At 42.5% G+C, this 144179-nt stretch overlaps 3 protein-coding genes, 2 non-coding genes and 2 pseudogenes across 10 annotated transcripts; 2 read left to right on the top strand and 5 right to left on the bottom strand.

Annotated features, from left to right (window-relative positions):
- LOC112266144 overlaps window positions 1–3456 on the top strand; it is a 12248-nt pseudogene extending 8792 nt beyond the window's left edge.
- Window positions 3457–17417: 13961 nt separating this feature from the next.
- Window positions 17418–18754, bottom strand: LOC112266143 (annotated as a pseudogene).
- A 9589-nt stretch (window positions 18755–28343) lies between these two features.
- Window positions 28344–32912, bottom strand: LOC112265566 (52 kDa repressor of the inhibitor of the protein kinase). Its single transcript, XM_024442983.2, has 5 exons — window positions 32311–32912; window positions 31067–31187; window positions 30793–30900; window positions 30605–30641; window positions 28344–30503 (listed from the first exon to the last, which is right to left on the bottom strand). The coding sequence occupies exons 1-5, from the start codon at window positions 32397–32399 to the stop codon at window positions 28600–28602; spliced, it is 2259 nt and encodes a 752-aa protein (XP_024298751.1). The 5' UTR covers window positions 32400–32912; the 3' UTR covers window positions 28344–28599.
- A 44-nt stretch (window positions 32913–32956) lies between these two features.
- Window positions 32957–33028, top strand: trnap-agg. The gene has a single exon. It is a non-coding gene; the product is annotated as a tRNA-Pro (tRNA).
- Window positions 33029–33249: 221 nt separating this feature from the next.
- On the bottom strand, window positions 33250–33321 carry trnap-cgg. The gene has a single exon. It is a non-coding gene; the product is annotated as a tRNA-Pro (tRNA).
- A 447-nt stretch (window positions 33322–33768) lies between these two features.
- LOC112265565 (dual specificity tyrosine-phosphorylation-regulated kinase 1A) lies at window positions 33769–45208 on the bottom strand. 4 transcript variants are annotated; one of them, XM_024442978.2, is made up of 12 exons: window positions 44416–45208; window positions 42545–42614; window positions 40344–40540; window positions 40059–40151; window positions 39694–39882; window positions 39404–39551; window positions 38997–39283; window positions 38670–38816; window positions 38403–38543; window positions 37981–38284; window positions 37658–37782; window positions 33769–37335 (listed from the first exon to the last, which is right to left on the bottom strand). In XM_024442978.2, the coding sequence occupies exons 2-12, from the start codon at window positions 42552–42554 to the stop codon at window positions 36775–36777; spliced, it is 2202 nt and encodes a 733-aa protein (XP_024298746.1). In that variant the 5' UTR covers window positions 42555–42614; window positions 44416–45208; the 3' UTR covers window positions 33769–36774. The 4 variants fall into 4 exon arrangements, with proteins under 4 accessions (XP_024298746.1, XP_024298747.1, XP_024298748.1 ...); XM_024442979.2 differs by lacking the exon at window positions 44416–45208 and adding an exon at window positions 43598–44126; XM_024442980.2 differs by lacking the exon at window positions 42545–42614.
- Window positions 45209–46212: 1004 nt separating this feature from the next.
- On the bottom strand, window positions 46213–110929 carry LOC112265564 (CD166 antigen homolog A). Of its 3 annotated transcripts, XM_024442976.2 has the most exons (16): window positions 110640–110929; window positions 59198–59304; window positions 56105–56306; window positions 55873–55937; window positions 55336–55423; window positions 54892–55050; window positions 53814–53938; window positions 53428–53560; window positions 52743–52855; window positions 52287–52413; window positions 51893–52014; window positions 50248–50380; window positions 49625–49654; window positions 47984–48095; window positions 47724–47874; window positions 46213–47616 (listed from the first exon to the last, which is right to left on the bottom strand). In XM_024442976.2, the coding sequence occupies exons 1-15, from the start codon at window positions 110698–110700 to the stop codon at window positions 47760–47762; spliced, it is 1692 nt and encodes a 563-aa protein (XP_024298744.1). In that variant the 5' UTR covers window positions 110701–110929; the 3' UTR covers window positions 46213–47616; window positions 47724–47759. The 3 variants fall into 3 exon arrangements, with proteins under 3 accessions (XP_024298744.1, XP_024298743.1, XP_024298745.1); XM_024442975.2 differs by having other exon boundaries at window positions 46213–47874; XM_024442977.2 differs by having other exon boundaries at window positions 46213–47874; window positions 110649–110928.
- Window positions 110930–144179: the final 33250 nt, after the last annotated feature.

Below are 144179 nucleotides of genomic sequence, written 5' to 3'. Positions count from 1 at the left end.
TATTGACCATGTTGTAAACCATGGTCTCTCTTTGAGAGGCTGGTTTAAGGGTGCAACCAAATCTGCAGCGTCTGCAGCAAAACAACAGGTGAGATGTGCATCCTTCAATGATAATTTAACTACATATTACAGTACAATACAGTATGTTCACATTTTTACATGTACTGACATTTTGAAATATATTGATTGTCTTGTCTTGCGTTTTTCAGTAGGTTGCCAAAGGTTGCCTCCCACAGGAGGGAAAGGCAGAATATTATAAGATGCAGGCAGAGGAAATACCATGTCAACAATCCAATACAACTGTGGGAAATTCGAAACAGAGTGCTGGCAGACAATATCAATTTTGGGAATGTGAATACAGTCAGCACAACGACAATGGCCAGAGTCCTAGAGAAACATGAAATAAGGAGGAAGCAGTTGTACCCTTTGAGGGAAACGGTGAACGTGTGAAAGAACTCCAGTATCAATATGTCCAGGTAAGATGTCTGTTCAATAACCAAACAGGGTACATACACAGCTATACATAATGTAAAGTACTGTAAAACTGTGGATTTACTGTATTTTAGAGAGTAATGGAGATGGAAGGCAGGCAAACTGCACATACATTCATCTTTGTGGATGATGCTGGATTCAACCTGGCAAAAACACACCGCAGGGGAAGAAATGTGATTGGACAGAAAGCAACCGTGGATGTCCCAGGCCAGAGAGGAGCTAACATCACAATGTGTGCAGTACTGTTCAATGATGGTTTGCTGTTACACAAACCACTCATTTCCCCCTACAATACAGAGGCTAATTTATTTTCTGGATGACCTGCATAATCAACTTGTGCCAGTGGAGAGAGGGGCAAGAAACTCCCCTACCTTCGTTGTTGTGTGGGATAATGTGGCATTCCACCACTCTGCTGCAGTCACAGACTGGTTTGCTGCACATCCCAGGATGTCAGTACTATTCCTGCCTCCATACTCCCCCTTCCTAAACCCCATAGAGGATTTTTTCTCTGCATGGAGGTGGAAGGTTTATGACAACCATCCACATGACCAGATGTCCTTACTGGATGCCATGAACACGGGGTGTGGAGACACTTCTCCTGAAGACTGCCAGGGTGTGGAGACACTTCTCCTGAAGACTGCCAGGGTGTGGAGACACTTCTCCTGAAGACTGCCAGCGTTGGATTAGACATTCCAGAAGATACTTTCCAAGATGCATCGCCAGAGAAGACATAAGATGTGATGTTGATGAGAACTTGTGGTCAAATGCAGGAGAGAGGGAGAACTAGAACCCTCACATTACTGTACATTTAGAGTGATTATACTATACATGTTGTTGTAATTATTATTGCAGCCCTGGAATTTCAGGAATTCGTTTTTTGTTTCAACATTTTATTGTTCACAAGTACATTACTATATGCAAAGTGTGGTATCCCAGGAGGTCTACTCCGGGGGATGGTAATAGATGGGAGGTACGTGATGCGACGTTGACTCCCTCTGCTGGGAGTACACGAGCTGGGCACCCTGACACGGATAGCTCCGAGTGGAGGTAATTAGGGGAAAGTGCCAACCAGCCGTGGAGACCAAATAAAAGGACCACTGTGGCACACCGCGGAGTAGGACAGGGAGAGACCGACACAGAGCAAAAGCTGAGAAGAAGGACTGAGCCAAACCTACGTGATTTTTCTTTGTTATGTTTATTTTATGTCCTAGTAAAGTTGTTTACGGACTAAAACCTCCCTGTCTCTGTGTTCATCTCTGCATGCTCAACCCAACACCCCATGGTTGACCACAAAAGATATAGATAGGCTATTGAAGCAAATTGCTGCATTTCTGATGAATTCTGACATATACTTTAGTACAGTCAATAAAGTGAGGTGTTCTTATTCTATAATGATTTGTGTGAAAAATCATTCAAACTTCAAAGAGAAGTTCATAATTTATGTAAGGCTCCATGTTTGGGATTTTTAGTTCAGTGTGTTATAAGTGTCAATGTATGCTTTCTGATTGGGAGTTGTTGCCAGTGTTATGGTCGAACGAGTTTATTTTGAGACATGTATGAAGTGGTTTGAGGTGAGATTAACTGTTGGGCCAAGATGCATGTTGGTAATGCAGACTGAAGAGTTTTGAAAAAGTGACTTCAGTTGTGACTGATGCTTGTTAGCAATTCTTTTTAAAGCTACGTGGTTCAAATGACTAAATGGTGAGCCTTTCATTATCCTATGTATTTGTGAATAAACAAAAATTGCTCATGGTATTTAACAGAACACTTTGATTTTGGATGAATGAGTCCGGGGTGGAATATGTGTGAAACTCCAATGAATGCACAATCAAAGGTTCTGAACATAAGATAGGGGCCATTTACAAGTGTTATCAGATTAAAGTTTTGTACTTAATTTTGGAAATATGACTTACATCTGAAAAATGAGCCAGAGTGATTGAAAAAAAAACTAACACTGAGGAGAGCGAGTGGAGAGCATACCAGAAACTTCAGGAAGCGGGAAACAACTGAAGTTCAAATGGAATATCAACCTCACCTATGGCTGACTGGCACCATGCAGATCAATGGTCATAGAGTAGAAAGTTGGCCAGTAATCAACAAGGGTCTGAAGGTGATTACATCAGCTGGCATTGCAGATCTTAGTGTGTGTGTGCGTACGTATGCCCACGTGTCTGTGTTGGTTGGTTTTGGATGAAAAGGTTGAAAAGCAAAAGCCAATTCGCCTGCCTGATCCGCACCTCTTTGCAACTTTCTAGAACATGTTCCAGCAAGTTGTCTCAGTATACCACTACCACACAGAAGACAGCAGTTGACATCATCCTTATTAAACACATACATACTGTACATACATACATAAAGCTAGGGTTAGGGTTGAACTGGGATGTGGGCATGAAGCTAGAATTAGGGAAAGGGTTATGGCACAACCCAAACCCTAACCTTAACTAAAAATGCTTATGGTGGACCAAATCAGACACTGTCCAACACCTTGGTAAGCATGTCACTGGTTGGTTCACTCAGTTGTGTCTTGCGCTTAGCGATAATAAACCACCTAATCCACCCATTACCAACCAGCTAGTGACAAACAAACACATAAAGCAGATTAAATAAGGCAGCTCAACAATACATAAAACAATACCAAAGCTGTAAGGAAATTGTGTTTGTTGATCTACAAAAGGCCAGTGCTTTGCTTCATTCTTGTTAATATTACTGATGCGCTGCATCCAAGTTTGTGTAGTTGAACACCCTCTGCACACCTACTGGCTCTAGCAACATTTGGGTGGCATTGTTGGATATGTCTGGAACCTGGAAAACAAGACGAAACGATAAACAAGAAGACTAGCAACAAGATGGTGGATGCTAACGTCATGGAGATGCTAGTCACCATCCACGCAGAAATGGCTACACTACGCTCTGATTTCATGAACAAACTTTGTTCCTCTGTGTCAAGTCTACGACCTGAAATAATGACAGAAGTCCAGTCAACTATGGCAACACTACAAAAAACTATCACGACACAAGCCAAAAAAATACATTTGGAAACATCGTTGATCAACATCGATAAGCGGCTTACCAAATTGGAGGCCAAAAACGAGGCCAAAAATGACAATTTTACCTCTGAGAATGTGAAGCTAATGGTTAACAGTAGTCTAGATTAACAGTAAAAACGTTCCCGGAGACAGAACATATGTGTGGTCAGAATCCCAGAAGGGACGGAAGGGCACAATCCTACCGAGTTCATGGTCTCTTTCCTGCAAGACGTCATCGGCAGAGAAACATTTGACAGGCCCTGTCATCAACAGGGCTCATCGCACTCCACCGCCCAGTCGCCCTTCCAGAGTAATTCTGCTCCACTTACATTACTTCCAGACCAAAGAGAAAATTATTTGGACCTCCCGCGAAAGAGGACAGTTGAACTACAATGACAAGCGGATCCAAATCTCCCCAGACTTCCCAGAGCTGCATATAAAGATGTAAAAGCCCACCTTCACAAGGCAGGAGTCAGATTTGGCCTGATACACCTGGCTAAATTCAGGATTACATTACTTCCCAGGGGGCTAGCCACACATTTTACGACACCTAGTCCGCTCACCTTCTACCGGGACAGTATCCACTCAACAGCGGCACAGAACCCAGATTCATGAAGGCTGCTAGTTATGTTATTAGGGTGCACACATGGCCAGTTGATGGACGTGAACGTGAGTAACTTCTATTTGAGCAGTCCATGCACCGCAATAAGAGGACCAGTCAAAGGTTTGGGCACACCTACTCATTCCAGGGTTTTTCTTAATTTGTACTATTTTCTACATTGTAGAATAATAGTGAAGACATCAAAACTATGAAATAACACCTATGGAATCATGTAGTACAACCAAAAAGGTGTTAAATAAATCAAAATATATTTTATATTTGAGATTCTTCAAAGCAGCCACTCTTTGCCTTGATGACAGCTTTGCACACTATTGACATTGGATAAATTGAATAAATCATTAACTGCTCCAGTCTCGAATCGTAGAGTCTCAAAAGCTCTCAGAAGCGTTTGTGATTCATCTGGTTTAGTAGATGTATGGAGAGAGCTAAATCCTAATGTCAGAGACTATACCTTCTACTCTATTTTAGATTGGACAATTTTTTTATGCCCACTTACATGCATGTTGTCCAGTCATGTGCTATTGGTTCTATAGTAATTTCTGACCATGCCCCAATGTATATAGATATTGAAATTGGCAAAACAATCCCCCAAATGAGATATTGGGGACTTAATATGTCTCTGCTTAACAATGAAGGATTCTGCTCTGTGATAAAATACAAATGATCACATTACTGTACACCCCTCACATTTTCGTAAATATTTGAGTATATCTTTTCATGTGACAACACTGAAGAAAATATAGAAAAACAGAAAACACTGGACAACTCTTCAGTAAATGACACTTTGCTACAATGTAAAGTAGTGAATGTACAGCTTGTATAACAGTGTAAATTTGCTGTCCCCTCAAAATAACTCACCACACAGCCATTAATGTCTAAACCGCTGGCAACAAAAGTGAGTACACCCCTAAGTGAAAATGTCCAAATTGGGCCCAATTAGCCATTTCCCCTCCCCGGTGTCATGTAACTCGTTCGTGTTACAAGGTCTCAGGTGTGAATGTGTGTTAAATTTGGTGTCCTCGCTCTCACACTCCCTCATACTGACTGGTCACTGGAAGTTCAACATGGCACCTCATGGCAAAGAACTCTCTGAGGATCTGAAAAAAAGAATTGTTGCTCTACATAAAGATGGCCTGGGCTATAAGAAGATTGCCAAGACCCTGAAACTGAGCTGCAGCAGGGTGGCCAAGACCATGCAGCGGTTTAACTGGACAGGTTCCACTCAGAACAGCCTCGCCATGGTTGACCAAAGAAGTTGAGTGCACGTGCTCAGCGTCATATCCAGAGGTTGTCTTTGGGAAATAGATGTATGAGTGCTGCCAGCATTGCTGCAGAGGTTGAAGGGGTGGGGGGGTCAGCCTATCAGTGCTCAGAACATACACCGTACACCGCATCAAATTGGTCTGCATGGCTGTCGTCCCAGAAGGAAGCCTCTTCTAAAGATGATGCACAAGAAAGCCTGCAAACAGTTTGCTGAAGACAAGCAGACTAAGGACATGGATTACTGGAACCAGGTCCTGTGGTCTGATGAGACCAAGAAAAACTTATTTGGTTCAGATGGTGTCAAGCGTATGTGGCGGCAACCAGGAGAGGAGTACAAAGACAAGTGTGTCTTGCCTACAGTCAAGCATGGTGGTGGGAGTGTCATGGTCTGGGGCTGCATGAGTGTTCCCGGCACTGGGGAGCTACAGTTCATTGAGGGAACCATGAATGCCAACATGTACTGTGACATACTGAAGCAGAGCATGATCCCCCTTCCTTCAGAGACTGGGCTGCAGGGCAGTATTCCAACATGATAACGACCCCAAACACATTGTAGCAAAGTGTAATTTCTTCAGTGTTGTCACATATTTACAAAAATGTGAGGGGTGTACTCACTTTTGTGATATACTGTAATTGGTACCATTGGAAAGAAAACACTTTGAAGTTCGTAGAAATGTTAATAAATAATGTAGGACAGTATAACACAATAGATATGGTAGCAGAAAATCCAAAGAAAAACTATCCCGGAAGTATTCTTTTTAGAGAGACCATGCTCTTCCAATGACCAGTTTTAGGGTATTCTCACAAACGACACTATATGTTATAGCTGGGACCCTTTGGATGACAAATCAGAGGAACATTTTCAAAAAGTAGGTGAATATTTAATCGCTATTTGTGAATTTATGAAATATGTGCCGGTGGAAAAATATTTAAATGTGGGGTGTCGTCCTCAAACAATCGCATGGCATGTTTTCGCTGTAATAGCTACTGTAAATCAGACAGTGCAGTTAGATTAACAAGAATTTAAGCTTTCACCCCATAAAACACTTGTATGTACCTAAATGTTTAATATTCATAATTTTTATGATTATTTATTTGAATTGCGCACCCCCCAGATTCACTGGAAGTTGTCCCGCTAGCGGTATGCTTAGGCTTATTAAAAGAACAGAATGAAAGATCGATTAAGTCTATAAGGATGGCAGATATCTCTACTTCTTTTCCATTGCTTATCAATAATAAGTTTTGCGACTTCAACAAATCTCTTTATACTTCACAATGTACAAGATAGATTTGGAACGGACAATGTGAGACGTGCTTTGAATATCATAAACCACCTTGGCAGAATTAAAGACCATGCACTCATTGTCTCTCTCGATGCCGAAAAGGCCTTCAATAGAGTTGAGTGGAAATTATTTTTTGCTCTATTAGAAAAAGTGAATCTGAGTGACCGTTTTATTAATTTAGTAAAATGACTCAATTCTGACCGATCAGCGGCAGTTAACACAAATGGTAAATTATCAGAAAGATTTCTATCGGTAGGGGATGTCGTCGAGGCTGTCCTTTATCTCCTGCTCTGTTCTCATTAGTCGTACATCGACTGGATGAGGCAATAAGGTCTAGTAATAACATCAGGGGCATTGTTACGGAGTCTAGTTGATAGGCAATCGACTAGCCGGACTGTTCCCCGGACTCCAGTTGTAGCCATTCGTACAATGCACAAACAAGGCTATTGAACCTGACATTGGTGTCTGTCGTTATTCCTTTATTTAACATATCATACCGAAACATGGTATCAGAAGTGGCTCGGAAAACACACGTTTGTTATTTTTGTAGCTAAGTACAGTATAGGCGCAGACATCTGTGACTGAACCAACTGACTGGATCAGCAATATGGTCATAGTGAAAAAACCAGAGAAGCTGAGGGTCTGCATCGACCCAAAGCATCTGAACCAAGCACTGAAACGATCCCACTACATCATGCCGACACTAGAGGATGTCCTCTATAAGCTTCCCAAGGCCAGGATTTTCACCTTGGTGGATGCCCGAGATGCATTCCTTCAATGCAAGCTGGATGAAGAAAGCAGCCTCATGACTACCTTCTGGACCCCCTGGGGTCGGAAACGCTGGCTCAAGCTCCCCTTTGGTGTCTCGGTGGCGCCTGAGATATACCAACGTAAGCAGCACGAGTTACTGGCTGGGCTCAAGGGCATTGAACCCATCGCAGATGATGTCCTGATCGTAGGCTGTGGTGACACAGACGAAGAAGCAGTACGCGACCACGATGTGAAGCTTCTGGCACTGATGGAGCGCTGCCGATCAGTTAAGCTTCGCCTTGGCCTGAAGAAGCTGCAGTTCAAGGTGAAAGACGTCCACTTCCATGGCCACATTCTCTCGGCAAAAGGCCTGAAGCCGGACCCAGACAAGGTCAGAGCGATCCTCGACATTCCAAACCCATCTGATGCAAAAGGAGTACAGCGTCTCATCGGCTTTGCAAACTATCTTGCAAAGTTCATGCCACACCTATCAGCAGTCTGTGAGCCTCTGCGCCGGTTGCTGGACAAAGACACACCATGGCACTGGCTACCCAAGCACGAGGCCGCAGTGCAGGAGATGAAATCTCTGGCTTCATCCATGCCAGTGTTGCGCTACTACGATGTCATGAAGCCTGTCACAATCCAGAGCGACTCCAGCCAAAGGGGACTTGGATGCTGCCTTATGCAGGAAGGCCAGCCCGTTGCGTTTGCCTCGAGAGCGCTCACCCCCACCGAACAAAACTATGCACAAATTGAGAAAGAGTGCCTCAGCATCGTCTTCTCTTGCCAGCGATTCCATCATTCCATCATTCCATCATTCCATCATTCCATTCCATACTTATATGGGCGAGACCTGGTCATCGCTGAAACTGACCACAAACCACTCATTGCCATATTCAGTAAACCTCTCCTCAACGCGCCCAAGAGGCTTCAAAGCATGCTCCTGACTCTGCAAAACTACAGCCTGAAGGTCATTTACAAGCCAGGACCAGAGATGTACATCAGCGACACACTGAGCAGGGCAACAACACAATGTACAGGCAGAGGCACTGTCTATCAGCGGCAGGCCATCTGTTCGCTACAGCAGGAACAACAAGATGTTCAACAGATCAATCAGGCAGACTACTTAAACGTCACAGATCACCGCCTAGCCCAGATAAGGCAACACACTGACAAGGACGAACGCCTACAGTCACTGAAGTCCATGGCTCTCGCAGGTTGGCCATACCTAAAAGAGGAGACACCTTTCACAGTGAGAGAATACTGGACCTTTCGAGATGAGATCAGTGTGCAAAATGGCGTCTTGTTCAGATGTCAGAAGGTCATTATTCCCAAATCACTACGTCCAGAGATGCTTACCCGCATACACTCCAGTCACGTTGGAGGTGATGCATGCTACCGCCAGGCTCGTGAAACATTATACTGGCCAAACATGCAAGCAGAAATGAAAGACTTTGTCAGCAACTGTACCACATGCAACGAGTACGCTCATGAACAGCAAAAGGAAACCATGATGTCACACGAACTGCCCACAAGGGCCTGGCAAATCGTCAGCATGGACTTATTCAGCCACAGACAAAAGGACTATCTTCTCATTGTTGATCACTACTCTGACTTTTGGGAATTGAACTGCTCACTGACTTGTCTGCAGAGACGGTCATAAAGCGCTGCAAGGCGCAGTTTGCAAGGCAAGGTCAGCCTGACAAGGTAATCACGGACAATGGCCCACAATTCACTGCACAGTTCAAGCGTTTCGCCTCAGAATGGGAGTTTGACCACGTGACCTCCTCTCCAAGACACCCAAAAGCAAATGGCAAGGCAGAATCAGCTGTCAAGATTGCAAAAAACCTGTTAAGCAGGGCCTTGCGTGACAGCAATGACCCATGGAAAGCGATCTTACAGTGGAGGAACACACCCACTGAAAACATGGACAGCAGCCCAGCACAACGCCTTCTGTCCAGACGTCTGAAGACTACCATCCCCGTAGCTAACAAGCTACTTGAGCCCTGCGTCATGGTTGGCGTCACGGACAAACTGCGTCACAGAAAGCAGCTCGCTAAGTGCTTCTACGACTGGACTGCTCGGGACCTACCAGAGCTGGAGGTGGGTGAAACGATAAGGATGAAACCGCTGCCGGGAGACCACACAGGACTTTGGAGGCTGGGCACATGCCTGCAGAGAGTTGCACCACGTTCTTACCTGGTGGATAGTGGTGGCTCCCTCTATCGTCGCAATTGGGTGGATCTGCGCGTAGCAGAGCAGACAAACCAGAACACGCCATACACTCACCTAGATGAGCTGGATCACAGTCCAGGCCTAAGGGTAAGGGGTGCAGAATTGAGACATGGGCCAACTGAAGGTGAGGCTTCTACCCCACCAAGCTCTCCAGCTCGTGCCCCTAATCCTACCCCTGTCAGAGCCAATACTTACTCACGGGTGGGTCGGCTGTGCAAGCCACCGGACAGGCTTACTCTGTAAGCAAGGGACTGTTAACTTGCCCTCGGTTAATTAAAATCTATATTTGTTCTTAAATAATTAAATTGAAATTAAAAAAGGAAGATGACAACTGAAGTAAAAAAGAAAATGTAATGCTTTTTCTATTGTTATGACCTGACTGTTAAGAATTTAATGTTATGCCTTTAGTGTTTGCACTTTCTATTGAAAAGGATGATGTTACGGAGTCTAGTTGATAGGCAATCGACTAGCCGGACTGTTCCCCGGACTCCAGTTGTAGCCATTCTTACAATGCACAAACAAGGCTATTGAACCTGACATTGGTGTCTGTCGTTATTCCTTTATCTAACATATCATACCGAAACAGGTATCTCCATGGGCGATGAAGAGCATAGAATTTCATTATTTGCTGATGATGTGCTTTATACATGTCTAAACCAGAGACCTCTTTTTTTGGCAGGATTAATGTTGTCAAGATCCTTCCTCGGCTAAATGATCTATTCCAATATATCCCCTGCCGTCTATCTCAGTCCTTTTTTTTCAGAAAATGAATGCCAATATATCTAAATATATCTGGAACAATAAGAAATCTAGAACCAAATTTACCAGTCTAATTAAGCCTAAGGATTTAGGAGGGGTCTCTGCCAAATCTGCAACTATATTACTGGTCTGCTCAGAATTTATATTTGCTCTACTTTTATTGTAACGTTGTGTTTGACCTTGACTCTGAATGTCTGTTCAATACCCTTGTTTACTTAGCCCAAAAAATACATATTGTTATTATTATGCTAGGCAGAGGGTGGTGCGGTCTGCACAACGTATCACCGGGGGCAAACTACCTGCCCTCCAGAACACCCGATGTCACGGGAAGGTCAAAAAAGGACAACAACCACCCGAGCCACTGACTGTTCACCCCGCTACCATCCAGAAGGCAGTCAGTACAGGTGCATCAAATCTGGGACCGAGAGACTGAAAAACAGTTTCTATCTCAAGGTCATCAGACTGTTAAACAGCCATCACTAACACAGAGAAGCTGCTACCTACATACAGACTTGAAATCATTGGCCACATAAATAAATGGATCACGAGTCACTTTAATAATGTTTACATATCTTGCATTACTCATCTCATATGTATATGCTGTATTTTATACCATCTATTGCATCTTGCCTATACCTCTCAGTCATTGCTCATCCATATATTTATATGTATATATTCTTATTCCATTCCTTTATTTAGATTTGTGTGTATTAGGTAGTTGTGGAATTGTTAGATTACATGTTAGATATTGCTGCGCTGTCAGGGCTAGAAGCACAAGCATTTCGCTACACTCGCAATAACATCTGCTAACCATGTGTATGTGACCAATGAAATTTGATTTGGTCCACACCTGAAGTACCATCTGCGAGAATGTGGCTCTCAAGCTTCTGCTATTCTATCCCTAGAGAAATTTACCTTCGATTTACACCAGAAGTCTGATACATTTAGGAAAATCTGGTCTCCATTGTAGTCCTATGTAGTCCTCCCATAAATGCCCCATGTTATAAATATGTTTATATATTTTTTCTCTCTCTATTTTATGACTGCCTGATTGTATAATGTTTTGCTGTATCCTTATTCCTTTTATTGTACTTAGTCTTTGTGGTACGCTTTGGTTGTCTATGAAACCCCTGTTAAAAGAAAATAACATTCTAATAAAAAGAGAATTACAGAAAAATAAAGTATAAGTTCCCCAAAGCAGCCAGCCACAATCATAGGAAAACAGGGTGGACTGTAAGAAGCACTCAAACTTTGATAACGTCAGCACCCATCATTGCTGAGGAGGACAAAAAAAGACTAAGCTAACTCATCCTGCTAGGGTGTTATGTCATCCTGCATTGGAGAGTCAGTTTGGAGGCAAGCAAGCAGCAGCAGCATGAGCTAGTAAGTCTAATCAAATCAAATGTTGTCACATGCTTTGTAAACAGGTGTAGACTAACAGTGAAATGCTTACTTACCAACAATGCAGAGAGAAAAATAAAAAATGAAAAAATAAAAAATAACAAGGAATAAATACACAATGAGTAACAATATTGTGGCTATATACACAGGCTACCAGTACCGAGTTGATGTGCAGGGGTACGAGGTAAGTGAGGCAGTTACACTACACCAAAAGTATGTGGACACCCCTTCAACTTTGTGGATTTGGCTAGTTCAGCCACACCCGTTGCTGACAGGTGTATAAAACGAAGAACACAGCCATGCAATCTCCAAAGATTGGCAGTAGAATGGCTCATACTGAAGAAGTCAGTGACTAGCAACGTGGCACCGTCATAGGATGCTACCTTTCCAACAAGTTAATTCGTCAAATTTCTGCCCTGCAAGAGCTGCCCCGCTTAACTGTAAGTGCTGATATTGTGAAATGGAAACGACTAGGAGCTACAATGGCTAATCTGTGAAGTGGTAGGCCACACAAGGTCAAAGAATGGGACCGCTGAGTGCTGAAGCGTGTAGCCTTATTCTAATATGTATTAAACAGTTTTTTCCCCTCATCAATCTACACACAATACCCCATAATGACAAAGCAAAAACTGTTTTTTTAGAAATGTTAGTGAATTTTTTTTTAAATTAAAAAACGGAAATATTAGATTTACATAAGTATTCAGACCCTTTACTCAGTACTTTGTTGAAGCACCTTTGGCAGCGATTACAGCATCGAGTCTTCTTGGATATGATGCTACAAGCTTGGCACACCTGTATTTGGGGATTTCCTCCCATTCTTCTCTGCAGATCCTCTCAAGCTCTGTTAGGTTGGATGGGGAGCGTTGCTGCACAGCTATTTTCAGGTCTCTCCAGAGATGTTTGATTTGGGTTCAAGTCCGGGCTCTGGCTGGGCCACTCAAGGACATTGAGACTTTTCCCGAAGCCACTCCTGCATTGTCTTAGCTGTGTGCCTATGGTCATTGTCCTGTTGGAAGGTGAACCGTCGCCCGAGTCTGATGTTCTCAGTGCTCTAGAGCAAGTTTTCATCAAGGATCTCTCTGTACTTTGCTCTGTTCATCTTTGCCTCAATCCTGACTAGTCTCCCAGTTCCTGCCGCTGAAAAACATCCCCCACAGCATGATGCTGCCACCACCATGCGTCACTGTAGGGATGGTGGCAGGTTTCCTCCAGACGTAACTCTTGGCATTCAGGCCAAAGAGTTCAATCTTGGTTTCATCAGACCAGATAATCTTGTTTCTCCTGGTCTGAGAGTCTTTAGGTGCTTTTTACTGACAGGTGTCCAATTTAATGTCCAATCAATTAAATTTACCACAGGTAGACTCCAATCAAGTTTTAGAAACATCTCAAGGATGATCAATGGAAACAGGATGCATCTGACCTCAATTTTGAGTCTCATAGCAAAGGATCTGAATACTTATGTAAATAAGGTATTTCAGTTTTAACACATTTTGTAAAAATGTCGAAAAAACAGTTTTTGCTTAGTAATTATGGGGTGTGTAGATTGCTGAGGATTTTTGTTATGTAATCCATTTTAGAACAAGGCCGTTACGTAACAAAATGTGGAAAAAGTCAATGGGTCTGAATACTTTCCGAAGGCACTGTATGTAGGGGTAAAGTGACTAGACAACAGGATAGATAAACAATAGCAGCAGCTTATGTGATGAGTCAAAACGACCAATGCAGCTAGTCCAGCTAGGTATTTGGTTAGCTAGGTATGCTACTAATTCTATTAGCAGTGAGGAAGACTAATAAGGAGGGCTAGATATGTAACTGGCAAGAATGTAATATTACAATAATATTTTACAGTAATAATTCAAGTAGTATTTCAAAAATACTTTCTACCTCTAATGATAAAATGCTAATTTGCATGATTCATTTGGAGAATGATTTACACTTTTTTCAAAATCTACTAACAGAATAAAACATTTAAAAATGTATCAATACAAAAAAGAAAACAGGGGGTGGGAAAATTTAGAAGTGAAGGACATAAGAAGAAAGGAGCTACCTGGAAATATAAGACTAACTCTGAGCCTCTGGAAAATTGCTGCATTTTTTTTGTACAACAGGAGATAATCAATGGGAAAGAGATGGCACTTGACTTTACTACGAAATTGTTTAGCCAACAGTGGTTTGAGTAGGTATATGTTGTGTAGCTCTGATCTGGTGTGGAATATGACCCGACAGATGCTCCACATAGAACCATCTTTTGTTCATGGAAGGGATCACTTGTGTAGTGGTGGTGTCCATGAAAATAACTTACGGCCTGTGTCAGAGAAGTCCTCTGGTTGCAAAGGAGTACAGAGGGGAGCTCCAAGACTGCAATAGAAGCCAGCAGCTATTAGAGTAAAAATGCCTTTATATGTCACTCTCCCAGGTTCAATCACCAGTTGGTATGGTTCTTGTGTCTCAGCGTACTGGCTTATGTTAGTGTTGTGTTCTTAGTTTTGTTGTTTTATTAAAACGTTTCACCTGCACCCGACTCATCATTACACCCATGTAGATATTTGGATTAGAAAATGAAACAGAAATGTTGCCAAATATACTTTTTTTATATACAACATACTGTGTGATATATTTAAATTCTACAGACAAACGACAAGTTTTTCAAATAGTATATTAAGTTTGTTTTTGTAGCCTAGTGGCAGCTAAGTCCTAGCAAATACTATGCTGTATACTTGCTACAGAAGTTCCCAGTCACAAACATCCACCAAATACTGCTCAGGTTACAAAAAGGAGTATAAAATGAGACCTTCTGTAATAAACACTTCATCGTCCTACAGATAAGAGAAGTGCAGATCCCTGAAACACTCTTCAATTCCTGTTTCAACTGTTCCACATAAAAAACATAGGTCAAATATTATACACCCTTTAGGGATTCCCATTACCACAAAGATAGTCAATACATCATAGATGCATGCTAATAAATTATATTGATGGTATAACAGCAGTATATGAATAATTCTTTATAAACACACATCCCTGGCAATATTCATAGAATACCCAGTGATAGAAATATTCTGAAATGTAATGAATTATGTTCATGAGAATTTATATTAGGCAAGAGCTGAAAGTAAAAACATTGTTGGTACAGTTCTTTGATTTCAATCCTGGAGAAGCCTGGGTTAAGTTGAAGAGTTGGTTAGTTCACATGCAAACGTGTCTCTCCACTGTCCTGTGACATGTTCTCCAGCTCACGTAGCAGCACCAAATCAAATCAAATCAAATTTTATTTGTCACATACACATGGTTAGCAGATGTTAATGCGAGTGTAGCGAAATGCTTGTGCTTCTAGTTCCGACAATGCAGTAATAACGAACAAGTAATCTAACTAACAATTCCAAAAAACTACTGTCTTATACACAGTGTAAGGGGATAAAGAATATGTACATAAGGATATATGAATGAGTGATGGTACAGAGCAGCATAGGCAAGATACAGTAGATGATATCGAGTACAGTATATACATATGAGATGAGTATGTAAACCAAGTGGCATAGTTAAAGTGGCTAGTGATACATGTATTACATAAGGATGCAGTCGATGATATAGAGTACAGTATCTACGTATGCATATGAGATGAATAATGTAGGGTAAGTAACATTATATAAGGTAGCATTGTTTAAAGTGGCTAGTGATATATTTACATCATTTCCCATCAATTCCCATTATTAAAGTGGCTGGAGTAGAGTCAGTGTCATTGACAGTCATTGACAGTGTGTTGGCAGTAGCCACTCAATGTTAGTGGTGGCTGTTTAACAGTCTGATGGCCTTGAGATAGAAGCTGTTTTTCAGTCTCTCGGTCCCAGCTTTGATGCACCTGTACTGACCTCACCTTCTGGATGACAGCGGGGTGAACAGGCAGTGGCTCGGGTGGTTGATGTCCTTGATGATCTTTATGGCCTTCCTGTAGCATCGGGTGGTGTAGGTGTCCTGGAGGGCAGGTAGTTTGCCCCCGGTGATGCGTTGTGCAGACCTCACTACCCTCTGGAGAGCCTTACGGTTGAGGGCGGTGCAGTTGCCATACCAGGCGGTGATACAGCCCGCCAGGATGCTCTCGATTGTGCATCTGTAGAAGTTTGTGAGTGCTTTTGGTGACAAGTCGAATTTCTTCAGCCTCCTGAGGTTGAAGAGGCGCTGCTGCGCCTTCCTCACGATGCTGTCTGTGTGAGTGGACCAATTCAGTTTGTCTGTGATGTGTATGCCGAGGAACTTAAAACTTGCTACCCTCTCCACTACTGTTCCATCGATGTGGATGGGGGTGTTCCCTCTGCTGTTTCCTGAAGTCCACAATCATCTCCTTAGTTTTGTTGACGTTGAGTGTGAGGTTATTTTCCTGACACCACACTCCGAGGGCCCTCACCTCCTCCCTGTAGGCCATCTCGTCGTTGTTGGTAATCAAGCCTACCACTGTTGTGTCGTCCGCAAACTTGATGATTGAGTTGGAGGCGTGCGTGGCCACGCAGTCGTGGGTGAACAGGGAGTACAGGAGAGGGCTCAGAACGCACCCTTGTGGGGCCCCAGTGTTGAGGATCAGCAGGGAGGAGATGTTGTTGCCTATCCTCACCACCTGGGGGCGGCCCGTCAGGAAGTCCAGTACCCAGTTGCACAGGGCGGGGTCGAGACCCAGGGTCTCGAGCTTGATGACGAGCTTGGAGGGTACTATGGTGTTGAATGCCGAGCTGTAGTCGATGAACAGCATTCTCACATAGGTATTCCTCTTGTCCAGATGGGTTAGGGCAGTGTGCAGTGTGGTTGAGATTGCATCGTCTGTGGACCTATTTGGGCGGTAAGCAAATTGGAGTGGGTCTAGGGTGTCAGGTAGGGTGGAGGTGATATGGTCCTTGACTAGTCTCTCAAAGCACTTCATGATGACGGATGTGAGTGCTACGGGCGGTAGTCGTTTAGCTCAGTTACCTTAGCTTTCTTGGGAACAGGAACAATGGTGGCCCTCTTGAAGCATGTGGGAACAGCAGACTGGTATAGGGATTGATTGAATATGTCCGTAAACACACCGGCCAGCTGGTCTGCGCATGCTCTGAGGGCGCGGCTGGGGATGCCGTCTGGGCCTGCAGCCTTGCGAGGGTTAACACGTTTAAATGTCTTACTCACTTCGGCTGCAGTGAAGGAGAGACCGCATGTTTTTGTTGCAGGCCGTGTCAGTGGCATTGTATTGTCCTCAAAGCGGGCAAAAAAGTTATTTAGTCTGCCTGGGAGCAAGACATCCTGGTCCGTGACTGGGCTGGGTTTCTTTCTGTAGTCCGTGATTGACTGTAGACCCTGCCACATGCCTCTTGTGTCTGAGCCGTTGAATTGAGATTCTACTTTGTCTCTGTACTGGCGCTTAGCTTGTTTGATAGCCTTGCGGAGGGAATAGCTGCACTGTTTGTATTCAGTCATGTTACCAGACACCTTGCCCTGATTAAAAGCAGTGGTTCGCGCCTTCAGTTTCACACGAATGCTGCCATCAATCCACGGTTTCTGGTTAGAGAATGTTTTAATCGTTGCTATGGGAACGACATCTTCAACGCACGTTCTAATGAACTCGCACACCGAATCAGCGTATTCGTCAATGTTGTTGTCTGACGCAATACGAAACATCTCCCAGTCCACCAGTGAAAGCTTCAGTGGCATTTCTCCACCAGCCACTCTGTAAGGACTGTGGCCTCGACCACAGCACATGAGATCACAGCCGTCACTGCCACTCAACGTCTCGTTGCATTGTCTATGGAGAGAAAAAAAAAAGAAACAAGCAGCTAAAATATTTACAACTGACGCCTGGCTTAATGCATTTAAGTTAAGGTTGTAGACAGCCATGTACAAATGCCCAATTTTTGTCATGTAACATATTACACACCAAGCTAATGTTTGGCCCTGAAGATTACTACTGACTGGACACTAACCCAGTGAGCTCATCTTGGCATCCTCTGTGCAGAAGTCCGGTGTGCTCTGTAGATACACCAGCTCGCTGTCTCTGATTGGCCGAATGCCAATATCTCGAGGCACTAGCTGTGTTCTAACCCCCACGGACCGCAGGATCACCTTAGTGGCAGACAGGTACTTAGTCTTTAGAGCTTTGGCAACCAGCTTCAGGTTCTGCAGACCTCTCCTGATTGAGCAGGAGCCAGACACGCCGTGACACTTCCATACCGCCTGCAGAGCCTCACTCAAAGCCTGAAACACACACAATCAGTCAAAGGTTATCAATGTCCCGTGTTCCTCAACTGTTCCATTTAAAAACTTGAACATGTAAATCTTAGGGTGACCATGCTGTAGCTGTTGTTCCCTTCCACAAGACACTTGACTTCAATTTCTTTTGTAAATACCAAGTAATAAACCATACTGAAACATTGTGTAAATTGCTAGAGGTAGGGTACCATAAATCACAACATGAAAATAAATATGCCAGTGTTACATTTCTGCCCAATTCACGGTTGTGGCGATGCATTAGTGTGCTGGCCTGGGGTCGTGACCTCTTGGCTTTCATGGGTGTCAGTGAACATTGCTCCCATGTGGAGGCCGTAGTGCAGGTTGTTAGGACAGCCACCCCAGCGGAGGCCAGGTTCAGAGCTACTGCTTGGGTTCACACCACACGAGCACGAGCGCAGCACCTCCAGTGGAGCAGACCTGGGATAGGGCATGGGAGAGAGCTGCTGCAGCCAGGGCATAGAGAAACCCAGCCTCCCTGGTTCCTGAAACATATTTCAGATAACAGGAGGTTGTTTGTGTGCTCTTAGAGGTACTTCAATGTTTCTATGCCCTAAATACAATAAGAGGGTTATTCTCCAAACGTATCTTACAACAGCACTGGTAGGAGTGGCATAGTTCATTTATGACCAGATACACAATGGGCCATAAAATAAACAAAAAACAGACCGACCCATGCAAAGATATGCAAGTACGAGGTCTCCTGAGATACCAACTTCATCTGACTACCAAGCTGCTAAGGCAATGGAAACAATTTTTATAAGATGATATTGTAACGAAATTCCTCTTCAGAGGAGGAGTAGCAAGGATCAGACCAATGTGCAGTGTGGTAAGTGTCCATAATGATATATTTAAGAAAATCAACAGAACAAAATTACAAAAGTACAAACAACCAAAACAGTCCCGTATGGTGAAAACACTAACACAGGATACAACCACCCACAAAAACCGACCCCGGATTGGGGACCCTAGCAATGGGTCCCGAATGGACGGGAGACTCCGGCAGCGCTGGACGGGAGGGAGACTCCGGCAGCGCTGGACGGGAGGGAGACTCCGGCAGCGCTGGACGGGAGGGAGACTCCGGCAGCGCTGGACGGGAGGGAGACTCCGGCAGCGCTGGACGGGAGGGAGCACCTCTAGGGAGGAGATGGAGAGACAGCCTGGTGCAGGGGGCTGCCACCGGAGGGCTGGTGCGTGGAGGAGGCACCGGATAGACCAGACCGTGGAGGCGCACTGGAGGTCTCGAGCACCGAGCCTGCCCTTACCTGGTTGAATGCTCCCTGTAGCCAGGCCAGAGCGGCGAGGTGGAATAGACCACACTGGGCTGTGCTGGAGAACCGGGGACACCATGCGTAGGGCTGGTGCCATGTACCCCGGCCCGAGGAGATGCACTGGAGACCAGATGCGCTGAGCCGGCTTCATGGCACCTGGCTCGATGCCCACTCTAGCCCGGCCGATACGAGGCGCTGCACTGTAACGCACCGGGCTATGCCTGCGCACCGGTGGACTATGCGTGCGCCTCACGGCATAACACTGTGCCTGCCCGGTCCACCTCTCTCCACGATAAGCACGGGAGTTGGCTCAAGTCTTCTACCTGACTTAGCCACACTCCCCGTGTGCCCCCCACCCCAAGAAGTTTTTGGGGCTGCCTCTCGTCCCAGCCGTGCTCCTCACACCACAGTCCCTCAGCTTTAGCTGCCTCCAGCTCTGCCTTGGGGCGGCGATATTCCCCAGCCTGTGCCCAGGGTCCCTTGCCCTCCAAAATTCCTCTCATGTCCATGAGTCTTGAGATTTCTGCTTCCCATTACCACGATGCTTGGTCCTTTTCTGGTGGGGGGTTCTGTAACGAAATTCCTCTTCTTCAGAGGAGGAGCAGCAAGGATCAGACCAATGTGCAGCGTGGTAAGTGTCCATAATGATATATTTAATAAATCAACTGAACAAAAGTACAAACAAAAGTCCCGTATTGGTGAAAACACTAACACGGGATACAACCACCCACAAAACACAATAGAGAACAGGCTACCTAAATATGGCTCCCAATCAGAGACAACGACTGACACCTGCCTCTGATTGAGAACCATACTAGGCCAAACACATAGAAATATAACAACAGAACAAAACATAGAAAAACAACATAGAATGCCCACCCCAAGTCAAGCCCTGACCAACTAAAATAAAGACATAAAAAAGGAACTAAGGTCAGAACGCGACAGATATGCCATCCAACTCCCACACAAAGTGCAAAAGCCATGGAAGCAGGCAGGCACGAACATATAGCTTAATAATAAATAATCATGAGTGAAGGAAAAAACTGAAAAAAGAGTGATAAGTGAAAGGACAGGTGTTATAAAAGGATCTGTTCTACATTGGCAGGGTTCAGAGTACTTAAGCCCCTCGCTTCAACTCACATCTGGAATTGTATTCTTCTGAACACTTACAGAGACAATTCAGCAGGCTATACAACTTTTTCAATGGGATTCTCCAATTAATTAGAAACGTTATTAAAGCAAATGCATATGTACATCAGGGATGGGCAACTTTGGTGGGGGTGGGGGCCACAAAAAAAATGGAATTTATCATGAGCGGCAGCAGTGACTCGTGTGACTGTGTATCCACATCCATACCCCCAACCTTGCGAGCAAAACATTTTAGCTGTCCCTGTCATAACGCAGAGAACAATTTAATGTTTTAAAGTTCATTTCCTGCAATTCTGCACATTTTGCCACGGAGCGTAGAGAAAATGTTGCAGTTTTAAAGCAAGTTTGCTGATATTCTATACATTTTGCTGTGGGCTGCAGAGAAGATATAGACATTTTATAACTAATTTCATGCAATTCTATTTATTTTGCCATGTGGCGGGGAGAAAAATGTGCAGTTTTTCAGTTAATTTCCTACAATTCTACACATTTTGCCATAGGGTGTAGGACTTTTTTAATATGATAACCGATGATCAATGGGCCCCACCACGGTTGGTAATTCGACCATGCTTAAAAGTTTAGATCACTGGCTGCTAGACTAATTTTACCAATCTACAAATTTTTTTTGCTGACATGGGCTAATTGAGTGACTGCTGCTGTACAACCCAATTTCTAAATTGCACCTTGTGTATTCTATTATTCTAACTCTCAACAGTAAATTGAGACCCCGACTGAGTTCCTATTTTATTTGCATAAAACACATACAGTACCAGTCAAATGTTTGAACACACCTACTCATTCAAGGGTTTTTCTTTATTTTAAAAAAACTGTAGACTGTAAACTGTAGAATAATAGTGAAGACATTAAACTATGAAATAACATATGGAATCATGTGGTAACCAAAAAAATCTTAAACAAATAAAAATATATTTGAGATTCATCAAAGTAGCCACCCTTTACCTTAATGACAGCTTTGCATTATTTTAACCAGCTTCATGAGGAAGTCACCTGGAATGCATTTCAATTAACAGGTGTGCCTTGTTAAAAGTAAAATGTCTTTCCTTCTTACACTTACACAATTGTTTACACACGTTTGCTGAATCTTTGGCCCATTTTCCCAAAACTCTAAACACAAAATGCAAAACTCTACAAATCTCTAGCAAAAGCCAACACTGCAGTCAAAACTGTTCTTTCCTAAATGTTTTTTTTTTGCATCAAAATAACACACACATGCATCATATGAATAGAGCTGTCTACCAACCAACAACACACTGATGTGCTCAACACAAAAAACTACTATGAATATCCCATCAGTAGGTTTATGCCTTTTGCATTTTCAGTGTTATACTGTAGCCGGTTGTAAAAGATTGTTACAGTAATGTATACCTACTCAAATATACAGGTTGGCCGCTACACGGTTTAACTCTCTACCCAGCCTCCCTCACACTCAATCCATGGTTGAACACATGGTCAACCAATGTGGCCCTGATCTCATCCGAGACAACTGTCCTTCCTCATCCTCCTCTTGCTCCTCTGACTCTCACTCCTTCACCTCTAGCTCTTGCTTCACCATTGACTTCCATTTTCCTCCAAAACAGGAGAGCTCATCTGTGGCCTTTTATAGCACTAAAGCTCTGATTTCTAAGTGAACAATTCAGCAACTAGTGTTTACACCTGTGAGGAGTGGGAGTTGCCAATTGGTGTATAGAGCTTGGCAGAGATTTTAATTTTGAATGTTGTGCCTGATATAGAGAACTGTGTGTAGTGTTTTGCAAAAAGTGTGATATAGAATTGAAAACTGAGTGTAAAGCAGGATAGTGCTTGCAATTTTGCAAGACTTGGTTTAGGGATTTGGTACATAAGTTTCGGGTTTCGGTGATTGCATTTCAAGTTCCAATTTTAGTGGGTAAACAATTGGGAAAAACTGTGTTTGAGCCAATCAGTTGTGTTGTGACAAGGTATACAGAAGATAGACTCAATAGCCTTGGTTTCTGTTGATGGAATTTATATGAATGACTAGAATAGTCCACCCTGAAGCCGTATAATCGTATGAATATGAAATTGATTAGAATTATGTATAACCATAGTCTGTACAATATGTCTATAAACCTTATTTGAATAACAGACAGACTGTCTGAGCAAGATTCAGTGCCGACCTTGGCTGGGGCCACTGAGAGTACTTCCCAGGGTCTCCCTATCTTGAGGGAGGATGGGGAGTAAGTCTCCCGGAATCTCCTAATCTTTGTCGGCTGGGTAGCAGAACATTGTGTGCTAATGTTAGTGTGAATGTGTCTGCGTATGTTAGTGTGAATGTGTGTGCGGAAGAAGCCAGTATAAAATGAATTGTTTTGTATAATAGAGCAGCGCACTCTCGTAAATAAACTTACTATCGTAGCTGGGCCTCCGTCTGATTCATTTCAACCAGTTTCTTACAAATTCTGGGTTTCAGGCTGAGTAGTGAATTAAATTGGGTTTATGAACATTGAGAACATAATTCTCGTATCAGTTTCTCAAATGACTGCCTAGCCTGGTTCACCAACTACTTCTTAGATAGAGTTCAGTGTGTCAAATCGGAGGGCCTGTTGTCTGGACCTCTGGCAGTCTCTATGGGGGTGCCACAGGGTTCAATTCTTGGGCTGACTCTTTTCTCTGTATATATCAATGATGTCGCTCTTGCTGCTGGGGATTCTCTGATCCATCACTACGCAGATGACCCCATTCTGTATACATCTGGCCCTTCTTTGGACACTATGTTACCAAACTCCAAATGAGCTTGAATGCCGTACAACACTCATTCCGTGGCCTCCAACTGCTTTTAAATGCAAGTAAAACTAAATGCATGATCTTCAACTGATTGCTGCCCGCACCCGCCCGCCCGACTAGCATCACTACTCTGGACGGTTCTGACTTAGAATATGTGGACAACTCCAAATAGTTAGGTGTCTGGTTAGACTGTAAACTGTTTTGTCACCAAAGCCCCATATACTACCCACCACCGCGACCTGTATGCTCTCGTTGGCTGGCCCTCGCTACATAATCGTCACAAAACCCACTGGCTCCAGGCTTTGCCGGGTAAAGCCCCGCCTTATCTCAGCTCACTGGTCACCATAGCAACACCCACCGGATGCACACGTTCCAGCAGGTATATTTCACTGGTCATCTACAAAGCCAATACCTGCTTTGACCGCCTTTCCTTCCAGTTCTCTGCTGCCAATGACTGTAACGAATTGCAAAAATCAATGAAGCTGGAGACATATCTCCCTCTCTAACTTTAAGCATCAGCTGTCAAAGTAGCTTACCGATCACTGTACCTGTACACAGCCAATCTGTAAATAGCACACCCAACTACCTCATCCCCATATTGTTATTTATCTTCTTGCTCTTTTGCACCCCAGTATCTCTACTTGCACATCATCATCTGCACATCTATTACACCAGTGTTTAATGCTAAATTGTAATTATTTCGCCTCTATGCCCTGTTTATTGCCTTACCTCCCTAATCTTCTACATTTACACACATTGTACATAGATTTTTCTATTGTGTTATTGACTGTACGTTTGTTTATGTGTAACTCTGTGTTGTTGTTTTTGTTGCACTGCTTTGCTTTATCTTGGCTAGGTCGCAGTTGTAAATGCGAAGTTGTTCTCAACTGGCCTAACTAGTTAAATAAAGGTGAAATAAAATAAATAAATAGCCCTATTTGGTAAAAGACCAAGTCCATATTATGGCAAGAACAGCTCAAATAAGCCAAGAGAAACGACAGTCCATCATTACTTTAAGACATGAAGGCCAGTCAATGCGGAAAAGTGCAGTCGCAAAAACCATCAAGCTTTGTGATGAAACTGTCTCTCATGAGGACCGCCATAGGAAAGAAAGACCCAGAGTTACCTTTGCTGCAGAGGATAAGTTCATTAGAGTTACTAGCCTCAGAAATTGCAGCCCAAATAAATGCTTCACAAAGTTCAAGTAACAGACACATCTCAACATCAACTGTTCAGAGACTGCGTGAATCAGGTTTTCATGATCGAATTGCTGCAAAGAAACCACTACTAAAGGACACCAATAATAAGATACTTGCTTAGGCCAAGAAACACGAGCAATGGACATTAGACAAGTGGAAATCTGTCCTTTTGAGATGTTTGGTTCCAACTGCCATGTCTTTGTGAGATGCAGAGTAGGTGAACGGATGATCTCTGCATGTGTGTTTCCCACCATGAAGCATGAAGGAGGAGGTGTGATGGTGCTTTGCTGGTGACACTGTCTGTGAATAATTTAGAATTCAAGGCACACTTAACCAGCATGTCTACCACAGCATTCTGCAGCGATACGCCATCCCATGTGCTTGGCGCTTAGTGGGATTATCATTTGTTTTTCAACAGGACAATGACCCAACACACCTGCAGGCTCTGTAAGGGCTATTTGACCAAGAAGGAGAGTGATGGAGTGCTGCATCAGATGACCTGGCCTCCACAATCACCCGACCTAAACCCAATTGAGATGGTTTGGGATGAGTTGGACAGTAGAGTGAAGGAAAACAAGTGCTCAGCATATGTGGGAACTCCTTCAAGACTTTTGGAAAAGCATTCCAGGTGAAGCTGGTTGAGAGAATGCCAAGAGTGTGCAAAGCTGTCATGAAGGGTGGCTCCTTTGAAGAATCTCAAATATAAAATATATTTTTATTTGTTTTTACATTTTTTTGGTAACTACATGATTCCATATGTGTTATTTAATAGTTTTGATGTTTTCACTATTGTTCTACAATGTAGAAAATAGTAAAAATAAAGAAAAAATAGGTGTAGTTGTCCAAACTTTTGACTGGTAGTGTATATATTTTATATATATTGGTCCGCAGGCTAATCTCTGATGTACATGAACAATAATCAAATATTTTACCTGAAGCTTCCTACCATGTTACAAGTAGTAGCCTATCAGGATGATGATTAGTTAGAAAGTTGCATAGAGCTAGTGAGAATAATTGATTTGCTTACAGCCACTGGATTCCAGTGGATAGTTTGAGGAAGGTGATGTGGAGGAACTGACAGAACATGCAGTGGAGATTAGACTACTGCAATGCTCTACTTTCCGGCTACCCGGATAAAGCACTAAATAAACTTCAGTTAGTGCTAAATACGGCTGCTAGAATCCTGACTAGAACCCAAAAATTTGATCATATTACTCCAGTGCTAGCCTCCCTACACTGACTTCCTGTCAAATCAAGGGCTGATTTCAAGGTTTTACTGCTAACCTACAAAGCATTACATGGGCTTGCTCCTACCTATCTCTCTGATTTGGTCCTGCTGTACATACCTACACGTACACTACGGTCACAAGACGCAGGCCTCCTAATTGTCCCTAGAATTTCTAAGCAAACAGCTGGAGGCAGGGCTTTCTCCTATAGAGCTCCATTTTTATGGAACGGTCTGCCTACCCATGTCAGAGACGCAAACTCGGTCTCAACCTTTAAGTCCTTACTGAAGACTCATCTCTTCAGTGGGTCATATGATTGAGTGTAGTCTGGCCCAGGAGTGGGAAGGTGAACGGAAAGGCTCTGGAGCAACGAACCGCCCTTGCTGTCTCTGCCTGGCCGGTTCCCCTCTTTCCACTGGGATTCTCTGCCTCTAACCCTGTTACGGGGGCTGAGTCACTGGCTTACTGGGGCTCTCTCATACCGTCCCTGGAGGGGGAGCGTCACCTGAGTGGGTTGATTCACTGATGTGGTCATCCTGTCTGGGTTGGCGCCCCCCCCTTGGGTTGTGCCGTGGCGGAGATCTTTGTGGGCTATACTCAGCCTTGTCTCAGGATGGTAAGTTGGTGGTTGAAGATATCCCTCTAGTGGTGTGGGGGCTGTGCTTTGGCAAAGTGGGTGGGGTTATATCCTTCCTGTTTGGCCCTGTCCGGGGGTGTCCTCGGATGGGGCCACAGTGTCTCCTGACCCCTCCTGTCTCAGCAACCAGTATTTATGCTGCCGTAGATTATGTGTCGGGGGGCTAAGGTCAGTTTGTTATATCTGGAGTATTTCTCCTGTCCTATTCGGTGTCCTGTGTGAATTTAAGCGTGCTCTCTCTAATTCTCTCTTTCTCTCTCTCGGAGGACCTGAGCCCTAGGACCATGCCTCAGGACTACCTGACATGGTGACTCCTTGCTGTCCCCAGTCCACCTGGCCGTGCTGCTGCTCCAGTTTCAACTGTTCTGCCTTATTATTATTCGACCATGCTGGTCATTTATGAACATTTGAACATCTTGGCCATGTTCTGTTATAATCTCCACCCGGCACGGCCAGAAGAGGACTGGCCACCCCACAAAGCCTGGTTCCTCTCTAGGTTTCTTCCTAGGTTTTGGCCTTTCTAGGGAGTTTTTCCTAGCCACCGTGCTTCTACACCTGCATTGCTTGCTGTTTGGGGTTTTAGGCTGGGTTTCTGTACAGCACTTTGAGATATCAGCGGATGTACGAAGGGCTATATAAATAAATTTGATTTGAGGTAGCTCTTCGTTGTTATTCCAGAAGTCAGCGTTGAATCTTTAAAAAAGTGTGGTTCATTTCAATATCATAGAACAAGTCTTGTTTGTGCCTCTTTACTTATTATTTCTGCTCAAATAGGGATATAAAAATAAATTCCACAATTAAGTTCAGAATTTTGTTATTACCAGAATAAATCCTGGAGTGTACATTTTAGTATTGATAATCATTCATTTATCTGCAATCTTTTTTAATATATCCAAATAACAATGTTGCTTCCTACCTTACTGTGGATTTCCTCCACCAGGAAAACATTTAGATAAATATCCTATTCATCTAATTTCCTCTGTAGACAGAAAATAAAACCGGTGGAAAATGATTGTTTCACTGAATCGCTAGAATGAACTGTCTTGCTTGACCTGCTTGCATCCCATTTAAAAAGTGAACGTATTTGGAGCTCAGTTGTGCCAGCGTAGTTCTTGGCGCCGTGTGATGTCAGACATACCAAACAGAAAAAGCTGTCAACTAGCTGCATATGCATAACTCTCGCCCAATTAAGTGATGACATACTAAAACACCATATTAAGGTTGTTACCAAGACATATTACAAATTCTTGTTATTATCAGAATTGTTTCCAACAGGTAATTTTGAGCTGTAATAATGTGTATCAATTTACCATCTCGCCAGTTGTAGTCCTAAAAAACGGAAATGAGTTGCCGCTAGTTCATTCAACCACTCCTATGGGGAAAAGTAATGCGAAAAACAGTGTTTTGGGATAAATGCCAAAAATAAGGTTCGAGTTTAACACAAGTTTTATGAGAGCTTTTGTTCTGTGCGATAATATTAGTCCGTTAACATGACAATCTTAACAATCTTATTTTCGGTGTTTAATTCAATTTTAAAAAACGGCATTATTTTCCCCATAGGCTTTGTCCAATGAACCATTGCGGAATTAGTGCCTACAAAAAGGCGCCATTACAAGGCCTATGGCTCTTTCGGGATGACGATATGTACTTTGACACTTTTGAGATTGGACTGCCCTCTTGTGGATTTTCCCAAATAATTTCAAGACAACACTGACATCCTAGCAATAACGTAGACTACGGTAAAATTGCAACATTATATCATTACAGTATCTTGGGATCATTTTTCCGACTCTACGCGAGGTCATGGGCAGGTCACAGTAACTGGTAGACTTGTGCTTGTATCATAAAGGAGGGAAATGGTATAACCTTTCTGTAAAGTTGTCATAAAACAGACTTGCAAATAATGATGACAAATACATATTTACCCTCCGAAGTTATAGTGGTAGCCTATAGTTAATAGGCTTTACGCCTAAAACAACAAATGTATATGATGAATACCAATAAAATAAAGAGCAGTATCATTCAAGACAACAAGTGGCATTTAATTCGAAATAAATATACATTTTTAGAAACATTTTTAATGGCAATATTAATGCTCAAATTGTTACACAATTATGCCCAAAATACCCCTTGTCTAGAGGTCATATTTTACTCAGACTTTACAGTTACAATTCACATTAACCTATCAATTACTAAAGCTATAATAAAACAGGGAGACGTTATTTGAATGTAATTTTAATTTGATTTTGTCCCCTTATACTGAACAAACTTAATATCCTATATCACCACAGTGCTGATCTCAGCCTCAACCCCATGTTCAGGCTCATCCTCAGGGTACAGTCTGCAGTATTTGTCAACCATGACATCCAGGTCATGCTTAACGTGAGAGTTTATGTGGAGCACAGCCAGACCCTTGCACCTGTGTTTGATAGGTGTGTCACTGAGATAAGTCTGCAGGCGTTTCCTGGATGTCTCAAAGCTGTTGCTGTCCTCCAGCATCAGGACAGGCAAGATGGTCAGGACCTTCAGGAAGCAGTTGACGTTGGGGAAGAACTTGACGTCCGACAGCTGAAGTGTCTCATGGATGGTGGAGGGCAGGCGGACCTCCTTGCTCCGGTGCTTCCATTTGATCTTCCAGCAATGCAGCTCAGCGGGCAGCGTGTCTGGGTTGGGGAGGTCCTTGCAGTACACATCTGCATGGTTCTCCTCTGAGGTGTTGAACTTCATCTGGCCCATGATGGCAGGGACCAGGGACAGGCACTTGAGGGCTTTGAGGTTGCTCTGGGAGAAGATGTCGTCCACCTCATCGATGACGCCACGGATCACAGGGACTGTCACGTACTCCTTGAAGTAAGTCTCTGGAGGGATCTCGCCTGCGTCGGCCGAACGGTGCTTCCGGAGGAACAGACGAGGCACCTTCACTGGGATCTCCATGGTACCCGCCAGATTCACAGCCTCTTCAAACCAAAACTCATGGTAGACTTCAATGTTGTCGAAGACTTCATTCAGAGAGTGCAGGACGGCTGTTAGACTGTTGGCAGCGAAAAACACATCAAGAGCTTCCCCTTGCAGGTTTTTGCCAAAGGCTCGTGTGAAAGAAAGAGCGTTTTTCAGGATGACCAAGGTGACAATGAACTCAAAGTCAGCCAGGGTCTCTGCGATCGAGTAGGCGTCCCCAGTTATAGCATCAGGGAACTTGACATTCTCATTGTCCCGAATGCAGTCCATGCACAGCAGGAGGGACTCAAGCAGGTCCACAGTCAGTTCAAACACGTTGTGCTGCTCTGTCCAGTTAGAGCTACAGGCCTCCTTCAGCTCGGCTGCCTTCTCATCATTTTCTTGGTGGTAAACAGAGATGGCCTTCTCCAGCTCAGCCTGCAAAGAGCGAGACTGCTTAAAGAAGAGATCAATCTTTCTCAGGGTTGCCATGACAACCTGCACGCTGGGGAAGGGAAGGCTGTTGGCCAGGTGGATATTCAGTGCGCAGGTGGAACAAGGCGTGTGCATTGCCATGGGGTACTTTCCCATCAGTCTGACAGCCACAGCTTTCATCTTAGTGGCGAAGGTGCCGGTGGCTACATGGGCCTGGCCGCGGCAGTCCTCCATTCTCAGCCCCCACCCGTCTGTCACCTGGGTCTTCAGCTTCTCTACCAGTGAGGCCTCGTCCCCCTCGAACGGCAGAAAGTCCAAGAACTCCTCCCTGAGAGCATTGGACTGGTCTACAAACCGCAGAAAGAGAGGCAAGTGTCTCTCCCCAGCGAACTCCACCAGGTCCCCTGTGACCAGTGAGAAGAAGCGACTCTCTCTCACCTCCATGAGGACCTCCTCTCTGACAGTACCCTCGCAGACTTCAAGGAGCTGGCTCTGCTGGGATGCGGAGAGGTACTCCACATTCACTGCTGTGGCCTCAAACCGCCTCCTCAGAGCCTCATCTCCAGCATTAATGCGGTACTCCAGTAAGGCCTGGAAATGACTGGGATCTCTCGCTACTCCTTCTGGGACATTGGTCTCTAATGGGATGTTCTGCTTTCCTAGCATGACAACGATCTCAAACAGAGACCTCAGGTAATCTCGGAAGTCCTTCTCCTCTGCGGACAGCTTGATTTCCTCCTCAGCGGCATCTTGACCCTCGGTTGCCTCAATGTCTTTCTTTGAGTGGAGCTGTTCAATGGAGGATGCCACTGCAAGAAAACAAAAAAATTAAATTTGATATAAGTTAATAAGTAAGTTCAACAGGTGTATGGATACAACAATGCTTTTAAACAAAAACAATGCAACTTACATCTTCTCTCTTTAATTCTCCTTATGTCTTCTTCAGTCTGTTAAAACAATTATTTAAAACACAAGACAATATTTATTATTAGACTATTTACTATTACATTGAAAACAGACCTACAGAAATGTCAGTAAAATATTCCTTTTTGAAGCAACACTAGTATATAAAGTTCTTGCAAAAAATAAAAGATATACCAATTCTTTGATCCGCTTGCGATGTCTGCTATGAGGATTTTTGAGGTGGCTTGTTAAATCAAATATGGTTGGAATAGCAGTATCCTTCAGTACTGTTCTATAAGGGCTCTGAAAAACAATAATGAAGAAAAAACAAGTTATTCAAATACATGAATATCAAAACACAGCTCAAGACCTCTCAAATGTAAAATTATGATCATCTCTACAAAGATAGATTGTTCAGTGAGGTAGGCATGTTTCAAACAAAGATCTTTGTGGTTTGACACACACTTACTGTTTTACAAACCATAGCCGGGTCAAAGTGTTTGGCACACAGTCTGTAGTGTTTATTGAGTTGGTCTGATGTTTTTGCCTCCAGATCGGCCCGACGACAGTTCTCAACCCAGAGCCTACATCTGAACAAACCATATTATGAGGGGTTAGTTGGCTTTTTGTTGATAGGCCTAGTTACCTAAAAAACTATTTGGTTTAAATAATCAAGATCCAGACTGAAGACGACGATTAATTGTGTCTCCCGACCCCTCCTGTCTCAGCCTCCAGTATTTATGCTGCAGTAGTTTATGTGTCGGGGGGCTAGGGTCAGTCTGTTATATCTGGAGTATTTCTCGTCTTATCTGGTGTCCTGTGTGAATTTAAGTATGCTCTCTCTCGGAGGACCTGAGCCCCAGGACTACGCCTCAGGACTACCTGCCAGGACTACCTGGCCTGATGACTCCTTGCTGTCCCCAGTCCACCTGGCGTGCTGCTGCTCCAGTTTCAACTGTTCTGCCTATGGAACCCTGACCTGTTCACCAGACGTGCTACCTGTCCCAGACCTGCTGTTTTCAACTCTCTAGAGACAGCAGGAGCGGTAGAGATACTCTGAATGATCGGCTATGAAAAGCCAACTGACATTTACTCCTGAGGTGCTGACCTGTTGCACCCTCGACAACCACTGTGATTATTATTATTTGACCTTGCTAGTCATCTATGAACATTTGAACATCTTGGCCATGTTCTGTTATAATCTCCACCCAGCACAGCCAAAAGAGGACTGGCCACCCCTCATAGCCTGGTTCCTCTCTAGGTTTCTTCCTAGGTTCTGGCCTTTCTTGGGAGTTTTTCCTAGCCACCGTGCTTCTACACCTGCATTGAATTGATTATTTTTATGTTTTAGTGCTGGGGTGGAACAAAAACCAGCATGCCCATTCACTCTCCAAGACCAGAGTTTGAGATCCATTAATTAAATGGTACCTGGTGTATATATTTCCCAATCGTTTCACTAAAGGTACGATGGATCAACACCATGAATGCAATGGGGGCTAACTTATCTTTACAGCTCCACACACACCACCTACCTCGCTGCAAGTGTGCAGGCTAACAAGCAGGCTAGCTAGCCATTTTCCATATACTAAAGTTAGCTTTGATGACTAGCGTGCTACTGAACACAACATAGCTATATTTAGCCAGCTATAGAATAATTAATTACTCCCCGAGAAAAGTAGGGGTTCATATTGTGATGATCAAACTTTGTAATACCTTTCTGGATCTCTTGGAAACCTGAAAAAAGCCAAATCGGATTGAGTGCTCTTTCTGGTGCAATTTGGAGCCGCGCAAAAATTGGGCATTGTGCATAAACGTGTACTCAATTTCAAATCAATTTAGTATTTATAAATATGTTTTAGGTTTAAAAAATGTCAATTACACAAGCTAGCTACCTGTTACTTTTAAATTAACCTAACAAAACGCGCAACAGTGCTAAGAGTGGCCTGGAGGATTCATCGTGGCCTGGAGGAGAAAAAGGAAACCGAACTGCTTCCATTCCACACAAAAAAATTATGTCACGTCACGTGCTCATTGGCGTTCTCTCTAAGCACAGATCCAAAATCAGTTCTAACGGACAACAATTCTACATTTACATTGTAAGGGTTAAACGCAAAACTACCAGAGGCTTGCAGATGGCCGCTCTGTCTTCAACGTTACATTAACGATTTGGGTACACTCGAATCAGAGGTACCCCAAATTGCAAAAATATACATGGTTTGTCATGGCAATTGGACAAAAAATGCGAAGTATAGTACATTTTAAACTGCTACTACAGGTCAGGCTCATAAAAAAAGACAATACAGACGTGCTTCGATAATAGCGTGAATAAATTAAAAACATGTGGCACTTTCGCTCATCTGGCTCGTTGGTCTAGGGGTATGATTCTCGCTTAGGGTGCGAGAGGTCCCGGGTTCAAATCCCGGACGAGCCCTCTTTTAATGTCTGAAATTAAATAGGGGTCAACGTTTTGGATGGAATCATGGAGACTTCTCTATACATTTGCAAAAGTTAAAAAGAATGGACAAATTATACTCGCGGAGTGAATAGGCTATTGCTAAATCTCTACGTAATTTCACCAAATGAACTATTTTTACGACGTTGTTGCTATGGTACAGCATTGCATCTATCGTTGCTCTCCAAATTTAAAAAGATGGGCTCGTCCGGGATTTGAACCCGGGACCTCTCGCACCCGAAGCGAGAATCATACCCCTAGACCAACGAGCCACGTCATAGAAATAGCTGATCAACATTCTTATCAAGTAAATTCCGGTTGATTTATCTCATCATTTGGCCGAATTAACGACAAGTCACGTTCATAAGGTAATTTCAACCACAATACTCTATAATACTACTCATCTAAAGCTCATCTACACCCATTAAATGTAGCTTGTTGTGTATTATTCAAGATTCATTCAGGCTTTTTCCCCAACACTAGTACTATACTGTCTTGATTTGTGTTAAACCGAGTTTATCAATGAGTTTGAATTATAATAATAGGCTACACAAAGGAGTTATGAGGTTAAGCAGTTATTGAGCACAAAATTGGCCACCATCATGGTCATTTATTTGGTATTTGTGGTGGTAATAGCATTGGTACAAGACAGTGTATTCCTGGAAGAAATACACACTGGTGTGTGTGAAGAAGTGTAGAGGAACAGAGGCTCACAACAGTTCAATTAACTTCTTTTTATATATCATACATAAGACTGTCTTAATATAATACAAAGGGCATTGTCATATACACAGCAAAGTCTTGACTAGATCTTACAATCTGTGGATACATGGACTTATCCTTTTCTCCATGCTGTTCAGTTGTATAGTGCATGTACAAAAAACGTTATAAAATGTGAAATCAAAAATTGAAGGAAAATATATTCAAATTAAAAATCAGAGGACTTGGGCTTCTGTAGGGTGAGGATATGTCAACAAGTACTCAAACATGTGTGTGAAACCCACAAACATAACAACCTTATTGAAAATGGAACCACTTTTTCCCCCAACCATGTGCTTTTCATACAACCAAAAAGTAAAGTTTGTGGATGTACATGCACTTACAATATACCCTGTGAAAATTAAGGTTTGAAGATCTAGCTTTCCCTGTTTGATTCAAACCCTACCTCATAGTGTTGTCCTGATGTAGTCAAGTACCTCTGCTCAGAGGCCACATTACACCACTGACTAAGAAAACTGAGATCTTGCCCACTGAACGGTCACCAAATTGACAAACATAATCAACATACCAGCAGGAGCAAGGTAGTGAGTTCTATACTTCCTTTATTAAAAAAATATAAATATATACATAAATTCTATTTCCACTATTAAAAAGGGGCTGCATTTCATGACAACTGCTCTAGATCAGAGGTCAATCAGCATGATCTGAAACAGGCTCACACTTAGAGGTTTTTTAAATCTTTATTTTGGAATGTTTAGTACCAGTATGAGTGTAAGCAAAACCACTGGCAGTTTGAGTCTCAAAAATCATGGAGGGATATGAAAAATGATTGTGATTATAACCTAAAACATTCAGATAAAATTTAAATATCATTACAGGTAGCTTTTACATTTGAGCTTGTGGTTATACCAAACATGATTTTTCCTTGTGATGGTCTCTCCACTGAACTATGATGACAATAGAAGTGTCCTGCGGTCTGCGTGTAACTAAGAAGGCTGTTATGAGCAGGACTTTGGTCTAGTTACTTTCCAGAGTAAAAAATAAAAAAACATTAAAAAATGCACTTCAAAATCCCTGATATAAAATAAAATGAACGAAAAATGCCTTTACTAACGGTAGAGTTCTAGGGACATGCATGTCTGCCAAAGTTGAGCACACATGCTCAGGACATTAGCAAGAGGGCTGACTGGTACCCTTCCAATTTGAATTGGACCAAGCTCACAAGGAGGTGTACTTCCAAACCACTTAGAAAATCAGATTTACTGCAATTGTCTGTACACTGCCAGGGTAATGAGACTACAATAGTCTTGAGTTTTATGGCAGTAGCTAGCATGTTGCCAAATTATGTATGAAAGGCAGCAAAACCCTTTAAAATAGTATAAGTGGGAGAAATGCAGAAAGAGAATGCAGTGATCTACATTGAACCATCAGCTTTTAATTCTGGTACTCTGGAGCCTGCAGAGTAACTACCAATGTCTTAAAACATACCAAGGTTAAAAGAGAGTCCCAAAAATAATCTACCAATTAATATGGAAACAGGTTTGGAAAAACATTGCAACCAAATCTGCTTAGAATATACGGTAGTTAACAGTTGTTGAACTTAACGGTTTCCAGTTTTGCTAAAGCAATACATTGCAGCGGTTTTGTACTGACGTTAAAATAAGATCTTGATAAACTGAGTCAAAATTGGTGAACTGCTACATTATTGGTTACAGACACCTAATATGCTATAAAACTGCTTTGGTATATAAAAAAAATATATATCCAAAGGGAAAATAAATTCTTGTAAAATTCACAGCATAATTTGAGGAGAAAGAAAGGCAGTCACTTAACTAATTTTTCTCTCTTCAGTTTCCGTGTTTAAGATGGAGACATTTGTGCAGGTGTTCAGATGAGGAACTACATGCAAACGGGGGAAAAAAAAGGGGGCGGGGGGAATGGACTCTGGATGTTTTTTGTTTTTTTTTACCACAAAATCCTTAATCTGTGAACAAGATTTGAAGGAAGTAATGTTTAGGAGATTGGTGTGTACAAGAAGACCCTGTAATGTGGGGCCCCATAGATGAGAAATCTTTGTAGAGAAAGGCCTCAAATCTTCATTCTTAAATGACCCTTTTCTATCATTTTTATTCTCCTTAAACAATTAAGGGCTGTCTACAGATAAAAATAGAGGAAAGCCATCTTAATTCAATTGATATCCAGCTCCGACCCATTCCAAGTCCATGAGTCGTAAGGCCAAAAGGTTATCTGAGAACCAGCCATTGAATGAACCAGTCTTCCTCACGCTGGGCCGGACCCTTTTCTTCTCCAGAGCCCATCTGCTCTCTCGTCTATGCCAGGCCAGGGCCAGCTCATCAGGCCCCCAGGTGGGCAGCACTCCCCCCTGACATCTTTCACCTGCAGGGTATCCCCTCCACTGTCTGGGCCAGCGCACACTATAGGAACTCCACTGCTATGTGCTCCCCTCTCAGAGTTACACAATACCGACAGACAACACGAAATATCACCGCAAACACCTTCCTCCTGGTCAAGCTAAAGGTTTTAAAAGCAGCTCTTCTGTGAAAATTCACTTTAAAAAAGGGTAAAACAATCAACAACCTGTGGAAGAAAAATGTCAGAAATTCCAGTTTGAAATAAGAGGATGTGTTAGCATTTCATTAGACAGCTACCTGTAAAACTGCTTCTAACTTTATCCCCAAATGCTCACCAGAAGATTTTGCCACGTAATACCAGATGGTGGTTATTTGTTACATGAATTTTGTGAAATGGCAGATGAATGTCTCAATTTTACTATGCTTATTCTGCAACATTATCATGTGCCTAATGATTGCAAAAAGAAAAATGACAGATATCACGTATTCTTTTAACAAAGGTTCTTCTCTGTAGTAGCGGTTCAGCGATATCTCCCTTCTGACGTGAGCAGCTTTTGTTCGACACACCTGTTGTAAAAAACACCACCTTAAAAATGACGCACAGGGGGAACACACAGCCAAATGTCAGTGCAGTCACGAGCTGGCCATGGAACTCTGCTGCACACACACTCCAGTCATGGGAGACTCCTCCCGGTCCATGCCCTGCCTCATGCCCAGGTGGCCCTCTGGTAGGTAGTGAGACGGCCCCATGTTTGTGCCCATGGGGTAAGCTGGGTGGGCAGCCATGCCTGTCTCCTGCCTGGGGTTCGAGAAGGCGCCCATCCCCATGCTCAGCCCACCATGATGCCCAAAAGGCAGGTGGCGGAGCTGGTAGGCCTGGTTACCGTGATTCCCAGTGGAAGAGGAAGATGTGGAGGAAGAGGAGGCAGAGGAAGACAGGGAGGTCATGGACAGATGACCATGCACCACCTCCATGGAGTCCTGTGTGGAGGAGCTGTGTGTGGGGGAGGTGTAGTGCCGCGGGCGGGGCCGTGTGGCCATCACCTGCCCGTGGTGATGATGGGGGTGCAGGGCCTTGGGGTGCTGAGGGGGGACGTGGAAGGTGGTCTCCTGGACTGGGTGGGTCTCTCCGGACACCGGCTCTGGTCCGACCCCACCTCCCCACACCAATGGGGGAGGATAAGGCTTTCTTGCCTGTCAGTAGACCACAGAGAAATCAATTAATGTCTCTCGTACAAGCGCCGACTTTGCTGATCGCTACTTTGAGGAAAAATTGACTTACTATGACTGATGTGGTTGTCCCACCTAGCTATCTTAAGATGAATGCATTAACTAAGTTGCACTAGTTAAGAGCATCTGCTTCAATGACTAAAATATGAAATGCTCCTTGGGAAAATATACAATTAAATTCCCAGTGCATTTAATTACACGTAAATAATATTGACTACATTAGGACTTACAACAGGTTGTCTATTGATTAATTAGCTTATTCAAATGAATGACAAAGACATGTCACCTGTGGACAGAGGGTGTCACCGTCAATGGCTGGCATCACTGCCCCAAAGTGCCCTCCACTGTGTAGGTGGTGATGGGTGGGGTCTGACCTCGCTCTACCACTGGTACTTGTCCCAGACGACCCTCCTGCAAGAGAAGAGGGCACAACCTCAGCCCATCACACTCAGACAATGCAAAAATGACTGAACATAGAAAAGGTTGAAAATACTTTAAGCACCACCATCAGTTTGGTTTCCCACCAGTGCACTGAAAAACTGAGACATGAGTCCACAACCGCAATAATCAGAGGAGAGAAAGAGGGTCGATTGAGCCAGGGAGTGTTACCTGAGCTGGAAGAGGTGCTGGAGGTGGTTCCAGAGGACTGGGACTGCTCCAGCGCTGGGCTGGTAGACACGCTGCTGCTCGTGTTGGTCCCCTCGTCTGCAGTCTTCTTGAAGAAGCTGTGCTGAAGGGCGTAGTAGGGCTGGATGCGGCTCTTCGGGTCATAGTCCAACATCCGAAGGATCAGATCCTTGAACTTCAAATAGTCAGCAACAGCATGGCCAGACTCCCCAGCCCGCCGGCCACCTGGACCACCGGCCTCTACACCCAGGATGGAGTGGAGCTTCCGAGAGGCTGGAGGCTTATACTGCTCAGAGGAGAGACGAGGGGGAGAGACAGGGAGGGGTTGTCAGGTACTTGAACACAACACTACCAAAAGCCAATGTTAGGACATCAGATTGAGAAGGGAACTACAGCAGACTCACCCTTTTTCCATCTTTGGTCTTTTTAACGCTCCATGTGCCATCTGATAGCTTCTCAAAGAACTTCCTGGCTTTTGGGGCTAGGTCCATAATGTGATTGGGGGGGATACCAAGAACTTCAACTATCTTATTCATCTGGTCCACCTGAGAATTATAGAACAGAACAAAATATTGCCATGGATTAAATGTTAATTGCCAGTATCAAATTTATTCACTCAAAGTTGGCTATATTTAAAACAACCTCCAGCTAGTCAGTCAAGCACACTGTACCTCGTTGGCTCCACTGAAGAGGGGCTCTCCAGTGTGCATCTCCACCAGGATGCAGCCAAGGGACCACATGTCGATGGCCAGGTCATAGGGCATGCCCAGCAGCACCTCTGGGGAGCGGTAAAAACGACTCTGAATGTACTGGTATATCTGAGGAAGGAGAAAGAGTCAATCACAACCCATTCTTATCGATATCGTTACAGGTATCAGCATTACAACAATCTTGAAAACAGAACATATGGCAGAGGTATACAGAACATACGCAAAAAATGAGACTTGTGCAAGATTAAACTCTTTTGGACCAAGACAATAAGTAATAGATTAGCATACCCTCTGTCCCAGTTGGCAGGAGCTGCCAAAGTCCACTATCTTGATGGCACTCCTCTTGGGGTTGCACAGCAGGATGTTCTCTGGCTTCAGGTCACAGTGGATGATGCTGAGCTCAGGCGTGGCCAGGAACAACAGCGCAGTGCAAAGCTGCTGAGCAAACTTCCTGGTCAGGTTGAGAGAGACACCACGGAAGTTGGTGTTTCGCAGCAGGTCGTACAGGTTGTATGAGAGCATCTCAAACACCAGGCAGAGGTGGTTCCGGAACATGAAGTGACGTTTCAGGTGAACTACATGACAGGAGAAAGTGTCAGTCAGGTGTGGCTGATACACATACAAGAGAGATTAGTGTAAAACATGATGTGCGATAATAACGGCTTGGACAACAGACAAGCACTAGAGTGCATTACCTATGTAGTATTTCATCTCGGTGTCATGTTTGTTCATGAGCTCTAGGAGGCGCACTTCAATCTGGGCTTGATTGAGAAAAGCTTTCTTGTTCTTGATGATCTTGATTGCAACCCACTCCTGCTCTACACGGTCATAAGCTTTTACAACCTACAGCAATCCAAAAGAGAAAAAATACCAACATTTTCTTGTTATGTTTTAATCACACGAGCTGCCCAAGTGCTCAAAATGAGAGCAATTTCCAAAGTTGATCATGGGAATAATGTTGATAATAATTTATAAAAAAGTATACCTGTCCAAATGACCCTTTGCCTATCAAGGAGTCAATCTCATAGCGGTCCATCCATTTCTCCCCATTCTTGACAATGTAATCGTAGTTGTCATCGTCGTAGCCATCATTGAAGACCTTCCTCTCTTTCTTGTGACTGGAGTCTTCACCCTGACCCGTTTGGTGCCGCCGCTTCTTTTTTGCATAATACACCTAAAGTCCAGGAAATAACCCAAATACAGACATGAGCATATGTACTTCTTGATCTAACTGAGAATATGAAAAATATTCTTAACTTGCATTGTTTGTTACTATATCTGCAATTCAAACACTCAAATATGAAATGTTGTGACAATTGCAGTATATTGAACAGCAGAAACCAGTCTCACCTCATTGATCTGTTTATAGGTTTTGATAAGGTCTATAGAGAGCTTCCGCAGGGGAGCCAAAGTAGGGTCACGAAAGCACTGGGGCATGTGCCTCTGTAACAACAAACCACAAAAGAAATCATGATCAACACAAAATAATTCTTACATTTTGCAATCGAAATGAAAGGCTAGTTAAAGTTCTGATTTCTATTGGGCACGTGTGTGCATTAAAAAGTGTACGATTCTGTACATTTTTGAACACTTGTATCTGTAACAAATTGACAGGTTTCTGTGTTGCTTGTATACCGGATTGGCAGTGAGCTGTTGCGTTTGGTCGCTGTACGGTAGGACCGCAGCAGTTTGGTCAGTGCTCGGCTGGTGGCGGTCACTGTACTGCTGGTGCGTATGGGGCATTGGAGCAGCCATCGGAAGACCAGCAGCGTGGAAAGAAAAAGAGGGCGCCAGCCGGACGGACGAAGGTTTGCATGCTGAAGTCTCTCCTCCTGAAAGAAATAAACATTGACATGAATTAACGCTGAAATTTTAAATAAATAAAAAAATATATACATTATACAAACTTCCCCTGAAGTAGTGACAACTCAAACATTTCAGACTGATTTGTCAATGGAAGGTTTCCTGCCTTGACAAACTGATCTAAAATAGCACTTCAAGAGGCCTAGAAGTGGAAGACACTTCAGCACACTGACCTTTAACCCTTACATTGCAGTATGAATCTCAATGATTATCTAAAATGGGATGTTGATAAATTCAAACTATTATTTAACTAGGCATGGGTGATAAATTCTAACTAACATGCTACGGTCGGTGTAATTTACCTCATACATTGACATGAGTAGGAAGACATATAGTGCCATGTATTACTGTTAAACAGTCCTATTATTCAAATTATATATATGGTATGTTTGTTGTATTAGCATCCATGAGGGCCCCTTTGTATCAAATGGAAGTTATTGGCTTACACTAGTAATAATACAAAATATCTGTGTACTTGTACATTGTGTAAAGGCTTAAAAAAAAATAAAAAAAACGCACGCACACACAAAAAACATGTTCATATGGTAAAGAAAATAGGCATGTATATTTTTATTAGCCTTTGGGGGGGGGTGCTGTAGAATATGTACTTTTAAATCTGGAATAAAAATGAAATATCAGTACACCCTGGGAAGTAAATCATCCTTTTCTTTATGTGAAAAGGAATCAGAAAATTATTACATTGCTTGTTCATCTATGAGCAACTCTCACCAGACAACACAATTCACCAACCTACACAGTAACCACTATTCAGAATCCCAGCAACAGCACCTAATTAGCATAGCCTATCACCACAGAGATACAGCGTGATTTGGCAAGCCCATCAACGCACAGGCCAATCACAACGCAGTATGCAAATAACCTACTTTTGTTGCCAGGGCAGAGCAGCTCCCATTTTCCAATGAGAAACCAAGAAATAAACAAGAAATAAAATTGAACTTTGGCACACTTAGAGGCCGCTTTCAGCACACTAGAGCCTGGCAGCAAAATAGCAGCACAGCCCAAAACCTGCACTCCATCTGAGAGCACTAGAGACAGAGCTGACCCAGCTGTGGAGGAACAAATATATCCAGATAGATATTATTAGGAAAACCTTTGAAATAAAAATGTACAGTAGCTATTGCAGGAGAATCCAGTTTAGAATTATACAATTGTAATATGCAATTTCTGACATGTCATATTTACAATAAAAACATGTATTAGGTATCACTGATTGTGGGGGTGATCTCAGAATCTGACAAAAACTAATATGGTAGCCAATTCTAACCCTACTACTTAATCACGATAAGTAGAACAGTACCATACTTTATAAATTGTGACATGTGTATAATATTGTACATTTAATATTATATAGGCCTTCATATAATTATATCTGGGGCTGGTCAGTTCACACTTGTCCTTTGTGTAACTGTTCAACAATGCTTGCCAGTTGTTCAAGCATGCTTCCAAGCTCACTAAATGCAAAATACTAGTCTAAGGATGACTGGCATTTCTTTCTCTCTTCTCCACTTTCTTGGCTGACATCTTGAGGTGCACCATGGTTCTATTTTAAACTTCACTCCATTTCATGTAATCCCAATTCCAAATTGTAAACTTAATAATGCAACCAAAATTCCAGGGAGAATGCACTGTAATGGTCGAGAGGAACGCGACAAGGCAGTGTTAATCAAGAATTGAAAGAGTCTGAATTTGAACATGAGGAAAGTCTAATAAATAATACAAATCTACTGTGACTGACAATTTATGGTGGAAACGTCTTCATCATGTGCAATTTGCTTTGCACAGACAGACAACTGAAAGTTGTTTTGAAGTAAGCAGGTAATTTATTTAATAATTTAAATATTATGTTTCATGTATATTTCTGATTAACAAGATATGGTTAGGCTGTGGGGGGAAAATCCAGAAGAGTGCCTCCTCCCCACAAAAGAGAAAATATGTCAGTTATTGCAGCTAACCTGGATGCATCGTCTCCTGTAAAATGTCATATCATCCTGGAAGGAGAGTCCAGCAGCAAACCACAACCCACTATAAAGAACAAAAAGGAGATAAGTATCATTCATTGACTGCATTTTTAGGTGGGATCTACTTTCCAAAAGCACAAAAACTTGACAGAAAAGAAGAGGGAGGAAAAATACCAAAACACTGCAATGGCAAAAAATAAAACTACTGGATAGTAAAATGCACATATTTTGTAACTTTAGAAAACTATAATCACTCCAACAATCACCATTTCCCAGTCAGTCTGGTTAATCTCAGTGAACCAATGATTCTCAACATGCCTAACACAATTAACCTTATAAAGCTATGATGTATGAGGCTGCAAGAACAGTTCAGAAACATGGTTTCACACCAAAAAAACAGGTGCAATCTGAACAAGCAGGTCAAATCAGCTTCACCATTGTTGTGACCTGGTAACATTAGAGATCTCCTCTCAGAATGTCTTTAGTCACTTGCAAAGTTCTGGAGTTTCATTAACTTTATATACAAATGTCATGAAGATGACCCAAATGACTCAACAGCACCTAGCTAATAAAATATGACATTTATAGACATTGAGCGTAAGTAGTTTTAGTGTGGGAATGCTTGCTAAATATGATATGCAGTACAAGCCCACATTGCTACGCAAAAGTGTTTTGAACACAAACTGTAAGACCATTTAAATTATTCAGAACGGTGCATATAAAGTAAAGATAATGCTTCCAACTGTACCACTAAGGATAACCAAGGTAATTGCTTGTGAAGCATAAACGATCGAAACATTCCGTTTTCAGGACGCCTTCTGGACAGTTCCTTTCCTGACTATTGAGTTTAAGCATGAACACAGGCCTATCTACATGGATATAGTTTTAATTCGAATTTTAAGTGTTGTATGTAACTTTATATCTAACTGACTACCCTATAACATTTTTTATTTATTAAAACTATTCAGTTTTGCTACATACTTGCACTCAAAACGGCCTGTCATCAATTCAAAATAAGGAATTATTAACTGTTAGCTAGCTACTCACAAGTGATGGAGTATATCTCCCCATGGTTGGAATTTCGATAGCAAATCATCAGTTTAGTTAAGCCTTCTCAAGAGCAGTTATGTCAGTGGCAGTCTGGCTTCGTCTACAATGACAAATACTACATAGCTAGCTTACTCACTAGCTAGCGTTACCCTTCTAGCTTTGGTACGTTAATAAGGCAAGCAATCCGTTTCCTCTCGCCAGTGATTGCAGTGACGACGTCTTCTGCGAGCGAGCTGTATGGGCCTAACGTTAGCTTACTAGCCAGCTTCGTTAGATGACCAGTTAGCGAGTTAGTTAACTAGCAAGCCAATAACGCTGGTTATGGGCCCTAATTGTTAACTGGCTAACGATCGTATACTCGAACGTTCGCTACCACGTTATCTTGCCCCCAACTTTCTAACAGGTTAACGTAAGCTAGCTACGGTAGTTAACGCGTCAGCTTTGCTTGCCCATAAATACTTAACGTTAGCTAGCTATTAATTTACGTTAACACTTTGACGTAACGTTAACCGATAGATAATATTAGCTAACGTTAGTTACAACTAAAGGGAAATGCTGTTAGATTTTTTTTAAATCTAACTAGCTAGGTAAAAAAAAAATGTTTGGTGTAGCTAGATCCAGAGCGCTAACGTTAGCTAGCGAATCTGTACTGGCTAATGTTAGCAACATTCTTACGACATCCGGCCAATGCAATGGTTGCTGCTGATCGTTAGCTAGATGACCGTAAGTTACATTAGCTAATTACCACCCCAAGTAACGTTATCTACCTTTTTTTTTTTTACACAACACACAGTCAGCTTCATACACGGGCTCACCTCTGATGGCACGATCTTCATTTAAAGTCAATTAACCTGTATGATAGGGCAACTTATCCAGCTTGAGCTTCTCCGCCCCCACTGTCGTCGGCTAAGTTAAGTCAGTCAGTCAACCTAATTCACGAAACGCGAAGGTGAAAAGTCTTCTCCACTGGCAAACCAAGTTTAAAAAAATGGCCATCCAAGTAAAACTTCTTGACGATCAAATGCGTCCCCAACCAACACAATTAGTTATCCACCCAACTTCGACTAACACCAGCTGACGACTAGCGCCAGCTAGCTATCTATCTAGTTGACTAAACGAACGTGGCTACTATTAACTAGCGAAGGTTAGCTAACAATATTCTGTAGCTAGGAATTCAACTGCAAAATAAAAGGTAGCTACATTCAAATTGTTCCGTTTTCTTTCAAGCTCACCACCGGAAACATGGACGTGGAAAACCATAACGAAAAATAATGAAGACCCAAAAATATGAAACCAATATCATGCCCTAAGATACGCTTATTTTTGGACAAAATGTTTTATGTCAATTTTCACAAAATGGCGCGCGTCCCAAACCTGCGCAGTGAACCGGCCCGGTAGACCACAGACGCTGACAACTATAAGTGCGGCTCCCACTAGATATATTTAAACTATGCTAAATCATTTGCCTTTTACTTGTCCTACTCCGATCCATTCGACGCATCGTTTTCAACACAAATGTCAATAGTATATCCAGTGATTGCATTATTCCGGCGGGAAGGGACAACATTTGAAAAGACCTTCTGACAAAATGGCGATTGCCTGAGTTGTTACTATGACAACTGTCAATCAATCTATCAAATCCCCGGATGAACCAATGACGAGGATAATTCAACCATAGATTAAAAATTGTATGCTGTCATAATTTGTCAATCAATCAGTAATTCTAATGAATAAATTGTCTCAATTGAAATATAACATTCTAAAGTAGAATAAAATAATCTAGATAGGATTTCTAAATTCGAAAAAAAATGCATGAATAGTTAGTTGTGTTGCAGGAATTTGCCAAACTTTATTGCATCCATGTTTGAGGCAGTAATAAAACTGTATGACTGCAGTAACACATTTTCAGAAAATGAAATGCAAGACATACAGACCTAGTCTTTTTTACAGTCAGATTGACATCATGATTCCTGAATATAAACAAGCTGTGTGATATTGTTGCATAGAAGAACCCATCTGTAAAGTACATTCCTGATCAGGACAGCAGACAAGCTGTATAAAGGGCATCCACATTTGATTTATCTTTAGTCTATACTGTATGGCTGTCAGCTTAAAGGTCCTCTAAGGTTCTGTGAACTCAGTTTAGCTAAACTTGACTCTTGACATTAATTTACTAGTAACATTTAACATGTGACAAGATATTCATAAATCAGATCAAACTACTGAAAGCAACCTGATTGAAATATCCAAGTGGGATCTTATTAATAACATTTTTGATCTCTGAATGATGATGAAGCAAATCCTTGTGCTATGTTCTTTGGCCAATGGATGGCAGCATACATCCTTTCTATGTGCAGTTCTGGATTTCTGATTATCATGGTCCTGTGTGATTCTGAATTGACTTACCAGTGCCCTGCTATTAGTGTTGAGGAATGCCCAATAGTGGTCCAATTGTAAAATATGGATTTATGGATGATACGAATGAAAAGAGACTGATTCTCTGGGATTTGGGGGTGTTTATGTACCTATTCTCAAAGATATCTGATGGCAATACTTTTTATGATGTATTGAGCAGAATGACAGAGCCAACAAAACATTATTTAACATGATTCTTCAAAATGTAGGCTACACTTTATTTTAAACAAAAGTACAAAAACAAAAACCAGTATTTACAATACTTGCATGGCAATATTTACCCTCTTTGGTCTTATTTCCAATTTGTTGGTTTCACATTAACTACAACGCAGGACACAAACAGCAAGCTGACAGTATGAGATATGTGGTAAATCTCATAGAAATCTACAGAAGCCTCAAAATCCACAGATGGCTTACATTATAATTATTACTGTCAAATAACTGCAAGAAATTACTATCAATTGTTCAGTACCTTTAAAGCTAAGTGGTTACATTTGTGAGAATAATTGAATATAACTGACAGAGATGCTAACCTTGTAATCTTGAACAATATAAATAGCTAAAAATAACCAAAACAAATCACAATTACATCTAGGTCTGATATATTTGCAGGTTCAGTAAATGCTACTCATAACCCTGACCTAAATTGTGAAGTATGCAACTACTGGACAACTTGTCTCTTTACACATACAAAATGACATAAAAGCACAGAATTTAACACTATGAACACAACTGAGATAAGACATATTCTGTAATGTAGTGGTTATGTCCAAACTAAACACAACCCACTGATACACAAACAGATGGTCAGAGTGTACTGCATGGCTAACAGCATCACTCAATCTCCTGATACTTTTGATGGCAAAAATGTACAAAAAACAAACAGGAACCATGTAACATGTCATGAAATAATTTGTACAACAGATCTTCTACTTCCTGCAATGCAAAGTGATGCATCTTGGTATAATGCTTAACTCATATTACGTTACAACCAAAGCTAGTTATGTAGCCTATACCCTTCCCTTAGCCCTTTCATTAAAATATTCAACAGTTTATTTTTCCAATGGAGACTACACAAAATGGCAGTGTATGTTCCATAAAAAATGTACAAAATGTATTGACTGTGTTCGGTTGTGTTAATGGGTGTTTGGTTGTGTTGATGATATGGAACTGAGATGGAACAGCGGCGAACACCTTCAGATCCTCTATAATGCATTGAGGGTCAGGGAGGTATAGGCCAATGCACACATCCTTACAGAAAAGGCATATGGTCCAGTAGTTATTCTAATAGCAATAACGTTAATTAAATCCAAGCCAAACACTCCAATTGGCATTTTTCTCAATTTGACCAAATCCTTCTTAACCAACACTTGAAACAAAAACTATTACAAAGGAAAGGTAACACATTTTAACCATAGAGCAGACAATTTATGCTTATGTACAACACATATCCTTTCATTTAGCCAGTTTTCTTCTTTCAATATTCAGAGGAAATAAAGTTTTGTGGATAAGTCCAAATCCAAACGGTCTTCATCCAGTTCAATGCCCCCTTTTCAAATTTTAACAGAAGTGAGCCAAAGCGTCTAGTTTCTGCTTCTGCACTGCAGAAGAATTGTGATGATGTTAACGGCATCTTTTAATCTAAAACATAAGAAGTAAATATTCTAATATACAGTAATAGATGTGTTTTTCAAGACATGTTCTTTACCTTTTTTCTCTCTCATTCTTTAAACATTCCTTTTCTTTACACCTCAACTTTCTGGCTGTTTTCCTCCAGCTTCTCCTCTATTTTCTCCTCTAGTTTCTTGCTCTCCTCAGTGGATCCATCCTCCTTCTCACCAGTCTTCCAGCTGCCTTGCCTTTTAACACAAATCAAGTTGTTTAACACAAATCACAGCCCTCCAATAATAATACATACATCACCATAACATGCTATATATGAATGGCATTTTGATTTAATGAACTTACTTGGATTTCTTCATGTACAGCCAGTATGCTAGACCCACAACTACAGTGGCCAGGAGCAGACCAACAATAACTCCCACCACCAACTTTGTTGTGTCACTGTCATCTGATGAGCCTGTAAAGGCACAGAGAGAGAGAGGAGAAACATCAGACACAAGGAGAGAACATTCTGCAAATGAAGAGACTGCAAAAAATACATTTGCGTATGTATAAACAGGGTTAGGTAGGTTACTTTTGGAATGTAATCTGATACAGTTACTAGTTACCTGTCTAAAACTGTAATCGGTAACGTAAATTTTGGATTACCCAAACTCAGTAATGTAATCTGATTACTTACTTTTGGATTACTTTCCTTTTAAGAGGTATTAGAAGAAGACAAAAAGGATCAATCAAACGCATTTGGTATGTCATCATAGTGGTCTCTGACCAGAGGTGACGTATTTCAATTACTTTTGAGTATTTTGTATTTCACCAGCCTGAAGTACTACATCCAATGTATTTGGTAACAATATACTTTCGAGACCTGTATTACAAAAAAATAAAATAATAATACTTTTCTATACCATTTATTTTATAGCGGTTCACAATTTTGTGTCCCCCTTTCATCCTGCATTGGTATCAGAAGTCTGCTGACAATGGTGTGATAAGAGTGTGTGATAAATTACCTAAATGCAAATGTAAAAATGAACACTTGCAAAACACTTACATTTTGGTAATTTAGCAGACACACTTATCCAGAGCGACTTACAGTTAGTGCATTCAACTAAGGTAGATAAACAACAACAACATATCACAGTAATGGCAAGTAAAACACTCAGGTGGAACAAACTTGAGTCCCAAAAGAAAATGGTAAAACATGAGGATAAATATGGGAGCAGAGCAAGCAGATCAACGAAAGTAGTGAATTTCAGCTTTTTCACTGTGGGAGGCCAATGGAGTTAAACTTGTGCCTTTTTTCAATGCTGAATTGAATTTCATTAAGAAAATAGAAAGGTGTCAATGTATTTTTTCACAAAACATCCTTTCTACATTTAAAAATAATCCAATAATCTACTTTTAAAAAAGTATCTGTAATCTGATTACAATATTTTTGCTGGTAACATAACTGATTACAGAAGAAGAAAAAATGATCCGTTTACATGTAACTAATTACATGTAATCAGTTACTCCCCAAACCTGTGTATAAATGTCAATGAATACATATGAATGAATAAGGTACTGTATACACATTCATGCTGCAAAACTCAATGGTTGTTATAGAATTTGTAACCTTCTGTATTATGATTTAGATAAATGTGAACTGCTCCTTGTGAACATGTAATAAATACAATATTGGCAAATTAAAGGATGGATAACATTGAGAGATTGTCAGGATGCTGGTGGCTCCGCTCCTTCTGATCCTCAGAATGTGTATGTTTATCTTAACAAATATTTCCTACATCCCCAGCACCACATCTTGTTGTTCAACAGTGTTTCAGCAGTGGGGCAATTTGTGGATGCTGTTAATCTGAGATTGTGCTCTGGAGGGTATAATGCACAATAACAGATTCCACTTTCTCTGGGAAGCTTGTATATTTTTCTACAGAATCCCTCCTCTCCTCCCTCTTGCTACAGGAAATGTTAAATAAGATCATCACAACTTACCTTGTTTATCCATTCTCACCTCCTCAAATACTGAAATCAGATATAAAGTTATATTAACGTCCAACCCAGAAATCAGTTAAGTATACTGTATAATGTTATTGGTCAGACAGTGTGTTATCGGCTATGTTAGACTCTAGATTGACTGTAACACGGTGTGGGTTGTTTAGATTTCCTGGTCGCATGCAAACTGAGAATATGACATCAAAGGGGGGAAAGGATAGTCCAGCATCCCGACAAACAGACCAAAAGTGAGGGAGAAGAATGAAAAAGGGAAAAATGCTTTTCCAAAAACACAAAGATGAATGAGATATGGCTGTCGGTACTGATTTATCTAATCAGATACTGCAGAAACCAAAGGGAAATTATTGCCAAGGAGCATGCATAGTATGTCCAGTATGCATAGTAGCATGTTTTAGGTTGGCTAGAGACAAGAACTAGGTCCCCATGGCAAGGTTCCTTCCATAAAACATTTCCATACTTTTTTACTAATCATCATGGGAGTTTGTTAGCATCGGGAGAGGGTGATCGACCGGATTCACACAAGGATTAGTGAGTTACCCTTTAGAGAGGAAGGAAGGGGATAGGACAGGGAATTTTAGGCCATACCACCACACTGTACTTACAGGTCGACACGTTAATAGCCCTGGTGTCCTGGCCAAGCTCATTGGACACAGTGCAGACAACGGTCAGGTTGACTGTAGGCACAATGGTCAGCTTGTATGAGATCTTCCCATTGACGTAGGGACTTTCATCAGCCTGAAAATTAAATAGACGCAGCTGTTAGTGTATAATGGCATATCGTATATCTTGTGTATCTGATGGAGATTTAAATGCCATGCAGAACATAGCTGCTTCCTCTTCAGTAATAGCACAAAGATGCATATCATAGAATTCTATTGCGAGGAATATATGGAATCTTATATTATTCCATGGCATAATGAATGTTGTTCGAATCAAATAAAATATGTATATTTCACGTACTACCACTAGGAGGTGGTGTTGTATTTTCGTGAGGCTCAACCTATTCGTGAAAAGAAGTATCTTCAGGGCATAGAGGCAGAGGACTAGAGAAACCCCCAGACAAACAGGCAACACCCATTTCACATCTTCTAAGAATACGATATGGTGCATCTGCTATGAAAAGAGCCAGCACTAAACTTACATTTGATGTCTTATCCTATTTACCGTGAACAGGTTTTTTTTCTAAACGTTGAATGCACTGGTGTGTTTGTCCCCAGATGCGCAGAAATGTGAGCTGTGACTAAATTACTGTGTGTGAGTGACTCAGCCATAGAATATTCATCGAAAGAGGTCAGTGCAGCTTTGGAGTGGATTAATCATGCAGACCCAATGGGTGTGTGTGTGGTCATGGGACATGACCACACACACATTGACATGACCACACACACACACACACACACACACACACACACACACACACACACACACACACACACACACACACACACACACACACACACACACACACACACACACACACACACACACACACACACACACACACAATCTCACGCTGGCTCATTGTGTAGCTGTGCTATCAGTGCACACACAGGTACGCCAAGAACAAAAATCCTTTGTCTTCATGACAGACCAATGCATAATAAACGTGGTGTGCTTCTGAGAGAAGGAAACCTATCTACAAAAACACTGAGTCCATCAGTTTGGGAAGTGTCAGTCTGAAAAGTTTCAAGAAGAGAAGTTACTTAGGAAGTCACAAATAGTAACATAGTGAAAGACATTATGGGGGAAGTTAGTCTGTCTGAAATAGTGTGGACAGTAAAATACCACAAGCACTGATTCACTACAAAGACATCCAAAGGTTCATTGACTGTAAACCTCCCAGATTTAGAGTTCCCTGGCTTCCTGACAGATTCCAATAAAAGGAAGCTTAAATTGACTGTTTTTATAAGGTCAGGAGCTGCTTTCATATCGGCAGTAACACACCCGGAAAGATGGCGATGATTTGTGTGTTCCGTTGCATTCATGTGGTGGCACGCCACAGAAAAATGGGTGCATGGCACAAGGTGTTGCTTTGAGAGAATTCCAGATAGACTAATGATTTTATGAGTCTTTACTGCTATTCCAGGATAGATAAGGGTGTTGTGCGTTTTACAGTAACTGATGGATAAATACAGTATGTGTGGTCTGTATAATGAGTGTCCCTGTGAGTGTGAAGTCTAATGGCACCTCCTGTGTGTCAGTGGAGTGTCCTGGCACCTTAGGGAAGATGTCTGTGTTTGTTCATACCGAGGTGCCGTTGACGCTCCAGGCCACAGTGGGTTTGGGGGAGCCCTCAGCCTCGCAGGTCAGTACCTTGTGCTGGCCGTCCTCGCCACGCTGCTTGGCCAACCGCCGGATGACTGGAATACCTGTAAGAAGACGCATGACCTCCTCAGCTACACCAAAACGAATAAGAAAATGATTGCACCATGCCATGCAACAACACCACATGATGTATGGACAACACAAACAAATATGGAGAAAGCCTCTCCCTGAAGTGAAACAGCTACTGGGGAATCAGGATCTTTGAATAAAGGTCTATCATTAGCAACAGGTACAAAAATCTCTTTCAAAAACAGTGTTGAATGTGATCAGTAACAGCACAAAAGCCTTAACTGAGTAAATGTCCCAAAGTCTTTACCTTCAACGACCAGCTCGAAAGAGGCTTTCTTGATGAGAGCGCCCATGGTGACCACAACCTCATACTTTCCAGAATCAGAGTAGGTCAGCTTGTCAAACTTAGGCATTTTGTCTAGCTTGCCATTGTCCTGGAATGATATAAGATCAACCATTACATTTGCCTTTTGGTCATTTAGCAAACGCTCTTATCCAGAGTGACTTACAGGAGCAATTAGGGTTAAGTGCCTTGTTCAAGGACGCACCGACAGATTTTTCATGTAGTCGGCTCAGGGATTTGAACCAGCGATCTGTTGGTTACTGGCCCAATGCTCATAACCACTAGGCGCCCTTCACATTCATTTAAATTATGAAAAACACGCTGAAGTCATCTTATTGCTTTGATAAGGTTTTATCACCCATTTCCAACCAAAAACATAAATCTAGGCCTTATAATAACTTTGGTACTGTTTAGTCTTACCTTAGTCCAGGACACCCTGAGTTCTCCAGACGCATCGGTCTGCAGGTTCAGAGCCAAGCTTTCGCCGGCGCTCTTCATGACCTTCTCAGAGGGGCTCAAACTCATATCCAGGTCTGAAAGGGAGGAAGGGAGGAGAAAGACACACTGTAAGCAGGCACTTAACCGCCTCGAGGAGAAGGGGCCACAGCACTCCTGTTGAAAACCATTTCAGCTCCCTATAGAAGCCTCAGCACGTCCGCATTGATCCAGCGTATTTAACGCATTAAAGGACGTGAGCTTTCCAAGTATTTTCACCTCACAGCGTGAGACGAGATGCTCGGCTTCTATTCTCTCTAACAAACCGTATGTCCTTTCCTGCTGAGGGATGCGGTTGCAAACGGAAATATACTCTGACAATGTTCCCCTTTGAGAAAATAACCCTAATGACTTTATACTGCCGGACAAAGAATGAATTATGAATTAGATGATAAGTAATTTTCCCACACACTTCCAAACGCAATCTATAGTAGCAGGAAATGGGCTATCATTATGGCTGGTATTTCCCATGAATCCACTGCTGGCCTAGCATTGTTAAATAAATTGCTGGCAGTATTTCAGTTGAAGATAATACATAACTTAATTGAAGAACTAATGCTAGCTAGCTTAAAACATTGATAAAGATATCTGTAGATAAAGAGTGACTTACAATTGATGGTAATGTTCTTGGAGTCTTCCATCTTGGCATTGTCAACGATAGAACACTTGTATTCCCCTGTGCTGTCACGTGTGACATCAGTCACAGTGTAGGAGTCAGAGTTCTCCACCTTCACCACCTTTCTCTTTAGGAACATAAGGATACATTTTGAAACTCTCAGATTGGCTTGAGTCTAGGTTAATGTAGCGCTTCACAGACAGGGTGGATGCTGTAAGACATGTAGAGTTTGACCAGGTGTAGGGTTTGACTGGGTTAAAGAGGACAATGGCAGTAGAAGGCAAGTAATTAAAGGGTTCAGATTAGGAACTAAGGGCATATGCCAGGTGGGGTTTCTGGTTGTGTGGGAGGATAGTGTAGTCATGTCATTGAGAGCTTGCCTGAATGTGGAAGTTGAAGCTGGTGGGAAGTGGGTTCCCATCGGCCTTGCACTTCAGAGTCACGTTGTCTCCTTCCATAAGGGGCCCTTTAGAAATTACATGTAGACTGACCCTCTCTGTGGGGTCTGTAGGGAGAGGAGAGAGAGAAAGACCAGGAGAGAGAGAACAGGAGCAAGAGAACAGCAGAGATGGAGAGGAGAGACAGAGAGTGAGCCGGAGAGGAGGAGGACACAGTCAGGCTGAGACCTGAAACACAGTGACCCTGGGCAGACAGGGCTTCTGAGACCATCACAGTGACCCTGGGCAGACAGGGCTTCTAAGACCATCTCAGTAAGCAGACTAGCCAAGCTAGTGACGTCCTCAGGGCTGTACACTCCATTTCTGAGTGTGTTCCTGTGGCAATGGCTGCTTTTGAATGCAGCGGCGGAGCTGGTCGAACGGCAGCCACACCCTGAGGCTCTAGACAAAATTCTCCTTTCAAACATCAATGATGCTGCTCCAGATCAGCCAAATTGCCAACATTTCTTTAAAAACAGGATTCAAACAGCCGAGCCCTGATAGGTCCTATTTAAAGGGCCATTTCGAGTGAATAACATCGACTATGCTATTCCTCGAACGCTACGCTCCGAATCACTCCCACAACAGACTCATGGACACATCATTTTTAAATTAGTGTCATTATTGTGTCATTATTCTTGTCTGTCTGGGCTGCAAGAAAAGAGCCATAGAGGCACAAATGATCGTACTATAACTTGAAAATAAAACAGCCATCAATCTGGTTGTCGATACACTGACTGCTGGCTGCTGAGGCTGATAGCAGATCAATAGCCTTCCTACGACAGACAGCAGTTAGGGAAGTTGTGTCGGTTAGGGCAGTTACAGGCAGTTAGGATAGTTGAGGCAGTTAAGGTAGCTGGGGCATCTTGGGTAGTTTAGGTAGTAAGGGTAGTTGAGGGAGTTTGAGGTTGGTTTGGGCAGTTTAGGTCTTTGGGGCAGTTTGGCTAGTTAGTTGGGGCCTTTTAGGTAGTTGGGCTATTTTGGGTAGTTGGAGTAGTTTGGTGGCTCTCTGGTTACTTACAGGTGACAGTGAAGGAGACTGGGGAGGACAATGCGTTCAGGGTCCCACAGGTGAACAGAGCATCTGTGTCTCCCTTCTCAGCTGTGTACTGAAGAGTGGAGGAAGTGGTAGTGAGGCCAGTGACTTCGTCCACCTTCACTTTGGAACTGATTATAATGCCTAAAAATAACAACAATACTGATTAGAAATGGTATGGTTACAGAGTAGCATATCGACACACAGATAAACAATAATATGATCACCAAGTTACTGACATTTTGGATCCTGTAGAAACAGACACATTTATGAGAATTGAAGAAAATATGTAGCTCGAGAGGTGATATTTAACTACTCGGTTCTTGTGGAATCTCACACCAAACAAGTGAAATGTGTGAATGTGCAATCTTCAGCCCCCTGCAGTTGTTTACCACTTGTAAATAATCTATCAGAACTTCAATAATGTACCTTTCCCATCCGCCACCAGATGTTTCTTGTTCTTGAACCATGTGATGTTGGCAGCTGGGTTGGAATCAGGGGCGCTGCACTGCCCTAGCTGTGCAGACGATAAAACAAAGCGAGGAAAAAAGCGGAAAAATCTTATTTTAGAACAATCCACAAGGGCATACGAAAGGTTGGAAAATCCTTACGTTATAAAAGTGGCTCAATAAAATTCCAATATTTTTGTTGCTTAATTGATAAAATATCTGTGCAAATTAGCTCTCATCTGTGGTGGATCTACTGCATTTGTGAACCCCCCCATGTAGCATGAAATGCCCAAAGCATTTTAAACCTCCTCTTAGATCCATCCCATGGTTGTTTTAATTGGAGGAGGGATATTCTGCTGTTTACTAATTCATCAGGATCACTTCAAAGCACTTTTCATTCCAGCCGCACCGTCCTTCTTTAGTTTGCCTCAAGATACTTCATCTCCAATGAACAATTTCCCTTGATATTCCTGCTTAATATAATGTAGGCATAAGCAAAATCATATGATGAACCTACCTGGGTTGGTTTGCCAATCTCCAGCTCTGCGGCTAGGGCTGTGATCTCCACTCTGGTTGGAGCCTCTGTAGAACAGTTAATAACATTAACAAGCTGTAGGCATCTCAGAAAGCACTCACTATCACTCTGGCTAACCATCATAATATCACACAGCACAGCATTGACCTGTACCTCAAAGGCCCATTCCATAGCATGCATTAGTACGGCTGCAATATTGCCCTTATGTACCCACTGTGGATAAGGAGTTTGACAGGGTATTCTGAGATGTCAGCCCCAGCCACCACCATGCAGGTGAAAATCTTCTCATCCTTCAGTGATGCTGCAGCAATCAGCAGGCTGGAGTTTTCGGCCATGCTGACACGGTCTTTGTACTGGTTGGTGGCTATGACAGAGGCATCCTGGTCTTTCAGCTGGGTCAGCAGGTCCCCATTGTCCTGGAAATATAAAACAGTTTGGGTATTAAAAAACTAGCTAATGGAGCTGTACTACTGTAGGACTTGGTATAGAAACCATTGAACATATCATTCCCCCACTAATGGTGAAGGAGCTAAATAGACTTAGTTTATGACTTATTAATAGATATTTTAGAATATCTAATCTTTATTTTTACACTGTTGCTGCTCTGGAAGTTTGAAAGCTTGAAGAGGACGTGTATACATATATACTGAACAAAAATATAAATGCAACATGCAACAATTTCAAAGATTTTACTGATTTACAGGTCATAAGGAAATCAGTCAATTTAAATAAATTCATTAGGCCCTAATCTATGGATTTCACATGACTGGGAATACAGATATGTATCTGTTGGTCACAGATACCTTAAATAAAAGGTAGGGGTGTGGATCAGAAAACCAGTCAGTATCTGGTGTGACCACCATTTGCCTCATGCAGCACGACACATCTCCTTCATATAGAGTTAATCAGGCTGTTGATTGTGGCCTGTGGAATGTTGTCCCACTCCTCATCAATGGTTGTGCAAAGTTGCTGGATATTGGCGGGAACTGGAACATGCTGTCTGTCGTACACGTCGATTCAGAGCATGCCAAACAAGCTCAATGGGTGACATGTCTAGTGAGTATGCAGGCCATGGAAAAACTGACATTTTCAGCTTCCAGGAATTGTGTACAGATCCTTGCGACATCATGCTGAAACATGAGGTGATGGCGGCAGATGAATGGCACGACAATGGGCCTCAGGATCCCGTCACGGTATCTTTGTGCATTCAAATTGCAATTGATAAAATGCAATTGTGTTTGCTGTCCATAGCTTATGCCTGCCCATACCATAACCCCACCGCCACCATGGGGCACTCTGTTCACAACGTTGACATCAGCAAACCGCTCGCCCACACAACGCCATACACGTGGTCTGCAGATGTGAGGCCAGTTGGACGCACTGCCAAATTCTCTAAAACGACGTTGGAGGCGGCTTAACATTAAATTCTCTGGAAAAAAGCTCTGGTGGACATTCCTGCAGTCAGCATGCCAATTGCACGGTCCCACAAAACATGAGACATCTGTGGCATTGTGTCGTGTGACAAAACTGCACATTTTGGAGTGGATTTTTATTGTCCCCAGCACAAGATGCACCTGTGTAATGATCATGCGGTTTAACTTCTTTGTGGTAGGGGGTGGTATTTTCACGTCCGGATGAAAAGCGTGCCCAGAGTAAACTGCCTGCTAATCAGGCCCAGATGCTAGGATATGCATATTATTAGTAGATTTGGATAGAAAACACTGAAGTTTCTAAAACTGTTTGAATGATGTCTGTGAGTAAAGCATAACTCATATGGCAAGCAAAAACCTGAGAATAAATCCAACCAGGAAGTGGGAAATCTGAGGTTTGTAGGTTTTTAAGTCTTAGCCTATCCAATATACAGTGTATGTGGGGTCATAATGCACTTCCCAAGGCTTCCACTAGATGTCAACAGTCTTTAGAACCTTGTTTCAGGCTTCTACTGGGAAGTGGGAGAGAATGAGAGCTGATTGAGTCATGGGTCTGCCAGAAAGCCATGTGCTCAGTCAGGCGGGAGCCCGTGAGAGTTAGCTCCTTTCCCTTTCATTTCTAAAGACAAAGGAATTCTCCGGTTGAAACATTATTGAAGATTTATGATAAAAACATCCTAAAGATTGATTATATACATCGTTTGACATGTTTCTACGAACTGTAATATAACTTTTTTACTTTGTCTGGACCTAGTGCCTGCGCATTTGGATTACTGTACTAAATGCGCAAACAAAAAGGAGGTATTTGAACATAATGATGGACTTTTTCGAACAAAACTAACATTTATTGTGGAACTGGGATTCCTGGGAGTGCATTCTGATTAAGATCATCAAAGGTAAGTGAATAATTATAATGCTAATTCTGACTTTTGTTGACTCCATAACATGGCGGGTATCTGTATTGCTTGTTTTGGTCTCTGAGCGCTGTACTCAGATTATTCCATGGTGTGCTATTTCCATAAAGCTTTTTTGAAATCTGACACAGCGGTTGCATTAAGGAGAAGTATATCTTTAATTCCATGTATAACAGTTGTATTTTCATCAACATTTATGATGAGTATTTCTGTAAATTGACGTAGCTCTCTGCACTTTCACTGGATGTTTTGTCACCGGATGTTTTAGAGGCAAAACATAACAAAGCGCCAACGTAAACAGAGATTTTTGGATATAAATATGAACTTTATTGAACAAAACATACATGTATTGTGTAACATTAAGTCCTATGAGTGCCATCTGATGAAGATCATCAAAGGTTAGTGATTCATTTTATTTATATTTCTGCTTTTTGTGATTCCTCTCTTTGGCTGGAAAAATGGCTGTGTTTTTTGTGTCTAGGTGCAGACCTAACATAATCGCATGGTATGCTTTTGTCGTAAAGCCTTTTTGAAATCGGACACTGTGGTGGGATTAACAACATGTTCATCTTTAAAATGGTGTATAATACATGTATGTTTGAGGAATTTTAATTATGAGATCTCTGTCGTTTGAATTTGGCGCCCTGCACTTTCACTGAATGTTGGTCAGGTGGGACGTTAGCGTCCCACGTACCCTAGAGAGGTTAATACGTTTATTGATATGCCACGCCTGTCAGGTGGATGGATTGTGTATCAAGAATGGTCCACCACCCAAAGGATATCCAGCCAACCTGATACGACTGTGAGAAGCATTGGAGTAAACAATGGCCAGCATCCCTGTGGGATACCTTGCAGTGTCCATGCCCTGATGAATTGAGGCTGGTCTGAGGGCAAGAGGGGGAAACTCAATATTAGGAAGGTGTTCCTAATGTTTTGTATACTCAGTGTATATCAACAACTTACGTATTTCCATTTTGTTATGAACAGGTCCTTTGGTTTGGGGGCTCCATTGTTGCATGGCACCTCAACGGTCTCTCCATACAGGCCGATAACAGTATCCATAGCGCTCACTGAGAGAGAGATATAAAAACACATGGTCATTTACTCAGTCAGGAAAAGGAATTTATTGGTCATTTACTCAGTCAGGAAAATATATATTTATATATATATTTTAAACCTTTACCCCTTTTTCGTGGTATCCAATTGGCAGTTACAGTCTTGTCTCATCGCTGCAACTCCCGTATGACTCGGGAGAGGCAAAGGTCGAGAGCAGTGCGTCCTCCGAAACACAACCCAGCCAAGCCGCACTGCTCCCGACCTTCACCACTCCCGAGTCCGTATGGGAGTTGCAGCGATGAGACAAGACTGTAACTGCCAATTGGGTACCACGAAAAAGAGGTAAAAGTAAAAAAATATATACAAAAATTATTCTTGACACAATGCCCGCTTAACACCATACACCTGGCAACCATGTCAGCATGCATTGCACCCAGCCTGCCACAGGAGTTGCTAGTGCACGATTGGACAAGAACATCCCTGCCGGCCAAACCCTCCATTAACTCAGACGACGCTGGGCCAATTGTGTACCGACCCATGGGTCTCCCGGTCATGGCAGGCTGCGACAGAGCCTGGACTCGAACCAGGACCTCTAATGGCACAGCTAGCATAGCGATGCAGTGCCTTTGACCACTGCGCCACTCAGGAGGCCTTGTCTGTGGGAAAATCTAATTATATTTAACACAGCCCGAGATCTATTGACTTTCAAATGAAATCAGGTCTTACTGACTGTTGTGGGGAATGTCAACTCATCTTCATAAATATCTATCAGGTTGTTAATTGACAGGTGTCAGTCTACCTTGTAGCACATTAACGAAATGCACAAGTGTAGCCAACATTTGAAATTACTTATTTACAGCCACTTTACTTCACATCCTTTCCCATCCCCAATCTGTACAATATGTTGCTGTGTAGACAAAGTCATGAGAGAGTGAGAAAACAGGGGCAAAGTTCAGCATGAGAGAGAGAGAGAGAGAGACTGATGGAAGGGATTGTCACACAGGCATAGAGAGGGGAAAAAAGAGGTCCTCATTGTCATGATGTGGCCCTTTCTGGGTGTAGATCATAGCTTCCCCCTCTCTCATTCTCTCCTACACCCAGGTTCTGTTATCTCAGGTCGTAAATTCCTGGCGGAGACTCTCTTCCCCTTTTCATGCAGAGAGAGAGACCACAGAGTGAACAAAGGATTTCATGTGGCCGAACTCCTAAATCCCCAAAATGGGAAAATGAAACTATATGTCCACTTGTGAGAATGTGGGAAGGGTCAGTGGACACTTAAGGGACAGTTATGTTGAATGTGTTTCATTTGGTGACCTCACGAAGGACAGGAAACACACATAATATATCTCTGAATGTGTACATTTCTCAATTACGGTGTTTGCATCTAATTCTTGTATGAAACTATTTGTGAAATGATATAATGTGATGTTAAACCTTTTATGTGAGAGAATTGTATTCCCTTTAAAGTTTAACTAAGTGGCCCGTCCCCGTGAGCACAGACAATGATCTGGCGTCATGGAACCACCTTTTCTATTGTTACGAATAAAAACCCCTCCTGAGGAAATCCTCTTCAGACTAAGCAAACCCACAGTGTGAGCTGTGATTGCGAATAGTTAAGACCATGCATACCTCGGTGTAAACTGAGGTGGCACAGGTTTGAGGCCCAAAACTAAAAAACTATACCACGTGGAACATTGGCTTCACATCTGGAAATGGTTCAACTCTGAGACTATTGATCCCTACAGAATAAGAGCAAATCTTAGATACTAATTACTAGTCTGCAGCTAGAAATTATTTTAACCCTTGGACGAGAATACCAACAACCGCCAAAACACCTATTCTATGAGAACATTTCTGAATGGTACTCTGAAGTATTCATTCTAACCATGTAATACTTTGATCTTCAGGGAAACAGAAAGAGAGAGACTCGGATTAATTCTCCAGCAGACGGACCGGATTCCAATAGAGAAGACAACAATGACATACACCGTGAATATGTACTTGCAATTATCCTTGAATGAGCGGCCGTTCATGTGCGAATGACTAGCATTTCAATGTCTATAATTATAGACTATGTAATGAATCCATTTTGTCTTTCCAGCACTTTCTCAGTCCACACCCACTTCCCTTTGTCCACTAAGCCGTCATATTGGCTTATCCCACTAGGGAATCTGTTAGTAACCAATATCTACTGTTTGTTTGATTATGCATTTCTGTGATTATTTAGTTAGTTAGTCAAATAAATGATTAAGCCAATTGGTGTATGGATGATTTATAGTAAAGGCGGGGTTTGTGCAGATAACCAACAATTTACGACTTTCAATTGAGTGACGTGAGGTAAGGAATAATTCATAAATAGAAGACTAATTGATCAGATATTAAAATATCTGAAGAGTTATATTTGGAAAAGTATAACTTTGTAATCTGAACTTCTGTGGTGCCCCGACTTCCTAGTTAATTCAATTTACATGATTAGTTTAAAGACACAACATCATGGAGCAACTGACTACAAGGTGTTGCTCAGCTAGCCATCAACAGCACTCACATTTCAGCCTTTTCAGAGTTCAGGTCGGGGTTAGGGGGTGGTTAGGAAAGGAAATGACATAGCAGAGCCATATAACTAATAAAACACCTAGACTGGAGGCTAAAGGACGGCAATTAACAAACTGAATCTGCTAGATTTACTGGTAAAAAGCCTTAACCCCATACGTAAACAATAAACAAAGTACTCAACTGTCCTGAGCAATTTTACATTAAATGAATCACCTCCATTGCAGCATCAGGGGATCTCCCCAACAAAAGCAGCAGAGTATGCTATCTCTACAGACAATACTGTCACGCCCTGACCTTAGTTATCTTTGTTTTCTTTATTATTTGGTTAGGTCAGGGTGTGACATGGGTGGTTTGTTTAGTTTTTGTATTGTCTAGGGTTTTTTGTATGTCTAGGGGTTTTTGTATGTCATAGGGTTTTTCTAGTCTAGGTGTTTATATGTCTATGGTTGCCTAGATTGGTTCTCAATCAGAGGCAGCTGTTTATCGTTGTCTCTGATCGGGAACAATATTTAGGTAGCCATATGCCTTGGTTATTTTGTGGGTTGTTATTCTATGTTTAGTTGCCTGTGCTGCACTAGCCATATTGCTTCACGGTTTGTTTAGTTCTGTTCAGTGTCCTCTCTTTTATTAAAGAGTTATGTTCGCTTACCACGCTGCGCCTTGGTCTCCTCTTTATGACGACCGTGACAGCTACACTGCATTCCAGTGTTTGATTTGGGATGAAAGAAGTGCTGTCTTTTTCCAAGTCGGTCCATTAGACTATGTTCACTAAAATTCACAAATGACTAAATGCTATAGAGACCTGATTATTCACTGTTACACATTTTCCATGACTATTATTATAATCTACATTAAAAAGTAAGCATTATTGACACTGGAAGGCTGCTGTGTCTGATCCAATGAAGACCTACCATCTCCTGCCCTTGTGCCCTTCATCAAGGCACTTAACCTCTCCACAAAGTAGAACTGCACTGTTAGTCACATGTTGTCAAAATATGGTCAACCCTCCATCTGGAGAGCTCCTGGGTGTGCAGGCTTGGCTATTGATCCAGCCCAAGTCTGCTGATCAAGGTCCTGTTGAGCAGCTGATGTTTAGGCTACAATGTAGTTATACCAGGGCTTGAACAAACGTCTGCATACCCAGTAGCTATCCTGGAGGATGGTTCCCACCCTTGATATAAAATATTGCAACATTATGTCTTTCTAAAATTATTCCCTCGTTCAACGAATCAGGGATCAAATGGATAAAGTAGGCTACTTCAAAGCAATGTATCTAACTAGACATTTGTGTTATAAGATTCAAATATTCATGTTTTGGGAGAGATTGTTGGTCAATTAGGCTATTCTTCGGCTCTTTCTCAATTAATCTTTCCTCGACTCCTTTCCTCATTCTCTTCTAAAAACCCATTGGAGAAGAAGGTGAGGGAGGGGGGACAATACAGTTGCAATACAATAAAGGTGAGGAGATAGGATGTGAGTAATCAAGGAAAGACAAAGTAAGAAAGCCCTAGAAGCCATCGTGTGGTGATTTCACCTGCCCAGACCTAAAGTATGGTTATCTTAGCTCAACCAAGATCATAGTTTTGGTATGATAATGGATGCTGCTTTGTGGGTATGAAATGCTGTTGTGTACAGGAGTTGCATCCTAGGTCAGCCATTCATGGATTGTTACACCAACACCAATGATTAAGGACAAATCTGTGCAGTATCATCAGACAAAATGAGAGTGAGTGACAAACAAATAAAACAGACAAACAGGGAATGTTCAATAACCAAAAAATACACAATGCTTAAATTCTTAAGGTATAGAGGGCAGCATTTTCACTTTTGGATAAATAGCGTGCCCAATTTCAACTTCCTGCTACTCGTGCCAAGAATATAAGATATGCATATTATTAGTATATTTGGATAGAAAACACTGAGGTTTCTAAAACTGTTTGAACCATGTCTGTGAGTATAACAGAACTTATGTAGCAGGCAAAACCCAGAGGACTAACCGTTCAGATTCTTTCTTTTTTGAGGTCTCTGTCTGTTCAGTGAGTTCTCATTGGGAAACGATATTTCTTAGGCACTTGTTGTCAGTTCCTACCGCTTCCACTGGATGTCGCCAGTCTTTGAAATTTGGTTGAGTTTATTCCTTTGTGCAATAAAGAAGTACGGCCATCTAGGAAATGGGTAACACTGTTGAGAGTTGCGCAAGACTTGAAAAGTAGAGTTAGTTTCCTCTCGTCCTCTATTGAAAACAGATAGACCCGTCTTCAATTTGATCGATTATTAACGTTTAAAAATACCTAAAGTTGTATTACAAAAGTAGTTTGAAATGTTTTGGCAAAGTTTACAGGCAACTTTTGAGATATTTTGTAGTGACGTTGCGCAATTTGGAAGCTGTTCTTTTCATTTTGGATATATATGGATGGAATTAATTGAACAAAAGGACCAATTGTGATGTTTATGGGACATATTGGAGTGCCAACAAAAGAAGCTCATCAAAGGTAAGGCATGTTTTATGTTTTATTTCTGCGTTTTGTGTAGCGCCTGCAGGGTTGAAATATGTTACTCTCTTTGTTTACCGTTGTGCTATCATCAGATAATAGCTTCTTATGCTTTCGCCGAAAAGCCTTTTTAAAATCTGACATGTTGGCTGGATTCACAACGAGTGTAGCTTTAATTTAGTATCTTACATGTGTGATTTAATGAAAGTTTGATTTTTATATCATTTTATTTGAATTTGCCACGCTGCATTTTCTCTGGCTTTGGCCATAAGAAGTTAATTAAACACTTTATTTCATATCATACAAAGAACACCTATGTAAATGGTTAGTTGTCACGCTTTCCTCCGAGCTCGGTCCCTCTCCTTCAGGTGATGTTCGGCGGTCGACGTCACCGGTCTTCTAGCCATCGCCGATTCACCTTTCATTTTCCATTTGTTTTGTCTTGTCTTCCCACACACCTGCAAATAAATTCATTAGAAATCCTACAATGTGATTTTCTGGATTTTTTTTTCTCATTTTGTCTGTCATTTTTGAAGTGTACCTATGATGAAAATTACAGGCCTCTCTCATCTTTTTAAGTGGGAGAACTTGCACAATTGGTGGCTGACTAAATACTTTTTTGCCCCACTGTAACATTTGATATTTCGTTGAAATTGTCTCTTTATATTGTCATAGCTCTCTCTTTGGGACTGAACACTTGTTCATTAGCTAGCTAGATATCTTAGCTACTAGCTAGGTAGTTAACTTGTCGTTTTTAGCAGATCAAGCTAACCTTTGTGTCATTAAATAAACTAATATTGGATGTCTGTATATCCTTTTATATGTATCTAGCTACCTGATATTACCTAGAATAGAGGGTTAGAACTTGATTGAACTAGAATAGAGGAGTAGAACTTGATTAAAAAAATCTACCCGTGTGCTACACATTATCCTGGCTCTGCCACCTCCTGCTGCTGCTAATGTTACTAATCCATGCAGGCAATGCAGCCTACTGTGAGTCTTCTTTGGGAAATGTAAGGACCATCCCACCCGCGAATGCTATGGTAAAAAAACACTGACCTTGAGAAAACAACTAGACTAAGTTAGCTTAGCCAACTAGCTATTTTCAGCCATGACGGAACAGCCGTTGTTTACAAACGCACTGGAAGATCTCTGGGGTTCCAGGGTTCACTTCCGTTGCTCCTCAAAAGGCCGTTAAAAAGGTTTATAGAGGTGGTACGCAATTTCCCAAAATGTTGAAGTGGCGGTACAGCGCTCCGGTCCAAGTCAAGCACTGCTGCTTGTACATGCCACATCAATTTAGTATTTACTTTTCCCCAAAGAAAAACACTGATTCCTGTTAGCAAATAGTAAGCAACCATTTGAAGTGTTTTCATTTGTTTCCCATGACCCATTGAATTTGAATCCCTTTAGAATGGGAGTAAATGCTTTTACCATGGTTACCATAGCTTCCACACAGATCTGTCCAGAGTGACCAGTCGCATCCTGCAGCCTGTATTGTATGTGCACATCAGATCTAATAGCCCAACATGGGATTTTCAACACTCAATACCCCTTCTGTTACACATCAAACTGAACACAGTAATAGAACCTGGTATACCTGCAAATACTGGACAGTGACAAAAGGAGTTACAAGGATTTACAAAAGAACACAACATTATTCAATATAAATGTTTAACCAAAAGTCTGAAATCCAAGTTCTAAACCTTACACCCCCAAGAACACAAAACCATACAGTATAATCTCGAACACAGCAGTTGTCAAGTTATCCTATTTCCATTGGATATTAGCTACTCCTTGTATTTCATATTCAAATTGTTATTTTTGAATAGTCAAATAAAGCTGTGTTCACCCTCTTGGAGAACTTAAAATGATTTTGGATGGAAAAAAGACTGTCCAGAGTGCAATGGACCACAATGGGAACGAATCGCAATGTGCTAAATTACACAATTGCAGAGGATAAAGCTCCTGCTGCCTGTTAAGATAAGGTTATCCTCAGCAACAGGAGCAGGTGACCATCAACATGACACAATGGTAACCATAAACTGAATAATCAGCCATTTAAATTACTAGCCTTAACCACTCTGTTTTTAATTACAAATGATGTGTACACTCCATTTAAAGTTTAGTATCAAAAATAATAATAAAAAGCATAAGCTGGCGCACACCAAAAAGTATTTAGTGTAGAGGTGCTGACTAACAGTGAATAAACTGTAAGCTACAGTGCCGTACAAAAGTAATCACCCCCCTTTGCGTTTTTCCTATTTTGTTTCATTGCAACCTGTAATTGAAATGAATTTTTATTTGGATTTCATGTAATGGACATACACAAGATAGTATAAAATGGTGAAGTGAAATTTAAAAGATAACTTAAAAATAAATTTAAACTGAAAAGTGGTACGTGCATATGTATTCACCCCCTTTGCTATGAAGCCCCTAAATAAGATCTGGTGCAACCAATTATCTTCAGAAGTGTCACACCCTGACCATAGTTTGCTTTGTATGTTTCTATGTTTTGGTTGGTCAGGGTGTGATCTGAGTGGGCATTCCATGTTGGATGTCTTGTTTGTCTATTTCTATGTCTGGCCTGATATGGTTCTCAATCAGAGGCAGGTGTTAGTCATTGTCTCTGATTGGGAACCATATTTAGGTAGCCTGGGTTTCACTGTGTGTTTGTGGGTGATTGTTCCTGTCTCTGTGTTAGTTGTCACAAGATAGGCTCAGTCACTTTGGTTTTTTCTTTTTTCCTTGTTTTGGAAGAGAAGAGAACGAGCGTCATTCTCCTTGCGGAGATGGTGCAAAATACAACAACACGGTCGGTCCCTGGGATTGGGCTAGCCAACACGATTCGGTTTGCTTGGAAGGAAAAGGAGTTGGAGCCTTTAGGACGGGAAACTTTTGGAAGGATAATATTGATGGGGTTTCTAAAGCTGACGGTGAAGGACGTGTTTTGTTTCCAAGGCAACTCGTTGGAGGGAGCATACGACGTGGCACTATATACAGAGGAGAAACACGATGATATCCTGAGAAGGGCAAGAGCAGTGGGAGGTGAGAGGCCGATGAGCCACTATGAAATAACAAGCCTGGCGAAGAACAACTTTAGGGTTGTAACTGTCAACATTTACAACCCCATACGTTAAGGACGAAGAGGTGAGGGCCTTTCTGGGGAGATACATGGATAACGTGTCCTCAGCAAGGCACCTCAAAGACTGCCTTGGGTTTTGGAATGGGAGGAGAGGCTTCCAGGCCCTCCTCAGGGAGGACCCAAAGGGACATGGTGGCTACCTCCATCCTCCTGCTATGTTCTCCCTAGGGGCTGACAGGGGGACGTTGTTTTATGCACGTCAGCCCCCATTTTGCAGGCGCTGTATGGCCTACGGCCACATATTCGCCAGGGATTGTGACAAGCCTAAGGCGTGCCATGGGTGTGGCTCGTCAGCACACCTGTGGCGGGGGTGCCCGGCTCGTCAGAGGTCATATGCGTCTGCGGCTGGGGGGGAGCAGGAGCGGGGGATGGGGGAAGAAGAGGAGGGGAAGGAAGCACGCCTTATGACCAGAGTACAGGTCCAGAGGGGAAGGCCGCAAGGAAGGAGGAGGAGCAAGAAGCGGCGGATGGAAGAGAGAAGGAAACAGAAGGCACGGGAGTAGGAGAACCAGGAAAAGCGGCGGAAGAAGGCAACCGAGTGGAGGAGCATGAGAGAGAAGAAAGCGAGGGAGGAGTGTTGGAGAAGGAGACGGTGGAAGAGAAAGTGGACTGGGGGGAAAGTGCCCTGGTGGAAGAGATGAGGGGTATGGTGGAGGAGCTGGCGGGGGGAGGGTGGTATCTCTCCACTGCCGCCATCACCAAAGAAGAGAATGAAGAGGAGGGTGCGATTGGCCGACAGTGAGAGGGAGGGGATGGCCAAGAGAGTGATGGGGGTGGGAGAAACCTCTGGGTTGCTGCTGGTTTCCCCAGGCCCTCAACTTCTGTTGGGTGGGGACACACCTAACAAGACTCAGGACTGGGTACAGGTGGAGGTGGGGAGTTTTTTTGTTTGGGGACTCAGCCTCCCCGATTTTTTTTTTTTCTTCTCCAAACCAGCTGCAGCACTGGGGAGGGGGAGGAGTGTGGGGGTAGACCCAGGGTGCAGGGCATCCCGGAGCCAAACACTATTCCTGCATCCTGGGTTGGTGAGATGGAGGAAGAGGGGGGATGTCGGGAGTACGGATGGTGTTCTCACCGGTAGATATGGAGCAGGGGAGCATCGGGTGAGTCTCCTGTTTTTGTTTTTTTTCTGTCTGGGTTTAGAATTTGAGTGTATTACATGTTTTTATTATTTCATGGGGTCTAATTTTACTTTTGTTAGTTTAAATGTAAGGGGTTTAAGGGATTTTGTTAAGAGGAGGGTGGTTTTTAGTTATTTGGAGGGTGTGGGGTTTGATTTTTGTTTTTTACAGGAGGTTCACCTGAGGGATGGAGGGGATGTTAGTAGGTTTAAGAGGGAGTGGGACAAGGGGGAGTCGGTTTGGGGTATTGGGGGTGCACTCATCGGGGTAGGGATTTTGTGTGGGCACAAGGAGGTAAAAGTGGAGGATTCTTTTGTGGTAATGCAGGGGAGGGTTATAGGGGTGGATGTCACGATAAGGGATTGTAAATTTAGATTAGTGGTGGTGTATGGGCCACAGGTGGTGGCAGACAGGAGGGAGATGGTGGACTGTCTGACGCCCCTGTGTGTCACAAATAGGAAATTAGTGATAGGGGGGGATTTTAATACAGATTTAGGTATGGGGGGGATAGCAGTGCAGGCGTCATCACCAGGCTAATGGCTTGCCATGGTCTGGTTGATGGTGGTCTGCACACTACTCCGAAAATGGCCGGTCCTACATGGCGCAACTCCAGGGGGGTTGAGCGGAGGCTCGACTATATTTTTGTACCCAGGTCTTTGTGTAAGTTGTCTGGGCGGCTGTTGCCTGTTTTCTTTTCGGATCACGACGGGGTGCTCCTGCAGGTGGGGTCGCCAGTCTGCCTCTTTGGTAGGGGGTACTGGAAGTTAGATCGGGATGTGCTGGAGGAGCAGGCTTTTGTTGACAGGTTTTATGGTTTCTTTTGGAGGCTTGAAGGCCTCCGGTCCATGTGCGAGGGGGTGTTAGAGTGGTGGGAATTAGTTAAGGTGAGGATTAGGGCTTTTATAATAGGGTATTGCAAGAGGAAAAAAAGGGAGGAGAGGAGGGAGGTGGATCGTATCCAAAGGTTAATTGAACTTGAGTACGAGGCAGGCAACCTCGGCGGGTCGTTTGACTGGGAGAGATCCGCAACCCTAAAGGCGCAGCTCAGGGAGTTGCAGGAGCGGAAGGCTCGAGCTTTCCTGGAGTGTGCGCATAGTGGCTTTCTAGATCACAATGAGACTTGTTCCGCTATGTTCTTTAAGTCGGTTAGGGCCAGACAGAGTAGGAAGGTAATGCATGGCGTTAGGGAAGAAAATGGTAGAACCAGAGGATATGGTCAGGGTGACAACTGATCATTTCCAAGGTTTATTTAAGGAAAGGGAAATAGATGTAGAGCAGGGAAATGTGTTTTTAGAACACTTGTCCAGACGGTTGCCGGAGGACATTAGAGAAGTGATGGAGGCCCAGGTTTCACTAGAAGAGGTTGAGAGCGCTCTTAGGAGGATGGGAAAAGGGAAGGTGCCTGGGATGGATGGGCTGCCGGCTGAGTTTTATCTCAAGTTTTGGGGTATACTTGGACCAGTGGTCCTCGAAGTCTTGAAGGCCATCCTTGAGACGGGGGTCCCGGGGGGATCAATGGCTGTTGGTGTGCTGTCACTTTTATATAAGAAGGGGGAAGTAACAGACCTTGGCAACTGGCGGCCGTTGACCATGCTGTGTGTAGATTACACGCTACTTGCAAAGGTTTTAGCAGACCGGTTGCGCACAGCCCTTCCCTACGTCGTCCATGAGGATCAGACGTGCGGGGTAGAGGACCGCTCTATTAGATGGAACCTACAGTTAATCAGGGACTCCATCGCTTGGGTTGAAGATAGAGGACTGCCTTTAATGGTAGCAGCGCTAGATCAGGCGAAAGCTTTTGATCGCGTGAATAGATCCTTTTTATTCAGAGTGTTAGGTCGATTAGGATTTGGGGAGAAGTTCATAGGATGGATTCGTACATTATATGTCGGAGCGGGGTGCCGAGTTAGTGTAAATAGTCACTTGGGTGACGTTTTGACCTCTCGTCTGGGGTCAGGCAGGGGTGCCCACTCTCGGCTCTCCTCTTCGTTCTGTACATGGAGCCTCTGGGGGCTGCCATTAGGGCAGACACAGGGGTGGAAGGCTTGTTGATCCCTGGAAGTGGTGGGTTGCGTGTTAAGATGACGCAGTACGCCGACGACACTTCCTTGCTACTGTGCAAGGACTCGTGCCTGACAAGGTCCCTTGCCATCTTTGGTGATTTCACCACCGTTTATCGTGAGGAGCCAAGGAGGAGCTCAGAACCAGAGCTGGTGTTGGAGGTGAGCGAAGCAGAGACTGTGAAGGAGTTAATGGGGAAATTGGAGGAGAGAGATATGAGGGAGCTGCTGGTTTGGTGCATGAGGCACGACATTCGCCCGACGGAGCGTGTCAGGGATTTAATGGCACCTGGGTCAGCTCTCCATACTCATCCTGAGGTGCGTGCTATGGGTCTGGTGAAGACTGTGCCAGCCTCACGCACCAGGCCTCCTGTGCATCTCCCTAGCCTTGCACGTCCTGTGCCATCTCAGCACTACAGTGATTCTACAGTGATTGTTCCTGTCTCTGTGTTTTGCACCAGATAGGACTGTTTTAGGTTTTCGCACGTTTTTTTTTTTTTTTTTTTAGTTTATTCGTGTACAGTTTCTTTATTAAAGTACAATGAATAACAACCACGCTGCATTTTGGTCTGCCTCTACTTCACCTAAAGAAAACCGTTACAAGAAGTCACATAATTAGTTAAATAAAGTACACCTGTGTGCAATCTAAGTGTCACATGATCTCAGTATATACAGTGCCTTGCGAAAGTATTCGGCCCCCTTGAACTTTGCGACCTTTTGCCACATTTCAGGCTTCAAACATAAAGATATAAAACTGTATTTTTTTGTGAAGAATCAACAACAAGTGGGGCACAATCATGAAGTGGAACGACATTTATTGGATATTTCAATTTTTTTAAACAAATCAAAAACTGAAAAATTGGGCGTGCAAAATTATTCAGCCCCTTTACTTTCAGTGCAGCAAACTCTCTCCAGAAGTTCAGTGAGGATCTGTGAATGATCCAATGTTGACCTAAATGACTAATGATGATAAATACAATCCACCTGTGTGTAATCAAGTCTCCGTATAAATGCACCTGCACTGTGATAGTCTCAGAGGTCCGTTAAAAGCGCAGAGAGCATCATGAAGAACAAGGAACACACCAGGCAGGTCTGAGATACTGTTGTGAAGAAGTTTAAAGCCGGATTTGGATACAAAAAGATTTCCCAAGCTTTAAACATCCCAAGGAGCACTGTTCAAGCGATAATATTGAAATGGAAGGAGTATCAGACCACTGCAAATCTACCAAGACCTGGCCGTCCCTCTAAACTTTCAGCTCATACAAGGAGAAGACTGATCAGAGATGCAGCCAAGACGCCCATGATCACTCTGGATGAACTGCAGAAATCTACAGCTGAGGTGGGAGACTCTGTCCATAGGACAACAATCAGTTGTATATTGCACAAATCTGGCCTTTATGGAAGAGTGGCAAGAAGAAAGCCATTTCTTAAAGATATCCATAAAAAGTGTTGTTTAAAGTTTGCCACAAGCCACCTGGGAGACACACCAAACATGTGGAAGAAGGTGCTCTGGTCAGATGAAACCAAAATTGAACTTTTTGGCAACAATGCAAAACGTTATGTTTGGCGTAAAAGCAACACAGCTCATCACCCTGTACACACCATCCCCACTGTCAAACATGGTGGTGGCAGCATCATGGTTTGGGCCTGCTTTTCTTTAGCAGTGACATGGAAGATGGTTACAATTGATGGGAAGATGGATGGAGCCAAATACAGGACCATTCTGGAAGAAAACCTGATGGAGTCTGCAAAAGAACTGAGACTGGGATGGACATTTGTCTTCCAAGTAGACAATGATCTAAAACATAAAGCAAAATCTACAATGGAATGGTTCAAAAATAAACATATCCAGGTGTTAGAATGGCCAAGTCAAAGTCCAGACCTGAATCCAATCGAGAATCTGTGGAAAGAACTGAAAACTGCTGTTCACAAATGCTCTCCATCCAACCTCACTGAGCTCGAGCTGTTTTGCAAGGAGGAATGGGAAAAAATTTCAGTCTCTCGATGTGCAAAACTGATAGAGACATACCCCAAGTGACTTACAGCTGTAATCGCAGCAAAAGGTGGCGCTACAAAGTATTAACTTAAGGGGGCTGAATAATTTTGCACGCCCAATTTTTCAGTTTTTGATTTGTTAAAAAAGTTTGAATTATCCAATAAATGTCGTTCCACTTCATGATTGTGTCCCACTTGTTGTTGATTCTTCACAAAAAAATACAGTTTTATATCTTTAGGTTTGAAGCCTGAAATGTGGCAAAAGTTCGCAAAGTTCAAGGGGGCCGAATACTTTCGCAAGGCACTGTATATACCTGTTCTGAAAGGCCCCAGAGTCTGAGACGCCACTAAGCAAGGGGCACCACCAAGCAAGCGGCACTATGAAGACCCAATAAGCTCTCCAAACAGGTCAGGGACAAAGTTGTGAAGTACAGATCAGGGTTGGGTTATAAAAAATATTCAAAACTTTGAACATGGAGCACCATTAAATCCATGATTAAAAAATGGAAAGAATATGGCACCAAAACAAACCTGCGAAGAGAGGGCTGCCCACCAAAACTCACGGACCAGGCAAGGAGGGCATTAATCAGAAAGGCAACAAAGAGACCAAAGATAACCCTGAAGGAGCTGCAAAGTTCCACAGCGGAGATTGGAGTATCTGTCCATAGGACCACTTTAAGTCGTACACTCCATAGAGCTGGGCTTTACGGAAGAGTGGGCAGAAAAAAGCCATTAAAGAAATAAATAAGCAAACACGTTTGGTGTTCGCCAAAAGGCATGTGGGAGACTCCCTAAACGTATGGAAGAAGGTACTCTGGTCAGATGAGACTAAAATGTAGCTTTTTGTCCATCAAGGAACACGCTATGTCTGGCACAAACCAAACACCTCTCATCACCCTGAGAACACCATCACAACAGTGAAGCATGGTGATGGAAGCATCATACTATGGGGGATGTTTTTCATCGGCAGGGACTGGGAGACTGGTCAGAATTTAAGGAATGATGGATGGTGTTAAATACCGGGAAATTCTTGAGGAAAACCTGTTTCAGTCTTCCAGAGATTTGAGCCTATGATTAAGGTTCACCTTCCAGCAGGACAATGACCCTAAGCATACTGATAAAGCACCACTCGAATGGTTTAAGGGGAAACATTTAAATGTGTTGGAATGGCCTCGTCAAAGCCCAGACCTCAATCAATTAAGAATGTGTGGTATGACTTAAAGATTGCTGTACACCAGCAGAACCCATTCAACTTGAAGGAGTTGGAGCAGTATTGCCTTGAAGAACGGGCAAAAATCCCAGTGGCTAGATGTGCCAAGCTTATAGAGACATACCCCAAGAGATGTGCAGCTGTAATTGCTGCAAATGTGGCTCTACAAAGTATTGCCTTTGGGGGGTGAATAGTTATGCATGCTCAAGTTTTCTGTTTTTTTGTCTTATTTCTTGTTTGTTTCACGAGAAAAAATATTTGGCATCTTCAAAGTGGTAGGCATGTTGTGTAAATCAAATGTTACAAACCCCCCAAAAGTCCATTTTAATTCCAGGTTGTATGGGGTAAAAATGCCAAGGGGTGAATACTTTCGCAAGCCACTGTATAAAAACAAAGAACATTCGTAGTAGAACGGTGTGTATAACTACGAAATAAGTCAAATAAGGATTATCACCTCAGGCCTAAGAACAGCCCTTAGTAGGGAGTTATCACACGATCGTCGCTGGTTCGAGGGCCTTATTGCTTTTATAAAATGCTTGCCAACATATTAATACAAATATTATACTTTTTTTCATAAAAAAATTCTGAAGTTGTGTCACGCCCTGACCTTAGAGTTCCTTTTATTTCTCTATTTGGTTAGGTCAGGGTGTGACTAGGGTGTGCGTTCTAGTTTTTTCATTTCTAGGTTGGCCTAGTATGGTTTCCAATCAGAGGCAGCTGTCATTCGTTGTCTCTGATTGGGGATCATATTTAGGCAGCCTTTTCCCACCTGTTGTTTGTGGGATCTTGATTTGGTATTGTTGCTTTTGAGCCTTACAAAGCTGGATGTTTTGTTACTCTTTGTTTGTTGCTGGTTCACATTAATAAACATGATGAACGCCTTCCACGCTGCACCTTGGTCCAATCCTTCCAACAACTACCAAGAAGTTGCTAGTTATTTTCTCGTGTTTTGACCCAGTCGTTAATTCTAATCATTCTATTAATTTGACATAGCTATCCTAAACAAATCATTGGCACCTAGAGTACCTTCTGAGTACCTTCTGAAAGTATGCATTCCCCTATACTTAATCCACATTTAGCTGTGTTACAGCCTTAATTCAAAATGGATTAATTATAAACATTTTCTCAACCATCTGCACACAACACTCTATAATGACAAAGTGAAAACATGTTTTTAGATATTTTTGCAAATGTATTGAAAATTAAAATGGTAAGCAACTCCAGTGTAGATTTGCCCTTGTGTTTTAGGTTCTTGTCCTGCTGAAAGGTGAATTAATCTCCCAGTGTCTGGTGAAAAGCAGACTGAATCAGGTTGTACTCAACTCCATTACGTTTCTTTTTTTATCCTGAAAAACTCCCCAGTCCTTAACGATTACAAGCATATGTATAACATGATGCTGCCACTACTATGCTTGAATTTAAAATATGGAGTGTGCTACTCAGTAATGTGTTATATTGGATTTGCCCCAAACATAACAGTTTGTATTCAGGACAAAAAGTTAATTGCTTTGACACATTTTTTGCAGTATTACTTTAGTGCCTTGTTGCAAACAGAATGCATGTTTTGGAATATTTGTATTCTGTACAGGCTTCCTTCTTTTCACTCTGTCAATTAGGTTATTATTGTGGAGTAACTACGATGTTGTTGATCCAACCTCAGTTTTCTCCTATCACGGCAATTCAACTCTGTAACTGTTTTAAAGTCACCATTGGCCTCATGGTGACATCCCTGAGAAGTTTCCTTCCTCTCTGGCAACTGAGTTAGGAAGGACACATGCATCTTTGTAGAGGTGTATTGATACACCATCCAACGTGTAAATAATAACTTCACCATGCTCAAAGGTATATTCAATGTCTGTTTTTACCTATTTACCAATAGGTGCAGTTTTTCCCAATATTATATACCAATACCAATTAAGCACAGACAAAATCCTAGAGGAAAACCTGTTTCAGTCTGCTTTTCACCAGACAGTTGCAAGGCACTTGTCATGTTCTGACCATCGTTCGTGTGTGTTTTCCTTGTTTTAGTGTTGGTCAGGACGTGAGCTGGGTGGGCATTCTATGTTGTGTGTCTGGTTTGTCTATTTCTATGTTTGGCCTGATATGGTTCTCAATCAGAGGCAGGTGTTAGTCATTGTCTCTGATTGGGAACCATATTTAGGTAGCCGGTTTTGTGTTGGGTTTTGTGGGTGATTGTTCCTGTCTTTGTGTTTGTGGCACCAGATAGGACTGTTTTGTTTTTTTCACGGTTCTTGTTTTGGAGATTGTTGTACTTTCATCTCTATTAAAGATGTACAAAACTAACCACGCTGCATTTTGGTTCGCCTCTCTTTCCCCAGAAAACCATTACAGCACTGGAAAACCTCCCTGGTCTTTGTGGTTGAACCTGTGTTTAAAATTCACTGCTCAACTGAGGGACCTTACAGATAATTGTATGTGTGGGGTACAGAGATGAGGTAGTCATTCAAAAATCATGTTAAACACTATTACTGCACACAGAGTGAGTCCATGCAACTTTTTATATGACTTGTTAAGCAAATTCTTACTCATTAACTTATTTAGGCTTGCCATAACGAAGGGGTTGAATTCTTACTGACTCAAGACATTTTAGCTATTCATTTTTAATTAATAAGTAACAATTTTGAAAAACATAATTTCACTTTGGAATAATGGGGTAGTCTGTGTAGGCAGTGAAAAAAAAATCAATTTAATCCATTTTAAATTCAAGCTGCAACACAAAAAAATGTGGAAAAAGTCAAGGGGTGTGAATACTTTCTGAAGGCACTCGTGCTAGCCGCACTGTGCTGGTTAATTTATTAATGGAATTCTGAGAGTTTACGGTTTCCATGGTGAATTATTAGTTTCATGTTCATTCTTGGGCTAGCTACCCTACTGGTCCAGGAGAGATCGCATTTGTAAAATTATACATTGCTGCACAGTTAGGTTTATACAACACCCAATTGTTGCAAACCAAATAGTAGCATGAACTAATAATGTTTAGACACCATTTTTCAGAGGGAGATCAAGTTTATGAACTTCCTACCTGGGCTGCGGGACAGTGGAATTATGACATTAACACGTCATGTTATTTTTCAGGAGTTAAATAGTGAAATATATTTAAAATGTCTATAATGAGTGTAACAAGGTTGGTTATGTTTCCACTTGCCTCTGCAAAAATATGTATTCGATGTTTATGTATTCCCATTGGTTTGCTGAATTTACATATTAATAAGGTGTTATACCATTGGTCATGCTTGCAGATGGGGGGAGATTGTGAACGGCAATTCTTCCCAGTCTGATATTGACATGCAAGTAGTAGGTCACCTTCTGAAATAGTATTTACAATGTGTACGTACGAGTTCACTTGGCGACAGACATTGAGATATATATACAGTGCCTTCAGAAAGTATTCAGACTCCCTTTTTCTCTCAACAAGCCTCATGAGGAATGCTTTTCAACAGTCATAGTTTTGATGTCTTCTCTATAATTTTACAATGTAGAAAATAGTAAAAATAATGAAAACCCTTGAATGAGTAGGTGTCTCTAAACTTTTGGCTGGTACTGTATGTGTGTGTGTGTGTGTATGTTATTAATTACATGTTGGATATATATATATATATTGATATATATGTATGCATATATATATATATGTATGTTTACAGTACCCGGTTAGATATTGGGGGCTTCCAGTGATGTGCCTTTGTATGTATGTTATTTCTACTTAATATAATGTTTACATACCCCACATTACTCATCTCATATGTATATACTGTACTCGATACCATCTACTGCATCTTGCCTATGCCTATGTACCATCACTCATTCATATATCTTTATGTACATATTCTTTATCCCTTTATCCCTTTATACACTTGTGTGTATAAGGTAGTAGTTTTGGAATTGTTAGGTTAGATTACTTGTTGGTTATTACTGCATTGTCGGAACTAGAAGCACAAGCATTTCGCTACACTCGCATTAACATCTGCTAACCATGTGTATGTGACAAATACATTTGATTTGATTTGATTTTGATTTGATGTTTTAAATGTAATGGTCGCATTAGCTCCTTGCTAATTCAGTTATTTCCATGCTAACAGACAAGTTGAAGTATTCATTTGTAGACAAACTGGAATTAAGGCCAGACTAAGTCAGTGGCACAAAATATATTCTTCAAATGTTGATATTTGATTGCATTGACATCCAAACAAAAATTCTATATGGGGAACACAATTCCCTTTTTATGCACTTTTCTCTCTACGCGTATACTGACCATGAACTTAAGCATGAGAATAGCATGCCATTCACCCGCTATTCCTTTGGGGTGGAGATCTAATAAATTAAGGTGTGACGGAGGTGTGTCTACAGATATGCCTTATCCTGACCTTGACTTAATCCCCTCATAATTCCACCACCTTTACGTGCTGGGAAATCATGAATAAGGTCTAACGAACATTCCGGTTCCAAGTGGAAAAAGCATCAATTGAATTCTTTCCTGATAGAAATAACACCATTCTCTTTGCACTGTATTTTACAGCTTGTTAAAAGCTATTGATAAGAAGTAGTTAAATGAGTAATCCGTTTGGATCATAGAATTGTAAATATAAATGATACTTATTTTAGATATATTTGACCTTATAATTGCTAAAGACAAATGTGAAACCAGTCATATGGCAGCAAACTGAAGCATACCAACATCAACTTTCCTACAGTTAAGTTAATGAAATGCAGAATTTAAATTGTACGGCTTTTTAACTTGCAAGGATGGGCACTATCGAATTCCTTAATTATAGGCTACCCCCCGACTTTCTCTGTTTCCTATTTCTATCAGGTTAAATATTAGTCACTATCAGTATCGACCCACAGTAGGCCTAATAACCACACATATTCAACTGCCAATTTACTGTTAGTTCCCGAATCTACAGCCATCAACATACTGTTGTCCTGAACATTTAATGTGCTTCCTTGTGTCTATCGTCAGAATAAACACCAATCCACTGGGATTGCTAGCTGGACAGTCTTTTTTTTTTTAAACACACAGCAAGAGAGTTAAGAAGTACAATCACATCTGTTACACCGGTGCCAAGACCAGTCTTCTTGTCTTTGTGGGACATCTGCTACATTAGCATAGTGTCACAACCATACTGTAACACATTATCCTATCAGCCTAAGTCCTCTGAAGCTTTAAAGGCCCATTTCTATGTTGTATATATATTTCCACACTATGAGGTTGGAATAATACTGTGAAATGGTGATAACGCCCTTTTAGTGTAAAAGCTATTTGCCTGTTTTGGTGGGATAGAGTTTTGGCCTACCTGGTGACATCACCATGCTGTACATTAGCTAATAGACCAATAACAAATAGAGTTCCAAACCTCTCTGCCAATAACAGCTTGTTTTCAGTTTTCCCTCCCCACTCAGACCACTCCCAGACAGTCCTTGCAAAATTATTGAGTGAGAAATTGCTCTTGGCTAAGAAGCTATTTTTGTTTATTTTTGAAAATGTTTATTGAAAGCTTTCACAGTGAGTTACTTAACTGTACCCAGAAATGATTTGATATTGAGATAAGAACAGCTGCATTGGACCTTTTAACAAGTTCAGATCAGATCACCAGTTCTGATGTGAAATCATCTGCAAAGTCAAATCCTCAGGTTCAATGTAAAATGAGTTAATACTGCATACAGTGGAACTGGGAGATTGATTGATTGATTGAGTGAGTGAGTGAGTGAGTGAGTGAGTGACAGACAGACAGACAGACAGACAGACAGACAGACAGACAGACAGACAGACAGACAGACAGACAGACAGACAGACAGACAGACAGACAGACAGACAGAGGCACCGGCACCACAGGCCAGGAGATACTTTCATGTTCCTGATTAAGGTGGCCCTGTCCCTGAGGAGATACACACTCACTGGGGAAATCAGCCCCCCACACACACACCAAACCCTGTCTGCACTCCTCTCCTCTGCCTCTCCCTGGTTGTTCCTCTTCCTCTCTATCTCCCTCTCTTTCTGTGCCACACACCTCTTCGGCGAGAGATACAAAAATAAGCTCACACTTATTAAGTGCTGAAACTGATGGGCTGTGCAATGAATGGTGATCCCATGGTGCATGTCCACAAAGTCACCATGGCAAATAGCTGGGAATGCAGGGGTTAGAGAGCAGCTAGGAGAACCACTCTAACTAGATCAATACTGGTTGCAGAAAGGCCAGACTCCTACAGTGAACACTACTTGTATAGGCAGCAGAAATCAAAGGAAACTTAACTCTGCATGACATTTTCTTTTCCTTCCATCTATTCTTGAATTATTAACCAAGAAGCACAGCATTTTGATTCCCATATCCCTAGAGTCTCTTGGGTGAGCACAGAGAACAGTAATTTAACAAACTCAATCTTTTTCATCTAGAATCTGAAAAAACAAAACAATACAGAGCAGTTTAGCCAAGCCTACCATTTCTTCATAGCTGTTCAGTACTATGAGCTAACTAATGTAACTAGATTGGAATGTGAGGCTGAAGATAAAAGCTGAACTACTGTATGTTTGTCTTGTCCATACTTTATCAAAGGGATTCAGTCAATGATTCATCAAGCTCATTGTAAGTCAATTTACAATGGCAGGGCTACAGCTGTGACATTTAATATCCTAATTTGCACAATGATTCCAAGTAAACCATGTTGTTTAACTGATTCCTGTTCGTAAACATTTTTGACATGCATAGAGCTACCAGTTGAACAGGTTTGTGACAAACAGCTGTACATCTCTTTCTATCTCCCTCTCTCTGTCTCTCTCTCTCTCACTCCGAGGAAGGGATGTAATCATCTCACTAATGGATAACTGACAGCACACCTTATTACACAGGGTCCTTTTTGTTCAGCGCACCACACAGGCTATACCATGGGAGCACCCGGCCATCTGTGTTGTGCTTTTTAGTGTCCATTATTCCTGCCTGATGCTGTCCCCTGACAAGCTACACATTGTCCTGCCTGATGCTGTCCCCTGACAAGCTACACGTTGTCCTGCCTGATGCTGTCGACTGACAAGCTACACGTTGTCCTGCCTGATGCTGTCCCCTGACAAGTTACATGTTGTTCTGCCTGATGCTGTCCCCTGACAAACTACATGTTGTTCTGCTTGATGCTGTCCCCTGACAAGCTACATGTTGTTCTGCCTGATGCTGTCCCCTGACAAGCTACATGTTGTTCTGCTTGATGCTGTCCCCTGACAAGCAACATGTTGTTCTGCAGCCTAGCTCCAGTCCAGCTAGGTAATGATTAGACATGACACACAGGGTAAAGGCAACTGAAATGAGTGGGAAAACAGAAAGCACACACATTGAGATATTTATAGACTGGTTTAATCTGGGTTCTTATCAATTCAGGTCAACACTTCTAGGTCCGAGGGCAATTATGACTGAAACATTTTGTACTGAGAGTCTGAGAAGCAGAAAAATTAGGAGGAACCCAAGGTTCCTTTCTCACTTTCTCACTCACTATATATTTTGCAATCAATTGTTTATTGAAAAAGGTCACTTTAAATGTTTATATAGTTTCTTTAACACTGAGACCAAAACTAGCATCTGTTGCAATGATGAATCAGTCCTCTATAGCAGATGTGACTTACTGTAGATTCCCCAGATATTAGTCAATCATGTATGGTGACAAAACCTCCAGAAGGATAACATATATTAGATCAATATCTGGCCATTTTCACTGACTATGAAATAAAAATAGTGCATAGCCGTGGGAAGTAAGGGTGCTGATGGTGTTGCCAGCATCCCCTGAAAAATCTGTGAACAAAATATATATTTTAAAAAAGTAGTGCACTGGGCCTTTACTAGTCCTGTATTAGCAGACCGATATAGCCATCTGTAGCGAGGGATACATGGTTTTTTCAGGACCCCACCCCCAAACTACTTCCCACGGCTATGATCTTGTGTAGTGATTGTATTGGCTATGGGGTCTGGATGAACACAGAGTCATGTGCTAAAAAGTAAATATACAGTGCAGAGTGCAATCTATCTAGAACATTGGCTTTATTTTCTACACAGCTAGTATAGCAACACTTAGGCCTACAGCCCCATTTTCGAAACAACTGACAGAACTGACAAAATTGCAGCCTCTATGACGAGTAGTAAATAATACGAAGTTGTTGATGCACGGAAGGGCATTGTAAGAAGCACAGTCCTTGTGAGTTCCTGTAAATGCTTCCTCCTGTGTACCAGAAGAACAAAATAACACAAAGGAAAGATGCAGCTATAGTGAATACTCTATTCACTAACCACACCAAAAAATGGTTGTGTTACACTGACAGTCACTCCAGAAAAGTACAAGACATATTGAACATGCAGCTCTGAGAGGAGCAGGGACAATATACCTCAGCTGAAAAGGGACTTCTCCTGAGCTGAGCCTCTGTGCCTGTTAGTGATGACTGGTGAGATCTTCATGTAAAAAAGTCAACACCTTAAGTGTAAGGGCTCATACCATACCTAGCCTGCAGTCCAACCTGTCCTGCCTGTCATCTAATGACTAAAATTCCTCCTCCTGTCATCTCTGTCCAAGACAGTTCCTGAGGAGGGCTCAATCAATACCTGTGCAGACTTGCCACTAGACAAGATCAGGTCCCCCATTTTCCCTCTCTTTGTGGTAGCAGGAAATACTCAGGGAAAAAAGGACAAGAAAGACCAAGGAACATGAGAGAGTAGAAACTAGTCATCATTCAACTGCTCAATGTCAATAAAATAATATTGTGGTGCACGATACACAGTTACCAATGCTTGTTTGACCGGTGCATAATGATACTATTCTACTACTCTCTAAGATGTGGCCTTGAAAAGACACCCAACAGGGTTGCACTAATAAGGGTACGATTAAAAGTTTTAAAAAACGGTGATTTTCAAAAACTTCAATGAGTTTCTAGCCAGAGGGAGGGTGTCTTCTTGCTCCCTATGTCACCGCGAATCTCCTAGTGTTCGAAAATCACTGTTTCTAACATGTTTAACCTATTGATGATGTCATCGGGTAGAACTTTTTAACTTCATATTTATTTTTATAAAGCGTAGAAATGCACCGTTTTCACATATGTAGACAGTGACACTGGTATGGTACTGGAGATAATGAAAATTATGTTGAAAAGTGCTGGAATTCTCCTTTAACACATTTCTTCTATCACTCGACAATACAGGCACCAGCAACACCTGCTGAAAAGTCTATTCTAGATTCTCCATCACCAGATTTTATTTTGAAGAGTAAACACACAGAGGCAGACAATATGAAGCCTCTCTCTGTTGCTTGTCTCCTTTGAACCCTAAGCCATCGCCTGGTGAGGTAAACAAATTACCCAGCAGTCTGTGCATTGTTTGTGAACAGTTGCCTCATTTTCCCCCACCTGCCGTCCCATGAGAGAAGTTTTCCACATCCCAGTGTCACAGAGAAAAAAACAGGCCTTGATATTCACACAGGTTCCAGCTCAATAGCATACAAGATCAGGAGTCACCGAACAGAAAAAAATTTGTGTTACTGATCTTTCCTGCCAACAGTAAATGCCGAAAATAGCTCAGTCGATTTTTACAGTGATGAAACGAGGAAAGCATTGGCAGATCATTTCTGTAAATTATTAATACTTGAATTTTCCATTTCCAACCTGCAATTTATCCTATGTTTTGAATCTTGCTAACAGCGCAATCGTGAGAGAAAATCTTGTATCTCTAACTTCCAAATAACTGAAACTGTTTAATTAAAAATGTTCACATGCTTGAGCAGAGTACTCGCTTAGAAAGAGGAATATATAGGGATGCTGTTTACCTTAGTGCTGTGAGTAAGTAAGAATAAATGCTTACCATGAAGCTGAAACAAATACATGATATATATACCTTTGACAAATACATTTAAACTCAGTTTTTCACTATTCCTGACATTTAATCCTAGTAAATGTTCCCTGTCTTAGGTCAGTTAGGATCACCACTTATTTTAAGAATGTGAAATGTCAGAATAATACTAGAGAGAATGATTTATTTCAGCTTTTATTTCTTTCATCACATTCACAGTGGGTCAGAAGTTTACATACACTTAATAAGTATTTGGTAGCATTGCCTTTAAATTATTTAACTTGGGTTAAACGTTTCAGGTGGCATTCCACAAGCTTCCCACAATAAGTTGGGTGAATTTTGGCCCATTCCTCCTGACAGAGCTGGTGTAACTGAATCAGGTTTGTAGGCCTCCTTGCTTGCAGACGTTTTTTCAGTCCTGCCCACAATTTTTCTATGGGATTGAGGTCAGGGCTTTGTGATGGCCACTCCAATACCTTGACTTTGTTGTCCTTAAGCCATTTTGCCACACATTTGGAAGTATGCTTGGGGTCATTGTCCATTTGGAAGACCCATTTGCAACCAGGCTTTCACTTCCTGACTGATGTCTTGAGATGTTTCTTCAATATATCCACATAATTTTCTTTCCTCCTGATGCCATCTATTTTGTGAAGTGCACTAGTCCCTCCTGCAGCACGCCCACAACATGACACTGCCACCCCAGCAGTCTGTGCATTGTTTGTGCATTACCGTAGCCTAGTGGTTAAAGCATTGGACTAGTAACCAGATGGTTACAAGCTCAAATCCCAGAGCAAACAAGACAAAACTGTGTTGTTCTGCCCCTGACCAAGGTAGTTAACCTGCTGTCATTTTAAATAAGAATTTGTTCTTAACTTAACTTGCCTTCACAGTTAGGATGGTGTTCTTCAGCTTGCAAGACCCCCTTTCCTCCAAACATAACAATGGTCATTATGGCCAAACAGTTCTATTTTTGTTTCATCAGACCAGAGGATATTTCTCCAAAAAGTACAATCTTTGTCCCCATGTGCAGTTGCAAACCATAGTCTGGATTTTGTATGGCGGTTTTGGAGCAGTGGATTCTTCCTTGCTGAGAGGCCTTTCAGGTGATGTCGATATAGGACTTGTTTTACTGTCGACATAGGTAGGCCTTGAATTACATCGACAGGTACACCTCCAATTGACTCAAATTATGTCAATTAGCCTATCAGAAGATTCTAAAGCCATGACATAATGTTCTGGAATTTTCCAAGCTGTTTAAAAGGCACAGTCAACTTAGTGTATATAAACTTCTGACCTACTAGAATTGTGATACAGTGAATTATAAGTGAAATTATCTGTCTGTAAACAACTGTTGGGAAAATTACTTGTGTCATGCACAAAGTAGATGTCCTAACCGACTTGCCAAAACAAGATATTTGCGGAGTGGTTGAAAAACGAGATTTAATAACTCCAACCAAAGTGTATGTAAACTTCTGACTTCAACTGTATATATTTTTTACAGTTTAGTTTGATATTTTTCATAGAAGGTTTGTTAGCTACCTACAGTGGGGAGAACAAGTATTTGATACACTGCCGATTTCACAGGTTTTCCTACTTACAAAGCATGTAGAGGTCTGTAATTTTATCATAGGTACACTTCACCTGTGAGAGACGGAATCTAAAACAAAATCCAGAAAATCACATTGTATGATTTTTAAGTAATTAATTTGCATTTTATTGCATGACATAAGTATTTGATACATCAGAAAAGCAGAACTTAATATTTGGTACAGAAACCTTTGTTTGCAATTACAGAGATCATACGTTTCCTGTAGTTCTTGACCAGGTTTGCATACACTGCAGCAGGGATTTTGGTCCACTCCTTCTCCAGATCCTTCAGGTTTCGGGGCTGTCGCTGGGCAATACGGACTTTCAGCTCCCTCCAAAGATTTTCTATTGGGTTGAGGTCTGGAGATCTTGTTGGCCAAGATTTCACGAAACATGGCCCCACCCACCCTCCCCTCAATACGATACAGTCGTCCTGTCCTCTTTGTGGCAGGGTAGCCTAGTGGTTAGAGCGTTGGACTAGTAATTGAAAGGTTGCAAGTTCAAATCCCCAAGCTGACAAGGTACGAATCTGTCGTTCTGTCCCTGAACAGGCAGTTAACCTGCTGTCATTGAAAATAAGAATTTGTTCTTAACTGACTTGCCTAGTAAAATAAAAGGTAAAATTTTTTTTTTAAATTGCAGAAAAGCATCCCCAAAGAATGATGTTTCCACCTCCATGCTTCACGGTTGGGATGGTGTTCTGGGGATGTACTCATCCTTCTTTTAGACCAAAAAGCTCTATTTTTGTCTCATCAGACCACATGACCTTCTCCCATTCCTCCTCTGGATCATCCAGATTTTAATCCATGACGGCATAGTGTGTTACTAATGGTTTTCTTTGAGACTGTGGTCCCAGCTCTCTTCAGGTCATTGACCAGGTCCTGCCGTGTAGTTCTGGGCTGATCCCTCACCTTCCTCATGACCATTGATGCCCCACGAGGTGAGATCTTGCATGGAGCCCCGGACCAAGGGTGATTGACGTCATCTTGAACTTCTTCCATTTTCTAATAATTGTGCCAACAGTTGTTGCCTTCTCACCAAGCTGCTTGCCTATTGTCCTGTAGCCCATCCCAGCCTTGTGCAGGTCTACAATTTTATCCCTGATGTCCTTACATGGCTCTCTGGTCTTGGCCATTGTGGAGAGGTTGGAGTCTGTTTGATTGAGTGTGTGGACAGGTGTCTTTTATACAGGTAACGAGTTCAAACAGGTGCAGTTAATACAGGTAGAAAAACGAACAGGTCTGTGAGACCCGGAATTCTTACTGGTTGGTAGGTGATCAAATACTTATGAAATGCAAAAAAATGAAAATGAATTACTTAAAAATCATACAATGTGATTTTCTGGATTTTTGTTTTAGATTCCGTCTTTCACAGTTGAAGTGTACCTATGATAAAAAATTACAGACGTCTACATGCTTTGTAAGTAGGAAAACCTGCAAAATCGGCAGTGTATCAAATACTTGTTCTCCGCACTGTATATTAGTATAGCTGGATTTATGTACGAATGCAGACACACAGTTCGAATTTGGGACACTACAAAGCTATATCTATGCTGTGATTTGCCATTATATCTGAGGACCGAAAGGCCATACTGCATTACAGAAAAGAGGATGGTCAGTAGCCATTAGGGTGAATGAGGGTATGTTAGCATATGTATGTAGACGAGACAGACAGGAGGAGAAAAAGCGTTGTAAGAAAAAAGAAAAGCCACCAATTTAGAAAGACCAGCATGAGGCTGGCCGCCCTGAAATTGATCTTGTGGGCATCATTAGTCTTTCAAATGTTCTCTTCTATGCATTCAAACCCGACGCAAGTTCCAGTAAAGCCTCTTTAAAAAACTCATAAATTACATCCGTGGATGAGCAGGGAGGGTACAGGAACTGCTTTCAGAAACAGCAGCCTTCTGTTGGGCTACGAGACAAATGCACTCTGAAATCACATCCATTATGTTGTGAATTATATATTTGAGGGGTGCAGCTGGGGAGTGGGACCCCAGGGGAGGGGTGGTTAAGGAATGTCTCTCCAGACAAGGGAGGGCCAGATCATGGGAGGCTCGCAGCACTGACCCGAAAGATCCAACAATATCTCCCATTAACGGGGTGCCATTAAAGCCAACATCATACCATTAACAAAATACAGCCACACTGCTTCCCTTGTGGTCCATTAACTCCTAAACTAATTCACCGCCTCCAGGTTTTTAGCAATGACTTCATTCTGCTGCTTCTGCAGAAGCTGAGATTACCTCAGTCTAGTAGTCTATGGGTTACGTACAGTATATTAGGGAAGCACTGAATGTAACATTGAACTAGTCAGACTACAGAGTGAAAGAACAGTGTGGGAGGGCTTGACCACCAAGTCAGAACCACATTTTGGAGTCTGACTGGATGAACTTGATGACAAATCAGACATTCTTACCTCAGGAGGGAAAGTTTTATTTCTGCTCAACACCTTTGTCGACATGTTAACTTTAAAGAACATGTTTCTCCTAATTGCTGCAGAAATGTAATTGATTCTGCCATGTCTATGGAAAAGACAAGGAAGTGAATTGGGAGCATAAAAGTGTGCGGGCCTTTCTATTCTTTACAAAGACATTAGCCTCCTCACAGGTATATCATTACATAGCACACTGGTCCATTCTGACAGGTTTGGTCTGACTGCGCTGTGACAAAAGTGTTATTGAGGCAACTTCAAAATGGTATTGGCACTTGAAGACAACATTCTTGACATCAAAGTGTTCCTACTCTCAACACACCTCTTCAACAGGTATTGCATCAGACAGGAGGTGTCTGACTTTTTCTCTCCATATGACCAGCCATAAAATTATTCTCTTATTATTCCCTGCCTGAGGCAAAGCTAGCACACAAGCAGCAGAGCATGAGCACAATTTCTAGGGCCAGTATCTGTCCTCTCTCTCAGACTGGGTTCGTTTGATATTCAATTTACCATTCAGTTCCATTTCATTAGAAGCTCTTTCTAACAATGTCCCTGTAACAAACCACTTCACAAGTAAACCTGGACCCCCAAAACCGTAGTTTCTGGCCTATTATGTCAACAACGACAAGGAAAGGACCTTTGGAGTAGTCAGTTTAAAACAGAGAAGAACAAGCATAAAGCTATAGGCTGCTCTTAACCCATTGCTCTTAACCCACCAGTAGGCTGCTCTTAACCCACCAGTATGAATGACTGGTGTTTTACCTGCATTCAGATACCTAGTATGCTTCAGACGAGCTAAATCAATTCTATGCTCGCTTCGAGGCAAGCAACACTGAGGCATGCATGAGAGCATCAGCTGTTCCGGAAGACTGTGTGATCACGCTCTCCGTAGCCAACGTGAGTAAGGCCTTTAAACAGGTCAACATACACAAGGCTGCGGGGCCAGACGGATTACCAGGATGTGTGCTCCGGGCATGCGCTGACCAACTGACATTTCACTGTGACAATGTCAGTGTCTTCTGACAATGTCAGTGCCTTCACTGACATTTTCAACATGTTCCTGATTGAGTCTGTAATACCAACATGTTTCAAGCAGACCACCATAGTCCCTGTGCCCAATAACACAAAGGCAACCTGCCTAAATGACTACAGACCCATAGCACTCACGTCCGTAGCCACGAAGTGCTTTGAAAGGCTGGTAATGGCTCACATCAACACCATTATCCCAGAAACCATATACACACTCCAATTTGCATACCGCCCAAACAGATCCACAGATGATGCCATCTCCATTGCACTCCACACTGCCCTTTCTCACCTGGACAATAGGAATGCTATTCATTGACTACAGCTCAGCGTTCAACACCATAGTACCCTCAAAGCTCATCACTAAGCTAAGGATCCTGGGACTAAACACCTCCCTCTGCAACTGGATCCTAGACTTCCTGACGGGCCGCACCCAGGTGGTGAGGGTAGGTAACAACACATCTGCCACGCTGATCCTCAACACTGGAGCTCCCCAGGGGTGCTTGCTATGTCCCCTCCTGTACTCCCTGTTCACCCACGACTGCATGGCCAGGCACAACTCCAAAACCATCATTAAGTTTGTGCTACGGGTCTTGCTACGGGTCTTGCTATGTCCCCTCCTGTACTCCCTGTTCACCCACGACTGCATGGCCAGACACAACTCCAAAACCATCATTAAGTTTGCTGACGACACAACAGTGGTAGGCCTGATCACCGACAACGACGAGACAGCCTATAGGGAGGAGGTCAGAGACCTGGCCAGGTGGTGCCAGAATAACAACCTAGCCCTTAATGTAACCAAGACTAAGGAGATGATTGTGGACTACAGGAAAAGGAGGACCGAGCACAGCCCCATTCTCATCGACGGGGCTGTAGTGGAGCAGGTTGAGAGCTTCAAATTCCTTGGTGTCCACATCAACAACAAACTAGAATGGTCCAAACACACCAAGACCGTCGTGAAGAGGGCATGACAAAGGCTATTCCCCCGTAGGAAACTAAAAAGATTTGGCATGGGTCCTCAGATCCTCAAAAGGTTCTACAGCTGCAACAGAGAGCATCCTGACCGGTTGCATCACTGCCTGGTACGGCTATTGCTCGGCCTCTGACCGCAAGGCACTACAGAGGGTAGTGCGTACGGCCCAGTACATTACTGGGGCTAAGCTGCCTGCCATCCAGGACCTCTACACCAGGTGGTGTCAGAGGAAGGCCCTAAAAATTGTCAAAGACCCCAGCCACCCCAGTTCTAGACTGTTCTCTCTACTACCGCATTGCAAGTGGTAACGGAGTGCCAAGTCTAGGACAAAAAGGCCTCTCAACAGTTTTTACCCCCAAGCCATAAGACTCCTGAACAGGTAATCAAATGGCTACCTGGACTATTTGCATTGTGTGCCCCCCCCCACCTCCACCTGCCAACCCCCTCTTTTACGCTACTGCTAGTCTCTGTTCATCATATATGCATAGTCACTTTAACCATATCTACATGTACATACTACCTCAATCAGCCTGACTAACCGGTGTCTGTATGTAGCCTCACTACTTTCATAGCCTCGCTACTGTATATAGCCTGTCTTTTTACTGTTGTTTTATTTCTTTACCTACCTATTGTTCACCTAATATCTTTTTTGCATTATTGGTTAGAGCCTGTAAGAAAGCATTTCACTGTAAGGTTTGATTTGATTTGATTCAGTTACAGGTATTGTCTTCTCCTAAAGTATCCCCTGCAGAGTTCACTATTACCCCCTCCCTCTCTCTCGCTCTCTCTCCCCCAGTACCTGGTGCTTTGAACATTTGCCTTCCATGGGTGCTGGAGGGGCCCCTTGTATTTATACTATCTGCATATAGTTGCATATGGTGCTGGTAGATACCGATCACAATTGGTGCCACAAAATACCTCTGTTTAGGGTAAACTAAACCTTTTCCTTAGCCTGGATCATGCTAGCAGCCCCACTCCTCCCCTGGCTGTGTAGATGGCGGCGTGTGTGGAGGGAGTCAGGTGATAAGACCCCAAGGCTGATCACTAATATCAATGTGTAAACAAAACACCGTCCAGCTATTGATCTGAAAGTGCTTCATTAGATGGAGTAAGAAGCAGGAGCTGACATTTCCCTAATGCAAAATTAATGATTAATGGATGTATACACTCAGCAGAACCTACAGTTTCATTATTGTCAGATTTTAAAGCAAGGCCCACTTTGGCTATCAATAATATATGTCTTATGTTGTAAAAAAGCAAATACAAATATTCCCATTTGTTCAACTGACTACCGGCGATGGCTTTAATCTTGTGTAATTGCCATAGCGGTGCTTGATGCTTCCTTATGATCCCAGAAAGTAGTGTACTGTGTTGTGGAACATCTAATGACAGAACTGATCTTTCAACCCTTCCCAATGAAACAGACCAGGCCTGTCTTCCATTCCAATAAGTTCCACAGCCTGGTTGGTAATAAGAGGGCATTAGTGGTTGAATTCGAAGCATTTGTGTTCTGCTTGACATTCAAAACACTGGGTCAGAGGTCATTCAGAATGCTACACAGGCCAGATAACATGAATGAGCACACGGAATGCAGATAATAAACACAGAGGATTAAATACCTGCATGGGCATCCTGTCTGTGTATTTTTAAATATCCACTAACTGACATCACATGTTTTGGAGGACTGCTGTGACAGGTTGAAAATGAACATGAGCTACAGCACTCTACCAAAGTCGCCCAAAGTCTAAGGCTATATAAGAGACTCCAGCCATCCAAGTCATAGATAGTTCTATCTGCTACCACACGGCATGTGGTACCGGGACCAAAAACCTCCTGTGTTTTCGTAGTTGTCTACATACCACCACAGACTGATGCTGGCAATAAAACCACTCAATGAGCTGTATACCGCCATAAGCAAACAGGAAAATGCTCATCCAGAGGCGGCGCTCCTAGTGGCTCCTAGGCTCCTAGTGACTTTAATGCAGGGAAACTTAAATCAGTTTTACCAAATTTCTATGAGCATGTTAAATGTGCAACCAGAGGGAAAAAACTCTAGACCTGTAATGGCTGTCTTGGGTGGAAGAAGGAGAGGACCAAAGCGCAGCGTGGTTAATGTTCATCCTTTTAATAATAATCAAAACAGAACACTGAATAACAAAATAACACAGAAACAACCGAAACAGTTCTGTCTGGTGCAGACACACAAAGACTGAAAATAACCACCCCCAAAACATAATTGAAAACAGGCTACCTAAATATGGTTCTCAATCAGAGACAACGATTGACAGCTGCCTCTGATTGAGAACCATACCAGGCCAAACACAGAAATAGAAAATCATAGAAAAACGAACATAGACAACCCACCCAACTCACGCCCTGACCATACTAAAACAAAAGACAAAACAAAGGAACTAAGGTCAGAACGTGACAAGACCACCTTTACTCCACACACAGAGATGCACACAAAGCTCTCCCTCACCCTCCATTTCGCAAATCTGACCATAATTCCATCCTCCTGATTCCTGCTTACAAGCATAAATTAAAGCAGGAATCACCAGTGACTCTGTCTATAAAAAAGTGGTCAAATGAAGCAGATGCTAAACAACAGGACTGTTTTGCTAGCACAGACTGGAATATGTTCCGAGATTCCTCCAATGGCATTGAGGAGTACACCACATCAGGGGCTGGCTTCATCAATAAGTGCATCAATGACGTCGTCCCCACAGTGACTGTACGTACATTCCCCAACCAGAAGCCATGGATACAGGCAACATTCGCATTGAGCTAAAGGGTAGAGCTGCCGCTTCGAAGGAGCTTATAAGAAATCCTGCTATTCCCTCCGACGAACCATCAAACAGGCAAAGTGTCAGTAGAGGACCAAGATCGAATCGTACTACACCGGCTCAGAAGCTCGTCGGATGTGGCAGGGCTTGCAAACTATTACAAACTACAAAGGGAAGCACAGCCGAGAGCTGCCCAGTGACACATGCCTACCAGACGAGCTAAATAACTTATATGCTCGCTTCAAGGCAAGTAACACTGAAACATGCATGAGAGCATCAGCTGTTCCGGACGACTGTGTGATCACGCTCTCCACAGCTGATGTGTGTAAGACCTTAAAACAGGTCAACATTCACAAGGCCGCAGGGCCAGATGGATTACCAGGATGTGTACTGTGAGCATGCGCTGACTAACTGGCAATATCTTCACTGACATTTTCAACCACTCCCTTTTTGAGTCTGTAATACCAACATGTTTCAAGCACACCACCATAGTCCCTGTGCCTAAGAACAATAAGGTAACCTGCCTAAATAACTACCGACCGTGACCACTCACGTCTGTAGCCATGAAGTGCTTTGAAAGGCTGGTCATGGCTCACATCACCATTATCCCAGAAACCCTATACCCACTCCAGTTTGCATACCGCCCAAACAGATCCATAGATGATGCAATCTCTATTGCACTCCACACTTCCCTTTCACACCTGGACAAAAGGAACACCTATGTGAGAATGTTATTAATTGACTACAGCTCAGCGTTCAATACCATACTGCCTTCAAAGTTCATAACTAAGCTCAGGACCCTGGGACTAAACACCTCCCACTGCAGCTGGATCCTGGACTTCCTGACAGTCTGCCCCCAGGTGGTAAGGGTAGGTAACAAAACATCCGCCACGCTGATCCTCAACACAGGGGCCCCTCAGAGGTGCGTGCACAGTACCCTCCTGTACCCCCTGTTCATTCATGACTCATGACTACATTTTCCGATGACACAATAGTGGTAGGCCTCATCACCGACAACGATGAGCCTATAGGGAGGAGGTCAGAGACCTGACCATGTGGTGCAAGGACAACAACCTCTCCCTCAAAGTGATCAAGAAAAAAGGAGATGATTGTGGACTACAGGAAAAGGAGGACAGAGCATGCCTCCATTCTCATTGACGGGGCTGTAGTGGAGCAGGTTGAGAACATCAAGTTCCTTGACATCCACATCACCAACAAACTAACATGGTTCAAGCACACCAAGACAGTCGTGAAGACGGCACGACAAAACCTATTCCCCCTCAGGGGACTGAAAAGATTTGGCATGGGTCCTCAGATCCTCAAAAGGTTCTACAGCTGCACCATAGAGAGCATCCAGACAAATTGCATCACTGCCTGGTATGGCAACTGCTCAGTCTCCGACTGCAAGGCACTACAGCTGGTAGTGTATACGGCCCAGTACATCACCGGGGCCAAGCTTCCTGCAATCCAGGACCTCTATAACAGGCGGTGTCAGAGGAAGGCCCTAAAAACGGTCAAGGACTCCAGCCACCCTAGTCATAGACCGTTCTCACTGCTACCACATGGAAAGCGGTAGCGGAGCGCCAAGTCTAGGTCCAAGAGGCATCTAAACAGCTTCTACCCCCAAGCCATAAGACTCCTGAACATCTAATCAAATGGCTACCCAGACTATTTGCATCCCCCCCTCTTCTACACTGCTGCTACTCTCTGTTTTTATCATGTATAGTCACTTTAATAACTCTACCTACATGTACATACTACCTCAATTACCTCGACACAGGTCCCCCATACATTGACTCAGTAGTGGTACCCCCTGTATATAGCATACAGAATTCTATTTTTATTTCTGCGTTTTGTGTCGCACCTGGAGGGTTGAAATATGATGGTCTGTGTTTGTTTGCTTGGTTGCTATCCTCAGGTAATAGCATCGTTTGCTTTCGCCGTAAAGCATTTTTAAAATCTGACAAGTTGGCTGGATTCACAACAGGTGTAGCTTTAATTTGGAAAATTGAATGTGTGATTTCATGGAAGTTTAATTTTTATAGTAATTTATTTGAATTTGGCGCCCTGCATTTTCACTGAATGTTGGCCAGTTGGGACGCTACCGTCCCACATATCGCAGAGAGGGTAAACAATGTTTCCCATGCTTGTTCAATGAACCATAAACAATTAATGAACATGCACCTGTGGAACGGTCATTAAGACACTAACAGCTTACAGACGGTAGGCAAATAAGGTCACAGTTATGAAAACTTAGGACACTAGAGAGGCCTTTCTACTAAACTCTGAAAAACACCAAAAGAAAGATGCCCAGGGTCCCTGCTCATCTCCGTGAACGTGCATTAAGCATGCTGCAAGGAGACATGAGGACTGCAGATGTGGCCAGGGGAATAAATTGCAATGTCCATACTGTGAGATGCCTAAGACAGAGCTACAGGGAGACAGGATGGACAGCTGATCGTCCTCGCAGTGGCAGACCACGTGTAACAACCCCTGCACAGGATTGGTACATACGAATATCACACCTGCGGGACAGGTACAGGATGGCAGCAACAACGGCCTGAGTTACACCAGGATCGCACAATCCCTCCATCAGTACTCAGACTGTCCTCAATAGGCTGAGAGAGGCTGGACTGAGGGCTTGTAGGCCTGTTGTAAGGCAGATCCTCACCAGATATCACCAGCAACAATGTCGCCTATGGGCACAAACCCACCATCGCTGGACCAGACAGGACTGGCAAAAGTGCTCTTCACTGAAGAGTCGCGGTTTTGTCTCACCAGGGGTGATGGTTGGATTCACGTTTATCGATGAAGGACTGAGCGTTACACAGAGGCCTGTACTCTGGAGCGGGATCAATTTAGAGGTGAAGGGTCCGTCATGGTTTGGGCAGTGTGTCACAGCATCATCGGACTGAGCTTATTGTCATTGCAGGCAATCTCAATGGTGTGCGTTACAAGGAAGACATCCTCCTCCCTCATGTGGTACCCTTCCTGCAGGCTAATCCTGACATGCATCTCCTGCATGTCAATGCCACCTGCCATACTACTCATTCTGTGCGTTATTTCCTGCAATACATGAATGTCAGTGTTCTACCATGGCCAGCGAAGAGCCCAGATCTCAATCCCATTGAGTACGTCTGGGACGTGTTTGATGGGAGGGTGAGGACTAGGGCCACAGGGTTCAATTCTCGGGCCGACTCTTTTCTCTGTATATATCAATGATGTTGCTCTTGCTGCGGGCGATTCCCTGATCCACATCTACGCAGACGACACCATTCTGTATACTTCCGGCCCGTCCTTGGACACTAACCTCCAAACGAGCTTCAATGCCATACAACACTCCTTCCGTGGCCTCCAACTGCTCTTAAACGCTAGTAAAACCAAATGCATGCTTTTCAACCGTTCGCTGCCTGCACCCGCACGCCCTACTAGCATCACCACTCTGGATGGTTCCGACCTAGAATATGTGGACATCTATAAGTACCTAGGTGTCTGGCTAGATTGTAAACTCTCCTTCCAGACTCATATCAAACATCTCCAATCTAAAATCAAATCTAGAGTCGGCTTTCTATTCCGCAACAAAGCCTCCTTCACTCACGCCGCCAAACTTACCCTAGTAAAACTGACTATCCTACTATCCTGTAATTATTCGCCTACCTCCTCATGCCTTCTGCACACAATGTATGTAGACTCTCTTTTTTTCTACTGAGTTATTGACTTGTTAATTGTTTACTCCATGTGTAACTCTGTGTTGTCTGTTCACACTGCTATGCTTTATCTTGGCCAGGTCGCAGTTGCAAATGAGAACTTGTTCTCAACTAGCCTACCTGGTTAAATAAAGGTGAAATATATAAAACAAATAAAAAATAAAAAATTCCCCCCAGAAATGTCTGGGAACTTGCAGGTGCCTTGGTGGAAGAGTGGGGTAACATCTCACTGCAAGAACTGGCAAATCTGGTGCAGTCCATGAGGAGAAGATGCACTGTTTGTCACATGTCTGTGGAACTTGTTCAGTTTATGTCTCAGTTGTTGAATCTTGTTATGTTCATACAAATATTTACAGTTTGCTGAAAATAAATGCAGTTGACATTGAGAGGACATTCCTTTTTTTGCTGAGTTTATATATATATATTTTTGTGTACAATCTGTCACACCCAGATCTGCTTCACCTGTCCTTGTAATTGTCTCCACCCCCCATCAGGTTTCGCCCATCTTCCCCATGAATCCCCTGTGCTTCATATGTCAGAGTGGGGGCGGTCCTGTCCAGGCGTTTTGTCCGGGACCTCAGGCTACATCCCTGCACTGCCTTCTCCCACCACCTCAACGCCACAGACAGGAACTACGATGTGGGGAATCGTGAGCTCCTCGCAGTGAAGATGGCATTGGAGGAATGGAGGCACTGGCTGGAGGGGGAAGAACACCCATTCATCGTGTGGACCGACCACAAGAACCTGGAGTATCTCCGTACCGCCAAGCGCCCCAACTCCAGGCAAACCAGATGGGCCCTGCTGTTCACACGGTTCAACATCTCCCTTTCGTACCGGCCGGGATCCAAGAATGTCAAGCCGGATGCACTGTCCCGCTGCTATAGCCCCACGGGTACCACCCCGGAGCCCGAGACCATCCTTCCCACCTCGTGCCTGGTGACAGCACTCAACTGGGTATAGGTAAACAGGTCTGGGAGGCGCAGAGGTCCCAGTCGAAACTTGGGGGGGCCCTGGTAATCAGATGTTTGTGCCTGATGCTGTCCTCTCTGCCGTCCTGGAGTGGGCCAATTCCTCCAGGCTTGCCTGCCACTCAGGCTCCCGTCACACCCTGGCCTTCGTGCGACAACGCTTTTGGTGGCATACGATGGTTCCGGATGTTGCTGCATTTGTCTCCGCCTGCACTGTCTGTGCTCAGAATAAGACTCCTCGGCAAGCTCTGGCTGATCTTCTGCAACCACTGCCTGTCCCTCACTGGGCCTGGTCCCACATATCCCTGGATTTCATCACGGGTCTCCCCCCGTCTGAGGGCAACAGTGCCATCCTGACTGTGGTCAACTGGTTTTCCAAGGCCGCTCAATTCATTCCTCTCCTCAAACTACCCTCAGCCAAGGAGACGGCCCAGCTCATGGTGCAGCACGTCTTCCGGATCCATGGACTGCCCGTATACATGGTCTCCGACCGGGGTCCTCAGTTCTAGTCCCGGTTCTGGAAGGCATTCTGTGCCCTCATTGGGTCGTCGGCCAGCCTGTCCTCTGGGTTCCACCCACAGTCCAATGGCCAGTCGGAGCGAGCTAACCAGGATCTTGAGACTACTCTGCTCTGCCTGGTCTCTGCCAACACCACCTCCTGGAGCCAGCAGATGGTGTGGGTTGAGTACGCCCGCAACACTCTTCCCTGTTCTGCCACGGGCCTATATCCGTTTGAGTGTTCCCTGGGGTATCAGTCCTGACTCTGTCCTGACTCTGAGCCCGCCTGACCACTCTGCCTGCCCTTGACCCTGAGCCTGCCGAACCTGTACCTTTGCCCCACCTCTGGTTTAATGACCCCTGCCTGCCTTGATCTGTCTATTGCCTGCCCCTGTTGGAATATTAAACCATTGTCAATTCGAGGTGTCTGCATCTGGGTCTTCCCTTGATACCTGATAGATTCACTACTCTACCCACACACTCACACATACTACACTGACACTCCAACACACATAATTACACTACATATGCTCACACACAAGCATATTGACGCCACAGACACACACACACTCACACAAAGACACACTCTTCACATACGCTGCCGCTCTGTTTATTATATATCATGACTGCCTAGTCACTTTTACCCCTACCTACATGTACATACTGTATTACCTCATTTACCTAAACTACTTCGTACCCCTGCCATTGACTCGGTACTGGTACTCCTTGTATATAGTCTCGTTATTGTTATTTTCTTGTGTTACATTTGATTTGATTTACGAGGGGGATATCATGCTCCTAGTTACTGTTGCTATCAATTCCAAAAGGAACATATGTCTTGAGTGTCTTCCTTGCAGAAATAATATTGTTTACTCTGCTTTAGAAAATGGATAGTCCAAATGCTCTACAGATGGTAATACTATCAACAAACTATCTGTTGATAAGCAACTGCTTGCTAAGGTTAGGTTTATGTTTAGAATAAGGGTTAGGGTAAGGGTTAAGGTTGGGGCTATGGTGAAGTTTAGGGTTAGGATAAGGGTTAAGGTTAGGGTTAAAGCTAGGGTTAGTAGATGGTTAGTTGAAATGTTACTGATGCACTAACCAAATAAAGTGTTTAACGGGAAGTAGCATCCAATGTGCTGGACAAAACAGAGAAAGCTTTCTGAGTGGGACTTGGCACACTCTTTGGAAGAGAAACGAACATCACTCGAGAATGTGTTATTCTTTGGCTGGATTATGAGTGAAAGATATCCCTCTTGGGGAGTAAGTTTCGTGTGTAGTAATTCACCTGGGACAGGTGTGACCGACGTCCATCACTGATGAGCAGTGCTGGCCCCGCATGTCACCAACACCAAATAATGACCCACCTTCCTCAAAGGAGAGCCCACCCCAGGTCACAAACAGGCATTCTAAGGTTCTGGGCTAGGCTGCCAAAGGTTCTGCCTGTTGACCCTGAGATCAATGTTGAGCCATGGATCTAGAGTAGAGTGCAGTGATCCCCCACCCCCCACTCCCTCAGAGAGATAAACACAGAGATTAAGGAGAGAAAGAACGCTGTATAGGTCCAATAACAGACTGAGCACACAGTCCACTGACTAACATGAATCCCTCCAGGACAGCACGAGTTGAAAACACAAGACTTTTACTGTCTCCACGCCCGGCCTCGCTGGCAAAGGGCGACAGTTACAACTTCTGAAAAAAAACGATAGTATTTTTCAAACTGGTTGAGCATGATACAGGCTATAAAGCTTGGGGTCAGTAGGTTTTAATACCTGCAGATGTGTTTTTCAATTAAATTGTGCAATGCAAAGCGGTTCCCCAACAGGCAACTGTACAGAAAATATAGATTAATTGTCGTAGTAGAGGACCTTGTGCATTTCAGGTAAAATAACAACCCAATGTTTATATCCCAGGACAAATTAGCTAGCAACAGCAAGCTTGCTAGCTAAATTGCCTTAAATGTTTAATGCTTTTCCACCTGTCCTCAAATTAATATAATTGGTTCAGAGTTTGTTTTGATATTTCAACCTGCGTGTCCTGATCGTTTCTGGTGTGGGGGTACAAAATCAACATGCGCGCAATGGCGCATGCTAGGCGCACGCCATTTGTAATAATTTCTGTGCCGTGATTTTGTCGGGATTACAGTAAGCCTAAAATGGTAAGTCTACTACATACAGTACACAACAAGAGTAATATATGTTTGCCTTTTACCCATTATTACAAAACGTGGCATTGCCACAAAAATGTATGAGAAATTGCATACATTCAAATGTCATTCAAGCTCTTCAAGAAAATGGCATACTTCAGCGACACTTCCCTTCACAATTACACCTTTTTCAAAGGCTTGAAAACACAGGGGTATTATAAAACTACAATTAATACACTTTATATACTGTGTGGGATAGAGAACATTAAATCTGGACTTGTATAAAAAGGTTATACTCTGGTAAGATTGTTACCTTCTTCAGATTCAAAGGAGAGAAGTTGAACACTTGTATTTTAACTTCAAATCAATCTATTGTTAGAACTGTCACCGCACATTGAGAATTACCATTCACTTCGATGTCTCTTGCTTATGAGCATTCATTCTCAGGCGTAACATATTTTCATTAGTTTTACTACAAATGACTCGATGGCCATTACTTTTTCTCCTGCTATCATCACACGAGAGCAGCCATATATCAACATAAGTGCTTTAAACCACTTAGCCTGGCGCCATGCTATGCGTATTTCCCTATTATCCCCTCCTGTTTGTCTATAGAGAACAATTTCCAACACTGGTGCTTTTGAACAGGAGCTTTGCAGATTCCCCTGATAATGAGCTGAGTTGCCTTCACTATCACCAGCAGCAGAAAGACACAATAACTTCACAGCAGCCTGTCGATAAGCAACATTTCAGCTGTATGACTCATATCCTTCCAACAAAATCAATCCCCGCAGCAAACATCTCCTGATTAAAGAGTCTGTTGGCTTGGAGAGCAATTGGGCCAGATCCTCATACTTTGAATAGTCAAATGAAAAACCTCCTCTAGAACATTCTGTATGTACAGAACAACAGCCTCTCAACAGTCCACATTGACAAAAGAACAAGCAACAGCAACATTCTGAGTGAGGATCACAACATAAGACAACACTGTATGAAGCATGAACATCAATGAAGAATGTATGTATATCAGAACCCGGAAAAGTGCTGTCTGGTGCCGAAGGGTGACAAAGCGATCCAATTACTGGCGAGGACATCTGGAGACATTACTGTCTGGGTAAATGTGCATGTAATGGCAGACAGGGGTAGTGATGATCTCCACTGTGATGCATTGCCTGTGTCATATCTGTTTATAGGCAAACACACAGTGGCAAGGCCTGGAGCATGGGATAGGTAATCCAGAGATTTCTTCAGAGAGAGAGGGGGAATGCCATACCCATTCATCCCTACAACACATAAACTAATATGACTAGTCATATTTTCCATTGTGAGAATCTCTTATTGCATAACCCGGAGGATTTAAATTAAATCACTATCGTTACATTAGGAAAAGCGATATCCTCTCCTCGCTGTATCTACTACAGGTAAGAAAGCAAACTAATTCATAACGGATTATGGCACCTCCATTACTCAAAATGAAACACCTGGAAGTTTATTTTACAATTCCTTTGCTCTCATATACTGGGCTGGCACTTCGAATAATGCAGCATTTACTTGACACGGAACTATGCAACTGAATTTATTTGTGATTCCTTAGAAAACATTATTCCTTCTCCCTAACATGAACGGTTTTTCTAAAGCAAAAGACTCCATCATTGTAGAGCAGATTCTAGTGTTTCATTGCAAATTCCTGTGCTCCATCTTAAGCGGTCTCGAAAGATGAGCAGGAAAATGTCACGGTTTAACACGGTGTTTCCCAAACTCGGTGCTGGGGACCCCAAGGGTTCTGATTAAAATTATCAAAGCTTGATGAATAGTTTATTATTTAAATCAGCTGTGTAGTGCTAAGGCAAAAACCAAAACACGCACCCCTTGGGGTCCCGAGTACCAAGTTTGGGAAACCCTGGTTTAACAGCTCAGATGGGAGTTAAAGTACTTTTTAGAATTCTCTGCAGGAGCATGGGGCTACTTGACCTCTCAAGATGGGTCCCATTAGACAATTAGGTTCTCCATCTAATTAGTGCACAAGAGGTTCTTCACCTACCCACTAATGTCTGACTGTAACAGCCGACGCCGGACAGGAGAAGCAGGTATGGGGAGTCAGACATTTATTCGGGAACAGACATAGAACAAGACAGGAACAGCGTCAGCACACAGGTAACACGTACATATGACAAACAATGTTGCAGCGGGGAACAGAGCTGGGGAACTGACAAAATATAGGGGATGTAATAAACAGGTGATCGCGTGAGTCCAGGTGAGTCTAATATCGCTGAAGCGCGTGACGAGGGAAGGCAGGTGTGCGTAAAGGATGGTGGCAGGAGTACGTAATGTAGGCCAGCCTGACGCCCTCGAGAGCCAGGGTGGAAGAGCGGGAGCAGGTGTGACACTGACAATGGAAGTGTTAAAATACAACTACTGCACAGTAGCAACTAGCTAATCAAACCCAGTTTTACATGGTATTCATCATCAACGGCGTCCATACAGTGACACATTTGCAAGAGGATAATTTTACTTCACTAAACGTGAAATGGTTCAACATCAAAGATAATAGGGCTGGTGTGAAGAATTCAGAGTATTTAGAGTTCATTCTAAAACTACACTGTACTGTATAAACATTCTATATAAACAGTAAATTGCAGTTCTTGCTCACAGGGTAGTTTTAAGAGTATCACGCCCTTAAGACCAGAATCAACTAGTGACTGACCAGTGAATATATCTAGTTCTCAACCTCACCAGAAACCTTTTAAAGTACTTTTTATCATTTGGTAAAAGGAAGAATTCAGCTTTCTGTTTAGAATCTATAAATTATTCACTAAAATGTATTGTTACAAATGATCACAAAAGCCTTGGTTCTGGCTCTTTCATGTATGCATCAGGTGAAGGAACTCCATACATCCAAGGCTAATACAAGGCTTTGAATTCCAGGCAGCGAGAGCTCCACAGCCAGATAAGTTTCAGCATAAAAAACACTCTTTTACAAAGCACTTTACCACCTGGGATTTACAGCCAGGAATCCAACGCATGAGAGGAAGCATGCATTTGAAACTTCCTGAGCAAGATGTTTAAGACCTAAAAGAATGCTTCAAAGCAACAAAGGAAGAGTACACTCTGCACTCTTGACATGTGAATGTGCTATATTTTTACCAGTTTACATACCCTGGCATGCAAAAATGGCAGGCGTTTATTCTCCAGAAAGCAGAGATATGCAGTGACTGCATGTCTGTCCCTTATTGAAAGTTAGGGACTCTGGGATTGAATGACAACTCCTGCAAGTTCATCTGAAGCAGCATGTAATCATAGATAGCTCCAGGCTCCACAGTGTGCCGCCATCTTAGAAGGATAGATGAGGGACATCAGCAGTGCTAGAATGGGGGACTACTGAGGTCAAATGCAGACATAAAACACTTCTGTTTGGATCCCTGGGGCAGGATTCTTCATGGAGCAACACTAAATATGACACTGTTTTTTCATGGCTGAAAATTGCAAAATAACATTGGAATGAATAGAGACCAGTCACTACTGACGTTACTGACCAAACAGAAAGCGATTTAAAAGTGAATGGGAAAGGGAAAATTGCATGACATTTTATTGCCCACCGCTTCGAATTTCTGCTTTATCTTTAGCACAATGCCATTGTCATCACAATAGACCACTCTGGACTGCAGAGCGATAGCACCATCCGTTTCAGCCCTGACCCCATGTAAATATGTGGCAATATAATCACTTTATGGGGAGTGTAAATCTTGGCCATTTACCCATTGACCTTTAGTGGGTCAGATTAAGTTCCTAGTGCTTGGGGCTCCCCTGGCTCTTAATAGGCTCTCAATAATGGGACACACTGTTTTTGCTTTGTCTCTTTTCAGAAAAAAATCAGACAATGTGAGGAAAAGAAGAAGAAGAGAAATTATCTTCTATGAGTTCTGAGAACTCACGTGCCAAAAAAAGCGGGTCCTTGGGGAAGCATGTGTGACTACCAATCCAGCTAATGGTATAGCTAATGAACTATTCTAATTAAATCACACCTAGTAAAAAGCTTACGGCTTTCCAATGTAATATTTCAACTAAGATCATTGTGTCATTCGGATGAGCCATGTCATTAGCTTTTCATATGGACCAGAGCTACTTTCCCCCAGTAGGCTTGGCTTGCCTTGCGCATATGAGAGGTGGGCGAACAGGGGGAAGATCCTCAATGCCCTCCCAGAGGGGTGTGTGCTGTTCCATCTTCATGACAAAGAGAGGAGTCGGCAGGAGAAGTCACCATCATACCATGCATTTGTTTCAAAAGAAACTTGCTTCACAATACCGTCGGGGGGAGTCCGCAGGAAACTAGAGAAAGCAGGAGGGATAGTGTGAATAACAAAAGCGAGAAACAACCTCACATTTTTGTCCCAAAACAGGGGCAGAGCTGATTTCAGTGCGCTGTAGGCTTTCACCAAAACCAAAGATATCCTCATGCATTTCAATGGGTGCATTTCGGCATACGGGACTAGTGAGAGAGTGCTGTTGTAGTCATTTCACTCCTGTTGTTAAGGCTTTCTTGAAAATGTAGTCACTCCCTTCATATAACAAATAAGGCATTTTTTGTGTGTGAATAGCAGAAGTGCTTTGATGAAGAAAGATTGCTGTGAGAAAATGGGGAGTGAAATAGATAGAGATTCTAAGGCTGGCATCTTCATTCAAAGAAATACCAGGGTGTTCTGTGCCTTTCTACAAAATTGTAACATTTTGGCTTTCACGCAGGAATGTGTGACTGGAAATGTAATCTATATGTAAAACATGTCCTATATCTTAAGCTGTCTAATGAAAACCCACCCAGGCCATTATAACCTGTCTAACCAGTGACAATACAAACCGAGTTGTGAGTTTTCTGGATAAGGGGGGGATTAAGGGGAAATCTCAATCGTGACTGTTGAAACAGAACGTATCTCCCACTCCTCTCTAAAATTGGGACGAGCCAATCACACTAGCTAGTGTAATTGAGACTCCTTTGGCTGTTTTACTGATACCCTCGTGTGTAAAACTGTCACAGGCAGACAAAATACTTTTTTCACCGGTGAGTCATTGCTTGAGACTGATTACATTGGCCACACAAGCCCTTTCATTTTCTCTAAGCAAAGCTGTACATCTTATCGCTGTGTGTGTCCAGTCTGTAAATACTCTCTTTTACATTACGGAAAAAAACTGTTTTCTGGGCTGGCTTACATGTTCTCATTGTTGCCTGACTACAGTTCTGTAGGGCGGAAACATTTTACATCACGTCAGTGAATCCTGAGCTCTTAACAGAAAGTGCCAATACTTTTCCCTAAACTAAGTGAATACTGAGAATTGAACATTTCAGGGGAGAAATCAGAGACTGAACCAGAGTGAATAAATCTACTATACTAGACGTGTGCATATCACATCCTATTCTCACTCAGGTACACTCTTAGAAAAAAAGGGGCTACCTAGAACCTAAAAGGGTTCTTTGGCTGTCCCCGTAGGAGAACCCTTTGAAGAACCAATTTTTGTTCTGGGTAGAACCCTTTCTTGGGTTCAATGTAGAACCCCTCTACATGGAACCCAAAAGGGTTCTACCCAGAACCAAAACGGGTTGTCATTTGGGGACAGCCGAATTGGCCCGCAGGCCGCCAGTTGGGGAACCCTGCCCTATTGGCTAGCTCACCCTCATCCACTGCATTTGGGTAAAAGGATAGGTTCTATCTTTGACCCACCCCTTTTCTCAAGAGGCCTCAAAGTGGATTAAAACTAAATTAGTCTCTGTGACCCTAATCTGAATTAAATGAAAAAGACGCAGAGCCACAATAGTGCAATTGCTTTACTTGAATGAATATGTCCTCCCTCTCCCAGATTGCCAAAAGCGAGAAGACCCTTATCGAAATATACAAGTTATTTTATTTTTCCCCCCAGAACATGAATGACACTTTGGGAAGACTGAGAAAAGCAAGAGATACCCTCAGAGAATGAAACCATTTAAACTAGAGGTCGACCGATTAATCGGAATGGCCGATTAATTAGGGCCGATTTCAAGTTTTCATAACAATCGGAAATCGGTATTTTTGGGCGCCGATTTCCAAATTATTTTTTAATTTTTAATTTTATACCTTTATTTAACTAGGCAAGTCAGTTAAGAACACATTCTTATTTTCAATGACAGCCTAGGAACGGTGGGTTAACTTCCGTGTTCAGGGCCAGAACGACAGATTTTCACCTTGTCAGCTCAGAGGATCTAATCTTGCAACCGTACAGTTAACTATTCCAACGCTCTAACCATTGCACTCCACGAGGAGCCTGCCTGTTACGCGAATGCAGTAGAAGCCAAGGTAAATTGCTAGCTAGCATTAAACTTATTTAAATTAAACTTAGCAAAAAACAATCAATCATAATCACTAGTCATAACTACTAATCCAGTTTAGCAGGCAATATTAACCAGGTGAAATTGTGTCATTTCTCTTGCGTTCATTGCACGCAGAGTCAGGGTATATGCAACAGTTTGGGCTGCCTGGCTCATTGCGAACTAATTTGCCAGAATTTTACGTAATTATGACATAACATTGAAGGTTGTGCAATGTAACAGGAATATTTAGACTGATGGATGCCACCCGTTAGATAAAATACGGAATGGTTCCGTATATCACTGAAAGAATAAACGTCTTGTTTTCGAGATGATAGTTTCCAGATTCGACCATATTAATGACCTAAGGCTCGCATTTCTGTGTGTTATTATGTTATAATTAAGTCTATGATATGATAGAGCAGTCTGACTGAGCGATGGTAGGCACCAGCAGGCTCATAAGCATTCATTCAAACAGCACTTTCGTGCGTTTTGCCAGCAGCTCTGCTGTTTATGACTTCAAGCCTATAAACTCCCGAGATTAGGCTGGTGTAACGATGTGATGTGAAATGGCTAGCTAGTTAGCGGAGTGCGCGCTAATAGCGTTTCAAACGTCACTCGCTCTGAGACTTGGAGTAGTTGTTCCCCTTGCTCTGCATGGGTAACGCTGCTTCGAGGGTGGCCGTTGTGTTCCTGGTTCGAGCCCAGGTAGGAGTGAGGAGAGGGACAGAAGCTATACTGTTACACTGGCAATACTAAAGTGCCTATAAGAACATCCAATAGTCAAAGGTATATGAAATACAAATGGTAAAGAGAGAAATAGTCCTATAATTCGAAAACCTAAAACTTCTTACCTGGGAATATTGAAGACTTATGTTAAAAGGAACCACCAGCTTTCATATGTTCTCATGGTCTGAGCAAGGAACTTACATGGCATATATTGCACTTTTACTTTCTTCTCCAAAACTTTGTTTTTGCATTATTTAAACCAAATTGAACATGTTTTATTATTTATTTAAGGCTAAATTGATTTTATTGATGTATTATATTAAGTTCAAATAAGTGTTCATTCAGTATTGTTGTAATTGTCATTATTACAAATACATTTTTAAAAAGTGACCGATTAATCGGTATCGGCTTTTTTTGTCATCCAATAATCGGTATCGGCATCGGCGGTGAAAAATCATAATCGGTCGACCTCTAATATCCACAGTAAAAATGAGTCCTATATCGACATAACCTGAAAGGCCGCTCAGCAAGGAAGAAGCCATTGCTCCAAAACCGCCATAAAAAAGCAAGACTACGGTTTGCAACTGCACATGGGGACAAAGATGGTACTTTTTGGAGAAACGTCCTCTGGTCTGATGAAACAAAAAGTGAACTGTTTGGCCATAATGACCTTCATTATGTTTGGAGGAAAAAGAGGGAAGCTTGCAAGCCGAAGAACACCATCCCAACCGTGAAGCACGGGGGTGGCAGCATCATGTTGTGGGGGTGCTTTGCTGCAGGAGGGACTGGTGCACTTCACAGAATAGATGGCATCATGAGAAAGAAAAAGTATGTGGATATGTTGAAGCAACATCAAGACATCAGTCAGGAAGTTAAAATTGTTCTTCCAAATGGACAATGACCCCAAGCATACTTCCAAAGTTGTGTTAAAATGGCTTAAGGACAACAAAGTCAAGGTATTGGGGTGGCCATCACAAAGCCCTGACTTCAATCCTATAGAAAATTGTGGGCAGAACTGAAAAAGCGTGTGCGAGCAAGGAGGCCTACAAACCTGATTCAGTTACACCAGCTCTGTCAGGAGGAATGGGCCAAAATTCACCCAACTTATTGTGGGAAGCTTGTGGAAGGCTACCCAAAACGTTTGACCCAAGTTAAACTATTTAAAGGCAATTTAAATACTAATTGAGTGTATGTAAACTTCTGACCCACTGAGAATGTGATGATCAATTTTTCTATACTATTGTTCTGACATTTCACATTCTTAAAATAAAGTGGTGATCTTAACTGACCTAAGACAGGGAATTTTTACGAGGATTAAATGTCAGGAATTGTGAAAAACTGAGTTTAAATGTATTTGGCTAAGGTGTATGTAAACGTAGGACTTCAACTGTATCTAAATGCAGTAATTGTGCAGTTAATTCTGTGTACAATTCAAAGACACAGTAGCTGTTTGCTGTGTGCAGCATAGAGTGCACAGTCCTTTAGTTTCTATGGGCCAGATGGCCGGTTGGTGAGGGACACAGCCCAGGGAACGAAACTGTTCAGGTGGTAGGAGGCTTTGGTCATGATTGACCTGAACCGCCTGCCAGAGGATAATTTATGAATAAAAGATCAACAGTGTATCTAATTACTGACTGATGGTGTCTATTCTGAATACTACCTTCACAAACAGAGCACTTAGTTTAAAACCTACAATTCAACATTTACAATGAGGCATATGGTGATAGATTAAACGGGATTCTGTGATTTGATGAAGATAGATAACTAGATGGTTGCCTAGTGCTTCTTAAAATGAGACTGCATATGAAGGTGTAATGAGTAACCAGCACATTGAAAAGTTATCATCAACTCTCCATAGAACAAGCAAACAGACACATGGTTTCACCATTTATGGAGGACGGCCTGTCTGCCAGCATCATGTTTACTCATCAAATGTTGGTGTGGAGGGCTATAAACCAAATTAAAACCAGGGGCAACTGGCAACGGAGCTACAACACACAGTCCAACTAGAAAAACTGTCAACACGTGACATGCTATTGTCATAGGGGATGCTCTTTTTTCCACCTAGTTCAAATAAAAACACCTGAGAGTGGGTGACAGTGACAAGTGAGGCACACTGTAATTTACAATGACAGGCATGTCATGTAACAGTGTCAGACAGAGGAGGACCTAAGTCAGATCACCCACCTCCCTTCCCAACCTGGTCTCAGAGCATTTCGTATTATTCTGTACGTTATTCCGAGACACTACATTAGTACGATATGTTACGTTTGGTATGGTTACATAAGACACATAGTTACTTAAGACTAAAACAAAATGAGGGTGGTTGGTTGGGCGTATAACGCCAACGTCTAGCAACCCAAAGGTTGCAAGATCAAATCTCATCACGGACAACTTTAGAATTATAGCAAATTAGCTATTTTTCATCTACTTACTACTGTTTAGCTACTTTGCAACTACTTAGCATCTTAGCTAACTGTTCCCCTAACCTTTACCGTTTTAGCTAACCCTTCCTCTAACCTTAACCCTTTAACCTAACTCCTTATCCAAATCCTAACCCTAACCCCTAGCCTAGCTAACGAAATGGGTGATGGACATACACAAATTAATACATAAAATACGAAACTTAACATATCATACTAAATGGAGTGTCTCGGATTTACATGCAAAATATTACGAAATGCTCTGAGACCAGGTTTCCTTTCCCTCTCCCGGTGGACTATTCAGAGCTCCACTGCAGTTTGGTTAAATGTTGAGACAGAATATTTAAACACATGGTGTGTACCTGTTGGCTTGGGGAAAGTATTTCTTTAAAGAAATGTACAGAACGTAAAACAGCCAAATTTCAATATTTTTCCTCATCTGATGTAGTTAACCCCTCCCCCAACACACAGCACTCTCATTCCTATAATACCCCATCATCCCTGCCCCCAGTTCCTAGAACTGACTCATCACGAAATCACCCCATAACACCACCCCACCCATCTCCAACATTCATTTAATTGAACCCATTCAGCATGACAAAAACACTGAAATTATTAACTCTTAGGGGCTTCAAATCATTTCAGCTACTATTGGGTCAATAGACTGTATAATATACAAGGGATGGGGCTCCATGAAGGAACACAACACATACCCATCATGTTAATGTCGAAAAGGGTGTGTGGAATAACATCTTACTATGAGATATGTCAGATAGCAGGTTATCTGACTGCAACTCGGTTATGCACCAAATCAGGTCCAAATTTCAAATAGTAATTCACTCACATTCCTAATTTAAAGGCATATATTTCTATTATTTAAGCAGTACATAATAATTTATCAAGTGTTGCATTAGACAGCGGATGCTTTGTGAAACTCGGTTTACTGTTGTAAGTATTGTAATAAATGAGAGGACAGATCTCCCAAATTGAGAGCACATCACTATCACCTGGCGAAACCTATTCTACACTCACACGAAGTGTGGCCAGAGGCTGTACACACTTATGCACTATTCAACTTGTAGTTACACAGTTTGTTATGCTATGTGCAATACTGGTTTGAAAAAACTCTAACCATGACTATAACTAACTACAAATTTGTCTTCACAAACCTCCGTGGAAATCAATATTGCTAATCGAATAACAAGCATTTTCACTTTAGATGTATCGTCTACATTCTCATAATCCCCATGTAGTTCCCATGAAGTTTTTATTAAAAATGTTGATAAAATGTAACAGTTTTCTTTTAAACAATGTAAAATATGATGCATGTTAGGCTACATACAGTAAGTACCTTGGTAGACAAGCGCGACGAGGAGGGTACACAGACAGCTTGAAAAGTGCATCCTGGCAAATGTCAGATATCCTTGTTCCGCTGTTCCTAAAGTTTGATAATATGTTCGTTGATATCGATCAGGTAACTTCCTTCCGTAAAGGTCAGGGTTAAATACTGAGATATTCACTAACTGTGTTCAGTTACAGTTGTATAACATCTGCTCTGTCGTTTGGCTTGGCTAACAGGTAAAATGCGGGAGCGCGTCGAGTGAGCGACGACGGGAAGCTCTGTAGGGTAGAGGTTTACAGCAACTCCGCCCAGGATCTACCACTGTCTTGTGGACCCCACTCCGCACTGCATTACACACACACACACACACACACACACTGTAACTTAAGGTCGCTAGTTCGAATCCCCGAGCCGACAATGTGAACAAATCTGTCGATGTGCCATTGAGCAAGGCACTTAATAAGTTGATAATGGCAGACCCTGGCCAAGACCCCACTCTCCGAGGGTCTCAGGAAGAGTGGGATATGCAACAACAGCAAAAAACATTTCGAAATAGGACAAATATAAGCAACCACACACACAACGGCCAAAATAACCCATTGGGCACAGACATCATTTCAACTTCTAGTTTGATTTACAGTACCAGTCAAAGTTTGGACACACCTACTCATTGAAGGGTTTTCCTTTATTTTTACTATTTTCTACATCTTAGAATAAGTGAAGACATCAAAACTATGAAATAACACATAAAGAATCATGTAGTTACCAAAGAAGTTTTGAACAAATCCAAATATTTTTTATATTTGAGATTCTTCAAAGTAGCCACCCTTTGCCTTGATGACAGCTTAGCACACTCTTGGCATTCTCCCAACCAGCTTCATGAGGTAGTCACCTGTAATGCATTTCAATTAACATGTGTGCCTTGTTAAAAGTTCATTTGTGGAATTTCTTTCCTTCTTAATGTGTTTGAGCCAGTCAGTTGTGTTGTGTTGTGACAAGGTAGGGTTGGTATACAGAAGATAGCCCTATTTGGTAAAAGACCAAGTCCATATTACGGCCTAGAACAACTCAAATAAGCAAAGAGAAACGCCCTTCAATCATTACTTTAAATCAAATCAAATAAAAGAAAATGTTATAAGTCACATGCGCCAAATACAACAGGTGTAGTAGACCTTAGAGTGAAATGCTTACTTAAGAGCCCAAACCATCAGTGCAGTTTTTTTTTAAATATGGAAAAGAATAAGAGATAAAAATAACAAGTAATTAAAGAGCAGCAGTAAAAAATAACAATATATACAGGGGGATTCCGGTACAGAGTCAATGTGCAGGGGCACCGATTAGTTGAGGTATACGTATATGTAGGTAGAGTTAATTAAAGTGACTATGCATAGATGACAACAGAGAGTGGCAGTGGTGTGGAGAGGAGAGGGGAGGGGAGGGGGGGAGTCAATGCAAATATTCTGGGTAGCCATTTGACTAGATGTTCAGGAGTCTTATGGCTTGGGGGTAGAAGCTGTTTAGAAGCCTCTTGGACCTAGACTTGGCGTGTGGTAGCAGAAAGAACAGTCTATGAGTAGGGTGGCTGGAGTCTTTGACAATTTTTAGGGCCTTCCTCTGACACCACCTGGTATAGAGGTCCTGGATGGCAGGAAGCTTGGCCCCAGTGATGTACTGGGCTGTTCGCACTATTTGTAGTGCCTTGAGGTCGGAGGCTGAGCAGTTGCCATACCAGGCAGTGATGCAACCAGGCAGGATGCTCTCGATGGTGCAGCTGTAGAACCTTTTGAGGATCTGAGGACCCATGCCAAATATTTTCAGTCTCCCGAGGGGGAATTGGTTTTGTTGTGCCCTCTTCACGACTGTCTTGGTGTGCTTGGACCATGTTAGTTTGTTGGTGGACACCATGAGGACAGCAAGGAACTTGAAGCTCTCAATCTGCTCCACAGCAGCCCCGTCGATGAGAATGGGGGCATGCTCGTTCCTCTTTTTCCTGTAGTCCACAATCATCTCCTCTGTCTTTATCACGTTGAGGGAGAGGTTGTTGTTATTGCACCACATGGCCAGGTCACTGACCTCCTCCCTATAGGATGTCTCGTTGTTGTTGGTGATCAGGCCTACAACTGTTGTGTCATCGGCAAATATAATGATAGTGTTGGAGTTGTGCCTGGCCGTGCAGTCATGAGTGAACAGGGGGTACAGGAGGGGGCTGAGCACACACCTCTCAGGGGCCCCTGTGTTGAGGTATGCAAATTGGAGTGGGTATAGGGTTTCTGGGATAATGGTGTTGATGTGAGCCATGACCAGCCTTTCAAAGCACTTCATGGCTACAGACGTGAGTGATACAGGTTGGTAGTCATTTAGGCAGGTTACCTTAGTGTTCTTGGGCACAGGCACTATGGTGGTCTGCTTAAACATGTTGGTATTACAGACTTGGTCAGGGAGAGGTTGAAAATGTCAGTGAAGACACTTGCTAGCTGGTCAGCGCATGCTCGAAGTACACATCCTGTTAATCTGTCTGGTCCTGAGGCCTTGTGAATGTTGACCTGTCTAAATTGTCTTACTCACATCATACCGGACGACTGTGTGATCACGCTCCCTTCACAGCTGTGGAGAGCGTGATCACACAGTCGTCCGGTACAGCTGGTGCTCTCATGCATGTTTCAGTGTTACTTGCCTCGAAGCATAGAAGTAGTTTAGCTCATCCGGTAGGCTCGTGTCTCTGGGCAGCTCTCGGCTGTGCTTCCCTTTGTAGTCTGTAATGGTTTGCAGGCCCTGCCACATCCAACGAGCGTCAGAGCCACTGTAGTACAACTCGATTTTAGTCCTCTATTGACGCTTTGCCTGCTTGATGGTTCGTCGGAGGGCATAGCGGGATTTCTTATAAGCTTCCGGGTTAGAATCTCGCTCCTTGAAAGCGGCAGCTCTACTCTTTAGCGCAGTGCGGATGCTGCCTGTAATCCATGGCTTCCGGTTTGGGTATGTACGCACGGTCACTGTGGGGACGACGTCATCGATGTACTTATTGATGAAGCCAATGACAGATGTGGTGTACTCCTCAATGCCATTGGAGGAATCCCGGAACATATTCCAGTCTGTGCTAGCAAAACAGTCCTGTAGCTTAGCATCTGCTTCATCTGACCACTTTTTTATTGATCTAGTCACTGGTGCTTCCTGCTTTAATTTTAGCTTGTAAGCTGGAATCAGGAGGATGGAATTATGGTCAGATTTGTCAAATGGAGGGCGAGGGAGAGCTTTGTATGCATCTCCATGTGTGGAGTGTAGGTGGTCCAGAGTTCTTTTCCCTCTGGTTGCACATTTATCATGCTGATAGAAACTTGGTAAAACTGATTTAAGTTTCCCTGCATTAAAGTCCCGGCTACAAGGAGCGGCACCTCTGGGTGAGCGTTTTCTTGTTTGCTTTTGGCGGAATACAGCTCATTCAATGCTATCATAGTGCCAGACTCTGACTGCGGTGGTATGTAAACAGCTACACAGAATACAGATGAAAACTCTCTCGGTAGGTAGTGTGGTCTACAGCTTATCATGAGAAGCTCTACCTCAGGCGGGCAATAGCTTGAGACTTCCTTAGATATCGTGCACCAGCTGTTGTTTACAAAAATACATAGACCGCCGCCCCTTGTCTTACCAGACACCACTGTTCTATCCTGCCTGTACATTGTTTAACCAGCCAGCTGTATGTTGATATTGTCGTCGTTGAGCCACGACTCTGTGAAGCATAAGATGTTAAAAAAATGTATGTCCCGTCGGTAGTTTAATCTTCCCAGTAACTCATCCATTTTATTGTCCAAATATTGCATGTTTGCTAGAAGAATTGATGGAAGTGGGGATTTATTCGATCGCCTCCAACTTCTCAGAAGGCAACCCGCTCTCCGGCCTCTCTTTCTCTGCCTCCCCTTCACGCAGATCACTGGGGTCGGGGCCTGTTCCCGAGGGAGTCATATATCTTCTGCCTCGGGCTCGTCAGAGTCGTGAAAGAAGAAAAAGGATTCTGCTAGTCAATGGTGAGTAATCGTAATCCTGAGGTCGAGAAGTTATTTTCGGTTATAAGAGACGGTAGCGGCAACATTATGTACAAAATGAGTAAAAAAATAAGTTACAAACAACGCAGATAAACGAACAAAAAAACACAATCGGTTGGGGGCACGTAAACCGTCTGTCTTCTGCTCCGGTGCCATCTTACATGAAGATTAGTCAATACGGAACATTTCAAGAACTGCACTTGAAGAAACTTTCAGTCGCAAAAACCATCAAGCGCTATGATGAAACTGGCTCTCATGAGGACCGCAACAGGAAAGGAAGACCCAGAGTTACCTCTGCTGCAGAGGATAAGTACATTAGAGTTACCAGCCTCAGATTGCAGACCAAATAAATGCTTCACAGAGTTCAGGTAACAGACACATCTTAACATCAACTGTTCAGAGGAGACTGCATGAATTAGGACTTCATGGTCGAATTGCTGCAAAGAAACCACTACTAAAGGACACCAATAAGAAGAAGAGACTTGATTGGGCCAAGAAAGATGAGCAATGGACACTAGACCAGTGTAAATATGTCCTTTGCGATTTTTTTTCCAAATTTGCGATTTTTGGTTCCAACCGCCATGTCTTTGTGAGTCGTAGAGTATGTGAACGGATGATCTCTGCATGTGTGGTTTCCACCGTGAAGCATGGAGGAGGTGTGATGGTGAGGGGATGTTTTGCTGGTGACACTGTCTGTGATGTATTTAGAATTCAAGGCACACTTAACCAGCATGGCTACCACAGCATTCTGCAGTGATACGCCATCCCATCTGGTTTGCGCATCTTGGGACTATCATGTGTTTTTCGACAGGAAAATGACCCAAAACACACCACCTCCAGGCTGTGTAAGGACTATTGGACCAAGAAGGAGAGTGATGGTGCTGCATCAGATTACCTGGCCTCCACAATCACCCTTCCTCAACCCAATTGAGATGGTTTGGGATGAGTTGGACCACAGAGTGAAGTAAAAGCAGCCAAAAAGTGCTCAGCATATGTGGGAACTCCTTCAAGACTGTTGGAAAAGCATTCCTCATGAAGCTGGTTGAGAGAATGCCAACAGTGGGCAAAGCTGTCATCAAGATAATAGTAGCTACTTTGAAAAATATCAAATCCTTTTTTGGTTACTACATGATTCCATATGTGTTATTTCATAGTTTTGATGTCTTCACTATTATTCTACAATGTAGAAAATAGTTCAAATAAAGAAAAACCCTTGAATGAGTAGGTGTGTCCAAACCTTTGACTGATACTGTACATTTGATTGAGTTGTCAACAAACATTAAAAAAAATGTCACCATGTTCATTGGATTTAGTTTGGTGAAAAAATAAATAATTTTCCTTACGAATGATGGCAGAGAGAGACAGTAGGTGTTCAAACTAGTGCCCGCTAACATCCTGATTAGAGGCTCAGTATTGTCCAACGTCAGGTGTTAAACTTTAATCCTGTGTTGAATAAAATGAGGACAAAGGTTGGAGAGGATGTGAGCTGTCAGTACTTGTGTTTGGGTAGGTAGTACTATACAGTTTACACTCCTACTAGCCTCAGACTTTGCCACTGCTGGCTTTACCTGTTGTGGTTGATATACATTTCAAGGCTGAGATTTGCTGCTGCTGCAGTTAACCGCGGTGGCATGGTAGCCTAGTGGTTAGAACGTTGGACTACCAGCCGTAAAGGTTCAAGTCCCCGAGCTGACAATGTACAAATCTGTCATTCTGCTCCCGAACAGGCTGTTAACCCACTGTTCCTAGCCCTGAAAATAAGAATTTGTTCTTAACTGACTTGCCTAGTTAAATAAAGGTTAAAAATAAATAAAAAATGAGATGGCTGTGTATTTTGGATGGTTTCTATTACTCAGAGTTTATTTCTGTTGAATGTCATGTCTTACCTTGCAGCCTCTACCAGTGACATCACCAAAGCATCAGGTTGTTCTCTGATCCGATGAGCACAGCATCTTTTCTAATGGTGCAGAGGTATTGGGGGCAGAACATGTGAGGGGATTTGAGCGGTTGGAAATCCTGCTCATCGCTTCAGCGCTCCATGTACTGTCCTACCACCCTGCTAAAAACCGCTCCGGCTCACAGCTACAACAAAAAAACGCTGCTCCAAATTCGCTCCATTCATTAAAATCACAATTAAACCAACACCAATCTATTTGTGCAAGATAACGTGGACCTACCAATTGGTTTTCAAGTATTGAAACCAAACCATATGGATTTGAATAAAACATGAAATGGTGAATATAAGAAGTGAACATAATTTCAAATAGGCGACATGTCATATTAAACAGCATATAAACATTCTAAATAGGTCAGGAGCCAGGCAGGGAGTATAAGAAGGAACGAGAGTGAATTATTTAGGAAGGCTATATTATTTCAATTATTTCAAAGGCTATATCCTACAAAGAATTAAATTGTGAAGCATTTGCGAGTGCAACACAATAGGCTGGTAGGGACATAAAGCCCTAGCATTTAAACCACAATTTGCTGTATTCAGCCATTAGTTTATAAATTGCGCATATAGGCTGTGACGTACTTAGAATTAAATACAATTAAACGAAAAATAACTTAATAGTGCCTTTGAATTCATTTTTAGAATTCATTTTTTAGAAACAGAGTTTGGCCAGTCTGTGGCTTCAGCCTCATGCTATGGTGCCTGGAGAGCCGGACAGGAGCGTAGAATATCCTCTCCACATTTGCAGAGCCACTGCTAAACATCCTTTTGGCCACGAACATGAACGAAACGTTAAAGAGATCTGATTTTTAGTTTATAAATACTTTGCCACAATGATACACTTAGTTATCTACCCACCTCGTTCATTTCTTTTAGCATGTGCATGTAGCATGATTTTGGGATATGTGCCTTTTCAGATTCCACAATTATTCTTTAGTTGTGGACACTAAATCACCGCACTCCCTCTCTTGCTCTTGGTCCCCATCTTTGTAAATTACTTTAATTTAGCATCTGTGTGTTTTATCAGTTTCTTTATGAAAATATTTAGCGAACTCCATGACAGTAGCTAAAGCAAGGGGCTATAGCAGCACACAAGTAGACTGCAAATGCAAGCTGTAAGGGAATGCCCTGAACTCTTGAAGTGAGCGCTACTTGGAGAAAAATCGTAGCGGGCGAGAAGACCGATTGTCCAGCCTTTGGGAATCTCGCTCCACGCTCTGGTCAAATTGGGCACGCTCCGCTCACATACTCTGGTTGGAGCTACAATCAGAAGTGAGTTAGATTATGGAGTTTGCATTTGACAAAACCAGACATTGTGAAATCTGACTGTGCTGTTAACTAAGTGGCTATGCTAGAGTAAAAAGCCGATTTGTGGGTTGAAAATATATCTAGCTGGGGAAGTATTTGAAGTAATATAGTTTTGTAAGGATGTATTGAGTGCGTTGGTGGTGAATAACGAAATGCAATATTCTGTGAGAGTGATATGCCTGACTGCACAGGAAGAAAATGTAAATATTTATTTTCTTTTGCACGGATGAGAATGATTGGGTCTGAATGGCGACAATGCCTGAGACTTCGGCATTCAATTACCAAAGAAACACAGGTTGGTATAATTGGCACTTGAGCTGGGATCTCGGGAGACCCATAGGTTAGCTAGGTAGATAAGGCTAAAGCAAGTAACTCCAAGACTGAAAGTCTGAAGGAATGGCCAACATAAATAGTTGAGATAGTTGAACAGGAACATTTAAAACTTTATCTCTAAGACTCTCGAACTCCACATACTGTACAAGATTGCAAGATAATACAGCATTCTTTTCTGTATTATAGATGACGAATTACATATTATGCAAATCCTAGCAAATGTAGCTTTGATAGTTGTAAAAGGCACACACAAAATAGTACAATACTAAATCAATCAAATGTATTTATAAAGCCCATTTTACATCATCAGTTGTCACAAAGTGCTTATACAGATAAATTACTCAGACTAAAACTCCTAAGAGCAAGCAATGCAGATGTAGAAGCAGGAAAAATGACTAGAGAAAATGTATTCTTGTTTAGGAGGGAAAGAATGATGGTGAACACATAGTCATATTTAGTATTCACTGGAAAGCATTTGATATCCACAGAGTTAAATAATAAGGTTTCACAGAGAATAATTAATTACAGTATATAATGTCATATCTAGGCCACTGTACCGGTGTGCACATCTTTTATTTGATGAAAGAGAATGTTCTCACTTTGATATCTTTTGAGACAACTTGTGGCATTGCCCTTGCTATCAGGGTGAATACAAAGAACCATGCGTTGCTATGGATTTGTAGAATAAAGCTAGTTATATCTAGGGGCAGTACACATACCTACACAGTGAATCTTTCATGGGTTGAAATCATTACATTACTGATGAGTTTTTATGACTTATTTCAGCGATCTTAAGTGACTGTAACATAATGATATATTGATTACCTAAGTGTGTTTTATCATCTCTTGCTCTGAATACGCTATATAAGGCATTGAGCAGGACTTTCAGCAGAGTGACATTGTGCATTAATTACACCATTATAGCCTAGATACTAATCTTGTGTCTGTCTCTGTGCTCTGTTGTGGAGAAGCAGCATGTATGATATGACACAGGCAGTGGCGATTTTAGCATGTAAATCTTGGTGGTGCAAAAAAATATATATATGTGGGATGCATGCCAACAAAGTCACTACACAACACAACACAACACTAAACAATATATAAATTGCACTATAACGGTGACAAACGGTGACCACAAATTTTTAGGGCCTACTTAAAGCTGTCCCAACAGCAGAGTCGCAACAGCAGTCCCCTTACCACTAGTACACCTGGCTATCAGTAGAGCCTTGTCTGGTAGCGAAACAGTTTATTCAGCCTCATATACTGCCTGTTAAAAAAACATAGCTGATATGGCTGACTTGCTTAAACAAATGTGGTTTCTACTGACAATTGAGATGTACAAACTCAAATGTTATTTGTCACATAGACATGGTTAGCAGATGTTAATGCGAGTGTAGCGAAATGCTTGTGCTTCTAGGTCCGACCATGCAGTAATATCTAACAAGTAATCTAACCTAACAATTTCACAACAACTACCTTATACACACAAGTGTAAAGGAAGGAATAAGAATATGTACATAAAAATATATGAATGAGTGATGGCCGAACGGCATAGGCAAGATGCAGTAGATGGTATAGAGTACAGTATATACATATGAGATGAGTAATGTAGGGTATGTAAATATTATATAAAGTGGCTAGTGATACATTTATTAAATCAAGATGGCAAGATGCAGTAGATGGTATAGAGTACAGTATATAGATATGAGATGAGTAATGTAGGGTATGTAAACATTATATAAAGTGGCATTGTTTAAAGTGTTTAGTGATACATTTATTACATCAATTTTTCCATTATTAAAGTGGCTAGAGTTGAGTCAGTATGTTGGCAGCAGCCACTCAATGTTAGGGATAGCTGTTTAACAGTCTGATGGCCTAGAGATAGAAGCTGTTTTTCAGTCTCTCAGTCCCCGCTTTGATGCACCTGTACTGACCTCACCTTCTGGATGATAGCGGGTAGAAAAGGCAGTGGCTCGGGTGGTTGTTGTCCTTGATGATCTTTTTGGCCTTCCTGTGACATTGGGTGATGTAGGTGTCCTGGAGGGCAGGTAGTTTGCCCCCGATGATGCGTTGTGCAGACCTCACTACCCTCTGGAGAGCCTTACGGTTGTGGATGGAGCAGTTGCCGTACCAGGCGGTGATACAGCCCGACAGGATGCTCTCGATTGTGCATCTGTAGAAGTTTGTGAGTGCTTTTGGTGACAAGCCGAATTTCTTCAGCCTCCTGAGGTTGAAGAGGCGCTGCTGCACCTTCTTCACAACTCTGTCTGTGTGGGTGGACCAATTAATTTTTTCCGCAATGTGTACGCCGAGGAACTTAAAACTTACTACACTCTCCACTACTGTCCAGTTAATGTGGATAGGGGGGTGCTCCCTCTGCTGTTTCCTGAAGTCCACAATCATCTCCTTTGTTTTGTTGACGTTGAGTGTGAGGTTATTTTCCTGACACCACACTCCGAGGGCCCTCACCTCTTCCCTGTAGGCCATCTCGTCGTTGTTGGTAATCACGCCTACCACTGTAGTGTTGTCTGCAAACTTGATGATTGAGTTGGAGGCGTGCATGGCCACGCAGTCGTGGGTGAACAGGGAGTACAGGAGAGGGCTCAGAACGCACCCTTGTGGGGCCCCAGTGTTGAGGATCAGCGGAGTGAAGATGTTGTTACCTACCCTCACCACCTGGGGGCGGCCCGTCAGGAAGTCCACTACCCAGTTGCACAGGGCGGGGTCGAGACCCAGGGTCTCGAGCTTGATGACGAGTTTGGAGGGTACTATGGTGTTAAATGCTGAGCTGTAGTCGATGAACAGCATTCTTACATAGGTATTCCTCTTGTCCAGATGGATTAGGGCAGTGTGCAGTGTGATTGCAATTGCGTTGTCTGTGGATCTATTGAGGCGATAAGCAAATTGGAGAGGGTCTAGGGTGTCAGGTAGGGTGGAGGTGATATGATCCTTGACTAGTCTCTCAAAGCACTTCATGATGACGGAAGTGAGTGCTACCGGGCGGTAGTCATTTAGCTCAGTTACCTTAGCTTTCTTGGGAACAGGAACAATGGTGGCCCTCTTGAAGCATGTGGGAACAGCAGACTGGGATAAGGATTGATTGAATATATCCATGCTCTGAGGATGCTGCTGGGGATGCCGTCTGGGCCTGCAGCCTAGCGAGGGTTAACGCGTTTACATGTTTTACACACGTTGACTGCAGTGAAGGAAAGCCCGCAGGTTTTGGTAGCGGACCGTGTCAGTGGCACTGTATTGTCCTCAAAGCGAGCAAAGTTGTTTAGTTTGTCTGGGAGCAAGACATCTTGGTCTGCTACGGGGCTGGTTTTTCTTTTGTAGTCCGTGATTGGCTATAGACCCTGCAACATACCTCTCTTGTCTGAGCCGTTGAATTGCGACTCTACTTTGTCTCTATACGGACGCTTAGCTTGTTTGATTGCCTTGCGGAGGGAATAGCTACACTGTTTGTATTCGGTCATGTTTCCGGTCACCTTGCCCTGATTAAAAGCAGTGGTTCGCGCTTTCAGTTTTGTGCAAATGCTGCCATTAATCCACGATTTCTGGTTGGGGAATGTTTTAATAGACGCTGTGGGTGAAACATCACCGATGCACTTGCTAATAAACTAGCTCACCGAATCAGCGTATTCATCAATGTTGTTGTTCGACGCTATGCGGAACATATCCCAGTCCACGTGATCGAAGCAATCTTGAAGCGTGGAATCCAATTGGTCGGACCAGTGTTGAACAGACCTGAGCACGGGTGCTTCCTGTTTTAGTTTCTGTCTATAGGCTGGGAGCAACAAAATGGAGTCGTGGTCAGCTTTTCCGAAAGGAGGTTGGGGGAGGGCCTTATATGCGTCGCAGAAGTTAGAATAACATAGATCCAGGGTTTTGCCAGCCCGGGTCGCGCAATCAATATGCTGATAACATTTAGGGAGCCTTGTTTTCAGATTAGCCTTGTTAAAATCCCCAGCTACAATAAATGCAGCCTCAGGATATGTGGTTTCCAGATTACATAGAGTCAAATTAAGCTTGTTCAGGGCCGTCGATGTGTCTGCTTGGGGGGAATATACACGACTGTGATTATGATCGAAGAGAATTCTCTTGGTAGATAATGCGGTCGGCATTTGATTGTGAGGAATTCTAAGTCAGGTGAACAAAAGGACTTGAGTTCCTGTATGTTGTTATGATCACACCACGGCTCGTTAATCATAATGCATACATCCCCCGCCCTTCTTCTTACCAGAGAGATGCTTGTTTCTGTCGGCGTGATGTGTGAAGAAACCAGGTGGCTGTACCGACTCCGATAGCGTGTCTCAATTGAGCCATGTTTCCGTGAAATAAAGAACGTTACAGTCTCTGATGTCTCTCTGGAAGGCAACCCTTGCTCGGATTTCATCTACCTTGTTGTCATGAGACTGGACATTGGTGAGTAGTATGCTCGGGAGCGGTGCGTGATGTGCCCGTCTACTGAGCCTGACCAGAAGACCGCTCCGTCTGCCCCTTCTGCGGCACCGTTGTTTTGGGTCGCCGGCTGGGATCCGATCCATTGTCCTGGGTGGTGGGCCAAACAGAGGATCTGCTTCGGAAAAGTCGTATTCCTGGTCGTAATGTTGGTGAGTTGACGTGGCTCTTATATCCAATAGTTCCTCCCGACTGTATGTAATAAAACCTAAGATTTCCTGGGGTAACAATGTAAGAAATAACACATAAAAAAATGAAATACTGCATAGTTTCCTAGGAACGCGAAGCTAGGCGGCCATCTCTGTCGGCGCCAGATGTAGTTAACTATGGCATAAGAGGACAACAAGCGGATAGAGGCAATCCATAATTTCGATTTAGTCTGTACACTAAGTCAGAACCGTAGGATAAATAAAGGGAGCAAATAAGCAGACAATGAAGCTCTTAAAACATTAAAGGATTACATTTCTCAAAAACAGCTTATAGGCTACATGTGCACCACCAAGTCAGAACAGTAGGCGAAATTAAGAGGTGAAAATTGACTAAATTATTAGGGTGAGGCACATGGGCTACTAACAGCTTACAACACAACTGTAATGAGCGCGCTAAGAGTCGGGAAGCAAGTTTTGGGAGTGAGGGTTTTAATAAATAAACTCAACTAAATAGAAAACAAGAAACACAAACCACACACAGACATGACACTGGAAAAGAAACAATAACTCCTGGGGAAGGAACCAAAGGGAGAGACGTATATAGGGAAGGTAATCAGAGAGGTGATGGAGTCCAGGTGAGTCTGATGACGCGCAGCCGCGCGTAACGATGGTGACAGATGTGCGCTATAACGAGCAGCCTGGTGACCTAGAGGCCGGAGTGTGAGCACACGTGACAGTACCCCCTCCCTGACGCACGGCTCCAGCCGTAGGACGCCGACCAAAATGACGATCCCGGGGATCAGTTGCGGACCGGTCACCTCTGCTGAGGCGCAGGAAACCTGTCAACCCGGCTGAGACGCAGGAGCATCGCGACCTAGAGCGCCAGAGAGAGAGCATACCTGACGGTACTCCCTCCCCGGTGCGTTCGGCTCCAGCCGTAGAACGCCATCCAAAGAGACGATCCTGGGGATCAGGAGCAGACCGATCACCCCTGCTGATGCGTGGGAACCTGTCGCTGGCTGGGGCGTGGGCACCTGACAGACCGGCTGAGGCAGGGGAGCCTGGCGATCCGGCTGTGGCATGAGAGCCTAACGAGCTGGTGGAAGCAGAGGAGCCTGGCAATCCGGCGAAGGCATGAACGCCCGACGAGCCGGCTGAGGCAGGGGAGACTGGCGATCCAGCTGAGGCATGAGAGCCTGACAAGCCGGCGGAGGCAGGGGAGCCTGGCGATCCAGCTGAGGCATGAGAGCCTGTAGCGGCTCCTGGACCTGACGTCATTCCCACTGACACAAAAGAAACCCCAAAAAACTCCCTGATGCTTCCCTTAGGTGAGGTGTTATTCTGTAACGAGTGCACTGACAGCCGGGAAGCAAGTTCAGGGAGTGAGTGTTTTAATAAATAAATACAAAACAAGAAACACAAACAACGCACAGACATGACACTAGAACAGAAACAATAACGCCTGGGGAAGGAACCAAAGGGAGTGAGAAGGTAATCAGGGAGGTGATGGAGTCCAGGTGAGTCTGATGATGTGCAGGTGCGTGTAACAATGGTGTCAGGTGTGCGCCATAATGAGCAGCCTGGTGACCTAGACACCGGAGAGGGAGCACACGTGACAACAACATACACTTAGTGTTACTTTCTTAGCGACAGCATACATATCTCCCTGGCATATTGCATCATTTATGCAGCAGCATACCAGACACCTTGTTGTCCTGTGCTCACTTGAACAGTCAGGTGGCGCGGCGGTCCTTCATGGGAAAATTTTGTCATCAAACGTTGTCATCAAAGTCTGGCATTCTCTGGGTGTATGGTGCATTCAAGACACCTGTGTTCTCATAAAATAAAAGTTGACGTCAGTGATCTTCAGGTTGTAGCTCTAGAAAGAGGCCCGAGTTCCCGATTTACAATTCAGAATTGGATGAAAGTGTATTTTTCCCAGTCGAAGCTTGTTTTTTCCCAGTTCCCAGTCGTCTTGAACTCACTAAAGTCAGATTTTGCAGTTCCGAGTTAACACTTTTTGTCACGTTCTGAACTTTATTTCCTTTGTTTTGTATTTATTTAGTATGGTCAGGGTGTGAGTTGGGTGGGCAGTCTATGTTTGATTTTCTATGATTTGGGATTTCTATGTTTCGGCCTAGTATGGTTCTCAATCAGAGGCAGGTGTCATTAGTTGTCTCTGATTGAGAATCATACTTAGGTAGCCTGGGTTGCACTGTTTGTTGGTGGGTGATTGTCTATGTTAGTGGCTTGTGTCAGCACAGGTCTCATTTGTAGCTTCACGGTCGTATTTGGTTTATTGTTTTTTGTTACTCTTTTGTATAGTGTTCAGTGTTCTCTTTATTAAAATTCACTATGAACACATACCACGCCGCATATTGGTCCTCTGATCCTTCTCGCCTCTCCTCTTCAGATGAAGAGGAGGAAGACCGTGACACTTGTTTTGAGCGCTGCACATCTCATGCTTCATTGACCGCAAGGCCAATGTTGAATGTTTATCATTTTAAACTAGGAAAAGAGACCCTTAATCTTAGACTTGGGACCACACATCCACTCCACTGAATAGCAGGCTAATGATTGCTTTGCGATGCTTACAGTTATCCACTGATTCCTTCCAAACCACTCATTGTTGAATTTGCGATTTCCAACTTGTTGTGTAAGGTTTATGTCCAATGGCCGATGATCACTGATACGTTTTATCTATATTTTCTCTTCATTATTTCTCTTCATATGACAAGGAATAAAAAGGATTTGCCAGTAGGTTGTCGACTTGGTTCATGATGATGACTGCTAGCTAAGATTTTGAAAGTAAGATGTTGACATGATCTGTCCAATCTAGCTACTGTAGATATAACGTGATTTGATGTAATTTTATCTGTGGCCAATGACATCGAGCCTTCTTGGATGGGCACTTCTAATGTAACTCTACGGCTGCACCCAAGGGGCAGAATTTTAGAGCTCTACCCGTAGACTTGGTGGTGACGTAGTGTCCCAATGAGGGACAGAACACTGAGCCAATCACGGCGCAACGCTCCATATTTTCTGCCCCACCTGCCCTGAATGACAGATCACCACTGGAGACAGGGCATACTGTCCCCTGACTGGGCCTTGGGGACATGAGATTGCAGGTCCCATGAAGCAGGAGGCCTAGGCCACATCTCCTCCAGGAGCCAGTGGTGTAGTGATTTGTCTCCCAGTGAATAGGCTCTGTGACAAGGCCGTGGAACAAAGCGGACGGAAAACACCGCAACCCTGATATTCTGTCTGTGCTGTGGCCATGGGAGATGGGGATCCACTTAATGGCCGGCCCTGTGTCAACCAGCAGCAGAGCCTCCAATCAATGATTGCTTCATTAGTTAATCTGATTGAGTGTGCGAGCGGCCAGTGGTCAATGGCAGGTTAGCTCTGCCTCTGCGAAGAGTCTGTGTCAGAATCAATATCATTGTTCTCTGTAGAGCGCATCTTTTTCTCAGAACTCATCCTCCTCATAGTTACAGAAAAACAGGAGATGGATCTCTGTGTATGATCCGTTTCAAGTCCTCCATAATTATATTAAGGTAATCAATAAAAATGTGCTGTTGATGATATATATTAAAGCAACAAGGCAGGCTGCATCTTTATTGTCGTTAGGCCCATCATATTGTTCCTCTTGGGCTAATTACTCCCAGCCTCTATTACTCAGTCTGTGTCATTCTTTGTGTATTCTGCAATGCATGCTGCTGTGCTGTAATGTGTTGTGCTATTGGCTTGCTACCTGTTATACCCCTAAATGTTACTCGCTGATCGCTAGAGAGGTGGAGAAATTATTCATGAAGACATAGGCCTGTCTGCTAGACTTCAGGCATCAGTCAGCTGTCACTAATGTTCATGCTTCACCCAAACCTACAATTATTTGTTGGTTTGTCAGCTAATGATGGCACAATGCCTCTGGAATCAATCGTATGTATGTTTTCTTCACCTGCAGGCTTAGTCAGAAAGCAAACCCAGAAAATACACAAATTATAGATTTTGAAAATTGTGTGTTTAGTGAGGTGTGATTTATAGATGCCTAATTACACATTTCTCCCAATGTGCAACAATGGTCCGAAGCATTTAATTAATCCAACTGTATGACAGCACAAACTCATGCAATGGATGCAGACATGGTACAGGTCAATTCTGGATTGTGTTTACATTTTAATCCGTTTTTTTAAACAGGCAAACAGGAAAATCATTAAATGTTGAACTTTCCTCACTTTAATGTGAATCCAGATCAAATCCCACATTAATTTAGGAGACTAGTCCAATTTATCGTTATTGCAGGGGATTATTGGATTTTGATATGTAATTCTAAACATTGTGTCTATCATGGGGATGGTTTGGGCATGCTCACAGACCTGCTATAACCTTAGCATCTGCCAAGCAGCCAAAGAGTATGGATATTTCTATGTTTTGACTTTGTATTCCTCTCCAACTTTGCTAATGTGTTGTCTTGCCTCTAACAAGTCTGGGCCTGTGGACCCTTTTTCTGATTCCTTTTATTCAGTCGCAGAAGACAGTGGACTTCCCAAATTTAGTAAAATAGGTTTGCTACCTATAATAGTTTATTACTTTACTACTACTACTTTATTTACTACACTTTAGTTAGAAAATCAAGGTTTCACTGCTTCATCATCAGTTTTATCTGCTAATTATTAACTGTAGTGTAGCTTTATAACAATTGAAAGCATTGGAAAACATTTGCCTCCTAATCCTCTGACCCAGCTGTGTTTGACTTCAGAGGTAAAGATGTTGAAATAGTCTCTCTTTCTGTTCACCATCATTCACTACAGATCCAAATCCAAACAGAAATCTTTGGGAGAAAGAAAGCAGGTTGACATTCTATTAGCCATTTAATCTCTAAAGCAAAAGCTGGAGATAGATAGCAGACAAAGCAAGGCAAAACCTGATAGATTTGAGAGAAAAGGGCATGTCAAGAATATCAAAGAGATGACTCAGAAATCCGACATTAAAGACACTATTTTTCAACCAGAGAGCAAGCAGCTGAATCTACAGATACCATTTTTGGGCTTGGGTTGAAAGAGCTGTCATTACATCAAAAAGTGTTTTCTGTGGAGTAGTTTTTGAACCACTTTTTTTGCCTGTACATTCCCATATTTCCAGGCTTTACATAAATTAGAATAATCCCTTACAAATTACAATGTACTGCATTCTGTAGACAGGGAATCAATACAAGAAATGTTAGGCAAGGGTAGTCTATAATTTTTGGCCTCAAAACAAGAATATACTGTTCTTTTTATTGTAGTTTTTTAAGTATGTGATACATTTTCACAATTCTTAGTACAAAACACAAAACAGATCATCAAAAAGGCAATTGACTAAGTATAACACACAAAATCACTTTTCACCAGACTTTTTTAAAAAGTCACTTTTTCATCAAACTTAATCAGTGTTTCATCATCAGTGGAGGCTGCTAAGGGGAGGATGGCTCATAATAATGCCTGTAACGGAGCAAATGGAATGGCATCAAACCATGTGTGTTGATGTATTTGATAGCGTTCCACTGATTCCGCTCCAGCCATTACCAGGAGCCCGTCCTGCCCAATTAAGGTGCCACCAACCTCCTGTATTTCATCTAGAATTACATGTTCCACATTGCAATACATGTTTATATAAAGTCATTGCTTTTCACAATGTAATGTTCACTTTTAATATGATTCTCTTCTTATTTGTTAAAATACATTTTACTATTACTTAATCAGACGGCTCTTAATTGATAATCACTTAACCGTTTTGGTAAACATATAGATTTTAAACAGGTTTGTCTACTACAGATTTTGAGAACTATTGTACATAATGAAAATGTATGTTTGTAAAGTATAAACATAGTGTATAAAGTATGATATATACTGCAATGTACTATTATGATGATGACTATTCTGATTTTACTTCAAAGTAAGTTTAAAAAAATTGGATATTGACAAGTTCAGAGATACTGTATGTAACTAATGCATCCGCTATACATTTAACATGTATCCAAAATGAATTTTCTGGGGTCTTTTTGATGTGGAAAAAAAATGAATTGGCCAATACAGTGAGAACTTGTTCTCAACTGGCCTACCTGGTTAAATAAAGGTGTTCTCAACTGGCCTACCTGGTTAAATAAAGGTGTTCTCAACTGGCCTACCTGGTTAAATAAAGGTGTTCTCAACTGGCCTACCTGGTTAAATAAAGGTGTTCTCAACTGGCCTACCTGGTTAAATAAAGGTGTTCTCAACTGGCCTACCTGGTTAAATAAAGGTGTTCTCAACTGGCCTACCTGGTTAAATAAAGGTGTTCTCAACTGGCCTACCTGGTTAAATAAAGGTGTTCTCAACTGGTCTACCTGGTTAAATAAAGGTGTTCTCTACCTGGTTAAATAAATGTGTTCTCAACTGGCCTACCTGGTTAAATAAAGGTGTTCTCAACTGGCCTACCTGGTTAAATAAAGGTGTTCTCAACTGGCCTACCTGGTTAAATAAAGGTGAAATAAAACATATTTTAAAAAACAGCACTGTAATACTGCAGTATAGGCCATTATCCAAAGTGATAACAGTAAGGAATCGAACCCAGAACTCTGGCGTTGCTAGTGCTATGCTCTTACGAACTGGGCCACATACAGGACCACCACAATACATAAGTGCAATACAATACTGTAAAATACAATACATGAATACAATATAGGTGGAATGTGTATGATTGCCATGAGCGTACCACCCTCCTTCAGGCCATGGATGGCCATACAATGACATCAATTCAAACCTATGTCAGGATTGGATTGGCCATGCAAAAATGTTTTTCCCCAGGTGCATGAATAATGAAGCAATTTACTGCGATGTCGATGACAAGCTATGGCCAAATGCTCAACACAGGCTTGATGCAAACTAGTGCCTGCTAAACATTCTGTTTCTTTCATTTCTTTCATTTGATTACACTACACCTATGTTGTAATTATATCTACTGTAATTTACGGTACTTTAGCCATTTAGAAACATCTACCATTTGATTTAATTGTTGTTAAAATAACAAATTGAGAAGATATCATTATGTTGTGTTTTGGAACTAAAATCAAGATTCTCATGGTATTTTACAGTAATGTATATTTTGAATCAATGGTTGTGTGGTGAAAGATGTCTTCTAGTAAAATGAATGCACAGTAAAAAGTTTGATCTGAGACTTGCTGCATTACAAGTGTAACCAGTTTGGAGATTTGTACTAAGAGTTTAGAAAATTCACCACATATTTATGAAAATAGCACCAAAACGATAAAAAAAGTATTTATATATGATTGAGTGGATTTACAGTTTTTACCCCCAAGCCATAAGACTCCTGAACAGGTAATCAAATGGCTACCCGGACTATTTGCATTGTGTTTCCCCCCCAACACCTCTTTTATGCTGCTGCTACTCTCTGTTTATCATATATGCACAGTCACTTTAACTATGCATTCATGTACATATGTACACACAGTGGGGAGAACAAGTATTTGATACACTGCCGATTTTGCAGATTTTCCTACTTACAAAGCATGTAGAGGTCTGTAATTTGTTATCATAGGTACACTTCAACTGTGAGAGACGGAAACTAAAAAAAAAAAAATCCAGAAAATCACATTGAATGATTTTAATTAATTAGTAATTAATTAGCATTTTATTGCATGACAAAAGTATTCGATACATCAGAAATGCAAAACTTAATATTTGGTACAGAAACCTTTGTTTGCAATTACAGAGATCATACGTTTCCTGTAGTTCTTGACCAGGTTTGCACACACTGCAGCAGGGATTTTGGCCCACTCCTCCATACAGACCTTCCTCCAGATCCTTCAGGTTTCGGGGCTGTCGCTGGGCAATATGGACTTTCAGCTCCCTCCAAAGATTTTCTATTGGGCTCAGGTCTGGAGACTGGCTAGGCCACTCCAGGACCTTGAGATGCTTCTTACGGAGCCACTCCTTAGTTGCCCTGGCTGTGTGTTTCGGGTCGTTGTCATGCTGGAAGACCCAGCCACGACCCATCTTCAATGCTCTTACTGAAGGAAGGAGGTTGTTGGCCAAGCTCTCGCAATACATGGCCCCATACATCCTTCCCTCAATACGGTGCAGTCGTCCTGTCCCCTTTGCAGAAAAGCATCCCCAAAGAATGATGTTTCCACCTCCATGCTTCACGGTTGGGATGCTGTTCTTGGGGTTGTACTCATCCTTCTTCTTCCTCCAAACACGGCGAGTGGAGTTTAGACCAAAAAGTTATATTTTTGTCTCATCAGACCACATGACCTTCTCCCATTCCTCCTCTGGATCATCCAGATGGTCATTGGCAAACTTCAGACGGGCCTGGACATGCGCTGGCTTGAGCAGGGGGACCTTGCGTGCGCTGCAGGATTTTAATCCATGACGGCGTAGTGTGTTACTAATGGTTTTATTTGAGACTGTGGTCCCAGCTCTCTTCAGGTCATTGACCAGGTCCTGCCGTGTAGTTCTGGGCTGATCCCTCACCTTCCTCATGATCATTGATGCCCCACGAGGTGAGATCTTGCATGGAGCCCCAGACCGAGGGTGATTGACCATCATCTTGACCTTCTTCCATTTTCTAATAATTGCGCCAACAGTTGTTGCCTTCTCACCAAGCTGCTTGCCTATTGTCCTGTAGCCCATCCCAGCCTTGTGCAGGTCTACAATTTTATCGCTGATGTCCTTACACAGCTCTTTGATCTTGGCCATTGTGGAGAGGTTGGAGTCTGTTTGATTGAGTGTGTGGACAGGTGTCTTTTATACAGGTAACGAGTTCAAACAGGTGCAGTTAATACAGGTAATGAGTGGAGAACAGGAGGGCTTCTTCAAGAAAAAACAGGTCTGTGAGAGCCGGAATTCTTACTGGTTGGTAGGTGATCAAATACTTATGTCATGCAATAAAATGCAAATTAATTTCTTAAAAATCATACAATGTGATTTTCTGGATTTTTGTTTCAAATTCCGTCTCTCACAGTTGAAGTGTACCTATGATAAAAAAATTACAGACCTCTACATGCTTTGTAAGTAGGAAAACTTGCAAAATCAGCAGTGTATCAAATACTTGTTCTCCCCACTGTATGTACAGTGCCTTGCGAAAGTATTCGGCCCCCTTGAACTTTGCGACCTTTTGCCACATTTCAGGCTTCAAACATAAAGATATAAAACTGTATTTTTTTGTGAAGAATCAACAACAAGTGGGACACAATCATGAAGTGGAACGACATTTATTGGATATTTCAAACTTTTTTAACAAATCAAAAACTGAAAAATTGGGCGTGCAAAATTATTCAGCCCCTTTACTTTCAGTGCAGCAAACTCTCACCAGAAGTTCAGTGAGGATCTCTGAATGATCCAATGTTGACCTAAATGACTAATGATGATAAATACAATCCACCTGTGTGTAATCAAGTCTCCGTATAAATGCACCTGCACTGTGATAGTCTCAGAGGTCCGTTAAAAGCGCAGAGAGCATCATGAAGAACAAGGAACACACCAGGCAGGTCCGAGATACTGTTGTGAAGAAGTTTAAAGTCGGATTTGGATACAAAAAGATTTCCCAAGCTTTAAACATCCCAAGGAGCACTGTGCAAGCGATAATATTGAAATGGAAGGAGTATCAGACCACTGCAAATCTACCAAGACCTGGCCGTCCCTCTAAACTTTCAGCTCATACAAGGAGAAGACTGATCAGAGATGCAGCCAAGAGGCCCATGATCACTCTGGATGAACTGCAGAGATCTACAGCTGAGGTGGGAGACTCTGTCCATAGGACAACAATCAGTCGTACATTGCACAAATCTGGCCTTTATGGAAGAGTGGCAAGAAGAAAGCCATTTCTTAAAGATATCCATAAAAAGTGTCGTTTAAAGTTTGCCACAAGCCACCTGGGAGACACACCAAACATGTGGAAGAAGGTGCTCTGGTCAGATGAAACCAAAATTGAACTTTTTGGCAACAATGCAAAACATTATGTTTGGCGTAAAAGCAACACAGCTCATCACCCTGAACACACCATCCCCACTGTCAAACATGGTGGTGGCAGCATCATGGTTTGGGCCTGCTTTTCTTCAGCAGGGACAGGGAAGATGGTTAAAATTGATGGGAAGATGGATGGTGCCAAATACAGGACCATTCTGGAAGAAAACCTGATGGAGTCTGCAGAAGACCTGAGACTGGGACGGAGATTTGTCTTCCAACAAGACAATGACCCAAAACATAAAGCAAAATCTACAATGGAATGGTTCAAAAATAAACATATCCAGGTGTTAGAATGGCCAAGTCAAAGTCCAGACCTGAATCCAATTGAGAATCTGTGGAAAGAACTGAAAACTGCTGTTCACAAATGCTCTCCATCCAACCTCACTGAGCTCGAGCTGTTTTGCAAGGAGGAATGGGAAAAAATGTCAGTCTCTCGATGTGCAAAACTGATAGAGACATACCCCAAGCGACTTACAGCTGTAATCGCAGCAAAAGGTGGCGCTACAAAGTATTAACTTAAGGGGGCTGAATAATTTTGCACGCCCAATTTTTCAGTTTTTGATTTGTTAAAAAAGTTTGAAATATCCAATAAATGTCGTTCCACTTCATGATTGTGTCCCACTTGTTGTTGATTCTTCACAAAAAAATACAGTTTTATATCTTTATGTTTGAAGCCTGAAATGTGGCAAAAGGTCGCAAAGTTCAAGGGGGCCGAATACTTTCGCAAGGCACTGTACATACTACCTCATTTGGCCCGACCAACATTGGCTATCCGGGCTATCTGCATTGTGTCCCGCCACCCGCCACCCACCACCCGCCAACCTCTCTTTATGCTACTGCTACTCTCTGTTCATCATATATGCATAGTCACTTTAACCATATCTACATGTACATACTACCTCAATCAGCCTGACTAACTGGTGTCTGTATGTAGCCTCGCTACTTTCATAGCCTCGCTACTGTATATAGCCTCGCTACTGTTTTTCACTGTCTTTTTACAGTTGATTTTATTTCTTTACATACCTATTGTTCAACTAATACCTTTTTTGCACTATTGGTTAGAGCCTGTAAGTAAGCATTTCACCTGTTGTATTCGGCGCACGTGACAAATAAACTTTGATTTGATTTGATATAAGTGATCCTCCCCTTCATAACTGAGGTGGACTACTGTACTGAAAACGTGTGTGAAAGGCAATTGAGCTAGTTTTAACTAATTAAGTATTTTAGCTTTCATGGCTCTAGCCCTCAAGGAAGAACTGAAGATACAGTGGGACAAAAAAGTATTTAGTCAGCCACCAATTGTGCAAGTTCTCCCACTTAAAAAGATGAGAGAGGCCTGTAATTTTCATCATAGGTACACTTCAACTATGACAGACAAAATGAGAAAAAAAATCCAGCAAATCACATTGTAGGATTTTTAATGAATTCATTTGCAAATTATGGTGGAAAATAAGTATTTGGTCAATAACAAAAGTTTATCTCAATACTTTGTTATATACCCTTTGTTGGCAATGACAGAGGTCAAACGTTTTCTGTAACTCTTCACAAGGTTTTCACACACTGTTGCTGGTATTTTGGCCCATTCCTCCATGCAGATCTCCTCTAGAGCAGTGATGTTTTGGGGCTGTTGCTGGGCAACACAGACTTTCAACTCCCTCCAAAGATTTTCTATGGGGTTGAGATCTGGAGACTGGCTAGGCCACTCCAGGACCTTGAAATGCTTCTTACGAAGCCACTCCTTCGTTGCCCGGGCGGTGTGTTTGGGATCATTGTCATGCTGAAAGACCCAGCCACATTTAATCTTCAATGCCCTTGCTGATGGATGGAGGTTTTCACTCAAAATCTCATGATACATGGCCCCATTCATTCTTTCCTTTACACGGATCAGTCGTCCTAGTCCCTTTTCAGAAAAACAGCCCCAAAGCATGATGTTTCCACCCCCATGCTTCACAGTAGGTATGGTGTTCTTTGGATGCAACTCAGCATTCTTTGTCCTCCAAACATGACAAGTTGAGTTTTTACCAAAAAGTTACATTTTGGCTTCATCTGACCATATGACATTCTCCCAATCTTATTCTGGATCATCCAAATGCTCTCTAGCAAATTTCAGACGGGCCTGGACATGTACTGGCTTAAGCAGGGGGAGCAGGATTTGAGTCCCTGGCGGCGTAGTGTGTTACTGATGGTAGGCTTTGCTACTTTGGTCCCAGCTCTCTGCAGGTCATTCACTGGGTCCCCCCGTGTGGTTCTGGGAATTTTGCTCACCGTTCTTGTGATCATTTTGACCCCACGGGTGAGATCTTGCGTGGAGTCCCAGATCGAGGGAGATTATCAGTGGTCTTGTATGTCTTCCATTTCCTAATAATTGCTCCCACAGTTGATTTCTTCAAACCAAGCTGCTTACCTATTGCAGATTCAGTCTTCCCAGCCTGGTGCAGGTCTCCAATTTTGTTTCTGGTGTCCTTTGACAGCTCTTTGGTCTTGGGCATAATGGAGTTTGGAGTGTGACTGTTTGAGGTTGTGGACAGGTGTCTTTTATACTGATAACAAGTTCAAACAGGTACCATTAATACAGGTAACGAGTGGAGGACAGAGGAGCCTCTTAAAGAAGAAGTTACAGGTCTGTGAGAGCCAGAAATCTTGCTTGTTTGTAGGTGACCAAATACTTATTTTCCACCATCATTTGCAAAGAAATTCATAAAAAATCCTACAATGTGATTTTCTGGATTTTTTTTCTAATTTTGTCTGTCATAGTTGAAGTGTACCTATGATGAAAATTACAGGCCTCTCTCATCTTTTTAAGTGGGAGAACTTGCACAATTGGTGGCTGACTAAATACTTTGTTGCCCCACTGTATATCTCTCTGGTCACCCCCAAAACCAATTCTTTCTTTGGCCGCCTCTCCTTCCAGTTCTCTGCTGCCAATGACTGGAATGAACTACAAAAATCTCTGAGACTGGAAACACTTATCTCCCTCACTAGCTTTAAAGCACCAGCTGTCAGAGCAGCTCACAGATTACTGCACCTGTACATAGCCCATCTATAATTTAGCCCAAACAACTACCTCTTTCCCTACTGTATTTATTTTATTTATTTATTTTGCTCCTTTGCACCCCATTATTTTTTATTTCTACGTTGCACAATCCTCCACTGCAAATCTACGATTCCAGTGTTTTACTTGCTATATTGTATTTACCATGGACTTTTTTTGCCTTTACCTCCCGTATCTCACCTCATTTGCTCACATCGTATATAGACTTGTTTTTACTGTATTATTGACTGTATGTTTGTTTTACTCCATGTGTAACTCTGTGTTGTTGTATGTGTCGAACTGCTTTGCTTTATCTTGGCCAGGTCGCAATTGTAAATGAGAACTAGTTCTCAATTTGCCTACCTGGTTAAATAAAGGTGAAATAAAAAAAACTTGCTAGATAACGTTAATTTGTCCTATTTAGCTAGCTTGCTGTTGCTAGCTAATTTGTCCTGGGATCTAAACATTGAGTTGTTATTTTATCTGAATTGCCTCTACTTCGACAATTAATCCACACATGAAACGGTCAACCGAATTGATTCTAGTCATCTCTCCTCCTTCCAGGCTTTTTCATCTTTGAACTTTTATGGTGATCGCAGAGCTCTTGGCGTTGCAGATGCTCGTCAGAGCATGCACAGACCAGTTGGCTGGTGTGTTTACGGATATATTCAATCAATCCTTATCCCAGTCTGCTGTTCGCACATGCTTCAAGATGGCCACCATTGTCCCTGTTCCCAAGAAAGCTAAGGTAACTGAGCTAAACGACTACCGCCCCATAGCACTCACTTCTGTCATCATGAAGTGCTTTGAGAGACTAGTCAAGGACCATATCACCTCCACCCTACCTGACACCCTAGACCCACTCCAATTTGCTTACCGCCCAAATAGGTCCACAGACGACGTAATCGCAACCACACTGCACACTGCCCTAACCCATCTGAAGAGGAATACCTATGTGAGAATGCTGTTCATCGACTACAGCTCAGCATTTAACACCATAGTACCCTCCAAACTCGTCATCAAGCTCGAGACCCTGGGTCTCGACCCCGCCCTGTGCAACTGGGTACTGGACTTCCTGACGGGTCACTCCCAGGTGGTGAGGGTAGGTAACAACATCTTCACTCCGCTGATCCTCAGCACTAGGGCCCCACAAGGGTGCGTTCTGAGCCCTCTCCTGTACTCCCTGTTCACCCATGACTGCGTGGCCATGCACGCCTCCAACTCAATCATCAAATTTGCGGACGACACTACAGTGGTAGGCTTGATTACCAACAACGATGAGACGGCCTACAGGGAGGAGGTGAGGGCCCTCGGAGTGTGGTGTCAGGAAAATAACCTCACACTCAACGTCAACAAAACAAAGGAGATGATTGTGGACTTCAGGAAACAGCAGAGGGAGCACCCCCCTATCCACATCGACGGAACAGTTGTGGAGAGGGTAGAAAGTTTTAAGTTCCTCGGCGTACACATCACGGACGAACTGAATTGGTCCACCCACACAGACAGCGTCATGACGAAGGCGCAGCAGTGCCTCTTCAACCTAAGGAGGCTGAAGAAATTCGGCTTGTCACCAAAAGCACTCACAAACTTCTACAGATGCACAATCAAGAGCATCCTGTCGGGCTGTATCACCGCCTGGTATGGCAACTGCTCCACCCACAACCGTAAGGCTCTCCAGAGGGTAGTGAGGTCTGCACAACGCATCACCGGGGGCAAACTACCTGCCCTCCAGGACACCCACACCACCCGATGTCACAGAAAGGCCATAAAGATCATCAAGGACAACAACCACCCGAGCCACTGCCTGTTCACCCCTCTGTCATCCAGAAGGTGAGGTCAGTACAGGTGCATCAAAGCAGGGACCGAGAGACTGAAAAACAGCTTCTATCTCAAGGCCATCAGACTGTTTTTTGTAACAGTATTTTTATTGGAATTTCACAATTCACCCATATTAAGAGATACAACAACAGAGACAAAGCACACAGAACAAAAACAAGAAAAACAGCACCCACTTACACATATCTACGTGCATATATATACACATACATACATACACACACATACACACACACACATACATATACCCATGCATATACACACACATACGCATACATACACGCACGCACACACACACATACACACCCATACATACGTACACCATTTTCCTCTTCCCGCTCGGTGCTTCTCTCACCCCATCACCATCATTGCGTCTCTCAATACATACATTTTAAACAAACTTACAAACAGAAATTAAACAAAAAAGCTCAGTTTAAACCAAGAGGTTAGGTTCCACACATGGAACGTACAGTGTAGTTCTGAAATACATAGATCCCCGCCATTCTAAGAGAATCCTTGCAGCATAATAGCTGATACCTCAGGTTCTAGGTTATTTAGATAAGGTTCCCATACTTTGTAGAACTGGTCTGTTTTAGAATGCAATGTACATGTCAGATATTCCAGAGGCACCCATTCAAATAGTATCTTATTCCAATCTTTAATAGAAGGAACCTTATCACTAATCCACTGTAAAAGGATGTTTTTCCTCGCTGCGAAGGTAAGAATGTTGTAAAGCCTCCTTTTACCGACAGAAGTAACATGCCTACTAGGGAGACCTAACAGTAAAGAAACTGGGTCCAATTCTAGATCAACCCCTAGGATCTTTTCAATTTCTTGCAGAACACCAGACCAGTATCTTTGTATTTTGGTACATGACCATAAACAATGTGTTAGGGTGCCTGTATCAGTTTTGCATTTAAGACACCGAGGGGAAGAGGAAGTGGGGCTAAAAGCATGTCTGCGATTTGGGGATATATGCAATCTGTGTATTATTCTTAATTGGATTGCTCTAGTACGGTTACATATAGATATTGTTTTTGCATATCTCCAAATGTCCTCCCACATCTCTTCGTCAATAGTAACAGACAATTCTTTCTCCCACACTTGTTTCACCCTCTGTGTGTTGACAGCAGAAAAGGACCTTAAAGTATCATAAAACAGACTTACAGACATTTTCCTTTGTGGGAAAAAAAGCATTCTTTCAATGACAGACGCATCAGGGTTACCAATTAAGGTGGTGCTCTTCAGAATATAATGTCTTACTTGTAGGAAGCGGAAAAAGTCCTGCTTTGGGAGTCGATATTTCTCGACCATCTGCTGAAATGACAACAAAATCTTATCAGCAAATAAGTCATTTAGCCTGCGTATGCCCTTATTAAGCCATAAGTTAAAGCCAGCATCCAGCAATCCTGGACTGAAATCTGGGTTGTTAAGAATTGGGGTAAGAGCAGAGGTTAGTTTGGACCTTCCCAGGAAGCGTTGAACTGACCTCCATACTTTGAGTGTGTTAAGTGTAATGGGATTATTGCAGTGATCTTCTACAGACTTGAAACTTCTGAAAAATAAAAGATCCTGTAAGGGGTGTTTTGAAAGAGAAGTCTCAATGTCTAACCAAATAGAGGAGTCATCATTTGTGATCCAGTCAGAAATATAACAAAGGTGGGCACACCATTGATAGAACCTGATATTGGGCAGGTCAAAGCCGCCCATAGAACTTGGCAGCTGCAATATTGTCATCTTAAGTCTTGGCTTGCGTTTACTCCATATAAAGGAACTTAACCATCCATTTACATCCTTTATTACCTTATTGGAGAGTAATACTGGGATCATTTTGATTGGGTAAAGTAGTCTAGGTAAAATGTTCATTTTCAAGAGGGACATTCTACCCAACCAAGAAATCGGGAGAGAGTTCCAGCGCTCCAGATCCTGTCTTATTGTATCAAACAAGGGAACAAAATTGGCTTTGTACATTAGCTGGAATTTAGGAGTTACAAATATACCCAGATACATGAAACCTGAGGGAGACCATTTAAAAGGGAAGGGGGGAGAAGTATTAGGTACAGAGTGTAGGCTACCAAGTGGCATAGCCTCTGACCTAGTAAGGTTAATCTTGTAGCCTGAGAATTCGCGGAATAATTCAATAATATTAATAAGAGATGTAATTGAAGTCTCGGGACTAGAGATGAATATCAGGACATCATCAGCATACAAGCTTATTTTATGGTGAACATCACCAATGAGCAGCCCCTGTATAGCAGGCGTTACCCTGATGGCCTCGGCCAGTGGTTCCATAACGAGTGCAAAGAGGAGGGGGGATAAAGGACAGCCCTGTCTGGTACCTCTGTGTATAGAGAAGCTATTTGACCGTAGCCCATTAGTAAGGACAGCAGCCTGAGGATCATCATATAAAACTTTCACCCATTTTATAAAGTTGTCCCCCAGACCAAATTTATTTAGAGCAAATAATAGGTAAGACCACTCCACACGATCAAATGCTTTCTCAGCATCTAGGGAGAGCACAAGACCATCCACAGCACTTTGTTGGTAGGCTTGAATTACATTAAGAAGCCGCCTGACGTTGTTGCATGACTTACGGCCCCTAATGAAGCCAGTGAGTCTTCTAATATTGTGGCTAGAATTTTAGAAAGCAATTTTCTATCCACATTCAGAAGGGAAATTGGTCTGTATGAGGAACAAGACTCTGGACATTTTCCCTTTTTGAGAATAAGTGAAATGTTGGCTTCTCTCAGCGTTTGAGGGAGTTGGTCATTTGAAAATGAGTGGTTAAACATATCACGCAATGGCTCAAGGATCAGGCCATGGAACTCTTTATAGAACTCACTACAAAACCCGTCTGGTCCTGGGGCCTTACCATTTTGCAGATTCTTGATTGCGAACATTATCTCTTCCTTGGTAATATGGGCATTAAGGAGTGACCTCTGCTCTTCGGAGATAGTAGGGAGCTCAATCTTACAAAAGAAGTTCTCCATTAATTTGGGTGCATCCTTTGGCAGTTCTGAGGCATAAAGGTTTCTATAAAATTTCTTAAATGAGTCACTAATTTATTTTCATATAAATGATTACCATCAGAATCAGTAATAGTAGCAATTGACTGAGAGTCAGCCCTCTTTTTAGCTAGGTATGCCAAGTACTTTCCTGGCTTATCGCCATGTTCATATAGCTTTTGCCTGACAAATCTCATTTTCTTTTCAGCGTCCTGTGTTAGGAGAGAGTCTAACGTTGATCTAATGGCTGATATTTCCTTTAATAGGGCAGGAGTGGGTGTTTTAATGTAGTTCTTCTCTTTAGTTCCTAATTCACCCTCTAACATTTTTTGCTTTTCCCGCTTTTTCCGTCTCTTAGTAGCTGTGTATGACATAATCAGACCCCTGGCATACGCTTTACAGGTCTCCCAAAGGAGCGAGGGGTTATCTGTTGATTGAGAGTTAATAGAGAAAAATGCTTTAAACTCTGTTATAAAATATGATGTGAATGTATGGTCTTTAAGAATGGTTGTGTTCAACCTCCAATGTCTTGACCGATTGAATGCCCCGTTGAGTTTTATGTCCAGGATCACCTCAGCATGATCAGATATGACTATGCTTCCTATCCTAGTGGATAAAACAGACTGCAAAGATGTCTTGGGCATAAAAAAATAATCTATTCTAGTCTGACATCCATGAGGTGCAGAGAAAAAAGTGAACTCTCTGTTGGAGGGATGAAAAGCTCTCCAGACATCCGCATACCCCAGATCATCACAAATAACTTTAAGTGACTTAGCTTGAGGAGAGAGTGAAGCTATACCACTGGGAAGCTTATCAATAAGGGGGTTCAACAAGCAGTTAAAATCTCCTCCAACCACTGCAGTGTCTGAGTTTAATTCTGAAAAGTCTAGAAATGCCTTAGTGAGGAAATCAGGGGGGTGAGCAGGGGGGAAGTAAATATTCATTATGGAAATGTTCTGCCCTTGTAAAGTACCATTAATTATAACAAAGCGACCAAATGTATCTTTCACACAATTCAAGACCTTAAGTGGTAAGTTATTTTTCACCAGAATTGCTACACCTCTACTTCTGGATGTAAATGATGAGACACTTGACCAAACCCTCGTTGTTGTAATTTCAGGTGCTCCTTATCATCCAAATGAGTTTCTTGCAACAGGGCAATATCAATATTTTCTTTTTTCAAAAAAGACAGTACTTTCTTCCTTTTAATGGGGTTATGGCTCCCTCTAATGTTCCACGTACATACACGCAGTCTGTTATCTGCCATTGTATCTTGACCATTCAATATCCAGACTGGATCCTACTGTAAAAGTGGGGTGGTACCTTTTTCCATGTGTTGAACTCTCCTCTATCTCACTGAGCATAAACAAAAAATATGAACCCTGAACTCGAACTATACTAAACCCAAAAATTAAACATGTAAAGATCCAAAAGGGGGTTTTCCCACTAGCTAACATGCAGGGGATTTCAACTCTCCAATGTAGACTCTTAAGTCCGCATTGCCGCTCAATAGCCTCATCCTTTACATATATGGAAAAGAAAATCAATAGAAGAAGATTGAGGCTCTTCCACCTAAAATCAAGCCTGGGCACCAATATGGATTCACACATATCTCAGCCTGAGCTATAGCGGCTATTACTTTAGCAAGAAAAATAATAAAGATACGAATATTACTGAGCCGGAGTACGTGAGGACTCACACCACTGTTTCATGATCAGATTCAACCAAAAATAAACAAAGTTATTCAATGCTGTGGAGGTGCAGCTTAAAGTTATTTACCCGAGAGAGTCAATAAACGCAGCAGCCTCTTCAGGTGTGTAGAGCTTTTTAGGTGATCCGTTGACCATAATCTTCAATGTGGCCGGGTACAACAGTGCGTAGTCCATCTTCATTCTCCTGAGTCGAGCCTTCGCCTCATCAAACGCTTTGCGTCTTCGTACAACCGCTGTGGAATAATCATTGAAGAATGAGACCTTTGGACCTTTATGTTGACTACCATCAGAGCCGATGTTTCTAGCCGCATCCATGACGCGCTGCTTGTCGGTGAAGTTGTGGAACTTTATAACCACTGGCCGTGGGCGCTGATTGGGACCGGGTATCGGTGCTTGAGAGCGATGGGCTCTGTCCAGCTTCACACGACCAGCCTTAGTGTCCATTTGTAGGTAGCCAGGGATCCATTCCTCAAAGAATTTTACTGAACGTGTCCCTTCAGAATTTTCCGGGAGTCCCACAACACGAATATTGCAGCTGCGTCCTCGATTATCCAAGTCGTCAATGTGCTCCGCCATTTCGCGCACCTGTTTCTCAAGTGCTTTTATCTTAGCGTCCATAGATGTAGTTGAAGTTTCCACTGCAGCAATTCTTCCTTCCGCCTCAACAACACGTTTCACAATGCTCTGTATTTCAGCTGAATGGCCTGCTATTGCTTCCAAGACCGTTCTTATCTTAGCATCGATCACTTTAGCAATGTTATCAGTCATCTTTTGAATCATCAGGTCCATTGTGCCTGGATTCGCAATGGTGTTAGCTTCGCTAACGTTAGCTAGCTCCTCATGCACATCCACAGGGGTGGTGGTTTTGGTCGACTTCTCAGTAGTTCTATTGGGCATGTTGTCGGAGATTTTTGCGAAATAGTCGTCAAGACTCATTATATGGTAACTTATTTAGCCAATTCTACCACTTTTTCAAGCTAGGAGATTAATGTAAGAATATAAATTTTTAATGCCACGAGAGCTCGCTGAAACACCATGTTCTCTCTACGGCGCCATTTTGTTCCCGCCATCAGACTATTAAAACAGCCACCACTAACATTGATTGGCTGCTGCCAACACACTGACTCAACTCCTGCCACTTTAATAATGGAAATGGATGGAAATTGACATAAAAATATATCACTAGCCACTTTAAACAATGCTACTTAATATAATGTTTACATACCCTACATTACTCATCTCATATGTATATGTATATGTATATACTGTACTATCATCTACTGCATCTTTATGTAATACATGTATCACTAGCCACTTTAAACCATGCCACTTTGTTTACATACCCTACATTACTCATCTCATATGTATATACTGTACTCGATACCATTTACTGCATCTTGCCTATGCTGTTCTGTGCCATCACTCATTCATATATTTTTATGTACATATTCTTTATCCCTTTACACTTGTGTGTATAAGGTAGTAGTTGTGGAATTGTTAGGTTAGATTACTCATTGGTTATTACTACATTGTCGGAACTAGAAGCACAAGCATTTCGCTACACTTGCATTAACATCTGCTAACCATGTGTATGTGAGAAATACATTTGATTTGATTTGGCGTGCGCGAGCAGTCTGGGTGCAATAATTGAATAACATGGATTTCTAAATGTATTTTGTGACCCTCGCGCACGCGACGTGTCCGGTCTGG

The sequence above is a fragment of the Oncorhynchus tshawytscha genome, linkage group LG13 (assembly GCF_018296145.1).
Source record: "Oncorhynchus tshawytscha isolate Ot180627B linkage group LG13, Otsh_v2.0, whole genome shotgun sequence".
Taxonomy (NCBI): Eukaryota; Metazoa; Chordata; class Actinopteri; order Salmoniformes; family Salmonidae; genus Oncorhynchus; species Oncorhynchus tshawytscha.
This window is presented reverse-complemented; position numbering and strand designations above follow the sequence as displayed.

Bases quoted from the DNA above. Each gene is read 5' to 3' on its own strand.
- LOC112265566 (XM_024442983.2), bottom strand. From the start codon at position 32,399: ATGCCCAATTTTTGCGCGGCTCCAAATTGCACCAGAAAGAGCACTCAA. The intron at 31,188-32,310 runs GTATTACAAAGT...TGGTTTGTTCAG, and splicing joins TTTCCAAGAGATCCAGAAAG to ATGTAGGCTCTGGGTTGAGA. The intron at 30,642-30,792 runs GTATATCTTTTA...TTGTTTTAACAG, and splicing joins GCAAGCGGATCAAAGAATTG to ACTGAAGAAGACATAAGGAG.
- LOC112265564 (XM_024442975.2), bottom strand. From the start codon at position 110,700: ATGCACTTTTCAAGCTGTCTGTGTACCCTCCTCGTCGCGCTTGTCTAC. The intron at 55,051-55,335 runs GTACATTATTGA...TGTTATTTTTAG, and splicing joins TCTGGTGGCGGATGGGAAAG to GCATTATAATCAGTTCCAAA. The intron at 52,414-52,742 runs GTAAGACTAAAC...ATATCATTCCAG, and splicing joins TCAGGGTGTCCTGGACTAAG to GACAATGGCAAGCTAGACAA.
- LOC112265565 (XM_024442978.2), bottom strand. The intron at 38,544-38,669 runs GTACAGTGTGCT...TATAATTCTCAG, and splicing joins TCTTCAGTGGAGCCAACGAG to GTGGACCAGATGAATAAGAT. The intron at 37,336-37,657 runs GTGACATGTCTT...GTCTACTGACAG, and splicing joins GTGACACCCTCTGTCCACAG to GCAAGAAAGCCTTATCCTCC.